At 41.8% G+C, this 113,701-nt stretch overlaps 1 protein-coding gene across 1 annotated transcript; it reads right to left on the reverse strand.

Annotated features, from left to right (window-relative positions):
* Positions 1–262: 262 nt before the first annotated feature.
* On the reverse strand, positions 263–112,737 carry garem (GRB2 associated, regulator of MAPK1). Its single transcript, XM_063063053.1, has 6 exons — positions 112,274–112,737; positions 94,317–94,457; positions 57,918–58,048; positions 17,143–18,303; positions 11,094–11,251; positions 263–3,412 (listed from the first exon to the last, which is right to left on the reverse strand). Exons 1-6 carry the CDS (start codon positions 112,380–112,382, stop codon positions 2,476–2,478), a joined length of 2,637 nt encoding a protein of 878 aa, XP_062919123.1. The 5' UTR covers positions 112,383–112,737; the 3' UTR covers positions 263–2,475.
* Between the last annotated feature and the right edge of the window lie 964 nt (positions 112,738–113,701).

Genomic DNA, 113,701 nt, shown 5'->3' on the forward strand with positions numbered 1-113,701 from the left:
GGACGATCTGCCAGAATGTGGCATGATTTTATGTTCTAGATTGATTAATCCTGTGGAGTATGCAGCAACTGGCCTTTTCTCCTTGGAATGGAATGACTGGCTGAAGAAGGAAGGCTTAGAGATTTAATATAATGCCACTGACTTTCCACAGAGAGTTATGCCAAATCTGCTGTTGGAAACACCTACAAATGGATAATTCTAAAGCAGACAATGTGGTCCAGTCTTCTGCTCAGCAGCGCATGATCGTGGTGTGTCTGTGCTGCCTCATGGAATTGGGTATGTACATTTTGGGATACTTGTCCTTTAGATTAAATGGTGTATGTACAAGCACCCCATTAAAATCAATGGGAAAAAAATAGCTGTTGACAAAGTCAAATAGAATTTATTGATTTTAATACATATAAGCAAACAATTCAGCACAGAGGTGCAGCTAACAGAGCTGCTGACTCACAGTGCCAGAGATCAGGTTTCATCTTGTCCGTGTCAAGTTTGCACATTTGCCCTGTGACTACATGGATTTCCTCCCACATCTTAAGCAAGTGGTAAAGAAAAAAGTAAATAAAAAAATCATCTACAATCCAGCTACAAGTTCATTTTGGCATATTGCTGATACAAATTATGTTCCTAATGTAAACTTCCTAACACATTATTAACATACATTAATTGCAATTATTTGAGATATGAAGTTTGTTTATCGATAGGATCAAGTAACATTAAAATTGTCAGTGATAAAATGGCAATTCCCAAAATAAAGGAAAATCACATGCCATCCTCTTGGAACTTGCTATTTATTAAGTTAATCTGCTTATAATTTATAATGAAGTGTTAACAACCATTTACATTTTTAATTACTTCTAGAATCAATATTTTCATCAATATTGCTAGGATTTAAGCTAATTATTGGTATGTGGTTGGCGAACTCACGTCATTGATTAATTTTCAAAGATTTATTGATTTTGCTCAGTATTTTTTTCTTGCCGGAGGGACAATTGCATCACTGATCAAGTATATTTACTGACCTCAATGTCTTTCAAAAGATGGTGGTGTTTGTCTGTCCCACCCCATATAGTGCTGTTCAGTGACCATCTATTCCAGTTGAGATTTATAAGTGAAAATTCAAATTCAATCCATTCCGGGTTAAATGTTTTGCAAAGTTATAAACCTTAGCCAGATTTTTTTTAAAATGTATTTTATCAGAATACCTAAACCCAGTGTCATTATATACAAACTGAAGCAACTGACAGAAAATGAGTGACAGATGAGAGATTTACTATTAGATATATCTCTCAAAACCTTTCACTCAGTTATAACCACTAACAACAGCTACCCATCAACCAACATCATAAAGACATTTCACTCCAGTTTCTAGAATCCTGCTTGTATAAATAATTGTTACATTTCCTCCATTACAATGTATTTCAATACTGGTTAACTGACTAAAGTGTTCTGCTATGCCCTGAGGTATTGAAAGGCACTTTTCTAAGTCAGTTATTATTATATTGTGTTATTTTAAAAATAGCCTAGAAGAGCAATCAAGTAGGATACTGGGGAAAGCAGCAGTCGGAATTTCTTCATTAAAATTAGCATGACTACCTACACTTTGTAAAGCAAAAATCCATCAGTTTTGTGCACTCCACAACCCACTTCAATGATACAGTTTAAAACTGCAAATCTAATCAGGAAATAATAAAATTGGATAAAAAATAAGTTAATATTCAAGATACACTTCAAGGTAGGCAATTGGTCAAAACGAACCTTTTGTCCAAGTTTTTTTTTAAGTCTGTTCATCTATACAAACTAGATATAAAACAGGAAAAAGCTGGAGCAGAGAATGGAGAAATTTGAATGGAAGCAACAAACCTCATAACTTTAATGATGATCAAAATGGGTTTAACATATTAACTGGTTCTATCTAATGTAATGTCAATTTGTTCAGTTTACTCATTCAATCATCAACACACAAAAACTGAGATATTTCAATTAATCTGAATGTGTACATCTCCCAAAGAAACCTCTGTGCAGTAGTAAAAACTAGTGTCACCATCATTTTATATATTAATCACCAAGAGAATATAATGTGAACAGAGTGGATAAGCAGCAGCACTGGCCCACAACAGCAGAGTTAAACTACAAATCTGTATGGCAACAGTCTGAGACAAACTGGGTGGACCTTTTGATCAATAATGCACAGAATTGTTTTGTTCTGCAAATCATTGCATCTTTGCTACAATTACAGCATTATGAAGAACAACCCATTTTTGTTCTAAAAAAACAAGCAGTTTGTATAGCTATGTATCGTACAAATAATATGTTCATCAAGATAATCTTTGTAGGGTGCCATTTCTATCAGGTTACAAATGTTAATAAGCATACCATTCACTCTGATTTCACACAGTACATAATCGTGGTTATTTAGTGCAAAATAATAGTTGCTGAGGTCAGATACTTTGAACCCATATTATTTGAGTCATTGCACTATATCTTCGGTCTCCAACCACTGATGAACTGCAAGAGTTTCTTAATTTGAAGTTTGCTTAACTTAAAATCTTCAGATAGGATCTCTTCAGTAAGCTGTACAAGTAAATTTCCATCTATTTTTTCCACCATAAATAGTGACACAATCTCCTCAGGTAGACCGATGAACTGGAGACACTTTGACACCTCTTCTATAGAAAGTCCATAAAGATCAGTTGGTGGCTGCCAAGGTGACCCATCACCACATGACCGTGTTACTAATTGCAAATGTGGTGGAGAAGAAAATAAAGGAGGAGTAGAAAATATGTCCTGGGTATTTTTGTTAGAAAAATTATCAGGTAGATCTGTTGAACAAACCCGAGGTTCATCCTCAGCCCCATCTATAGGTGACGGCAGAAACAAAGCTTCCAGATCAACAAATTCCTCATCACTAAATTTTAGTGCACAAGGTGATGAAGAGATGCATGGTTGCTTTTGCTCTTTGTAATCTGCTGAAGAATTTTCTCCATTGTCATCTGAGAAATAAATATTGGAGCTTGGACATTCAGTAGGAATAATGTGGAGTCCATCATCCTTCAATTGTTGCTGCTCAGAGAAGGCATTTAGTGAAAACCCTTCACCTCTCCCGGCACAGTCAATACTGCCATCCTGAAACTGTATGGGTTCTGTACTCTTGGGAGTACTTGACATTTTGTGACGAGGATAGCTGTAATAACTTCTGTGTTGACATCCAAAATTACCAGTATCTTGGTCATCAATATCTCCATAATATTGGTTTGGCCATGATGAACGATTTGAACGCGAATCCAATACAGGACTTCTAAGCGGGGATTTAGTTCCACTGTGTACAGAATTAGAGTTGATCCAGTTGCAAGGGTAACAGGAAGCTGAGGAATGCTTCTCATTGGATGGAGATGCATCTTTCTCCATGGCACCACTGTAAAACATGAAAAACAAATGATTTTAGACACTTTAAAATTCAGTATAATCCCATTATAGTTGAACCTGTTTCCCTTCAACTGCATCTGCTGAACAGCTGAGAATCGATTTCAAATCAATTCATACAATACATTCAGTGCAAAATTTAAATATTAGGATTCAGAAGAAAAATTAGGAAATCTTACCAGTTCAAATGACAGATAGATAATTCGGTTGATTTTGCTTCTTTGCAGTAATCCATTGCAACAGAGAATTCATGATTTTAAAATCAGAAATCTTGAGGACATTAGCACAAACACACGTGCCATGTTTTAAACAAGTCAGAAAAACAAATAACTAAAAATTCAGATGACATGGGACTGTTTTATTTAAAATCACAAGTTAAAATTCACTCGCCTATTCTGAATTGTTGACAAACATTAGGGATCCAGTAGACCACTGGAGGTGTGATTGGGGCAGAGCAAGACAGGGCAGGAAAAGAGGATGTGAAAAACATGGGAAGACATACAAGTATGGAAAGGAAGGACAGAAAGAGCAAGAAATATACAAACCCCATTTCCAGAAAAGTTGGGATATTTTCCAAAATGCAATAAAAACAAAAATCTGTGATATGTTAATTCACGTGAACCTTTATTTAACCGACAAAAGTACAAAGAAAAGATTTTCAATAGTTTTACTGACCAACTTAATTGTATTTTGTAAACATACACAAATTTAGAATTTGATGGCTGCAACACACTCAACAAAAGTTGGGACAGAGGCATGTTTACCATTGTGTTACATCACCTTTCCTTTTAATAACACTTTTTAATCATTTTGGAACTGAGGATACTAATTGTAGTAGATTTGCAATTGGAAATTTTGTCCATTCTTGCTTGATATAAGACTTCAGCTGCTCAACAGTCCGTGGTCTCCATTGTCTGATTCTCTTCTTCATGATGCGCCATACATTTTCAATAGGAGATAGATCTGGACTGGCAGCAGGCCAGTCAAGCACACGCACTCTGTGTCTCCAAAGCCACGCTGTTGTAGCCCGTGCAGAATGTGGTCCGGCATTGTCCTGCTGAAATAAGCATGGACGTCCTGGGAAGAGATGTCGCCTTGATGGCAACATATGTCTCTCTAAAATCCTCATATATACCTCAGAGTTAATGGTACCTTCACATACATGCAACTCACCCATGCCGTGGACACTGATGCACCCGATATCATCACAGATGCTGGCTTTTGCACCTTTCGCTGATAACAATCTGGATGGTCGTTTTCATCTTTGGCACAGAGAACTTAACGCACATTTTTTCCTACAACGAGCTGAAATGTGGACTCATCTGACCACAGCATACGGTTCCACAATCTTTCGGTCGATCTGAGATGAGCTTGGGCCCAGAGAACTCGCCGGCGTTTCTGCATAGAGTTGATATATGGCTTCCTCCTTGCGTAATACAGTTTCAAGTTGCATTTCTGGATGCAGCGACGGACTGTGTTGAGTGACAATGGTTTTCCGAAGTACTCCCAAGCCCAGATGGCTATAATTGTCACAGTAGCATGACGGTTTCTTAGGCAGTGCCGCCTGAAGGCTCAAAGATCACGTGCATTCAACAGTGGTTTCCGACCCTGCCCTTTACGCACTGATATGTCTCTGAATTCTCTGAATTTTTTTCACAATATTATGTACTGTAGATGTTGAAAGACCTAAATTCTCTGCAATCTTGCGTTGAGAAATGTTCCTTTTGAACTGACTAACAATTCTCTCACGAATTTTGGCACAAAGGGGTGAGCCACGACCCATCCTTGCTTGCAAAGACCGAGCCTTTGATGGATGCTACTTTTATACCCAGTCATGATACCTCACCTGCTACCAATTAGCCTGCTTAATGTGGCGTCTTCCAAACCAGTGTTACTTGTATATTCTGTGCACTTTTCAATCTTATTTTAACTCTGTCCCAACTTTTGCTGAGTGTGTTGCAGCCATCAAATTCTAAATTTGTGTATATTTACAAAATACAATTAAGTTGAACAGTAAATCTATTGAAAATCTTTTCTTTGTACTTTTGTCAGTTAAATAAGATTTTTGTTTTTATTACATTTTGGAAAATATCCCAACTTTTCTGGAAATGGGGTTTGTAGAAATATTTGAACAGCAGTTGAAAATATCAAGTAGTTCTGGTAATACAAAATTAAACACAGACAAAACTGAAAAAAATGGATGGATTAGCGCAAAGGAAAGGCAAAGAAAGCAAATTTATTTTGAGAAGTGTATAGTGCAGTAGTCGATGAGCAGTCAGTCAACTAAGCAAGAAGTAAGTGTATACTCATTGACCAAGTGCAGTGGAACAATGAAATTGGTATAATTCCTTTGAAGACATTGTCCAGTACGAAAAAAAATAGCATTTTTCATTTTGCAAATGATTACAAGTGAACAGGTAATGATTAAAAAACCACTAAATGACAATATTACCCACAGTCAGAAATCTGTCAGTGGTATGATTATAGAAAGGAAACTAAGGCCAAGGAGGCGAAAATATCCCAAGGAGATAATTGAGATACACATTTCAGTTATAATGCTCCTAGGACTATTGCAATGAGCTCAGAGAAAATTAGCAGAGAATGCACAAGTGTGACACCCAGCTTTTCAGTTTAACATTATTAGGCAAGGGAAAGATTAGAAAAATCAGAAAATTGGAATGTCCTAGATACTGAGTTATTGAGGCACAGACTACTGGATTAATTAAAGTAAAAGTACTGAGAAGTCATTGTATTTACTTGGCACCAGACACTAGAATACAACAGCATAGCACAAGCCCTTCGGCCCTTGATGTTGTGCCGACCCATATATTTCTTAAAAAAAAGTACTAAACCCGCACTACCCCGTAACCCTCTACTTTTCTTTCATTCATGTGCCTGTCCAAGAGGCTCTTAAATACCCCTAATGTTTTAGCCGCCACCACCATCCCTGGCAAGTCATCATCCTTTGCCTTGTTGATTTCTCTTTAAAAGTAATTATCAGCCTACAAGGTTTATAGTAAAATCTTAGCAAAGATGGGCCATGTAAATTCCATGAAGAGGGAGAATAAAAATGCATAAAATCTATTATATGTAGCATAACTGCAACTTCTCATTTAACCTTTAACTGTCAGATAGATTTCTTAAGCAGCAAAGTGACATAGCATATTTCTCCAAACACACATCAAAGTTGCTGGTGAACGCAGCAGGCCAGGCAGCATCTCTAGGAAGAGGTGCAGTCAACGTTTCAGGCTGAGACCCTTCGTCAGGACTAACTGAAGGAAGAGTGAGTAAGGGATTTGAAAGTTGGAGGGGGAAGGGGAGATCCAAAATGATAGGAGAAGACAGGAGGGGGAGGGATGGAGCCAAGAGCTGGACAGGTGATAGGCAAAAGGGATACGAGAGGATCATGGGACAGGAGGTCCGGGAAGAAAGACAAGGAGGTGGGGGGGGGGGGACCCAGAGGATGGGCAAGGGGTATATTCAGAGGGAGAAAAAGGAGAGTGAGAGAAAGAATGTGTGTATAAAAATAAGTAACAGATGGGGTACGAGGGGGAGGTGGGGCATTAGCGGAAGTTAGAGAAGTCGATGTTCACGCCATCAGGTTGGAGGCTACCCAGACGGAATATAAGGTGTTGTTCCTCCAACCTGAGTGTGGCTTCATCTTTACAGTACAGGAGGCCGTGGATAGACATGTCAGAATGGGAATGGGATGTGGAATTAAAATGTGTGGCCACTGGGAGATCCTGCTTTCTCTGGTGGACAGAGCGTAGGTGTTCAGCAAAGCGGTCTCCCAGTCTGCGTCGGGTCTCGCCAATATATAAAAGGCCACATAGGGAGCACCGGACGCAGTATATCACCCCAGCCGACTCACAGGTGAAGTGTTGCCTCACCTGGAAGGACTGCTTGGGGCCCTGAATGGTGGTAAGGGAGGAAATGTAAGGGCATGTGTAGCACTTGTTCCACTTACATGGATAAGTGCCAGGAGGGAGATCAGTGGGGAGGGATGGGGGGCACGAATGATCTCCCTCCTGGCCATTCGTCAGTTAGTTCTGACGAAGGGTCTCGGCCTGAAACGTCGACTGTACCTCTTCCTAGAGATGCTGCCTGGCCTGCTGCGTTCACCAGCAACTTTGATGTGTGTTGCTTGAATTTCCAGCATCTGCAGAATTCCTGTTGTTAGCATATTTCTCGAGATTTCTTTTCTTTGGGAGGTTAACAGAAGGAAATAAAGTGAACCTGAAAGCTGAAACAAAATGATTATGACTTTCTTTTGCCTGGGCACATATCTGCCGACATACCTAGGCAAGTGGTTGCACTCTCTGGGACCACATGAGGTGGTATTTGCATTCAGAAGAGGTTTGAGTTGGGGAAAACTCAGGTGGTTATCTAAATTGAGAAAAAATGGCAAAAACATAACAGCTGCATAATTACATGGTTTCCATTGAAACCTTTTATTTGCACTAGAATTGCAACTAAGCCCTTCTATTACTTGTATACCCACACATCCATTAACTGAAAAGCAAATATTAATTGCCATTTGCATTTTGTGTTCCTCACTGATGTATGCCAGCCCTGTAAAACGAACAGTATATACAGTGCCTGTAAAAAGTATTCACCCCCCACACCCTGGAAGTTTTCATGTCTTATTGTTTTACCGAATTAGTTTTTGACACTGATCAACAGAAAAAAAAACTCTTTTGTGTCAAAGTGAAAACAGATCTCTACAAACCGTTCTAAATTATTTATTAATATAAAACCCCGAATAATTGATTGCATAAGTATTCACCCACTTCAAGCTAATATTTAGTAGATGCACCTTTGGCAGCAATTATGGCCTTGAGTCTGTGTGTTTAAGTCTCTATCAGCTTTGTACATCTGGACACTGCAATTTTTCCCCATTCTTCTTTGCAAAACTGCTCAAGTCTGTCAGTTTGCATTTTAAGTCCAGCCACAAATTCTCAATTGGAGTGAGATCTGGACTCTGACTTGGCCACTCCAGGATAACAACTTTGTTTTTGTTAAGCCATTCCTGTGTAGCTTTGGCTTTACGCTTCGGGTCATTGTCTTGCTGGAACACAAATCTTCTTCCAAGTTTCAGTTCTCTTGTGACAGCACCAGGTCTTCCTCTAGGATTTCCCTGTATTTTGCTGCGTTCATTTTACCCTCTGCCTTCACAAGCCTTCAAGGGTTTGTTGCAGTGAAGCAACCCCACAGCATGATGCAGCCTCCACCGTGCTTCACAGCAGGGATGGTGTGTTTTTGATGATGTGCAGTGTTTGGCTTATGCCAAACATAACATTTAATTTGATGGCCAAAAAGCTCACTCTTGGTTTCGACCATAGAATCTTCTTCCAGCTAACTTCAGAGTTTCTAAAATGCCTTCTGGCAAATCTTAGCCGAGATTTCAAGTGAGTTTCTTTTCCCCTAACCGTGGTGTTCACTTTGCCACTCTCCCATAAAGCTGCGACTGGTGAAGCACCCAAGTAACGGTTGTTGTAAGCACAGACTCTCCCATCTCAGCCACTGAAGCTTGCAACTCCTCCGGCGTAGTCACAGGCCTCTTAGTAGCTCCCCTCACTAGACCCCCTTCTTGTTCAGTCACTTAGCTTTTGAAGACTGCCTGCTCCAGGTAGATTGACAGCCACGTCATATTCTTTCCATTGCTTAATGATTGACTTAACTATACTCTAAAGAATATTCAGTGACTTGGAAATTTTCTTGTATCCATCTCCTAACTTGTGCTTTTCAATAACCTTTTTGCAGAGTTGCTTGGAGTGCTCCTTCGTCTTCATGATGTAGTTTTTGCCAGGATACTGACTCACCAGCAGTTGGACCTTCCAGATACAGGTGTATTTTGACTACAATCAATTGAAACAGCTTGACTGCACACAGGTCTCCAAAAACAGATCTCCATTTAACTAATTACGTGACTTCTAAAACCAACTGGCTGCACCAGTGATGACTTGGTGTGTCACATTAAAGGGGGGGGTGAACCCTTATGCAATCAATTGTTTTGCGTTTTATATTTGTAATTTAGATCTTTGTAGAGATCTGATTTCACTTAGACATGAAAGCGTTTTTCTGTTGATCAGTGTCAAAAAAAAGTCTTAATTAAATCCACTGTGATTCAATATTGTAAAACAATAAAACATGAAAATTTCCACAGGGGGTGATTACTTTTTATAGTCGCTGTACTTGCAAATTATAAATGCTGCAAACATTTACTTTTCAACTACAATGTGCAACAGGTGTTCTTAAGGGATGGAAAACAGACAGAACCACCTATTTGTTCTTGGAAAACTTCCCCGATTCAAGATGATATTTAAACTGAAAAAAAAATCACTCACTCAGCAAAAGATAACACGTAGATATGCCCCAAATTTGAAAGAAAACAAATTAACACCTCCATTTGAAAAAGAGATACTGATTCTTATTCAGACAGGAAATTCTAAAATGATTTTTTTTATCCATTTGAAGTATGCAATCATTAATATTCCAAGCAGAATTTCAAAAAATCCATTTGTATTTTGAAAAGGCCATCGAGCATGGTACAGCAAATCAATAGATTTTCTTGTCATCTTAATAAATAAGTTTGAAAATTTTGCAGAAGTCTTATGGAGGAGATTGTTCTTATTAATTAAATAGCTGTTAGAAAATGCTAAGTGTTCACAAAGTGGCACCATGATATACAGTGGATGCCAGTTACTTGGGACCAATCGGGACCAGTACATTTTGGCCCAATTAAGCTGCTACCCCGATCAGCCGAAGTTTCACGTAAATAGGTCTAAAAAAGGCATTAAAAAAAAGAGGCATTGAGTAACATGTATTTAAATGAAATGCAGAACAAATTAGAATACTACCAATACTACTGCAGTATGATAAAACTGTATTAACACTTATCGATGGAGGAATCCATCCATATTGTGTTCTTTTGACTGGAATTGAGCAAAATCATGCAGATCTCTAGTATAGGTAATGGACTGCATTCATACAATGCTTTTGAGTGCATCCTCCAAATCTTCATTTTCAATGTAACATTCAAGATGACTGTCAATACTTTCAGATTCTTTGTAGCTCCTAACTTGCTGAAGCAGTGAAATCATTTAATTTTCACTCACAGCCACTTGTGACATCGCCAAGCATGAATGCTTGAAACTGCAGTGAGCAAAACAGTTCTGAATTGTGTTAATGCTTATTTCTCATCAACAATCAGTGACAAAAAAAAATGCTTTTTGAACACAAACACATGAAACTTACACTATTTAAAACTGTTCATTGGAAGCAGTGTTGTGTCTAATGGCCACACAAGTGCATATGACTGATGCCAGTTAAAAACTGGTCAGCAACAGTCTCCCGCCCCATTTAGTGGCATTGTGCCCCAAATAAACAAAGGGAATCCCAGCTATTTTCTCGATTAGTTTTGTTCTTTAAGAGCTGTCCTAAATAAGCAACTATCCCAATTAACGGAAGAACCAATTAACCGGTATCCACAGTATATCAACTTCTTTGTGCCTTGTAGAGATTAAAACCTTCAAACAACATAACCATCATGATCTACAATTACAATAATTCTAAACTACATTTTTTCTAATCCTTCTATGTGTTGTGGTCAAATCTGAAGTCAGAGTGTCAAAATGCCACCTTACATAATGCACTTGATAATAATGTCTTACATGTTATGCAATCCAGAAGAATAATAAGATAACGTAGGGCTAGGAGAGCGCGTCTGTTGGCGGATTTGTCGAGGAGGAATAGAGGGACTACATGTTGATGGCTTGATGTTCCGTGGAGGGATAGGTGGGGCATTTAAAAGTCTGCACTCTTCTTTTACCTGCCAATAAAATCAATGCTATAATTAATAGATGCTAATGAAGCTAGTAAAAATGATCACATTCAATAAAATTGAAAAATCAGAATGACTTTCATGGAATAAAGAAAATTATCACACAGATTTGTCCATTTGTCCGCAATATTCATGCTGGCCACTTCTATTTATTCCCACTGACTAGCACTTGCATGCCATAATTCACAATCCTATGTAAAATGTTTATGCTAGTCAATGTGTTATGCATTTCTGATTATGCCTCCAGTAGCCTCTCTCTCTCTTTCTGGATGAAGCAAATTTTCCTCAACTTTATACAAATTATCTTAAAATTTCTACCCTCTCATTTTACCACACTAAACTGCCAGACTACTTGTCTGGCTTTTAACATTGGATAAGCAGAGGTATCTTTTAAGTGTTGGGTGGTCATTCCTTTTAATTCAATGCACTCCTTTCTCTAGCCATTGACTCCATTTCACTGTCGAAATACCCTCAGAACATACTATTTACAGTCATAAAATAATACCCAAGCCCTTTTATGGGGCATCGCTGAGACTGCTTATTTCCATCTCTGTTACACAACCTAATTCAGCCCTCCTTTCTACTAGGCAAAATGACTAATGCATGCCCAGTTGACTCTCAATCCACTTTTCATAATCTAGAGATCAACCAAATTTTCTGTATACTGCATATACAGAATAAGGTAGATGATCTTGTAGCGCAGTTAGAGATTGACAGGTATGACATTGTGGGCATCACTGAGTCATGGCTGAAGAAAGATCATAGTTGGGAGCTTAACAGCCAAAAATACACATTGTATCAAAAGGACAGGCAGGTAGGCAGAAGAGATGGGGAGCCTCTGTTGGTGAAAAATGAAATCAAATCCTTAGAACGAGATGACATAGGATCAGAAAATACAGAGCCCTTGTAAGTAGAGTTAAGAGACTCCAACTGTAAAAGGACCCAGATGAGAGTTAGGTACAGGTTTTGAAACAGTACAAATTACAATGGGAGATAGAAAAGGCATGTATAAAGGGCAATGTTACGATAGTCATGGGGGATTTCAATATGGGAGGTAGATTGGGAAAATCAAGTTGGTGCTGGATCCCCAACAGAGGGAAACGGCTTTTTAAAGCAACTTGTGGTTGAGCCCACTGGATTGGATGTTGTGTAATGAACCAGATTTGATTAGGGAACATAACAAGGACCCCTCAGGAGGTCGTGATCATAATTTGATAGAATTTACCCTGCAATTTGAGAGGGAGAAGCTAAAGTCAGATGTATCAGTATTACAGTGCAGTAAAAGGAATTACAAAGGCATGAGAGGAGCTGGCCCAAGTTGATATAGCAGAATAGAAATGGCTGGAGTTTCTGAGAGCAATTTGAAAGATGGTGCAGGATAGATACATCCCAAAGTAGTATTCTGAAGAGAGGATGAAGTAACTGTGGCTGACAAGAGGAGTCAAGACAGCATAAAAGCAAAAGAGAGGGAATATAATATAGAAAAAATAGTGGGAACTTAGAAGATTGGGAGACTTTTAAAAAACAATAGAAGGCAACTAAAAAGTCACAAGGTAAGCTAACCAATAATATAAAAGAGGATACCAAAAAGTTCTTCAGATATATAAAGAGTAAAATAGAGTAGAAAGTGGATATCGAATCACTCGAAAATGACGCCAGAAAGTTAACAATAAGGAATAAAGTAATCTGTGCCAGTTCTTACTGTGGAAGACACCAGCAGTATGCCAGAAATTCAAGAACTTCAGGGGCACAAATGAGTGTAGCTGCTATTACTAAGGAAAAAGTGTTCCAGATGCTGAAAGGTCTAAAGGTAGATAAATTACCTGGACCAGACAGACAACACCTCAGGGTTTTAAAAGATGTAGCTGAAGAAATTGTGGAAGCAGTAGTGTTGATCTTTCATGAATCACAAGATTCTGGAACAGTTCCAGAGGACTGACAAAATTGCAGATGTCACTCCACTCTTCAAGGGAGGGAGGCAGAAGAAAGTTAATGATATGTCAGTTAGCCTGACTTCAGTGGTTGGGAAGATGTTGGAATCCATTATGAAGGATGAGGTCTCAGGCACATGATAAAATAGGCTGAAGTTAGCATTGTTTCTTTAAAGAGAAATCTTGTCTAACAAATCTGTTGGAATTCATAGTCATACTTTATTGATCCTGAGGGAAACTGGTTTTCATTACAGTTGCACCTTAAATAATTAAATAGTGATAAAACCATAAATAATTAAATAGTAATATGTAAATTATGCCAGGAAATAAGTCCAGGACCAGCCTATTGGCTCAGGGTGTCTGACCCTCCAGGGGAGGAGTTGTAAAGTTTGACGGCCACAGGCAGGAATGACTTCCTATGACGCTCTGTGTTGCATCTCGGTGGTATGAGTCTCTGGCTGAATGTACTCCTGTGCCCAACCAGTCCATTATGTGGTGGATGGGAGACATTGTCCAAGATGGCATGCAACTTAGACAGCATCCTTTTTTCAGACACCACCGTCAGAGAGTCCAGTTCCATCCCCACAACATCACTGGCCTTACGAATGAGTTAGTTGATTCTGTTGGTGTCTGCTACCCTCAGCCTGCTGCCCCAGCACAAAGCAGCAAACATGATAGCACTGGCCACCACAGACTCGTAGAACATCCTCAGTATCATCCGACAGATGTTAAAGGACCTCAGTCTCCTCAGGAAATAGAGACGGCTCTGACCCTTCTTGTAGACAGCCTCAGTGTTCTTTGACCAGTCCAGTTTATTGTCAACTCATATCCTCAGGTATTTGTAATCCTCCACCATGTCCACATTGACCCCCTGGATGGAAACAGGGGTCACGGGTGCCTTCGCCCTCCTCAGGTTTACCACCAGCTCCTGAGTCTTTTTCACATTAAGCTGCAGATAATTCTGCTCACACCATGTGACAAAGTTTCCTACCGTAGCCCTGTACTCAGCTTCATCTCCCTTGCTGATGTATCCAACTATGGCAGAGTCATCCGAAAACTTCTGAAGATGACAAGACTCTGTGCAGTAGTTGAAGTCCAAGGTGTAAATGTTGAAGAGAAAGGGAGACAAGACAGTCCCCTGTGGAGCACCAGTGCTGCTGATCACTCTGTCGGACACACAGTGTTGCAAGCACACGTACTGTGGTCTGCCAGTCAGGTAATCAAGAATCCATGACACCAAGAAAGCATCCACCTGCATCGCTGTCAGCTTCTCCTCCAGCAGAGCAGGGCGGATGGTGTTGAACGCACTGGAGAAGTCAAAAAACATGACCCTCACAGTGCTTGCTGGCTTATCCAGGTGGGCACGGACACGGTTCAGCAGGTAGACGATGGCATCCTCAACTCCTAGTCAGGGCTGGTAGGCGAACTGGAGGGGATCTAAGTGTGGCCTAACCATAGGCCGGAGCAGCTCCAAAACAAGTCTCTCCAGGGTCTTCATGATGCGGGAGGCCACCAGTCTATAGTCATTGAGGCCGCTGGGGCGCGGCGTCTTCGGCACAGGGACGAGGCAGGACGTCTTCCACAGCACAGGAACCCTCCGGAGCCTCAGGTTCAGGTTGAAGACATGGCGAAGTACTCCACATAGCTGAGGGGCACAGGGTTTGAGCACCCTGGTACTGACACCATCCAGTCCTGCAGCCTTGCTTGGGTTGAGACGTTTCAGCTGTCTTCTCACCTGTTCAGCTGTGAAGCCCACCGTTGTGGTTTCATGTGGGGAAAGGGTATAGTCATGAGAGCAGGGTGGGGGACTGTGAGGAGGGGTAGGAGGGGAGAGTGGAATATATGTTGGTTGCGGGCTGACAACAGAGGACTCATGTGGGGAATGGGCAGGGGCCACAATGTCAAATCTGTTAAAGAACAGGTTAAGTTCATTGGCCCTGTCCACACTGCCTTCAGCTCTTCTGTTGCTAGTTTGCCAGAACCCAGTGATGGTCCGCATCCCACTCCAGACCTCTCTCATGCTGTTCTGCTGGAGTTTCCACTCAAGCTTCCTCCTGTACATGTCTTTAGCCTCCCTGATCCTGGCTTTCAGGTCACTCTGTATTGCCCTCAGCTCCTCCCTATTTCCATCTCTAAACGCCCTCTTTTTAGCATTCAGGATGTCCTTAATGTCCTTTGTTACCCATGGCTTGTTATTTGAATAACAAAGGACAGTTCTTGTCGGAACATTGCAGTCCACACAGAAGTTGATGTAATCAGTGATGCACTCTGTGAGCCCATCAATATCCTCTCCATGTGGCTCACAGAGTGCCTGCCAGTCTGTCACCTCAAAGCAACCCTGGAGTGCCTCATAAACCTCCTCAGACCATTTTCTCACTGTCCTCGAGGTTGCAGGTTTACTCTTCACCAGAGGCACGTAGCAGGGTTTTAGATGCACCAGGTTGTGATCTGAACTTCCCAATGAGGGGAGGGGAGAGAAGCTGTATGCATCCGTAACGTTAGCATACAGCAAATCCAGAGTCCTCTCGCCTCTGGTTGTACAGCTCACATACTGCGTGAAGTCGGGCAGTGTTCTAGCCATGGTAACATGGCTGAAGTCACCCGAGATGGTAACGAGGGCACTCGGGTGCTGGCTTTGTAATCTGGCTATGACGGTGTAAATGATGTTACACGCCGACGTCGGGCTTTGAGGAATTAACAGGTAAGATAAACAAATTAAAGTCAGTGGATGTTGTTTACTTGGATTTTCAGAAGGCATTTGACAAGATGTCATACATGAGGCTACTAAACAAGAGCCCATGGTATTTCAGGAAAGATACTAACATAGAATATTGGCTGACTGGCAGGAAGCAAAGAGTGGGAATAAAGGGGGACTTTTCTGGTCGGTTGGTTGGCGGGTGTCTGCAGGGGTTAGTGTTGGCACTGCTTCTTTTCACATTAAATATCAATGACTTGGATGATCGAATTGATGGCTTTGTGGCCAGGTTTGCAGATGATCCAAAGATAGATGGAGGAACTGGTGGTGCTGAGGAAGCAAGGAGTCTGCAGAAGGACTTAAATTAGGAGAATGGCCAAAAGTGGCAAATGGAATATAATGTTGGGATGTGTATGGTCATGCACTTTGGCAGAAGGAATAAAGGTATAGATTATTTCCTAAACGGAGAAAATCCTGAAATCAGAGGTGCAGAGGAGTCCTCGTGCAGTACTCTCTAACGGTTAACTTGCAAATTGAGTTGGTGGTAAGAAAGGCAAATGCAATGTTAGTATTCATTATGAGAGGAATAGAACATAAAAGCCAGGATATAATGCTGAGGCATTATAAGGCATTGGGCAGATCACACTTGTGAGCATTGGGAGCAGTTCTGGGCTCCTTATCTAAATTACAAAGTGGTTTGCCAGTCCATCAAAATGATTCATTCCTCTTTCTATGAGTAAGAGTTAGAATATTAGATAATAGATAAGACAGACATTTCCCCGTAATTATTTAAAGATACATCAAAAACCTCCGAGTAATATTATTCAAAATCTAAAGATTTGGATACCTTTTAAACTAATGCCATCATTCCTCTATTCCTGAAGGCATGTAATCTAAATACAATGGTCAAAACATCATTTGTGATTCATAGTTGTTAAGTACAACTAATAAAAAAGCTTTTCAAAAAAAATCCATAAATAAAGTACACATGTGCAATGTTAAATATTTACAGAGGCTGGTTACTTTGCTTCCATTTATAAACAAAAAAATAGCACACAAGTTAAAAATTACAAAATTATATTCAAAAATTATTCATCAATTAATACAAGCAAAGCTGTATTTTTTCTTCGAAGAATGAGTCACAGCTCATTTCTTATTTGAATTCTTCGAAGCATACACTCCTTTACAACTTTTCAAAACTATTATTATGAATAAGCAGGATCTGTTAAGATTGCCATCAAACAAGGACTTACAGCTTCAGACTTTGGAGGCACTGGAGGTGGAAGTAGAGAAATATCAGGTGTAGACAAAGGACGTGGAGGAGGGCCTGAAGAAATTGAACAGTTGGAGCGGATGGAATGTCTCTGACTACTGGATTTCAGTCCTTCACCCAAAGAGGAAGGATCTTGCCCACACTGTTTCCCTGATCCTTGATCTAACCAGAGCTCTTCATAGGGAAGTTCTGATTGTGACTGGATTCCAGATTCTTCAGTCACTTCAGGCAGCAGATAGTCACTCCCACTATCTCCAGAATCTTGAGATAGTAGGGTTTCGTGAGAAAACAGAGTCCACTCATTGCTAGGATCTCTGCAACCATGCAAATTAACTTCACTATTTCCATGCAAATTGTTTCCATAAACACACACTGAAAGTCGATGGAACGACTGAGTCAGTTCTTCACGAGCATAACTAAGGGAATTAGGCATGTGACTATGGCCAGTACATCTTGTCTTCTTTGGGCTTTTACAATCTCCGTTCCAGTCAGTCTTCACATCCCGAACTGCTCGTGAATATTCTTCGATGTCAAACTGCTCCTGACAAATGCTGAATGAGTGCTGAACTATATTCTCGTACCATGTCTCTCCCTTAAGAAGACCTTCAGCCAAGGTAAACTTTGGCACATCTAAATGAAGTGGGAAGTGCACAGGAATCATTTTGTTGTTCCGAAGTACACAGCACACTACCACAGTCTTAGTTTGGATATTAACAAATTTATAGCGATGGCCTTCTCGAATGAGGTGCAGATCATAGGGGTTTCGTGGTGGAGCAGATGGAACTGTAACATTTACTGGCAGCCTAGTCTTTTCAACAATATTGCGAATAGTGTGCTCACCCTCCTGCATCTGTATCTCTAAGGGACTACGGGTACTGAATTTACCTTTACACTGGAAAGGAAGGCTAATGCTTTCATTGGTTCGGTGATTCATACAAATAAGGCAAGGCATCTTTCCACGTCCAAACTTGCTGATTGAGTTTAGTTTTCCAATTTTTTTAAAAATTGTGTTAAGCCGTGACTTCTCTTTTGATGTCTTGGCATAAAGGATTTCTGCCTGTCCCATTAGAGTAAGTTCATCCCCAGTGCTTAGAGTGATATTATATACTTCTGTATCTTCATTGCACTCCCCTGAAGCTACCTGAGGAGGAAAAACAAATAATTAAACCTTAATAGAACTTGAAAATGTGTATTAACTTTCCTTTTTGTTTAATGATTCAGGAATATACTTCACATTTTCTGATACACTAAATAAAAAAAAAAATCAGTACCCACTTCATAGTATCTGATTGGGTCTATTTTCATTCAATTTGAAATTCCACAACTAGTCTCTACATCCACCATACATTTCCACAGACCATGAAAAGTTTACTTTCAGTACAAAAGTACAGAGACAAATAATATTCTACAATAGAATGTTAAATGTCAGTGAAGTAACATAGAGCAGGCAAAGTCACAGGTGGGTGGATCTATCTCGCCAATAAAAAGCAGATTTGAGAGCCTTAGAACATGAATTTTGTAAGGGAAAATAAAAGGGAAAGAGCAACAAAAGCTAGAACTCACTGAAGACAACAAAAATGAACCAGAATAGAAATGAGAAAGGAAAAAGGAGTACCAATATTTGGTAAGTAGCATCACACAGAACCCACAAATCTTTAACAAATAATTGCAAAATGATAAAGAAACGGTCAGTTCAGGGCTAAAATAGTGATATAATGACATTAAGCACTAACACTTTCTATTAGTATTCTCCAAAGATTATTCTGCTGATATCTCAGTACGAGATGAAATAAAACACTTATAAACTTGAGAGCTAGAAAATCACATAACCTAGATGATACATCCCAAGTAAAGAAACTGCCATGGGAAGCAGAATGATCATTAGCACTGATAATAGACAATAGGTGCAGGAGTAGGCCATTCGGCCCTTCAAGCCAGCACCGCCATTCACTGTGATCATGCCTGATCATCGACAATCAGTATCCAGTTCCTGCCTTATCCCCATAACCTTTGATTCTGCTACCTTTAAAAGCTCTATCCATCTCTTTCTTGAAAGCATCCAGAGACTTGGCCTCCACAGCCTTCTGGGGCAGAGCATTCCATATATCCACCACTCTCTGGGTGAAAAAGTTTTTCCTCAACTCTGTTCTAAATGGCCTACCCCTTATTCTTAAACCGTGGCCTCTGGTTCTGGACTCACCCATCAGCAGGAACATGCTTCCTGCCTCCAGCGTGTCCAATCCCTTAATAATCTTATATGTTTCAATAAGATCCCCTCTCAGCCTTCTAAATTCCAGAGTATACAAGCCCAGTCACTCCAATCTTTCGACATATGACAGTCCCGCCATCCCGGAAATTAACCTTGTGAGCCTATGCTGCACTCCTTCAATAGCAAGAATGACCTTTCTCAAATTTGGAGACCAAAACTGCACACAATACTCCAGGTGTGGTCTCATCACGGCCCTGTACAGCTGCAGAAGGACCTCTTTGCTCTTATACTCAATTCCCCTTGTTATGAAGGCCAGCATGCCATTAGCTTTCTTCACTGCCTGCTGTACTTGCATGCTTGCTTTCAGTGACTGATGTACAAGAACACCTAGATCTCATTGTGCTTCCCCTTTTCCTAACTTGACTCCATTTAGATAATAATCTGCCTTCTTGTTCTTACCACCAAAGTGGATAACCTCACATTTATCCACATTAAACTGCATCTGCCAAGCATCTGCCCACTCACCCAGCCTGTCCAAGTCACCCTGCATTCTCATAACATCCTCCTCACATTTCACACTGCCTCCCAGCTTTGTGTCATCGGCAAATTTGCTAATGTTGCTTTTAATTCCCTTGTCTAAATCATTAATATATATTGTAAACAGCTGCGGTCCCAGCAAGAACCCTGCGGTACCCCACTGGTCACTGCCTGCCATTCCAAAAGGGACCCGTTAATCGCTACTCTTTGTTTTCTGTCAGCCAGCCAATTTTCAATCCATGTCAGTACTCTGCCCCCAATACCATGTGCCCTAATTTTGCCCACTAATCTCCTATGTGGGACTTTATCAAAGGCTTTTTTAAAGTCTAGGTATACTACATCCACTGGCTCTCCCTTGTCCATTTTCATAGTTACATCCTCAAAAAATTCCAGAAGATTAGTCAAGCACAATTTCCCCTTCATAAATCCATGCTGACTCGGACCAATCCTGTTACTGCCATCCAGATGTGTTGGAATTTCATCTTTTATAATTGACTCCAGCATCTTTCCCACCACCGACGTCCATCACCAATATTTAGTAAGTAGTAAGTCCACCACTGAATAGAGTGAGTGAACCTAGATTATCAAATCAATGGCAGGAGAAAGTGTTTGCTATCCCCAGATAATGAGATAACATAGTCAAGGTAGCAAAAACAGGAGCGGTTACAAGAAAGGCACAAGCAAACCCAGTGATTCCCATCTATCACCCCCCCACCCCCGCCACCAGCCTGCCTAATCTGTTTTGGCCACGTCAGATTCCAAATGCATACTTCAGACAGACATCTAATCTTTCCCTCTACCATTGCTGACAGGGCTCACAAAAACATCAGTTCCATTTTCCACACTTTATCTCTCACCTTTTACCTTCCCTTCCTCCAGTCACGACTACCTATGCAGTATACTTCAGCACCACCAATCTGTACATTCAACAAACCATCTACAGCCATTTTTTCCCACTATCAAATACATCATTCTTTCCATCCCTCTATTTCTCAAAAACAATTTCCTACAATGAAATAAATGAGGAATGATAGAAAATAGGGAAGTTGTGGCGACCCACTTTCTGGCACCCACGAACCGGCTCACGAAATAGCGCGCGCAGGCAGAGGGCCGGCAGCAAAAAGGGCGCCAGGCCATCTTCACCAGCAGGGGGAAAATCCCGCGCGCAGAAAGGGTCTGGGAATATGCATTCCCCACAGTAGTCCCACCCAGGGAGGGCGGGAACGGGAAGGCTTTAAAGCGGGCCGCGGAGTTTGAATAAATCTCTTTCATCGCAACTCTAACTCACCGACTCCGTGTGGTTATTCTAGCGCTGTGTGTAGCACATCGCTACAATTGGTGACCCCGACGGCTCAAACGATATTTGGACCAGAGATGACCGACGCTGCATCTGTTCACGCAGTTTCGTTAAAACTGCCAAGCTTCTGGACGCTGCGACCCCATTTATGGTTCGAACAAGCAGAAGCACAATTCCACATTCGGCAGATAACCTCGGAGTCCACTCTCTACTACTACGTGCTGAGCTCCCTCGACCAGGAGACTGCTGCACAAGTTGAGGAGTTTATACAGTCGCCCCCGGAGGACGGCAAATACACAGCATTCAAAGCCCTGCTCATAAGGACTTTCGGACTCTCACGGCGCGAACGAGCACGCCGCTTAATGCACCTGGATGGCTTGGGAGACAGGCCGCCGTCAGCATTAATGAACGAGATGCTGGCCCTGGCTGAAGGACACAAACCCTGCCTCATGTTTGAGCAGGCGTTCCTAGAGCAACTGCCCGAGGACATATGCCTGCTGCTGTCCGACGCAGATTTCAGCAACCCCCGGGAGGTGGCAGCCCGAGCAGATGTGCTGTGGAATGCCAGGAAAGAGAGAGGGGCATCCGTCGCACAGATCACCAAGCCGCGTGCCCAACGACAGACCAGACCAGGCCCGGCAGCAGACCCTACAAAACCCGGCGACGGGAGTGAGGAGCCCAACGAACAATGGTGTTTCTACCACCAGCGGTGGGGCACGGAGGCCCGCCGCTGCAGACCGCCCTGCAAATTCCCGGGAAACGCCAGGGCCAGCCACCGCTGATGGCTACGGCGGCTGGCCATCAGGACAGCCTCCTGTACGTCTGGGACAAGCAGTCGGGACGCCGCTTTTTGGTCGACACCGGAGCGGAGATCAGCGTCTTACCTCCAACGAGTTACGACACCCGCAACAGAGAACCGGGACCCACCCGAAGGGCCGCTAATGGCATCACAATACGAACCTACGGCACCCGCACGGTGCGGCTACAGTTCAGCTCCAGCCGGTTCACGTGGGACTTCACACTGGCCCCCGTGGCCCAACCACTGCTGGGGGCAGATTTTCTACGAGCCCACAGCCTGCTGGTCGACCTGCAAGGGAAGCGATTAGTCCACGCCAAGACTTTTCAAACGTTCTCCCTGGGTGAAGCACAGTTGCCAGCCCCACACCTGGACTCCATCACGGTGTCCGACGATGAATTCACCAGGGTCCTGGCGGATTTCCCATCAGTACTGACACCGCAGTTCACGGCAGCCATGCCCAGACACGGAGTACAGCACCACATCCCGACCCAGGGACCACCCCTCCACGCCCGTGCTCGAAGGCTTCCCCCGGACAAGCTCCGACTGGCGAAGGAGTTCAAGAAGATGGAGGAATTAGGGATCATACGACGGTCCGACAGCCCATGGGCCTCCCCGCTTCACATGGTGCCCAAGGCAACGGGGGGCTGGAGACCATGCGGTGACTACCGCAGACTGAACGAGGCTACAACGCCAGACCGCTACCCTGTGCCGCACATTCAAGACTTCGCAGCAAACCTACACGGCGCAAGGATCTTTTCCAAGGTAGACCTAGTCCGGGGATACCATCAAATCCCTGTACATCCGGACGACATCCCCAAAACAGTACTTATCACCCCGCTCGGACTTTTCGAATTCCTCCGAATGCCGTTTGGTCTAAAGAATGCCGCACAGACTTTCCAGCTGCTAATGGACGCGGTGGGACGCGACCTGGACTTTGCATTCATCTATTTGGACGACATCCTCATAGCCAGCAGTAGTCGGCAGGAGCATCTGTCCCACCTCCGCCAGCTCTACTCCTGCCTGAGTGAATTCGGCCTTACAATCAATCCAGCCAAATGCCAGTTAGGACTCAACACCATTGACTTCCTGGGCCACAGGATTACTAAAGACGGGGCAACCCCGCTGCCCGCCAAGGTAGACGCGGTCCGCCACTTCCCCCGACCCAACACAATCAAAGGCTTGCAGGAATTTGTGGGTATGGTGAATTTCTACCACCGTTTCCTCCCCTCAGCAGCCCGAACCATGCGCCCCTTGTTCACTCTAATGTCGGGTAAGGGCAAGGACATTACCTGGAACGAAGAGGCCGCAACCGCTTTCGTTAAAACCAAAGAAGCCTTGCCAAACGCCGCGATGCTAGTGCACCCCAGAACGGACGTTCCTACTGCCCTCACGGTGGACGCATCCAACACAGCAGTCAGTGGACTGCTGGAACAACTCATCGAGGGTCGCTGGCAACCCCTGGCGTTCTTCAGCAAACACCTACGACCACCCGAACTCAAATACAGTGCTTTCGACCGGGAGCTATTGGCACTATACCTGGCAATCCGGCATTTCAGGTACTTCTTAGAAGGTAGGCCCTTCACCACGTTCACAGACCACAAACCGCTTACCTTTGCGTTCACTAAGGTGTCCGACCCCTGGTCGTCCCGCCAGCAGCGACATCTGTCCTACATCTCTGAGTACACAACGGACATCCGGCATGTCTCTGGAAAGAACAATGTCGTGGCAGACGCACTTTCCAGACCCACCATACAGGACCTGTCCCAGGGGGTGGACTATACGGCACTGGTGGAGGCACAGCAGGCAGATGATGAGATCCCCAGTTACAGGACTGCAGTCTCCGGTTTGCAGCTCCAAGACCTCCCCGTAGGCCCAGGTGAGAGGACCCTACTGTGTGACGTAGCTACCGGCCAACCCCACCTTGTCGTCCCAGCAGACTGGCGCCAGCAGGTTTTCGAGTCCATTCACAACTTAGCGCACCCCTCCATCAGGACAACCGTCCAGCTGGTCTCCAACAGGTTCATGTGGCATGGACTTCGTAAACAGGTCAGTGAATGGGCCAAAACGTGTATGCAGTGCCAAACAGCCAAGGTGCAGCGGCACACCAAGGCTCCGCCACAGCGGTTCGAACCCACCCGCCGGAGCTTCGACCACATCCATGTGGATATCGTGAGGCCCCTGCCAGTGTCATGAGGAGCACGGTACCTCCTAACTATGATAGACCGGTTCACCAGATGGCCAGAGGCAGTCCCGCTCAGCGACACCACCTCCGAATCCTGCGCCCGAGCACTGATCGCAACCTGGGTAGCACGCTTTGGGGTACCGGCCCACATTACCTCCGACAGGGGCGCCCAGTTCACCTCCAGCCTGTGGTCGGCTATGGCCAGACTTTTAGGAACACAGCTACACCACACAACTGCCTACCACCCACAGTCGAACGGACTAGTAGAGCGCTTCCACCGTCACCTGAAATCGGCTCTCATGGCCCGCCTGGAGGGGCCTAACTGGGTGGACGAACTTCCCTGGGTCCTGCTCGGAATCCCCACGGCGCCCAAAGAGGATCTACACACCTCGTCGGCCGAGTTGGTGTACGGCGCGCCCCTGGTCGTCCCAGGAGAGTTCATACCAGCCCCAAGGGGGCAAGAGGAAGGACCCACAGCAGTCCTGGACAGACTACGGGAGAGGCTCGGTAACCTGGCCCCCATACCCACTTCACAGCATGGACAGAGCCCGACCTGCGTACCCAAAGACCTGCAGAACTGTAAGTTTCTTTTTGTACGATGGGGCGGACACCGGGCACCGCTACAGCGGCCCTACGAGGGGCCGTTTAAGGTGATCAGGAACAACGGGTCCACGTTCGTGCTGGACATTGGGGGGAGAGAGGAGGTTTTCACGGTGGACCGACTCAAACCGGCCCATGTGGACTTGGCGCAACCAGTCCAGGCTCAGGCACCGCGGCGCAGGGGCAGACCTCCCAAACAGAGGCCGATCCAGACTGTGGACATTGGGGGAGGTATCGCCGGTTCTGGGGGGGGGGTTATGTGGCGACCCACTTTCTGGCACCCACGAACCGGCTCACGAAATAGCGTGCGCAGGCAGAGGGCCGGCAGCAAAAAGGGCGCCAGGCCATCTTCACCAGCAGGGGGAAAATCCCGCGCGCAGAAAGGGTCTGGGAATAGGCATTCCCCACAGCAGTCCCGCCCAGGGAGGGCAGGAATGGGAAGGCTTTAAAGCGGGCCGCGGAGTTTGAATAAATCTCTTTCATCGCAACTCTAACTCACCGATTCCGTGTGGTTATTCTAGCGCTGTGTGTAGCACATCGCTACAAAGTGCTCTATACCTCAATAACAAAAGAGGTAAAAGATAACAAAATTGAAGAGGTCAACATAAAAATAGTAAAATCTGCCAAAAGCAATGAACAAACTACTTCCGAATTGGCAAAAATTAAGTTTCAAATATCAGGTACATTAATCATCCCCCCCCCACATCAAAGATATGACACCTTTTTAACTAAAGCTATACAAGGAAATGCTATAGCGCTGGCTAAGCTGCACAGGAAGATCACCAAAGGAGGATTTAGATCCTAAATGTCCAGAATGTGTTTCCTTCACATATGGTGTTTAACCCTGAGTTTCTGAAATTTTATGAACAGTTCCAGACACTACACCTCAGGATGGAAATACCATAGAATAGAACTTAAACAAAGTCAAAAATTTATCGTGCAATGGGACATGGAACTAGGCCATTGAACCCAACTTACCACGGCAACCAAGATGTCCATGCAAGCTAGTCGTATTTGCCCACATCTGGCTCATATCCCTCTAAACTAAGGGCTCTCTACCTTTTTTTATGCCATGCACCAATACCATTAGGCAAGGGGTCTGTGGACTGCAGGTTGGGAATCCCTGTTCAAAACCTTTCCCATTCATGTACTTGTCTAAATGTGTTTTAAATATTAATGCACCTGCTTCAACCACTTCATCTGATAGCTCTTTCCATATAATCATCAGCCTCTGTGTGAATGAGCCACCTGAAGTCCTGGCAACATTCTCTTCTGTCTTTGCACACATTTCAGCTGAAAAAGGTCTTTCCTATAACAGGGTAACAAAAACTTCACACAATACTCCTAAGTGCAGCCTCACCAATATCTTGAACAGTTGCAACATCCTTTACCACCATCTAGCTATCACGCTGCTTTCAGGGAACTATCTACTTGTACTCCCAGGTCCCCCTGTTCTATAATTCCCTAGCACCCTACCATTCACTTTGGAAAGTCCTACCCTGCTCTGATTACCCCCAGCACTAACATGAATTGAATGCCATTCTTTGGCCCACTTACCTAGCTTCCACTCTCTGCTTCCTATCATCAAGCTAATTATGTATCTACTTAGCTAGCCAGTGCACTTTAGAACCCATGTGCTCTAATCTGCCAGACTAGCCTTCTATGTGGAATCTTGTCAAAGGACTTGCTAAAGTCCATATAAACAACATCCACTGCCCAGACCATAATCATACTGGATATCTCCTCAAAAAAAAAAGATCTTGTGACCAAAATGGTGAGGAAAATTCATTAAAACAGCTCCTGAAGCTTACACATAAATGGCTATGCTGGTCTTTAAGGAGATCTAGTCTCTCTCTTAGCTACCCTTTTACTCCTAATATGTCCTCAGAATCTCTTAGGATTCCCCATAACCTTGCTTGCCAGATCCAATTATGCCCTCATGATTTCATTCTTAATTCTACATTTCATATTCATCAAAGGATTCGCCTGATCACTACTATGTATATACCTAATGCATGCCTCCTTTTCCCTGACCTGAGCCTAAAAATCTCATCATCCCAGAACTAAACTTGGCAGCCTTGTCCTTTACCCTACAAGAAACATGAAGCCCATGAACACTTGATATTGCACTTTTAAAAACCCATTCCAATTCCCTTATACCCATGTGTCCCCTTTAGTTGCAACAGTCTCACCCAATCAATCTCAGCAACTTCCTGGCACAATTTAAGACCCTAACTTCTGGTGCAGCCCTACCTTACTTTGTAATTATTTTAAAGCTAAAAGAATTGTGGTCATTGGTCAAAATGCTCCCCTACTGACATTTCAGCCACTTTCGCTACATCATTCCCCAAGAGGAGGTTCTAGTTGGACCCTCATAAATTAAGAAAGCTTTCTAGGACACATTTAACAAATTTTATCCCATCCAACCTCTCTGCACTTTGAAGATCAAGTGAATATTAGAGAAGTTAAAATATCCTGATACCACCTTATCATTCTAAAATCTATCTGGGATCTCTCTACACATTTGTTCTTCTAATTCCTGCTGACAACTGGGGAACCTATAATACAGTCTCAAAGTGATTGTTCCCATCTTTTTTTGTGCTTTATGCAATTAGCCTCACAGACATTCTTCTCTAAATACTGCTGTTATGTCCTCTCACACCAAAAAAACAACTCCCTACCATCCTCTCTTAGCTGTAGCTCTATCATGCAGCCTCTGCACCCTGGAATATTGAGTTAGTAGTTCTACCCTACTCTCAGCCACATTACTGTTATTGCCCCAGTCCCCTGAGCCAATTCATATCACAAGTTCATCCATCTTAACTGTTAACCTTTACTAAATGGGATTTAAACCAGTGGTCTTTACTTGCTGTGCTCCTTGCTGATTCTATATTTGCCCAACTTCTCAACTCTTCCATTTCGGCTCAGTGATGAATCCCACTGCAAATCTAGTTTAAATCTTCACAAGAAGCATAAGCAAATCTTCCTCCCAGGATACTGGTTCCACCCTCCAGTGAGGGCAATCCATCCCTTGTGTATAAATAATTTCTGCGCCAAAAGAGATCCCAATTACCCAAGAATCTGAAATCCCTGCCCACTGCACCAACCACATTCATTCTTCTACCTCTGCCCATGTGGCACTGGGAGTAATCCAGAGATCACCATCCTTGAGGTCTTGCCTTTTAACCCCTTTCCTAAGTTTAGAATGATCTTAGAGTAGGTTAAAAGGTCAGCACAACATCATGGACCAAAAGATCTGTAATGTTCTATGTTCTAACTCCCTATACTTACTCTGCAGAACTTCATCCGCTTTTCTACCCATGATACTGGTACCAATGTGCACAACGACATCTGGCTCACCAGCCCCCTTGAGAATATACTTCCACCAGTCAAGAAATCCCTTGCGACCACACATCTCCTGTCTGTTCACCTATCAAGTTTCCCATCAACACCCTGATTCCAATCTTCCCTGCTAAGCCTCAGAGCTAATCATGGTGTCACAGACCTGGCTGTTGCTGCTACTCTCTGAAAGGTCATGCATGCCTCAACAGTATCCAAAGAGTCAGAGTCATACCTGCTAACGAGGGGAATGGCTCTTAGTAACAGGTCACAGGTAATACATCTGTCAGGAACTCAATGAACAGAATCAGATTTAATATTACCAACATCTGTCATGAAATTCGTTAACTTTATGACATTTGTACAATGAAATACATGATAAATAAATTTAGAGAAAAAACGCTGAATTGCAGTAAGTTTGTCTATTAAATAGGTTAAAAATAGTGCAAGAAGAAGAAATAAATAGTGAGGTAGTGTTCATTGGTTCAATGTCCATTTAAAAATCGGATGGCAGGGGAAAAGGAGCTGTTCCTGAATCATTGAGTGTGTGTGCCTTCAGGCTTTTACATCTCCTTCTCAAGGTAATAACAAGAAAAGGGCTTTCCCTGGCTGGTGGGGGTAGTTAATAATAGATGCTGCCCTCCTAAGGCACCGCTCCTAGAAGATGTCTTTGATACTACAGAGGTTAGTGCCCATGATGGAGCTGACTAATTTTACAATTTTTTGCAGCTTCCTTCAATCTTGTACAGTAGCCCCCCCCCCACCCCCATATCAGACAGTGATGTAGCCAGTTAGAATGCTCTCCGTGGTACATTTGCAGGAATTTTTTGAGTGTCTTAGTTGATAAACCAAATCTCAAACTCCAAATGAAATATAGCTGGTCTTGTCTTCTTTACAGCTGCATCAATATGTTGCACCCAAGTTAGACCCTCAGAGATATTGACACCCAGGAACTTGAAATTGCTCACTCTCTTCACTTCTGATCCCTTTGAGGATAGGTTTGTGCTCTGTCATCTTTCCCTTTCAGAAGTCCACAGTCAGTTCTTTGGTCTTGCTGATGTTAAATGTGACACTCTTCAACTAAGTGGAATATCTTGCTCCAGAAACTCCAAGAGCTAAAACATATTCCACTGTTACTAAGTAGGTCATTGTCATAATGTAAAAACACGGCACCAACTTTGCACACAGCAAACTCTGACTGACATCAATGAGAGTGTTACAAAATAATTGTTTTAGTGATGTGGGTTAAGGGGCACTTGGCTAAGTAACAACCTTCTAGAAATAATGCCGTAGAATCCTTCGTGATCATCCAGAAGAGCAAGCAAAGCCTCAACTTAGAGTCAAAGGCTATCGGAGACTTCCGGTAGCGCTCATGGAGTGAAGTCGCGTTCTTGACTCGCTCCATTACCTCTGAGTTTTTCTTCTTATGATCAGCTATATTTTAATTAACCATTAAGGTATCAACTTTTACAATACTTTGAAATAAATTGGGCTCTCCGATAATTGGATGCGTTTAAGGTCTGCTATGTCTAAGAATGGAAAAAACGGGAAGGATGGCAAACCTCCGGTTAGACCGAAAGGTACTGATTTCCCTCTGACTGAACCACCGGTGACTTTGAAAGCTATATCGGAGGTAATTCAAAGGGAAATTTCAACCTCTGTTACGGAGCTGATTTGTGCGGAAATTTCAACTAGTTTCCAGAAAGTTGCCAATTCAATCGAGAAGATACAGATATCTATTACGGAACATCGGTCAGCTATATCTGATCTTCAAAAATCCACGCAACAAAGTGAGCTCAAGATGGAGAAAATCGAAGAAACAATTAATGTAATGAAGAAGAAACTTGACTTTCTGACCTTTAAAAACTCTGACTTAGAATCTAGAATGCGACGGCAGAATCTTCGAATGATTTGGGTGCGTGAAGCTGTTGAATCCGATAACCCTATGAAGTATTTTTCTCAACTTTTAAAAGATGCATTTCCTACTGTATTTCCTGACCAACCACCGTTATTGGATCGTGTTCACAGAGTTCCATCATATTCGCCTAGGTCAGATAAACCTAGACATGTCATTTTACGTTTTCATTACTTTCAAGACAAGGAGAAACTGTTTCGATTTGTTCGATCTAAAGGTTTCATTGATTTTTTGGATCTTAAGTTCCAATTCGTGGAGGATTTCAGTAAACCAATCCAGGATCAATGGGTTCGTTACAGATCTGTGATGTCGGAACTCTACAAGATGGATTTAAAACCAGCGCTGCTTTACCCTGCACGTTTAAGGATTCGTACGCTGGATGGAGCCCTCTGTTTTTTTGAATCTCCATCGGATGCCCAGAGTTATCTGGATCAATTTTCACCTTCAACATCTTAATCGTAATATTTTAACTATCTCCGTTGATCGGAGGCTGTGAATTTGTCGGTCTTAATTTTTTTTTTGCCCTATTTGGGCAGAAAAGTTTATTTTTGATTACTTAATATGGTTACTAAACTTTCTTTTTAACTGCGTCATTTCTTTCTTTTTCCCAGGGGATTCTGGGTGGTTACTTCCTCATCGTCATTTTACGTATTTCCTTTGTGGCCTTAAATGTTGTAGTTTTTTTTTTAAATCTATTTTGTTTTGTAGGTTTTTATAACTAGTTTATGTTAATAATCTCATTTTTTTTGTTGTTTTGTTTACTCATGGGTCTGGGGTTTATTGTGGGTTTTTTTATATTTTCTGGCTTTTATTCTGTTATGTGTTTATTTTAATTGAGTTATCTTTTTTTGTTCTTTTACTGTTTTATAATCAGCTGATCTTTTTTATATTTACACTTCTTTTTGGGGAGCGTATACCGGAAGTCATGGGGGTAGTTTTAGTGCTTGCTTCTTTCGGGCTGGTCTGCGTTAGATTTAGCCTTGGGGTCATGGGGTGGGAGGTGGTGGGAGGGGCTTCACGTTTTAGTTTCTTTCTTCTTGGGCTATATACATTATTGAAGTATTGGTTGCGTTCTTCTTCCCGGTATCTCTTGTATGTTCTGTTCCCTTTCTGGGTTCGTGGGTCGAGCCTATCGTCAATCCTCCTTGTTGCGGGTTGACTTTAGGGTTTATGGAGTCTATTATTAATTTTGTCTCCTGGAATACTAATGGTCTTAATCACCCTATTAAAAGGAAAAAAGTTTTTAAAGTGTTCCGGAGACTTAAAGCACAAATTTTATTTTTACAAGAGACCCATGTGCGGAGGGGGAACAGACTACGCTTTTTTAAATTCTGGAAGGAACAACAGTTTCATTCGAACTCCAATGCTAAGATTCGAGGCGTCTCTATTTTTATAGACTCCTCAGTTACTTTTATACAACATGATATTATTTCTGATCCGAATGGTAGATTTCTATTGGTTAGTGGTTTACTATTTAATAAAAAAGTAGTTTTGGTTAATGTTTATGCTCCTAATATGGACTGTCCAGAATTTTATAAATCATTATTTAATCAGTTTCCGAATTTGAATGAGTTTTCATTGATCTGGGGCGGAGATCTTAATACCTGTTTGTCTCCAGCTTTGGACCGTTCGGCTCCTCTACGGACCTTACCTAATAAATCTGCAACTTTGATTAATTCATTCCTTTCTGATTCTGGGTCGACGGACATTTGGCGTTTTTTGCATCCTCAGGAAAAAGATTTTTCTTTTTTTTCACATGTTCATCATTCCTATTCAAGAATTGATTATTTCTTTATTGATTCTCATCTTATTTCCTCAGTAATTAAATGTGATTATGACTCTATAACCATTTCGGATCATGCTCCACTTAAGCTTTCTATTAAAATTCTGGCCAATATACAAAATAATAGACAATGGCGTTTTAATTCACTGTTGCTTCAGGACTCGGACTTTGTTAACTTTATGAATGAACAGATTGATCTTTTTTTTACAATTAACTATACAGAGGATATTTCTGTCAACATTCTTTGGGACACTTTTAAAGCTTATATTCGTGGTCAGATTATCTCGTATTCTGCTGCTTTGAGGAAGAAGCTGAAGCAGGAGGAGTTGGTAATTGTGGACAAGATTAAGGAAATTGATAAGAAATATGTTATAGCTCCTTCTGAGGAGTTATATAAACAAAGAACTGAACTTCAAATGGAACACAGTTTATTACTCTCGTCCTCGATTGTAAACCAATTAAAGAAAACAAGAAGTGAATTTTATGTACACAGTGACAAAATTGGCAAACTGTTGGCTAATCAACTGAAGTCTAATTATGCTAAATCTCAAATTAATCAGATTTATAACCAAAATGATCGACGGATACTTGATCATGTGGGGATTAATCAAACCTTCTGTGATTTTTACTCTTCCTTATATCAATCAGAGTCTCCTCGAGATTCTAAATATATGAATGATTTTTTAGATAACCTAGACTTCCCTGAGATTTCACAGGATATGGCTTCTATGTTAGATACTCCCATTACCATGGATGAGATTAAGAATGTTATTTTCTCTATGAATTTGGGGAAAGCTCCTGGCCCTGATGGGTTTACCATAGAATTTTATAAATGTTTTGCTCCTTCATTAATCCCTTGGCTCTGTAGGGTTTTTGAGGCTTCATTAAAACTTGGTAAACTTCCTGAATCTTTCAATAGAGCGTCAATTTCTCTAATATTAAAGAAGGATAAAGATCCTGCTCAATGTGCATCTTATAGACCAATATCTTTATTAAATGTTGATTCTAAAGTTTTTTCTAAGTTATTAGCAAATAGATTAGAAAAAGTACTTCCTTCTATTATTTCGGAAGACCAAACGGGTTTTATTAAAGGTCGTTACTCTTTTTATAATATTCGCACACTGTTAAATATCGTTTATACTCCCTCACAAAATGTTCCTGAGTGTGTTATCTCTTTAGATGCTGAGAAAGCTTTTGATAGAGTAGAATGGCCTTATTTATTTAAGGTGCTTGAAATGTTTAATTTTAGCTCGAAATTTATATCCTGGATTAAACTGTTATATCATTCTCCTGTGGCCTCGGTCCGTACTAACTCTTTAAGTTCACCTTTTTTCCCTCTTTTTCGAGGTACTCGACAAGGTTGTCCTCTTAGTCCTTTATTATTTGATATTGCATTAGAACCTCTTGCAATTGCCATTCGAGAATCTCCAAATATTACTGGGATAACTCGGGGCTTAAAGTCCCATAAAATATCACTCTATGCTGATGATTTACTTTTATATATTTCTAATCCTCAAAAATCCATCCCGGCTGTTTTAGAGCTATTAGCACAATTTGGTCTTTTTTCAGGTTATAATTTAAATCTTAGTAAGAGTGAACTCTTTCCGATTAATAAACAACTTCCCTTATATTATAAATTTCCAATTAAATTGATTAATAATTATTTTTCATATCTTGGGATTAAAATTACTTGTAAATACAAAGATTTATTTAAGATTAACTTTTTACCATTAATAGACCATATTATTCAACTTTCATCTAAATGGTTTCCTTTATATTTAACTTTGATTGGTCGTATTAATGCAGTTAAGATGTTTTTTTTGCCAAAATTTTTATATATATTTCAGGCATTACCAATCTTTGTTCCAAAAACTTTTTTTGACAAAGTTGACTCTAAAATTTCTTCATTTATTTGGCAGAATAAAAACCCGTGACTGGGTAAAATACATTTACAGAAAGCTAAGAGAGATGGAGGCTTAGCATTACCTAACTTTAGATTTTATTATTGGGCAATTAATATTCGACATATGAAATTCTGGTTACTTGACCAGGATATACTATCCATTCCTAAATGGGTAGCATTGGAATTACAATCTGTTCAGGGTTTTACACTTGGCTCTATTTTAGGTTCCTCTCTTCCTTTTGATTTGAAACGCCTTAAACAGGTGTCTAACCCGATAGTTAAATATACCTTACGTATTTAGTTTCAATTCAGAAAATTTTTTGATCTTAATCAATTGGGGTTAGTGATTCCTATTTTAGGTAACATATTTTTTCCTCCCTCTTTTACGGATCGTGCTTTTCAAATTTGGAAGACTAAGGGTATTTCACGGTTTTTGGATTTATTTTTAGATGGTTCCCTTATGTCTTTTGAACAATTATCTAATAAATATAACTTATCAAGAATACATTTTTTTAGATATCTACAAGTTAGAAATTTCCTAAGTACTATACTTTCTTCCTTTCCAATGCTTCCTCCTACATACATTTTAGATACTATAATTAACCTTAATCCATGTCAGAAAGGTGCATCGGCTATGATTTATAATATTATTATGAAACTTAGGAAAGCTCCATTTGATAAGATTAGGGTAGATTGGGAACAGGAATTGGGGTTTACCATTTCTGTGGATGACTGGGGGCAGATTTTACAATTAGTCAATACTTCCTCGATCTGTGCTAAACATTCCCTAATTCAATTTAAAGTTGTTCATAGAGCACATATGTCCAAAGATAAGTTAGCGCGCTTTTATTCTCATATTAATCCTTTTTGTGATAGATGTCCGGGGCAGATAGCCTCTTTAACTCATATGTTTTGGTTTTGCCCTACTTTGGAAACTTTTTGGAGAGACATTTTTAATATTATCTCCAAGGTATTGAATATAGATATCTCTCCTCACCCTATTACTGCTATCTTTGGACTACCTAAAATTTCCAGTAATCTTTCCCCTTCAGCCCGTAGAATGATTGCATTTCTTACTTTAATGGCGAAAAGATGTATCTTACAACATTGGAAAGAGCTTAATGCTCCAACTACCTTTTTTTGGTTTTCTCAGACGATATTATGCTTGAATTTGGAGAAAATTAGAAGCGATCTTTATGACTCCTCATTTAAATTTGAACAGACTTGGAGATCTTTTATTCAATATTTTCATTTAATGTAATATATACCCTTCTTGTTTTTTTTTTACTGTTTTTTTTATATATAATTTTTATTAAATTTTCAAAAAGAATACATGAAAAGATAAAATCTACCCCCCCTCCCCTTAACCCTCCCCCCCCCCGATATATAGTCCTACCTAAAAGAAAAAAAAGAAAAAAAAAGAAGAGCCGCCTGGGTATTGGAAGGTTCCCACATGCTCCATGGGATTCAAAATAAATTTGGTATAATTATTCGTTACTTTCCCCAAGTAACCAAATTCTTTGTCGGAGCACTTAAATATGACATCCTATCTTTTGTAAATAAGGGCGCCAAATATTCAAGAATGTTACATAATTATCTCTTAAATTATAAGTAATTTTTTCAAGTGGAATAGAACTAGCCATTTCATTATTCCAACAATCCATACTTAAATACGAATCAGATTTCTAAGTAACTGCTATAGTCTTCTTAGCTACTGCCAATGCAATTTTTATAAATTCTTTCTGATATTTATTCAATTTAAGTTTCGGTTTTATCGCTTCAATATCACCTAATAGAAATAATACAGGGTTATGTGGAAGTTGAATTCCAGTAATTTGTTCCAATAAGATTCTTAAATTTATCCAAAAGGGTTGAATTTTAAAACAAGACCAAGTAGAATGTAGAAAAGTACCAATTTCTTGATTACACTGAAAACATTTATCAGATATATTTGAATTTAATCTATTTATTTTTTGTGGTGTAATATATAATTGGTGTAAAATATTATATTGTACTAATCTAAGTTGAACATTTATTGTATTTGATCACATATCTCCCCGCAGAATCAGTTATTACATTTTGTGTTCTAATTGGTAACGTTTTATTGATCAAAATTGCTACTCCCCTCGCTTTTGAATTAAATGAGGCCGCAACAACATTACCCACCTCTTTAGTTTCTGATGTTCTGTTTATTAGGTGTGTTTCCTGTAAAAAAGCTAAATCTATCTTCATTTTTTTAATATATGTTAAGATTCCTTTTCTTTTCACTAGTCCATTAAGCCCATTAACATTAAAACTCAAAAAAATTCAATAAATTAGTCATTATTCTTAACAAAGTTACTCCAATCTAAAACATTACTTTATCTTCTCAACTCTCATAGTTCCTTGGGGAATCTCTTTAAACTTCACCATGATGCTATGTGTTCCCCCCCCCCAACCTTCCAGGCAAAAAGAAAAAAAAAGATAGAAAAAAAAACAAAATACCCCCCCACTAATGTTGTGAATGAAAAGATACACAACACTACCCCCCTCCATTTTACGGGTCGCGGCAAAAGCCACGCTTGCACACATGATTAACGTAGCAATCGATCAGTGCTTCTTCCAGCTCCCCCGCAACAAAAAAAATTATATATATATATTTATATATAGACAAAATTAGTATTATTATTCCCAGCTAATTTCCTCCAGTATTAACCTTTCTTACCCCCTCATATAATTAATACTATATTTATACATTCATCCCGCTTCAAAAATCCAACAAATCCATTCTTAAGTCCAATCTTCATCTTCAATCTATCTCGCTCTCCTGAGTTTGTTCTTGTATCTGGTGAATATTCAGAGAATCTTGCACAAACTGCTCTGCTTTCTGGTAGTCATCAAAAAATCTTTTTTCTCCACCAGACAAAAAAAATCTTCAAAGTTGCAGGATAACGCAGTATAAATTGATAACCATGCTCCCATAGGGTTTTTTTCACTGGATTAAACTTCTTCCTTTTCTTCAAAAGTTCGTAACTTATATCAGGGTAGAAAAAAACTCTTTTCCCTTTAATTATCAATGGCCCTTTTCTATCTTTGGCAGCTCGAACAGCCGCCTGTAGAATCCTTTCCTTGTCTTGAGATCTTAAGAATTTTATTAAAATCGGTCGTGGATATTGGTCATTTTTTGGTTTTGGTCTTGAAGCTCTATGTGACCGCTCAATTTCAATTGGTCGAACCTTCTCTCCCATTTGCAAAACCTCCGGGATCCATCTTTGAAAAAATTCTATTGGCTTTTGTCCTTCCATACCTTCTGTAAGACCAACAATTTTAATATTATTACGTCTACTGAAATTTTCCAACATGTCCACTTTCTCCAAGAGTCGGTTTCTTTCCGAGATCCAGACAAGCAAATCATTTTCTGTTATTTCCACTCTGTCATTCATAAGCCCCATTTCTCTTTCCATCTTCTGAAGCTTCTTTTCCATTTTGTCCTGTCTTTCCATAACTTTATTATAGCATCTCTTCGTATCTCTAAGCTCCTCTCTTACTTTCCTTAATTCAGCTGTTGATTGCAATACAGCCTCTCTTATGTCTCTATCATCTCCTTTACTTCCAATCGCTTCCAATTCTTCCTCCTCTTCTTCATCTGTGTTCTCTGCGGAATCCAGTTCTGCCTCTGAGTCATTTTCAATTGCAGTGGATGTCGGTTCTTGTAGTTTGCGCTGTGTCGATTTGCGCATGCACAATTCCATTGTCTTCTTCGGAGCAACCTCTGCCACCGCCATTGCTCCCTGTTCTACCGAAGGAGATCCAACCTGAGTCCGAGGCTCCATCGTTGCAGTAGGCCCTTTTTTCTTCCCGTCTCGCGGCTGCTTCGCAACAGCAGACTTCTTTTGTTGCGGTTTAGGAGGCATATCGTAAAGTAATCTTACAAAGTTTATAAATAGTTTTCAAAAAATATTTACCAACTTTGTTTTATTTAAACGGTACTTTACTGATTTGTTGCGGGAGAGCTGAATTTACACGTCTCAATCCCACGTCATCACGTGACGCCCCCCCTTTTTTTACTGTTTTTAATGGAGGTCGGGATTGAGGACGTGATTTTAAGTTTAACTCTGTTTGGTTTCAAGTTAGCCCATTGCTTTGCTTTGCTTTTAGTTAGTTGCACGGTGGGTTTTTTTTTGGGGGGGGTTTCCTTTTCTCTTGATATATATATAAAAATTAGTATACTATTATGTTACCTTGGTATGTTATGTTTAAATTACATTGTTTGTAGTATTTTTTTTGTATTAATATCTCCTGTAATCTTATTATATTCTAACAGTGTATTAGTGTCTATATGGCTTACCTTTTTGTATACTTATTCAATAAAAAGATTTAAAAAGAAGAAAAAAAGAAAGAAAGGCTATCTCCAAATCATGGAAAATAAAATAAGACTGCAGTTGCTGGAATCTGAAACAAAAGCAGAAATGCTGGAAGAATTCAGCTGGTCATGGAGCATCTGTAGAAATAAATTAGTCAACAGTTTAGGTCAATAGCCCTTTCTCAGAACCTCCTACTGAAGCTCAGCTTAGATTTTAATGTTAAGATTTCTAAACAGTCTGCTGAGCCCACAACTTTGTTTATACGTGATACTGTATATGCAATTTAAAAATGAGGTGAATGCTGCCTGGACTACAGGGGATGCCTTGAGGATAGATTGAGTAACTGGAGGAAAGCAAAGGGCAATGTCAGAGTTAAGCTATTTTTTTAAAAAAAGTGATGGGGGCATGGAATGCCTTACTGGGGGCTGGTGGTAGAGGCAGATACTTTAAGGGCATTTAAGAAGCTTAGGTAAGCACATGGATGATAGGAAAATGCAAGGTTATGTAGGAGGGAAGGGTTAGATTGATTTTAGAGTGGGTTAAGAGGTCCACAAATGCTGCAAACCCTCTAAATTCCTCCATCAGTTTGACATTATATTTAATAAAAATCATGTGTGCCTGGGACACAATAAACCTGCAGGGAGTCCAATAATCAGCTCCACAGGTAATTAAATACTTCAGTAATTTCCAGTTTGGAAATCATTGCGTAGTACTGTGTATTCGTCTCAAATTCAAGATCAATGTAGAATTGTATAATTAACTTCACCTGATAGTGACAAGAGGATGGGTAGGGAGAGGTGTAACTCCTCCTACTCACTGTGGGTGTAAGTGCCAGGAGAATGGGGTCGTGTGAATGGAGAGGGATAAGCAGACAAGGAAGTCACAAAGAAAGTGGTCCCTATGAAAAGCAAGCAGTGGGGATGGGGGGAAAGAGAAAGACAGACAGGAACAGTGATAGGATCCTGCTGCATCTACCACAAATCACAAAGGAAACTCTATCCCTCTTCTGTCTGGGTATAGGGATGTCCAGGAGATGGGGGAAATACAAATGACGGAACAAGGACTCCAGCAACTACAGTAAAAGAGTAGAAAAGGGAAAGAAGCATCAGGAATGGTCCAAGTTAATTTGAGGGCGAAAAGCAACATCAATGAAGTCATTGATGCTGCAGAAGAAAGGTTAAGAGAGTTGCCAAGCTATCACGCAGTAACTGAAATGCTCCCATGCACATAGCCTTTGTTGCTGCGCAGATAGAATTTCCTTTCCAATAATACTAAAGTGCCGCAGTTTTCAGGCCTGCTCAGAGTAATGGTTAGTTCATGCCGCTGTGAAAAAATTGAGGGAACGTTGGCTGCCCAAGTAGGTGTGCAAAAAGGACTGTTGGAGGATAATGGGCTGTGAGACTACCCATGGCTATACATAAAGAATCAAAAGTCATTGAGGCCAAGAGCAAGTTTTGCCAGGCAGATGAGTGTTAGTGGAGGTGAACTAGATGAACCTTCATCCCAGAAAGAAGCAGAGGGTCCCAAGTACTTCTTGATGAGGGAAAGAGGTATACAAATGCTGAATGTCCATGGTGAGGATTAGATGATAGGGACAACGGAATGGGATATTGTCAAAATGGTAGACAGCATGAGACGCATCTTGAAGATAGGTCGTAAACGACCAGTCAAAGGGAAACAATAGATATAGAGTCAGGGTATGAAGAAATAAAAACCAGCTGCTGGAGGAACTCAGCAGGTCAAGCAATTTTGATTGAGACCTTTCAAATGGAAGGGGTAAGTGGAGCAAGAGCAGACAAAAACAATGTGTCTACGAGGATAGTCCTATTGCTCATCTTTGTGTAGAGTAGGGGCAGAATCAGAAGAGATCTCAACTTCCAGTTCAAGTTTAATTGCCATTCAACCATGTACAAATACAGCCAAATGAAACAGCATTATTCTGGAGCCAAGGTGCAAAACACAGTATCAACAGTCATTAAAAAGCCCAAGGCATATATAGCACATACAAGATAGCAGTAAAATACAGTCTCACAAGAAAAATACAGTACAACTACACAACGGGATGACCTGTTGGGGCACCCTTTAAGAGAAGGGTAGTGCAGTCTGATGTGACCAGAATGAACATTAAATTTTCCTGAATGCTATTGGTATCGCTTTGTTTTGGAAACTGAAGCAGACAACCTCAGTTTATTAAAGAAGAACGACACGTAGCAAAGCAAATATAGCTCCTCCTCGTTTAATGAAGGACACTTTTGATGGCATCATTTCTGGTTTATCTGCTATCCTTGTCCCTCTTGTTGTCATTCTGGAGATGTGCAGCCCTTTCATTCCCCTGTCTCTTCATCTCTTCTGCTGTTTGTTGTTTGTCTCTGATCCTGGAGACATGCATGCCTCTCCTCCTGTCTCTTCTTCTCTCATCTTTTTTGTCCTGACTCTTTGATCCTGGAGTTGTGCGGTCCTGGCCTCATCCGATTCTTGTTCTCTCCCTCTCCTTGCCACTTCCCGACGACGTTTGGCATCATCTCTTGACCATAATGACCCCCTTCCCTTTCCACGCGGCATAATTAGGCTGACCTTTTTTCTTTTACCCTAATGCTGGATAGAAGATACGAAGCAGTAACAGCAAAGGATGCTGATTATTCTTGATGATGTGGTTGGTGCTCTCCTAAATGGACGTGATATAGTCATCGCTGTCCTTTGACTGCAGCAAAGGGGTTTATGGGCGTCTTGAAGTACGTCGTTACAATAAAATTTAATTATCTCTTATTGATGGGTGGCAGTTAGATCTGTCCCAATCCTGCACATGCTGATGCTGATTAGCAGAATGTGACCCCTCAAAATAGAGCTGCCCTGCCCTTTTGCTCCGGTAGGTGTCGCTGCTGAGGCTGGCCGTGCACATCCCAATCTCCATGATGAAGGATCATCTCTTGGATCAAAGCGAGCCTGATAGTTTTGGCAAATGAGCAATTTTATACGAATATATAACCCTGAACCTTGCCTGCATACTGTAAGTTAGCGCATTTTAATTCGATTTAGCCAAAAAAGTGCCGCTGTAATGCACGGTTTGTGCTAATTGGAGGTCACAAACAGACAAACAGAGAGACAAAGCATGAGAGTTTTCGTAGTATATAGATTCACCTTGTCTTCTGCTGTGCGAACACCTGAGGCAGCACTGACTCCAACATGGACACTGTGCCACTCTGCCTCCAACACTCTGGCGGAGCATTTGACTTTGACGCCTACCCCTGGGTGGCTGCAAACAGGCGACAGCGCAGTTTGATGCCTAGTCCTCACTACGGCTGAGGCCATGCAGCCTCCCCACTGTCCATCCTTGCCATTTGCCAATAAGCCAATGAATAGGGACTTTCAGCATCCCAATCCACCAACGTTCTAAAAGGTCTTGCAATCACAAGAAAAGGAACCAAAAGCAACTAAGGCAATCACTTGCAGTTAGACCGCACATCTCCTTCACACACCGACACCCTCTGTTACAGGCAGCATCACAGTCCGCACCATGATTTGTGAAAGGAAAATCATGTCTGACGAATCTCATAGAATTTTTTTGAGGATGTAACTAGTAGAGTGGATAGGGGAGAACCAGTGGATGTGGTATATTTGGATTTTCAAAAGGCTTTTGACAAGGTCCCACACAGGAGATTAGTGTGCAAACTTAAAGCACACGGTATTGGGGGTAGGGTATTGGTGTGGGTGGAGAATTGGTTAGCAGACAAGAAGCAAAGAGTGGGAATAAACGGGACCTTTTCAGAATGGCAGGCGGTGACTAGTGGGGTACCGCAAGGCTCAGTGCTGGGACCCCAGTTGTTTACAATATATATTAATGACTTGGATGAGGGAATTCAATGCAGCATCTCCAAGTTTGCGGATGACACGAAGCTGGGTGGCAGTGTTAGCAGTGAGGAGGATGGTAAGAGGATGCAGGGTGACTTGGATAGGTTGGGTGAGTGGGCAAATTCATGGCAGATGCAATTTAATGTGGATAAATGTGAAGTTATCCACTTTGGTGGCAAAAATAGGAAAACAGATTATTATCTGAATGGTGGCCGATTAGGAAAAGGGGAGGTGCAACGAGACCTGGGTGTCATTATACACCAGTCATTGAAAGTGGGCATGCAGGTACAGCAGGTGGTGAAAAAGGCGAATGGTATGCTGGCATTTATAGCGAGAGGATTCGAGTACAGGAGCAGGGACGTACTACTGCAGTTGTACAAGGCCTTGGTGAGACCACACCTGGAGTATTGTGTGCAGTTTTGGTCCCCTAATCTGAGGAAAGACATCCTTGCCATAGAGGGAGTACAAAGAAGGTTCACCAGATTGATTCCTGGGATGGCGGGACTTTCATATGAAGAAAGACTGGATGAATTGGGCTTGTACTCATTGGAATTTAGAAGATTGAGGGGGGATCTGATTGAAACGTATAAGATCCTAAAGGGATTGGACAGGCTAGATGCAGGAAGATTGTTCCCGATGTTGGGGAAGTCCAGAACAAGGGGTCACAGTTTGAGGATAGAGGGGAAGCCTTTTAGGACCGAGATTAGGAAAAACTTCTTCACACAGAGAGTGGTGAATCTGTGGAATTCTCTGCCACAGGAAACTGTTGAGGCCAGTTCATTGGCTATATTTAAGAGGGAGTTAGATATGGCCCTTGTGGCTACGGGGGTCAGCGGGTATGGAGGGAAGGCTGGGGCGGGGTTCTGAGTTGGATGATCAGCCATGATCATAATAAATGGCGGTGCAGGCTCGAAGGGCCGAATGGCCTACTCCTGCACCTATTTTCTATGTTTCTATGTTTCTATGTCCAACTCCTTCAGTTTCTCCACCAACAAGCAACTCGCTGATGGGCTAGACTTGCAGTACATTAAGCTCTTAATGTCCAGCAAAGTATTAGGTCACATAAAATGTGTTTAATAAAGACAGTAACATCTCTGGTTGATCCTGTAGAAGCTGCTACGACCAAGCATGCCACCATTTTAACAGAGATCTCCTGGTGTGATGATATTTAACAATCCAGGAGACATTGATCAGGTAGTGTCCATCCAAGAATGCCAACTGACCTGTGAAAGGTAAAGGCAAGTCTGCCAAGACCATAACTCCACTATCCTTATCTATGGGTTTGATGACCCAGTTAGTAATGATACAGAACAAATGGAGTACTATGTGTTTAGAGAACAAGAGGGTGGAGTAGATGTGGGGAGTAGAGAAGCCAAGGTGGCTAATGTAGCCCTCTACACTCTGTCCTGATGCGTGGTCTTAACCTGAGACGTTGACCAGCCCTTTGCCTCCATAGATGCTGCTTGACCCACTGAGTTCCTCCAGATCCCAGTATCTACAGATTCTTGTCTCTCCCTTAAATTATAGTCACCAATTCCCACTATAAACTTTGACAGACTTAGTACACATGACTTTTTAGGCACAAGTTTTTTAATTCCACTACCTAGTGTGTTCACAGTAAGAGAAATTGTCTACAAATGAAGGAAATTCAGTACTGTTGCTAATCTCCGTAGGAGTGGACATCCTGCAAAGATCACACCAAGAGCACAATGTGCAATGCTGAAGGAGGTGAAAAAGAACTCAAGGGTAATAGTAAAAATCCTGCAGCAATCTCTAGAACACGCTAAAATCTCTGATCATGTGTCCATTATAAGAAAATCACTGAACAAGAATGGTATTCATGGAATGACACCACGGAGGAAACCATTGCTCTCCAAAAAAAAACTCAAAAAAAAAACATAACATTGCTGCATGTCTCAAATTTGAAAAAGACCTCCTGGGTATTCTACAATGCTTCTAGGACAATGTTTTGTGGACAAATGAGACAAAAGTTGAACTTTTTGGCAGAAATTCACATGGCTATGATTGGAGGAAAAAGGGCGCTGCACACCAACACTAAAATCTCATCCCAACTGTGAAGCATGGTGGAAGGAGCATCATGGTTTGGGGCCACTCTTCTGCCTCAAGTCTTGGACAGCTTGTAATTGTTGACGGAACAATGAATTTTAAATTGTATCAAGACATTTCACAGAAGAATGTCAGGGTAGCAGTCCATCCCTGAAGCTTAATAGAAATTGGATAATTCAACAAGGCAATGTCTCAGAGACAAGAATAAATCAACAACAGAATGATTTAAAAAGAAGAAATTTGTGTTTTGGAATGGCTGAGTCAAAGTCCTAACCATAATCCTATAGAAATGCTGTGGAAAGACCTGATCCAAGCAGTTCATGCAAGGAAGCCCACCATCATCGCAGAGTTGAAGCAGTTTTGTAAGGAGGAATGGCCTAAAATGCCTCCAAGCTGATGTGCAGGACTGATCAACAATTGCTGGAAGCATTTGGTTGAAGTGAATTTATTGCTGTACAAGGGGTCACACCAGTTACTGAAAGCACAGGTTCACATACCTTTTCTGACAAATACATGTAATATTGGATCATTTTTCTCAATAAATATGTATATCAGTAAGTATTATTGTTGTGTTATTCATTTAAATGGGTTCTCTTTATCCAGTTTTAGGAATTAAATGAAGATCTGATCACATTTTAGGTCCTCTTCTGGGGCATGTGGGACCAGTACAAAAGGGATGTGTTCCACTTGAATCCGAGGGGGACCAATATTCTTGTGGGCAGATTTACTAGAGCTGTTGGGAGTGGTTCAAACTAATATGGCAGAGTGATGGGAAACAGTATGATAGAGCTGAAGGTGAGCCAGCAGGTTTACAAGTAGATGATGGATGTAACATGAATGTAAGGAAGGACAAGTCAAAGATTGGATGCAAAAGCATAGAGTTAAATTGTACCAGGGCAAAATTCAAAAGGGCAAAGAATGTATTTAAGTGCGCATAGCATTCAGATTAAGATGGACGAGCTCGTGGTGCTTGACAATTGGAGATTGGTCAGTATGATATTGTGGGCATCATTGAGTCATGGCTGAGGGAAGGCCATAGTTGGGAGCTTAGCATCAGAAAGATATACTTTGTATTGAAAGGACAGGCAGGAAGGCATAGGCAGTGGTATGGCTCTGTTGGTAAGAGTCGGAATTACATCTTTAGGAAGAGGTGACATAGGAGCAGAGAATATTTGAATCTTTTCGGGTGGAGTTAAGAAATTGCAAGGGTAAAAAAATTACAGGGATCATATATAGACCTCCAAATAACAACCAAGATGTGGGGTTGAGATTGCAAAGGGAGCTGGAAAAGGAATGTTTAAAGGTAATGACACAATTGTAACGGAGGGCTTCATAATGCAAATAGATTGGGAAAAATCACGTTGAAGTCAGATCGCAAGAGAGGGATTTGTTGAATGCCCATGAGATGGTGTTTTAGAGCAGCTGGTACTTGAGCCAACTTGGGGAAAGTCCATTTTAGATTGGCTGTTGTGTAATAACCCAGATCTTATTAGGGAGCTTAACGTAAAGGGACCATCAGGAGGCAGAGATCATAATATGATTGAATTAACAATTGAATTAATAGGCATCCGTTAGTGTCATGAGACCATGGATTTGCACCTTGCAAGGTTTCCAGGATGCAGTCCTGGGCAAGGTTGTATGGAAGACCAGCAATTACTCATGTTGCAAGTCTCCCCTCTCCACGCCACCGATGTTGTCCAAGGGAAGGACATTAGGAACCATACAGCTTGGCACTGGTGTCATCGCAGAGCAATGTGTGGTTAAGTGCCCTGCTCAAGGACACACACGTTGCCCCAGCCAAGGCTTGAACTAGCGACCTTTAAATCACTAGACAAACGCCTTAACCACTTGGCTACATGCCAACATGATTGAATTAATACTGCAATTTGAGAGGGAGAATCACAAATCCCATGTATCAGTATTGCAATAGAATAAAGGGAATTACAGAAGCACGAGAGAGGAGCTTGCCCAGGTGGATTGGAGGAGGATACTGGCAGGAATGACGGCAGAGCACAGACGACTGAAGTTTCTGGGAATAGTTCACAAGGCATGGGACAGGATATGTCCCACAGAGGAAGAAGTTCTCAAATGGCAGGGGTACGCAACCACGGCTGCCAAAGGAAGTTAAAGATTGTATAAAAACCAAGGAAAGAGCATATAAGGTAGCAAAAGTGAGTAGGAAGTTGGATGACTGGGAAGCTTTTAAAATACAACAAAAGGCAACTAAAAAAGGCTAAAGGAAAAAGATGAAATATGAAGGGTGATTGATAAGTTCGTGGCCCAAGGTAGACGGCGCCTACCACATTTATTTTTCAACATAGTCCCCTCCTACATTTACACACTTAGTCCAGCAGTCGTGGAGCATACGGATCTTGGACCTCCAGAAAGTGTCCACAGATGTGTGATTGATAAGTTTGTGCCTAAGGTGGAAGGAGATGAGTTATACAGCTCTTGTTACATGCACATGCAGGTCAACTCTTTGAGTGATTATGCAGAAAGTTTGAAGTTAATAACTCATCTCCTTCTATCATAGGCCATGAACTTATCAATCACCGCTGATGCACTGTTAACTGATGAGTTATTAATTTCAAACTTTCTGCATAATCACTGAAAGAGTTGAACTGCATGTGCATGTAAAGAGAGCTGTATAACTCATCTCCTTCTACCTAAGGCCACGGACTTATCAATCACCCCTGCTGTGGACACTTTCTGGAGGTCCAAGATCCGTATGCTCCACGACTGCTGCACTAAGTGTGTAAATGTTGGAGGGGGATATGTTGAAAAATACAAACGTTTTTAAATGTGCTAGGTTTTTTAAAATTGTCTCCTTTTACCTTAGGCCATGAACTTATCAATCACCCCTCGTATAAAGGCAGACTAGCCAATAATATAAAGCAGGATATCAAAAGATTTTTCAGTTATACTTCATTGTCGCCAAACAATTCATACTAGAATGTACAATCATCACAGCGATATTTGATTCTGCGCTTCCCGCTCCCTGGATTACAAATATTAAATATTAAAAATATGAAAAATAGTTAAAAAATAGTAAATATTAAAAATTCACATTATAAATCATAAATAGAAAATAGAAAAATGGAAAGTAAGGTAGTGCAAAAAAAACCGAGAGGCAGGTCCGGATATTTGGAGGGTACAGCCCAGATCTGGGTCAGGATCCGTTCAGCAGTCTTATCACAGTTGGAACGAAGCTGTTCCCAAATCTGGCCATACGAGTCTTCAAGCTCCTGAGCGTTCTCCCGGAGGGAAGAGGGACGAAAAGTGTGTTGGCTGGGTGGGCTGTGTCCTTGATTATCCTGGCAGCACTGCTCCGACACCGTGCGGTGTAAAGTGAGTCCAAGGACGGAAGACTGGTTTGTGTGATGTGCTGTGCCGTGTTCACGATCTTCTGCAGGTTCTTTCGGTCTTAGACAGGATAACTTCCATACCAGGTTGTGATGCACCCTAGAAGAATGCTTTCTACGGTGCATCTATAAAAATTAGTGAGGGTTTTAGGGGACAGGCCAAATTTCTTTAGTTTTCTCAGGAAGTAAAGGAGCTGGTGGGCCTTCTTGGCAGTGAACTCTGCTTGGTTGGACCAAGTCAGGACATTTGTGATACTGACCCCGAGGAACTTAAAGCTTTTGACCAGTTCCACTTGCGCACCACCAATGTAAATTGGGTCGTGCGGTCTGCTACTCCTTCTGAAGTCAACAACCAATTCCTTCCTCTTGCTGACGTTGAGGGATAGGTTATTGTCTTTGCACCATGCCACCAGGTTCTTAATTTCCTCTCTGTACTCAAACTCATCATTACCCGAGATATGGCCTACAATTGTTGTGTCATCAGCAAACTTAAATATTGAGTTTGATGGAAACTTGGCGACACAATCATGGGTGTACAGTGAGTACAGCAGGGGGCTGAGTACACAGCCTTGTGGGGCACTGGTGCTCAGAGTGATTGTAGAGGAGAGCTTGTCCCCTATTTTTACAGCCTGGGTCCTGTCTGTGAGGAAGTTGAAGATCCAGCCGCAGATCTGAGTGCTAAGGCACAGGTTCCGGAGCTTAGGAATCAGTTTATTTGGAATTATGGTATTAAAGGCAGAGCTGTAGTCAATGAAAAGGAGCCTTACGTATGCGTCTTTATTCTCCAGGTGTTCTAAGGAGGAATGTAGGGCTAGAGAGATGGCATCTGCCGTTGACCTGTTGCTCCGGTAGGCGAATTGCAAAGCGTTGAGGTTGACCGGTAGGCTGTGGTTGGTGTGTGCCATAACCAATCGCTCGAAGCACTTCATAGCAATTGATGTCACAGCCACAGGTCGATAGTCATTCAGGCATGCCACCTTGCTCTTCTTCGGCACTGGGATTATCATTGCCTTCGTAAAACCTGTTGGGATCTTAGACTGAAGCAAGGAGCAGTTAAAGATGTCAGCAAACACTCCAGCTAGCTCACTTGCACAGACCCGGAGAATCCGTCCCTGGACGCCATCTGGGCCCGTCGCCTTCCTTGGATTTATCTTCAGGAAGGCCCTTCTAACGTCCTCCTCCGTGAGGTTGAATCTCGATACCACCAGATCCGGTTCATCTAGAGGGAGTGGGACACTCCTCTTCTGTTCAAATCTTGCGTAGAATACGTTAAGTTCATCAGAAAGAGAAGCCCCACAGTTATTGATATTCCCAGCCTTTCCTTCGCGTCAAGTGATCTCATTTAGACCCTGCCATAGTCTACTGGCATCTCTCTGGTTAGCCTGGGCTTCCAACTTGACTCGATATTGCTTCTTTTGCGCCCTTAATGGCTTTCCGGAGTTCACGCCTGGATTCCGTGTAGCGACTGGTATCCCCGGACCTAAAAGACGCAGCTCTAGCCTTTAAAAGGGACTTGATAGCTGAGGCATACTCATCAGGGTTAGCTGCCGAGTCCTTGAATACTAACCAGTCCACTGATTCAAAGCAGTCACGGAGGACCTCATCCGTTTCCTCCGTCCAACGCGACACTACTTTTGACACCGTGACCTCCCACTTGAGTTTCTGTTTGTAAACCGGGAGGAGGAGTATGGCCTGATGGTCCAATTTTCCGAAGTGAGGTCATGGGACAGAACTGTAGGCATCCATGACCGCTGTGTAGCAGTGGTCAAGTATATTCAGGCCTCTCGTGAGGCAGGAGACATGTTGGTATAACTCTGGCAGCGCCCTTCTGAGGTTGGACTGGTTAAAGTCCCCGGCTGTAATGAGCAAAGCCTCCGGATACGTGGTCTCAAGTTCACTGATGTTGGCATACAGTATGTTCAGAGCACACTCCACGTCCACCTGGGGGCGAAATGTAGACCGCTGTCAGTATGACTGAGGTGAATTCCCATGGCAGATAGTAGGGACGACACTTCACCGACAGGTGTTCCAGGTCTGGGCTGCAGGAACTTGTCAGTGCCACTGTGTCCCAGCACCACGCAGTGTTGATCAGTAGGCAGACACCACCTCCCCTTGTCTTGCCCGAAGACATTGCGCGGTCCATCGGATGGATCGAAAATCCCTCCGGTCGGATGGCATAGTCAGGGGTGGCAGGGGAGAGCCAGGTATCGGTGAAACAGAATACACAACAGTTCTGCATCTCCCTGCAGTAGGTGGGTCTCCCTTTAAGATCATCCACCTTGTTCTCTATGGCTTGCATATTCGCTAGTAGGATGGTGGGCATAGGGACCCTGAAGCCCCTCAGCTTCAATCTGACTAGCAGACCAGCTCTTTCCCCACATTTCCTCGGTAAATAGTGCATCTTTCCAGGTTTCCATCGATGCAGTGTGTTGTTGTCAGCTCTTTGAGGTTGGTGGACGCATCCCATGGGGATCGATCAGCCGGTCGCGTTGTTGGGCGCTCTGGGTCAGGCCGAGTGACGGGGGAGGCTCCGCTGCCACTTCCAGCTGCCAGGGGCCCGGGCTGTTGATTGGGTCGGGCCCCGAAGCCAACACTTAATCCTGGATGGCCGGGCTCCTGGCTGAAACAAGTCTGTAAACTGAGTCACGGTTGCGGAGGCCTCCGCTCCAGCCGAGCCTTGGGCTCGATTTCCAAGGTCGGTGGCAGAGGCCTGACTTCCGGCAGCTGTAGATGGCCACCCACAGGGCTTTATGGTGGTCGCTCAGGGGAAGAGTCTGGAGCACCTTGAGGTCTCCGCCATCACTTCTGTGTGGTTGTCTGCTCCGGAGAGGTGCTGGTCAGAATGGGCCGTGTCTGCAAGCGCTCCAGCACAGTAGCAGACCGCAGGTCTCCGGGAACGTGGTGGGTCTCGCTGGTCGGGTCCAGGTGCGGTCTGGAGTTTAAGAAGCAATTCTGGTGCGGTGGTCTCCAGCTGAGTCAGTAGCTTCGCCAGGGTGTTGTTGATCTTGCTAGATGTAGCAGATTTAAGGTTTAGAAGGGTTTCTCGGGTCTAGGATAGTGGAGAGGGCAGTTTGCTTGGGAGAGCACGCGCAGAGTCGCCAGTTACTGGCGCCATCTTTCTTTCTTAGTTATATAGAGTAAAAAAGGGAGGTGAGATTTGATATTGAACCACTGGAGAATGATGTTTCTCTCACTCTCCTTTTTCTCCCTCTGTCCCTCTGAATATACCCCTTGCCCATCCTCTGGGTCCCCCCTCCCCCTTGTCTTTCTTCCCGGACCTCCTGTCCCATGATCCTCTCATATCCCTTTTTGCCTATCACCTGTCCAGCTCATGGCTCTATCCCTCCCCCTCCTGTCTTCTCCTATCATTTTGGATCTCCCCCTCCCCCTCCAACTTTCAAATCCCTTACTCACTCCTCCTTCAGTTAGTCCTGACGAAGGGTCTCGGCCTGAAACGTCGACTGCACCTCTTCCTAGAGATGCTGCCTGGCCTGCTGCGTTCACCAGCAACTTTGATGTGTGTTGCTTGAATTTCCAGCATCTGCAGAATTCCTGTTGTTTGCGTTTAAATTCACTACTGCGAAGCCTCTTCCGGTGATGCCTACACCGAAGAAGTTTAGATCCTCTCTTTGACGGGAGTTCAGTGAAACCATCTCTCACTGCTCCCCATCTGTAATTTCTTCGGCTCTTCAACTTTTCGACCACACTTTGACTCAGACTCGCTATCACAGCCATATATCCTTTCTTGGAACGTGCCTCCGTTGCCAACTTACTCCAGTTAGCTTTAGGATTCGTTTCCAAGCCTCTCAATTTGGACCTTCTGAGGATCCCAGGTACTCACATTTTATTGACTCTGCCTCTCGCCGCTTCTCCCGTCAAGCTCTGAAGGCGACTCTCTCTGCCGTGAGGAGGTACTTGGTGTCCCTATCCCAGACCCTTCCACACCTTCGGGACACTTTCTTCGCCGTCTGTAATGGTCCTACCCGTTATTTCATCCTCCGTTGGATTCACGCCTGCAATCGCCGTTTTTTTGACTTTGTAATGTTAGGCAAAGATCGCAAGATCCTACATCTACAGACTCCAGAGCATGCCGGCCCCGACGCTAGCAGGCATGAACTTCAGATTGCGGCCCCCGCCATTGATCTCGCCGGCTCCAACACCTCAGGGCATATTCAAAACCTGGACTCCAGCTACGACCATGGAGACATTCAAAGCAATTGCGCAACCACCAACTGCGATGCCAGCCTTGAACTCCAGGCCAGGTCTTCAAGTGCTGCTGTTGTGACTCCCGTCTCCCCTTCCCCCACCACCACTCCGCAGCCCCGTCTTCCTCAGATCCCACCGTCAACTCCTGGGCCCTCAGAGGCTCCATCTTCCTCTCACCCCAACCCTCCCCTCTCCATTGACACCCCCAGCCTCCCTCTGATCCCAGCTCTCATCCGTGCCGGGTCTTTACCATCCCCTCCGATCTTCAACTGTCGGAGGCAGAACGCTATGTTCTCAGTAAGGGCCTCACTTTTGTCCCCCTTCGCCCACACCTCAGCGAGTTCCGTGTTCGCCACGATGCGGAACTTTTCTTCCGCCGTCTCCGTCTCCGAGCCTACTTCTTCGGCAAGGACTCTTCCACCCCCACCGATGACCCCTTCTCCCGTCTTCAACCCTCCTCTTCTTCATGGACACCCGCTCTGGTCTTCTGCCTGCTCTGGATCTCTTTACTGCTAACTGCCGACGGGACATCAACCGTCTCGACTTCACTGCACCTTGTCCCCATTCCAACCTCACTCCTTCGGAACGCTCTGCTCTCCACTCCCTCCGCACTAATCCTAACCTTATTATTAAACCCGCCGATAAGGGGGGTGCTGTTGTAGTCTGGCGTACTGACCTCTACCTTGCCGAGGCACAGCAACAACTCGCGGATACCTCCCCTTATTTACCCCTCGATCGTGACCCCACTAAGGAGCACCAGGCCATTGTCTCCCACACCATCACCGACTTTATCCGCTCAGGGGATCTCCCATCCACTGCTACCAACCTTATAGTTCCCACACCCCGCACTTCCCGTTTCTACCTCCTACCCAAGATCCACAAACCTGCTTGTCCTGGCCGACCTATTGTCTCAGCTTGCTCCTGCCTCACCGAACTCATTTCTGCATACCACGACACTGTTTTATCACCCCTTGTTCAATCCCTTCCGACCTATGTTCGTGACACTTCTCAGGCTCTTAAACTTTTCGATGATTTTAAATTCCCTGGCCCCCACCCCTTTATTTTCACCATGGATGTCCAGTCCTTATATACTTCCATCCCCCATCAGGAAGGTCTCAAAGCTCTACGCTTCTTTTTGGATTCCAGACCTAATCAGTTCCCCTCTACCACCACTCTGCTCCGTCTAGCGGAATTAGTCCTTACTCTTAATAATTTTTCCTTTGGCTCCTCCCACTTCCTCCAAACTAAAGGTGTAGCTATGGGCACCCTATGGGTCCTAGCTATGCCTGCCTTTTTGTTGGGTTTGTGGAACTATCTATGTTCCGTGCCTATTCTGGTATCTGTCCCCCACTATTCCTTCGCTACATCGATGACTGCATTGGCGCTGCTTCCTGCACGCATGCAGAACTCGTTGACTTTATAACTTTGCTTCCAACTTTCACCCTGCCCTCAAGTTTACCTGGTCCATTTCCGACACCTCCCTCCCCTTTCTAGATCTTTCTGTCTCTGTCTCTGGAGACAGCTTATCCACTGATGTCTACTATAAGCCTACTGACTCTCACAGCTATCTGGACTATTCCTCTTCTCACCCTGTCTCTTGCAAAAACGCCATCCCCTTCTCCCAATTCCTCCGTCTCCGCCGCATCTGCTCTCAGGATGAGGCTTTTCATTCTAGGACGAGGGAGATGTCTTCCTTTTTTAAAGAAAGGGGCTTCCCTTCCTCCACTATCAACTCTGCTCTTAAACGCATCTCCCCCATTTCACGTACATCTGCTCTCACTCCATCCTCCCGCCACCCCACTAGGAATAGGGTTCCCCTGGTCCTCACCTATCACCCCACCAGCCTCCGGGTCCAACGTATTATTCTCCGTAACTTCCGCCACCTCCAACGGGATCCCACCACTAAGCACATCCTTCCCTCCCCCGCTCTCTCTGCATTCCGCAGGGATCGCTCCCTACACAACTCCCTTGTCCATTCGTCCCCCCCATCCTTCCCTACTGATCTCCCTCCTGGCACTTATCCGTGTAAGCGGAACAAGTGCTACACATGCCCTTACACTTCCTCCCTTACCACCATTCAGAGCCCCAAACAGTCCTTCCAGGTGAGGCAACACTTCACCTGTGAGTCGACTGGGGTCATATACTGCGTCCGGTGCTCCCGATGTGGCCTTTTATATATTGGCAAGACCCGACGCAGACTGGGAGACCACTTTGCTGAACATCTACGCTCTGTCCGCCAGAGAAAGCAGGATCTCCCAGTGGCCACACATTTTAATTCCACATCCCATTCCCATTTGACATGTCTATCCACGGCCTCCTCTACTGTAAAGATGAAGCCACACTCAGGTTGGAGGAACAACACCTTATATTCCGTCTGGGTAGCCTCCAACCTGATGGCATGAACATCGACTTCTCTAACTTCCGCTAAGGCCCCACCTCCCCCTCGTATCCCTTCTGTTACTCATTTTTATGCACACATTCTTTCTCTCACTCTCCTTTTTCTTCCTCTGTCCCTCTGAATATACCCCTTGCCCATCCTCTGGGTCCCCCCCCCCACTTGTCTTTCTTCCCGGACCTCCTGTCCCATGATCCTCTCGTATCCCCTTTTGCCTATCACCTGTCCAGCTCTTGGCTCTATCCCTTCCCCTCCTGTCTTCTCCTATCATTTTGGATCTCCCCCTCCCCCTCCAACTTTCAAATCCCTTACTCACTCTTCCTTCAGTTAGTCCTGACGAAGGGTCTCGGCCTGAAACGTCGACTGCACCTCTTCCTAGAGATGCTGCCTGGCCTGCTGCGTTCACCAGCAACTTTGATGTGTGTTGCTCAGAGAATGATGTTAGTGAGGTAGTAACAGGGGACAAAGAAATAGCAGAACTTAATGGGTACTTTGTATCTGTCTTCACTATGGAAGACACTAGCAGTGTGCCAGAGGTCCCTAGGTGTCAGGGAGCCATTGCTACTACAAAGGAAAGGTGCTAGGCAAACTGAAAGGTCTTGAGGTGGATAAATCACCTGGACCAGATGGACTACAGCCCAGGTCCTGAGAGAGGTTGCTGAAGAGATAATGGAAGCATTGGTTACAACTGTTCAAGAATCACTTGATTTTGGCATGGTCCCAGAAGATTGCAAATGTCACTCCACTCTTTAAGAAGGGAGGAAGGCAAAAGAAAGATAGTTTTAGGCCAGTTAGCTTAACCTCAGTGGTTGGGAAAGTGTTGGAGTCTATTTTTAAGGATGAGGTTTCGAGGTACTTGGAGACTAATGTTAAAACGAGTCACAGTCAGCATGGTTGCTGTAAAATCTTGCCTGACAAATCTGTTAAGAGCTCTTTGAGGAAGTAACAAGCAGGGTGAACAACGGAAAGGCAGTGGATTTCATTCACGTGGATTTTCAGAAGGTGTTTGATAAGGTGCCGCACATGAGACTGATTAACAAGATAAACTCCTACGGTGTTACAGGCAAGAGACTGGCATGGATTGCAGAATGGCTGAAAGGTAGGAGGCGAGTGGGAATAAAAGGGGCCTTATCTGGTTGGCTGCCGGTGACTAGTGGTGTTCCTAAGGAGTCAGTATTGGAACTGCTACTTTTCACATTGTTTTTCAATGATTCAGATAACGGAATTGATGGCTTTGTGATAAAGTTTGCAGATGATACGAAGATAGGTGGAAGGGTAGATAGGGTTGAGGAAGCAGGCCTTAGACAAACTGGAAGAATGGGAATAAAAAACGGCAGACAGAATACAGTGTTGGGAAATGTATGATAATGCAATTTGGAAAAGGGAACAATAGTGAGAACTAGTATCTAAATGGGGATAAGGTTCAAACATTAGAGGTGCACAGGGACTTAAGGTTGATTTATACTTGTGTGTTAAATGTACGCCGTAGCCACAAACCCTACGCAGTACCTACGCTGAACCCTACACCATAGCCTAACACGCACCTCTCCCAAAATGTAACTACGCGTCGCGGCGTCGCAGACCGCAACAACTCTGATTGGTCCGCTTGGTAGCATCGCATTTCCTCCTACGCTGTAATAGCTTGCCATTGGGCGACTGAAGGGCAGGGAAGGAACTCTAGCTGCAATGCTTTTCATAAAGCTTTACAGACCTCCGAAATTATGGAGGACACTGTGCGTGACGCCAATTTGTAGCTAGCTGCTACAGCCTGTTTCGACTTCCACCTGAAGCTAAAACTCGAATGGTGATTGCCAGTCTCTGAGTATACTGTGCGTACACTGATGCGAAATAAATGGTTGGAGACGATGAAGCAAATCATCAAATCTACCTGCCGACATCCAGAAATATTTGAAATGCATTTCCTCATCCATGTCTCTCAGTGGCCGGAGAAGCACAGAAAATTCACCCTCCTTCAGTTTCAGTCACCATTGTTTGACGTTTGGGTTTCTTCATGTTGAGCTTCAACATGAAGAAACTCAATACAGTGGCATAGAAACCCCACTGCCAACTAGTGTTTTGGAGGTGAATTGCACAGCAACGCAGCCACACTAACGCACAAGTATAAATGCTCACAACGGCATAGCCCACTTGCATAGGCTGCGGCGTAAGCTAGTACGCGCAAGTATAAATCAGCCTTTAGGCGTCCTCATGCAAGACTCCCAGAAGATTAATTTACAGGTTGAGTCAGTGGTAAAGAAGTCAAATGCAATGTTGGCACTTCTTTCAAGGGGGATGAAACATAAAAGCAAGGAGATAATGCTGGGCCTTTATAAGGCACTAGTCGGGACACACTTGGAGTATTGCCAATAGTTTTGAGCCACATATCTCAGAAAGGATGTATTGTCATTGGAGAGTTCAGAGGAGGTTCACAAGGATGATTCTGGGAATGAAGGAGTTAACGTATGAAGAGTGTTTGGCAGCTTTTGGCCTGTACTCACTGTAATTTAGAAGAATGCAGGGGGGATCTCATTGAAACCTACCAAATGTTGAAAGGAATAGATAGGGTGGATAGGAAGAGGATATTTCCTATGGTGGGGGTATCCAGAACTAGAGGACACAGCCTCAACATTGAGGGGTGACCCTTTAGAACAGTGGTAAGGAGGAATTCCTTTTGGCCAGTGAATAGAAAATCTGTGGAATGCTCTGCCACAGACTGTGGTGAAGGCCAAGTTCATGCGTATATTTAAGGCAGAAGTTGATCATTTCCTTATCGGTCAGGGCATCAAAGGATATGGCAAGAAGGCAGGTTTATGGGGTTGAGTGGGATCCGAGATCAGTCATGATGGAATGGTGGAGCAGACTCGATGGCCTAAATGGCCTAATTCTGCTGCTGTGTATTATGGTCTTGGGTCATATTTTTGCAGAAATAGAGCAAATTCTACCGGGTTCACAAACTTTCTAGCACCACTGTACCAGTACATTGTTCTCAGTTTTTGATGTCCCTGTGGTTCAAATATTATTTAGATATTATATTCCAAGAGTAATGTAATTATTTGGATATTATATTCCAAGAATAATTCCAAGAGTTCTATGCAACAAGAGTCCAATTCCTCACCATTGAATTGAAAAACTATCAAGGCCAATATTTCATAGTCAATTTGATTATTTTTCAATCTGTAAATGGTCTCTTAGTTTTGCATAAAAACAGAAGTATCTGTTTGTTCCTCTAATTCATATTTCCAAAAAACAAAAATGCCTTGTGCTTTTCTTAAGATTGCCACAAATTGAATTGTAAACTTGCCTTGTTTTTGTCCACTCGGTTTGCTTCATTTAAAAAATATAATGCTCAAATCCATTTAAAGTTGGGTCTCCTCAAACCAACTCTGTTACCTCATTAATAATTAGTGAACATCTGAGCTTAACAAAAATTTTGGCAAAACATTCCTTGCTGCAGTCCACCAGAACATTCCTTTTTGCCCCATTTTTTTCTCACTCCTAGTTCCAAGGTCTAATTAACTCAAATACTGTATGCTCTCACATTTGATAACAGATAAAGGGCAGATTATTTTCTGATTAAAATATCCAGGCACACTCTCCTATCCAGTGATCATTCTATAGAAAAAAAGTAATCCTTCACAAATCGATTTTATGTAAATGTTACTAAAGATCAGAACCTCCATTATGAATTTCTACTGCTATTGCTTTATTACACTAAATACCGAAATTACTATATTTAAAACCAAAATTTTATTTAATCCTCATGTTCTGTTCACAAGCTTCAGTGTATCAAAGTGTTAACCAGTATTTTACTAGTCATGATAAAGGATTAAGATTCTTCTCGCATTTTATAAAATAGCATGAGAATATTACTCCTTTAGATCCTTAGCCATTGGCTATCCCAATAATTTCTGTAGAAGTTTACTTTCCTTAAACACACAAACATTCATTAACATTTATTCAAGCTCTGACCTTAACATTAAACGTTATTTCCTCCATGACATACACTCGTTCTGGGAAGGCTTTTGCCACCTCCTCCACACTGTTGAAGTATTGCACGGGTTCCTTGATATCTCTGTCCTGTTCCAGTAACTTAAATTGTCCTGCAAAAGACAATAAACATTTCAAAAAATGGCACATCAACCAGGTCCTACCAATCTTTCTGGCTTCCACATGTTTTAAGTAGCTTGGTTGAGCATAAAAATGCAAATGCTGTCCTAGTAAGAGATAATAACTGTATGCAAGAATAGGAAAGCTGAGAGTCAATGATAGCAAATACAATATACAAATCCTTTAATCTCAGCTCAATGAATCCACAGTTCCCTAAAGTTGTTATAGCCAGGAGTGGTAGTGGGGATAAGCTCCTTTTAAATGCTCCCAATGGCCTCTGTCTTAAGCAGCCTCTAACTACAAAGCCTAGCTCCTGGCCTTCACATGTGGCTTAGCTACGAAACCTGGCGAAACCATTTTTACTGGAAGGAGAAGGGACAAAGGCAGGTTCCCGGTGCATCAACTTGCCCAGCCAAACCTCAAGAACCTATCTTTTCTTTGGTCTGCTTATGCTAAGTACTGCCCTGTGTTCAGATTAACCAAAACAAATGATTAAAAATATTTTAGTCAGTCTTAAGCCACCTACTGTTCAGCAAAAATAGCTTCAGCATTTTTCCAAAATCGGCTTTGCTTTTCTCACATTTTGCTGCTTTACATCCTTGGGTACCTTAAAAATCCAATCTGTTCTGAAGTGTTTGTTTCAGTCTATATTAAGTATTTCACAACTATTCTGTTTTACAGAATGCACTCTGAACTATTATAGCGCTTAATTTAAAAAAGAAAATTAACTTTTTAAATCTAGTAAAATTATATTTTAGATCGAGTATTTTTGTTACTAAGCCCCATATAAGCACACAGTGACCTGAACTCTGCTTAGATTAACTAATACATTATTAGATCAAAAAAGGATGTACACTATCTAGTGATATATGTTTTCAAGCATTTAAATTATGATCCAAGTACAAGACAGAAAACGCAGAACTCCCTCTTCACCAAACTTAATTAACAAATGATATCGTATACTAGCACGTGTCAGGGATGTCCTACATTTCACCAGTGTTAATTTATTAGCTCCACCTGTAGGAAAGATAGGGATATTATAAGGTGCAACCAGCCTCACACCTTCTTATTCTGACATCTTCCCCCTTCCTTTCCAGACCTGATGAAAGATCTCAGCCTGAAACATTGACTGTTTATTCATTTGCATAGATGCTAACTGACCTGCTGAGTTTTGCAAGCACTGTGTGTGTGTTGCTCTGCAAAATGATCACAGTCTGTGGTTGGTCAAGGAGGCCACATCAGGAGCACCTAATGCAGTAATAAGCAAGGTTAAGTGATGTGCATGTGGAGTTTGCATGCCCTCCTCATGTCTGCCTGAAGTTACCTGCAGGTATATTGGTATCCTCCCATATGAAGATGTGCAAGTTGCAAATTACCCTCGTGTAAATGGTTTGCAGAATGGATGGGAATGTGGCAATTGGAGTGCTCTGAGAGCTGGAAAAGATATAATGGGCTGAATGACCGCCTACACTGCAAAGAGATGTAGAAATAATTGCCATTAGCATTAAGTACAGGAAAGAGAGAAAATGGAAATTCCCTTAATTATAAAGAAATCAAAATTGTTGCATTTGAAACTGATTTGAAAGCAAGAATGTCAAAAAGAGTAAATTGAAAAGTTTGAAGAAAGAATGTAAATCAAATTAAAAGTCCAGCAGAACACTTATGATTTCATGAAAATGCTTACCAGGTGAGCACTGTTTCTGACAAGTGATTCTGTAAAAATACATATTAGTAATACTGAGTTTCTTAATGGATGCTTTACAATAGTACAGGATTGAAGGCAACAGCCTCAGAAATCAAGGAGTGTTCCCTTTACTGAGATGAGGAGGGCTGTCCCAGCCAGTGGTTGGTGAATTTGTAGAATTCTTTGCCACAGTGCTGTAGAAACTCAGATAGGTCTATTTAGAACAGAGATTGATAGGATCTTCATTGATAAAAGGGTTAAAAGTTACAGGGAGTGGGTAGGAGAATGGGGTTAAAAAAATAAATCTACCATAATTAAACGGCACAGCAGACTCAATGGGCCAAATGGCATAATTATGCTCCTATAATCAATGGCCTATAACGTTGCCTACAGCATATCAAACATTAAATATTTTCAGAAACTGCACCCACATAATTCACTCTAACTTCATGTCATGTGTGAAAGGCAGGGCTGGCAACCAGAGTGCATCACAGCAGTAAACTGTGTTCGCTGGATATTTCTGTGTGTGCAGTTGCAGCAGATTGTGTATGGCCAATGGAAAGTAATTTTTCTTCTTTATGTCACTTAAACAGAGACTAATTGTATCAAGGCTGGTAATACGGGTGAGATCAGCGAACACAGCAGAACCTTCCAGATCTACTCTCATACAAAGCAGCATAGTTAGCACAGATTAAAGGACTCTGGCAGGAAATGACCCCATGACTAGAGGGGGAAAAAAATCTATTAGACGTTGCTGAGAACCCTTTCATTGCGCAGTTTCATAGATGTACTTTGTGATGTGGTACCAGGAACAACTTACATTCTGTTCTTGTATTCATAATTTAATAAAACACGATTATAGTAAAGTACAATGGACTTGTCACTGTATGAACACTGGACATGAGCATTACTCCATATCACTAGAACTAAAAAAAACAAATAATATCGAAGACAATTGAATCAGTTTTATCTAGCAAATTTAACACAATAAAAACTTCACAGAGCCTTAATTTGAAATGCAACTTAAGTAACCGAAAAAATGACCACTCAAATCAATTCAGGATTGCACTAAATATTAAACTTTCCTTCCACACAAGCTAACCAGTTACAACATTATTAATAAAGCCATTTGTACAAATGATCATAGCAATTAAAATTCTTCTTCTAACAGCCTCACAGAGCATTAATTTTGGTTGCAGTAGAGTGGTATTTTAGTGTGTGCATCAAAATAAAAATAAAAGCCTCCAAGACGAGCATAACTTGCTGTAGTTTGGAGGCTTGAGCGTCTCAAGGACCCAGAGCGCTATGTTGGCTGGAGTCAAAGCTTTATATGGGGTCACACATGCCAAACAAGTTAAAAAGTAGAAGCCAAACTAAGAGTGGCCCACCAGTCCTCCAGGTTCAGCGGTTCAGCTCAGGGCTTGACTGGTAAGATAAAACTGTTATGAAAAGAGCAATGAAGATTTCTTCTGCACCTGAGTGTAACAGTATTGCCGAGTCTCCACCCAGGACTTGCATGGCTGACAGTAGTGAAAACAGAGGAAGTGCCTGGCATGATAAAGGAAGCCCAGAACATGAACAGAGGTGGACGACCTTCATTGCTGCCCTAAACACCAGCAACGTAACAGGCAGTAAGAATCAAAAAATAAGACGCTTATCCAACTTTAAGATTTTCTTACGGGAGCAGACAATGACAAAACTACACTCATGATCCACATATCCTGTTCCAAGATGAACACTTATTGACTACATAGACCATAAGACAAAGGAGCAGAAGTCAGCCATTCGGCCTTTCGAGTCTGCTCCGCCATTTTATCATGAGCTGATCCATTCTCCCATTTAGTCCCACTCCCCCGCCTTCTCACCATAACCTTTGATGCCCTGGCTACTCAAATACCTATCAATCTACATAGAAACACAGGTGAACAGAACAATCCCTTAGATCCACTTGAGGGTCTTCCCAGGGCAGAAATGGCTAATGCAAAGGGACATAATTTTAAGGTGATTGGAGGAAAAGATAGGAGGAACATCAGATGTAGTTGTTTTTTTTAAAAACACAGAGAAGGTAGTAGGTGCATGAACCATGCTGCCGGGGTAGCGGTAGAGGCAGATACACTAAGACACTTAACGGATTCTTAGATAGGCACATGGATAAAAGAAAGATGGAGGGCTATGTGGGAAGGAAGGGTTAGATTGATCTTAGAAAGAGGTGAATGCAACGTGTGCGCTGTGGAATGAATGGGCCTGTACTCTGCTGTACGGACCTCTGCTCTACGTTTTTCTAGCTGGTGCTTTAAGGGATCTAGAGGATGTAATCCAGTTCCATTCTACTCTTATTTCCATGCTGTGAATAGAGCTGCTGAAGCTCCAATCTGCTGATCAAATTTGCAGATGACACAACACTGGTTGGCTTTATTTCTTGTGGTGACTGAGGAAGCCTATAGAGGAGAGGTCAACACCCTGACACAGTGGTGCCAAGATAACAATCTCTCCCCCAAAGTCCAAAAAAACAAGAGCTCATCATGGATTACAGGAGGAACAGAGACAGGCTTGCCCTGATCAACATCAATGGGTCTGCAGTTGAGAGAGTGAGTAGTTTCAAGTTCCTCGGTATACATATCACCAAAGATCTCACCTGGACTGTACACACCAGCTGTGTGGCAAAAAAAAAGTTCAACACCGTCTCTTCCGCTTCAGGCAACTGAAGTTGTTCAGCATAAGCTCCCAAATCCTCAAGACCTTCTACAAGGCATCACAGAGCACCCTGACTGGCTGTATCATCACCTGGTACGGAAACTGCACCAACCTTGATCACTGGACACTGCAGAGAGTGGTACGGACAACCCAGCACATCTGTGGATGTGAAATTCCCTCCACTGAGGATATTTACAGCAGCAGGCAAGTAACGAAGGCCTGGAAGATCATCAGGGACACCAGTCACCCCAACTGTTTAAGCTGCTTCCATCTGGCAAACAGTAACGTAGCATTAAAGCCAAGGCTAACAGGCTCTTTCTACAAGCAATGGACTCATAACGCAAAAATTTCTATTCCCTCGTGTTGTGAGACAGATGCAAGATTTAAATAAATTCAAATTCAGGTTTTCCACTTGTACTGAAATGCAATTGGTTAAGAAATTTGGCAATAAGGCTTATGAGAGATGAGGGTCAAAATTTTGATGACTGACATTAATTTACATAACTACCATGTGTTCTGGTTTAAGGGCACTCCTGAAGATGGGTGACAGCTTACTGGTGGTTTTCAAACAAGAAATACAACTAAATACTCTATTAATAACATTTTTCCTGTGGAAAATTGTGGTAAATGATCATAGCAAACAATGAAGAGGTGAGCAAATGTGAGGCTGATCCGAGGGTCAAGGCATGCGGGTGCAAGACACAGTTGCAGCAAGGTCAAGGCATGTTCGAGTGGCCGGAGCAAGATAGAGGTACAGGTGCCCCCCGCTTTTCGAACGTTCGTTTTACGAAACCTCGCTGTTACGGAAGACCTACATTAGTTACCTGTTTTCACTAACAGAAGGTGTTACGAAAAAAGGCAGCGCGCGAAAAAAAAGCAGTGCGCGCCCTGAGCAGCCACTCCTCCCCCGGATTTGGAACTGCATTCTCGCCGGCATTGCTTAAACACATGCCTGTGAGCAGCCGTTAGCAAGATGAGTTCTAAGGTATTGGAAAAGCCTAAAAGAGCTCGTAAGGGTGTTACACTTAGCATAAAACTAGACATAATTAAGCGTTTCGATCGTGGTGAATGAAGTAAGAACAAAGTGAGTTTGGCTTGTGGAAGTTGACGAAGATGATGTTGAAGAGGTTTTGGCATCCCATGACCAAGAACTGATAGATGAAGAGCTGATGCAATTGGAAGAGGAAAGGATAACAATCGAAACCGAATGCAGTAGCGAACGGACCGAAAGTGAAGTCATCCAGGAACTGAACGTGAAGCAACTGTGTGAGATTTTCACTGCAATGATTGCAGAAAAGTATGCCTTTAATTTTGAAAGGGTACGTCAGTTTAGGGCATATTTGCAAGATGGTTTGAGTGCTTACAAAGAACTGTATGATAGAAAAACGCACAAGGCTAAGCAGTCAAGCATACTGTCGCTTTTCAAGCCTTCCACATTAGCCACAGCAGACGACGAACCTCGACCTTCGACATCGAGGCAGGCAGACGTGGAAGAAGATGACCTGCCTGCCCTGATTGATGAGATGACACCCCAGTGTCCCACCACTGCAACCTCTGGGCTGCGGACTGATACATTGCTGCAGAGAATGCAGCGGTAGCCGGGACGCACCCAGCACATCTTTGGCGCTGTCTTCCAGATTCCAGTAAGTGATACGACACTGTACATACATTATTTCTACTTTATATAGGCTATATATTTTTATGCGTTATTTGGTATGATTTGGCAGCTTCATAGCTTAAAGGTTACTGGAGAGAGTGTTTCTGCCGACAGCGCTTGCGTGAGATTTTCGCTACGGAGAACAGTGCAGCAATGATTGTAGAGAAGTATTTCTACTTTATATAGGCTGTGTATTTATCATATCATTCCTGCTTTTACTAAATGTTACTGTTATTTTAGGTTTTATGTGTTATTTGGCATGATTTAGTAGGTTATTTTTGGGTCTGCGAACACTCACAGATTTTTCCCGTACACATAAATGGTAATTGCTTCTTCACTTTACCACATTCCAGCTTATGAACCGTTTCATAGGAACGCTCTACCTTCGGATGGCGGGGGAAACCTGTATGTTCAAGACGAAGTCAGAGTTGGAGGCGAGTGAAGCGAAGAAGTGTCAAGAGTGAAGGAGGAGAAGATTCAGAGACCATCCACCAAAATCAAGAGCAAGGTTGCAGGAGCAACAGACCGATTTGGAAAAGTTAATTATGGGCCGGAACCAGCCTAGAGTGTATCGCTACGGTGAGGCTCAGGTCCGAGTGCAAGGGGATGACCCGGTATTTGGACAATTTAAACACTGGACCAGACGGACTGAAAAAGCAGGGTGTTGGGACCGGAGGCGAAGGCCCAGGGCCGATTCTGCTTTGTGATGTTTTTTACTCCAGTCCCCTCGGCACTGAAGCTGCTGCAGGCTTCGTGACGTTTTCCCCCGCTTTGTGATGAACTGAGGCTGAGGCAATGGGAAAGCCCCAGGCTTCAAGTCTACGGACTCAATTTCATTCTGAATGCTGTTGCTTGCTTTTAGTATTTGTGTAATATGTTTTTTTCTTCCCCCTCTCTATGTGCATTGTGTGCTGGTCTTTTTTTGTTTAAAAAATACTTGAGTTTTTTTAGGTTTGTTTTGTGACTACCTGTAAGCAGACAAATCTCAACATTGTACAATTTAAACATACTTTGATAATAAATATACTTTGAACCATTATGCCAACCCCAGCCAAGAATTTGTTCAGATTCTTGTGAAGGCTACTGAAAAATTCCTTTTTCATGAGAATTGATCTTCATTAGGTTACCTTGACAAGGTAGCTAAATGTAGAGTGGGTCAACGTTGACTGTAATCTTTTCCATAGATGCTGCCTGGCCTACAGAGTTCCTCCAGCATTTTGTGTGAGTAGACGAAGAATGTTTTTCTATGTAGTTCTTACAATGTCATCAAGATCTGTGACATTGGCTTCTGAAGGATGACCAATCTACCTTATTCTTAAGCACATCACCATGTGCTGAAAGATTTTTCGTTAAACACTCCTTGAATTCATTATGATATCGAAAAAGCTTAGAGAGCTAAAGGTAAAATCCACCATATCATTTACAACTTTTAGTGTTATTGACAAATTCACAGACCTGGTACAATATTTCAATATTGTTAAAGACCAATGATATGTAAAAGTAAGATCTGAATGGTTTAAAGTATTCAGGTTTTGGTGATTTGACATAGCTGGGCTCTTTTCAATACTGCTAGATAGGTACTAATGCTATTGTTCTCAGAGCAACCACCACAGGTGGAAGTGGACATAAAGGGAGAAAAAGCTAGGCATTGTGTAACATGCATAACTGGAATACTGCACAGCACCACAACTTCCTTGAAAGTGTGAACAGAAAATGTTGCCTTTTTTATTTTTAAATTCACTCTTGCTTGTGTAGTTTCAAAAATATCTCATTTTAAAACCATCTTTGGCACAAGCTCTTCAGAAGAAGCATCTACATTTTTTTTCCGGTGTCTAATTCTATATTCATTCTGCTACATTTTCTCCTTTTCAGGTAATCAAAATTAATTTCATTAAACACAGCTTTCTAACCATACATCATATTCTTCGCTTCTTCTCTCATCTCATTCTATACCTGTGTCACGTACACGTGTTTTCACACATTTACTTTGAAAGATATACATAATGTCAGTTGCCTTTGCGGTCTTGGGTGCAACAAAAGTATAGAGAATGGAGGAAAACACTGGGACTCCCTTTGTCAACCTACAAATGAAATTCACCATTTCAGTGTAGAAATTCTCCACATGATTCTTAGCAAAACTGTAATTTCTCATTACCTCATCGAACAGCCACCTAATGCTACTATTTCCACTGAAAAAAATGCAGGCAATAGTACATGAAAGTGATCTATTTAAAGATCCAATCATTAGTGAAATGAGGTTGCAGGCTCACTCTGGAGTTCCTCGCCATATTCTTCATTTTCCATGCTCTCATCTACATATACACACACACAAAGGGATATACAGTTGCAAAAAGTTTGTGAACCCTTCGCAATTACCCGGTTTTCTGCATTAAATACTCTCAAAATGAAGTCAGATCTTCATCTAAGTCACAATAATATACAAACACAATCTGCCTAAATTAATAACACAAATAATTGTACTTTCCATGTCTTCATTGAACACATTGTTTAATCATTCACATTCCATGTTGGAAAAAGTAAGTAAACCCTTGTATTTAATAACTGGTAGAATGTCCTTTAGCAGCAATAACCCCCACCACATATTTCCTGCAGGTGATGGTCAGATTCGCACAACGTCGAGGAGGAATTTTAGACCATTCCTCCATACAACTGTTCCAGCTTATCAATATTTATGAGATACCTTGCATGAACAACCTTCTTCAGGTCATGTCACAGCATCTGAATTGTGCTACGGTCTGGACTCTGACTTGGCCATTCCAAAACAACAATTTTCTTTTTTTTTTAAAAAACCATTCTGTTGTTGATTTACTCGTGTTTCAGATCGTTATCTTGCTGCATTATCCAACTTCTAATAAGCTTCAGGTGACTGACCATTACTCTAACATTCTCCTGTAAAATGTCTTGATACAATTTTGAATTCACTGTTCCCTCAACAATTGCAAGTGTCCAGGCCCTGAGGCAGCAAAGCAGACCTAAACCATGATGCTTCTTCCGCCATGCTTCACAGTTGGGATGAGGCTTTGGTGTTGTTGTGCAGAGCCCTTTTTCCTCCAAATATAGCAATGTGCATTTCTATTAAAAAGTTCATCTTCTGTCTCATCTGTCCACAGAACATTTTCCCAGAAGTGTTGTGGAACATTCAAGTGGTCTTTTCCGAACTTGAGACATGCAGCAATGTTGTTTTTTTTTGGAGAGCAGCAGTTCTGTGGTGTCATTCCATGAACACCATTCTTGTTCAGTGTTTTTCTTATAATGGACACATGAACAGAGATTTCAGCATGTTCTAGAGATTTCTGCAGGATTTTTGCTGTTACCCTTGAGTTCTTTTTCACCTCCTTCAGCAATGCACGTTGTGCCTTTGGTGTGATCATTGCAGGATGCCCACTCCTAGGGAGAGTAGCAACAGTACTGAATTTCCTTCATTTGTGGTCAATTTCTCTTACTGTGGACTGATGAACATTAGGGTCTTCAGAAATAGATTCACAGCCTTTTCTAGCTTCATGCATCTCCATAATTCTTCTTCCTCAAGGTTCTCTTAAAGTTGTTTTGATTGATGCATGGTGCACATAAACAGATCTTCTTGAGAAGAGCAGGCTCTGTCAGTAACCTGATTTTGTGTGTCTTCTTTATAGGGCAAGACAACCTTAAAACCCACACCTGCAATCTCATCTCATTGACTGGAACTCCCGACTCCAAATAGCTTTTGTAGAACGCATTACCTTAAAGGTTCACATAATTTTTTTGAACCTAGACTGTGAATGTTTAAATGGTGTTCTCAGTATTAATGAGAAGTAGTACAATTGTTCATGTGTTATTAGTTTAGGCAGACTGTGTTTGTCTACTATTGTGACTTGAATGAAGATCAGACCACATTTTTATGAGTAATTAATGCAAAAATCAGGTAATTGCAAAGGGTTCACAAACTTTTTTCTTGCAAATGTGTTTTCATTCATGATCATATGGGAGGTTATACAAATTAGCTTGTTAGAATGACAAATAAAAAAATCTAATTGATCTCGTTGGGGAACTGTATTTTCCCTTTGGCACTTATATTGCACAGGTGATCCTCAAGATCCTCATCAATACAAATATAGAGCAAATAAAGGCTTCAACTTAAATTTATGTGAAGTGTATATTCTCCAACTAAGGTGAAAGTGACCAGAAGCTGAAATATAAATATTTATATTTATACACACACACATCAAAACATTTACTTATAAATATTTACTTACAATAGATGTCTACAATATATTTCCATATTAGATAGCCCAATACATTTATTTACATCTGCAGAAAGTTGACTGTTGCAAAGCTAATATGGACCAAAGGTTCTCCATATTGACAAAATTGAATAGTTGTAAATTGATTAAAATCTTTTTAGCATTCATCAGAAGTATGACAGCATCCCTACAAAACAAAGGAATCATACATACAATTAAGGACATGAATGGGAAGAACGAAAGAAAGAAAGAAAATTTCCCTGGATCAGTTAACCTTTTTGAAACAAAAGCCTATCTACAACACTATATGCAGTACAGTGAATAACTTTATTCATTTGAATTGATCCTTTGAACCAGAAGGAATTAACTGAAGTTAATGCTGTGGAGAGAACACTAATCTTTAGCTACCAATCAAGACATTGACAACAGAAGAAATCCAGAATTACATAAAACAGTATGCAGTGTATGGATGTATAAAGCCATTCACTGTTCAAATCAACAGAAGACACAAGAAACAGAGCTGAAGCAGCCTCTGCATTTGTAGAAAAGGATTAGCAAAAAGCAAACCATTGAAATTATGCATCTGCCTTTTAAAGGAAAGGGCCACGTTTTCTATTTATTGGCTCTGAAGAGCAATGTGCAAAGAAAACAATGAACCCTTATCAACAAGCAATATTCCATACCAAACTCTGCTTTATACAATGTATGATATTCTCAGATCATGCCACAATTCAGAAGACATACTACACTTGTATAACGTTTATTAAGAACACACATTAAGGATGTCAAAAAATTGATAACACAAATTCTGTGTAAAGCAGGCTAAATGGACTATCTGATTTGTAACAGTATGCACATTCACAAAAATCAGCTAATTCAATCCCACTTTACTGTTTTAAGAAATATCTAACCTTTGAAACTAATTTATGTACTTTACTTCATTATCAAATTCACACTTTATTCATCGTTAACCTTTAAAACTGGGGTGCATGGGGTGTCAAAGGAGGGGTAGTACCTCTGGTAAAGAGGCTTGTCATGAGCATTCTGGGGCAGCTCACTTCCTTCCTGTGGCCATCAAACTTTACAACTCCTCCCTTGGAGGATCAGACACCCTGAGCCAATTGGCTGGTCCTGGACTTATTTCCTGGCATAATTTACATATTACTATTTAATTATTTATGGTGCAACTGTAACGAAAACCAATTTTCCTTGGGATCAATAAAGTATGACTATGACTATGTTCAGTCAGCTCTCAACTGCGGCTCTAAAGTAGCTGTTTACATATGACAGGGGCCACACCCCAATACTAGGCCTCATCCTGGTGAGATAGGGATATGCCTGATCTAGCATGTTAAGTTAGCTCTGGTTGACGAGATCAATAGTGAGATCTAATGGCTCTGCAATGCATCGTTGAGACAAGGCACGGAAGAAATCCTGGTCATCTACTGCAACCAAGGAAAACCCCAGTTTCCGACTACTTGGACCACAGGACCCTGTTGGTATTCAGAGGTCACAGGAGTAGAAATGCCCCAGTGCAACAACTTTTCCACTTTAGAAACTCTCCTGCACAGGTTTTGTGTTATTGTTGGCAATGACAACCAACCAAAATTTAAAAATGTACAAATTTCTGATTTTTTTCTTGTAGGGAAAATTTTCAAACTTTCATTTCTAGTTGAAATCAATCAGAAGGATCATTCTGGAAAGGACAAAAAGAAATACAAATCCTTTCCCCTCCAATATCAACTACCTTTTTAACCATTTTCCTCTCCTCCCACCCCCACTACTTGACTGGCTCTCTGTCATACAAATGCAAGCAAATCACAGATTTCATAATTTAAAAAATCCTTTTCATTGGGTAAATACACCTCTTTTCTCCACCCCAACTCTGAAACAATTCCAGTTTCTCTACCACTTCATTCATAACAATCACATCCTAAATGCTGGGGAGCTCAGCAGGCTGGGCAGCATCTATGGAAACACCGTTGATGTTTATTCATTTCCATGGACGCTGCCCGACCTGCTGAGTTCCTCCAGCATTTTGTGTGTGTTGCCTCGGACTTCCAGCATCTGCAAACCTTCTTGCGTTTATGACAATCACATCCTGTTTTCTCACTTAATTCCTGACCATCTGATTCCCTTGTCACTGAAATTAACTTGCATGTTTATTCCGCCCATTGCCTCCAAGCCCCCCACCAAAATCAGGTATTTCTGTTTTTAAAAACTGTTACCTTTCTCTTCCTCAAAAAAAACTAATCTCATGTTTCATTCTTTCCTTTGTTTCATGTCAATTCATTCACTAAACCATCTTCTTACTCTATTCCCCAGCATAATCACCCTCTACTTTTAAAAATGCATTTGAACAGGCTTTGAGAACCATTCCTAAATCCTAGTAAAAAATTTTATTTCTAAAAAGTGCAAGCATATTGAGATTCTCTTCTATATGACAGCTTTGTATTTATTAATAATTTTGAAAGTTCCACATAACCTTTACTAATAATCCATGGAACTCTGGATTTGAACTACGGATTTTTCCTTTTATTCAGAGATTTATTTGCGGCTATTAATAGGACAATACAGATGATGATAGGAAGTTCAACAAAGATGATGACAAGTGCTTTCAATAAACTTGCACCCAATGCCCTGCCTTACGCAGCTGTTGTCAATAGGTAATTGATTACAACAATACAACAGAGTAAAACATGTGAATGCTAGAGATCAGAAAAATGTAAATAATCAGCTATTGCAGTTTCTGTGTAGAGAGAGAAACACTTCTTAGCATAATCTTTTTTCCTTAGAAAGCCACTTCTTAGAAAGGCAAACAATAATAATGAAATTCAGACAATGATGATAAAATGCAAGCAGCTCTTGTGGCCATTTCAGGTGAAATGTATTCAAAGATGAAGACCTCAAATATAGCACAAGGCTCATTTGCCCATCTGGAAGCAATTCCCCACTCTCCTGAGTATATTTACTGATTACCCACAGTATATATTCCAGTGAACAAGACCAATAGTTTTAACTTACCCAAACAAGTTAGCATCACCTTTCACCTTCTAGTTTGTCCTCCTTCCCCTCCCGTTCTGCCCCCACCTTATTCTGGCTAAGTGTCGACTGTTGATTCACTTCCATTGATGCTGCCCGTGCTACTGCATTCCATCAGCATTTTGTGGGTTTCTTTAGATTTCCAGCATCTGCAAAATCTTGTGTTAAGTAATTGTATTGCTGCTTAATAACAATTACTAAACCATTACAAATATAATAATGTAAAACAGATGTAACTGATGTGAGGATGCCCTCACTTAAACTGGTCAAACAGTAAATAGCAAATTACCCTGGCATAATTTTTTCTTACACTGCTCAAGGCAATCAGTCAAGACCAATCATGACTACATCTACCTCAAGGAGTTCTCAGTTGGCTGATGCACGTAACTTTTAGTGCATTAACTTACTTCAAGAAATTGGTCAAAAGATCTCTGTCCATCATTATCCCAATGAATTAAATACAAAAGACAGTCCAAACAACACATCCTTGATCAGGCAAAGCTGATGTGATCTTTCCTCTTCTGTGGCTTTACTCAAGTGGACCTGGTACATTTTGTTTAGACAATAACCTCTATTAGGCCTACAGTGATGGCACTGACTTAATTGGTTCAAAATAACAGAAATTGCTGGCAATGATGCTCAAAAGGGACAAGCAACACTAATGCAAAAAGAAACAACATCAGCATTTCAGGACAATGCCTTTCATCCACAAACATAACCCTGAGCTTCCAGACGTCTATCACTAACTCCCATCTAGTGGAGAGGAGTGAGCAGAAATCTATGGGACAGAAGAAATGAGGTAAGTTTAAATGAAAAATAAACGGTACTTCTATGCAAAAAGCGGATGGCAATAAAATGAGTACTGGTCTGGAGGAGGTGTAAATGAGAACAGATGAAATAAATCAAAATTCTGAAATTATCAAAAAAACTGCAGAGGCTGAAAATTGTAAGTAAAAGCACAAAATGATGGAACTGTTCATTAAGTGAAAACCATAAACTCAACGTTGAATCCACAAGCCTGTGATGCATCTACCTGGAAAAGGTTACATTAAGCAGAATTGGAATGGGTTAGAAACTGACAGCAATGGGAACTGGGAACTGGAAGCTCAGGGGCATGATTGTGGATGGAAGTGTTTGTTCTTCCAACATAAAGGCGACCGCATGAAAATTGTGTAGTCAACTAGCAAACATGGAAGAACTAAATAGGATCTTCACAAACAGCAGGAAATGTGAAGCATTTGTAAGGTGCAATATTGTAAAGGAACACTCTCTACACGGTGGAAAGACTGGGTTTCAATGATGAAACTATAACAAGAAACAAGACATTGCAACCTCTGTGGAGAGAGTTGAGAAACAGCAAGTGATACAATAATAATGGTTACATCAAATAAATCATATTTATAAGTTATTTAACGAACAGATTCCACGAAAGCATGCTTCAGTTACAGTTGCTAGCAATCAGAATTCCAGGAGCATTGATCCTAATAAGTCTGAATTCACTAGAGTAGCTAACATAATTAATTCAAATAAATATACCTGGAATTTTAAGAATGCAAGAAAAGTGGTCACCCTCACCTAGTCTGGCCTATAGACTGAACAATATAAACAGGAAATGTTGGAAGTACTCAAGAGGCCAGCATGAAAGGTATTTGACTTGACATGTTAACACTGCTTCTCTTCATACAGATGGGACCTAATCAGCTGAGTTTTTCCAGCATTTTTATTTTAGATTTTCAGCATTCTCAAGTTTATTTTAATTTCCAGACTCCACCATAGAATCATAAAGCATTACAGTATGTGATTGATTCTTAACTGCTTCCTCAGGGATAATTAGAAAGGGACAGGAAATGGAAGAATTTCTACTTATGTCCACATCTCGTGAATGAATAAAGCAAAGTAGATCTACGCTTAATTTGCATTTTATTTTATACTTGTACACTATAAGATGCAGGACAACTTAAGCAATAAATACACTGACAAAAGAAATATTTTGCTCATTAGTACTGTTAAGGTGTCCAGAACTACATCTAATCAGAGAGAAAGTATTAATATCTACTAATTATGCTGACATGATGCAAAAATAAAAGCAGGGTGTCAAATTTTAACAATATATAACCCATAAGAAAATACAAAATATAGGAATGAGTTGCAATTCACAAGCACACAGAGTAAATTTCACTTTGTAACATGAGGGAGAGTAAATATCATGCCATTGAAAACCTAACAGCTTATTATTAATTGTGAGAAATTAACTACTGAGAACAAGGAAAAGCCACTCAAAGTTAGCATAGGCTTAAATGGATTCAGAGGTTCATAGTATCTATGTATTCCACCACATATACCAACTTGGATAAAAGGGACTGTACATCCTCACTTGTAAATGACACAGAATATGGAAACAGGCTATATAGATGGGAATATTATGTAAGAAATCTACAGACGGAATAAATAGGTGGGCAGAGCTCCTGACGAAGGGCCTTGGTCCGAAACGTCAACTGTACCTCTTCCTATAGATGCCGCCTGGCCTGCTGTGTTCACCAGCAATTTATGTGTGTGTGACTTATGGAGTGTCAGGTTGGGAAGTATAAAGCTATTCATTGTCATTAAAAATGACAAAATGAAACATTCTCTTAAACTAGATAGGGAAGAAGCAAAGACTGATAAATCAATGTATACAAGTTATTAAAAGCTTGTGCAAAGATACAAAGAATCATGGAATGTTGACCTTTCAAAGGCTTGAACTCACAAATTGTGGTTCAATTGTACAGAATTTTAGCTAAATCCACATGTAGAATAATGTCTTTAGTATTGATCTCTAAATATTTGCAAAGAAGTACTACTTTTGGAAAAGCTACAAAGATTCTCCAGAGGGCTAAAAGCACTAACCGATTAGTACTGATTACATGAACGTGGCTTGTATTCTCTCATTACGAAATGATTAAGAGATCTTAAAGGGTAGACAAGCTATTATCCTCATGGATCTTAAATCTGAAGTTGGAGTTTGGCCATACAAGAAATGTCTTTTCCCACTGACCTGAAGGCTTTGGAAAGCGGGTCAATTAAAAATTAAGTCAACATCAACTGACATATATTGAGTATGGATATTAATAGAAATCAAAAGGACCAGGTACAGGCAAATATGTTATGCCAAATTTGCACTAATATTAAGAACATAAAATAGACAACTGATGAAAGATATACAGATGGCCCCCGTTTTCCGAACGTTCGCTTTACGACACCTCGCTGTTACGAAAGACCTACATTAGTTACCTGTTTTCGCTAACAGAAGGTGTTTTCACTGTTACGAAAGAAGGCAGTGTGCGCCCGAACAGCCAAGCTCCTCCCCTGGAACTGCATTCTAGTCTGCATTGCTTAAACACGTGCTTTATCTCGATATATTTTCTGCATCCGTTAGGAAGATGAGTTCTAAGGTATCAGAAAAGCCTAAAAGAGCTGGTAAGGGTGTTACACTTAGCGTAAAACTAGACATAATTAAGTGTTTCAATCATGGTGAACTAAGTAAGGACACTGTCCGCGCGTTGAACTTGCCTGCGTCCACCATTCACACTATTTATACGCAGACAGAAAGAATTTTGAAAGCTGCCGATATTACTGTTGGTTCTGCTCGTAGCAAAGTGGTGTCTCTTAGTCGGCATCCAATAATGGATAAAATGGAAAGTCTATTGCTTGAGTGGATTGATGGGTGTACAAAGCGTGATGTTCCATTAAGTTTTCTTATATCAGTCAGTCTTTTTAATCTGAAACAGAAAGCACTGGACGATAGTGATGAAAGTGTTGCGAAAGTGGAATTTAAAGGTAGTCATGGGTGGTTTGATCGGTTTCTAAGGCGAGGGCAGCTTCATAGTTTAACGTTTACCAGAGAGATAGTGCTTCGGCTGATACTGAGCTGCCGAAAAATTCCCAGCAGAACTGAAGAAAATAATTACAGAAGGTGGTTATTCGTATGTATTTAACTGTGACGAAACTGCAATTTATTGGAAAAAATTGCCGAGGAAGACATTTATTTCGATAGAAGGAAAGCAGGCTAAGGGACACAAGGCATTGAAGGACAGGTTTACCCTAATGCCTATTATTAACACCACTGATGATGCTGTCCTTAAGCCTCTACTAGTGTACCATTTAGAAAATCTGAGGGCACTTAAAGGTGTTGATAAGAAAACACTTCCCGTTGTGTTCTGTTCACATCCAAGTGGTTGGAATACCCAAGTGCTTTTCTCTTGAGTACAGGAGTGGATATGTTAGTCCTTTTGTTGAAAAATACTGTAGAGAAAATAACCTCGATAATAGGTGTCTTGTGATTATCGATAATTGTGCTGCTCATCCACCTGGCATTACCGAGTATGGCAGTAACATTCGCGTTGCGTCCTTACCGCCAAATACAACATCGTTGCTGCAGCCGTGCGACCAAGGCCTAATAGCCACAATTAAGGCTTACTATACGCAAAATGTGATGCGTTTTATTGTAAGTACCATTGACAGAGAGGGCAACTCCAAAGCGTCTTTGAGAGAGATCTGGAAAGAATACAATATAAAATTGGCAATCGCCAACATTGGAGATGCTCTCGATAGGCTAACAGTCTCAATGAGAAATGGCATTTAGAGGAAACTGTGTCCCGAAGCAGTGAACGACTTTAAAGGCTTCGAACCATCAACAATAAATACGGCAATAGTGAGTTTGGCTACTGTACGTACATTATTTCTACTTTATATAGGCTGCGTATTTTTATGTGTTATTTGATATGATTTGGCAGCTTCATTGCTTAAAGGTTACTGGAGAGAGTGTTTCTGCCGACAGCGCTTCCAAGGTGCTGCCGTGAGATTTTCGCCACGCTAGACAGTGCAGAAAAGTATATAGGCTGTGTATTATCATGTCATATCATTCCTGCTTTTACTATATGTTACTGTTATTTTAGGTTTTGTGTGTTATTTGGCATGATTTTGTAGGTTATTTTTTGGGTCTGGGAATGCTCAAAAATTTTTCCCGTATTAATAAATGGTAATTGCTTATTCACTTTACGACATTCCAGCTTACGAACCGTTTCATAGGAACGCTCTACCTTCAGACAGCAGGGGAAACCTGTATTGAGCTTTATTCAAACATTTAATTGCAATGACAAAATGCAAATAATTCTCAACCTGCCCAGTGCTCTACAAATCAAGAAATGAGGTGATTCATCTCCGACATGTGTACTCTGGATTCTTAAATCTGTTTTCAAATAGTTCAAGTTTTTGTGCTGATATAGAATTCAGTAGGAAATGCTATTTCCAGGACTCTCATATCTTCCTTCCCCTTTAGATTTTGTCCAATTAAATGGTACCACCTTGTTAGTCCAGAATAAGTCTCTCTCATCTCAGCCATTTCTTCTCCATTCCAGCTGGATTAAAGGTTGCCATACCATCCTCTTCCATTTATCACTCCCTCAACATGCGTCATTTTAGTTAGGTGCATTCAGCAATCAGGCACAGAGTATTATGGAACGGAATGCCCGTGACAGTTCATACAAAGACCTTGCTTCCAAAACAATTTCATTACTTGGATATGTCAGGGTCTTACAAACACAAGAGATACTGTTGATGCTGGAATCTTGAGCAATAAACACAAAATGCTCGAGAAACTCAGCAAGTCTGTCAGCATCTATGGAGAGGAATAAGGAGTCAATGTTTCTCATGAGTCCTGATGAAGGGTATTGGCTGAAAATTGTGTATTCTTAATATTAGTGCAATTTTGGCATAACACATTTGTTTACTCCCCTCAATAGATGCTGCCCGACTTGCCAAGTTCTCCTGCATTTTACAGGTATATTAACCTGGGTCTTTAGTTATATTTATTACCACAGCAATGGACAGCTCTTCTACCTGACAATGAAGTGCTAGACGGTGTTGGAGGTGTCTGAGAAGGGATCGATCATTTCTTAATGCACTACTATAAGCAGTTAGTCTAGTTACTTCCAATTTACTAGGTCTGAAATCTATAGTCTTAATTTACTTAAGTTGCTGCTTAGTGAAGCCAAGATTTCACTGAGCAGTTTTGTCTCTTCTCCCATTCCAATCTGAAGGCATATATGATAGTTAATTGCTATATATGGCTTTTAAAAACACTCTCAAATCTAAAATCCTAAGCAGTAGTAAAAGCCAATTTTTTCCAGCTTCGTACTATTGCCAAAATCAAGTTGGTTCTCTCTTTCAAAGATCTCAAGAAAGTCATCCTCCCCCTTATATCCTCCCACTTGGACTACTCCAACTCCCTGTATACTGGGATTAGTCAGTCATCCCTGTCCCACCTGCAACTGGTCCAGAACACCGCAGCCAGGCTCCTGACAGATGCCTGTAAGAGGGACCATATTACTTCTATCCTGGCCTCTCTCCACTGGCTACTAGTACGGTTTAGAATTGATTTTAAGGTTCTCCTGTTTGTTTATAAAGACCTAAATGGGCTGGCCCCCTCCTATATCGCAGACCTCCTAACCCCTTATTCTACTTCCGGGTCCCTCAGTTTGGCTGACTTGGGGCTCCTGGGTGTCCCGCGATCTAAATTTAAGTTCAGGGGTGACCACGCCTTTGCTGTTGTAGCCCCTCGACTGTGGAACAGCATTCCCCTCCTTATCAGACCTTGTCCCCTCCATTGACTCTTTGAAGTCCCGGCTCAAATCTTAACTTTATTCACTAACGTTTGAATCTTCCTGATGTGGCTGATTTTTGGCTTGTGCCTAGGCTCATGTGTTGTTTATTTTGTGCCTATAAGCTGTGTACCTTGTTGTTTATATCCGTATTTCTTGTATTTGTGATTTTAGCTACATGTTATGGTTCATACAGCACTTTGGTCAACATGGGTTGTTTTTAAATATGCTTTATAAATAAATTTGACTTGACTTGACTTGACTTGATTGATCAGTCAATCCTGAAGAGCCACTCCAAGTTACACTTCCTTAACATTCGTAGATAACTCCGCAGATCATCAACCACCAATGTGTAGTCCTCCAGATGTCTGTTAAAGCTCCACACATTGTCCGTTCTTCTCTCTGTTATGGTTGCTTTAACACTAACTACCATGAATATAATAGGCTTGTGGAACTAATCTTATGTTTAGTTGTTATATCATTCATGACACTGAAATATACTCTTGAAACCCAAGAGCTCTCTTTCTCACAGTAAATTGCTCATTGATGGCATGGTGCTAGCATAAAATGATCAAGATGGGGTGGAAGAATTAAAATCTCTTTCTGAAAATTAGCACAGAGTTCAGAGACACCTTGAACAACTCATATTAAATATCCATGATAAATTTGACCTAATTATATTCACTAAAGACTTTTGTTCAAATTCCCTGCTTAGTGCTCTTTGTTAACTTGCTGGGATACAGTCTGGAGGAGAAAAAAAGTACAGATTTGGTCTCCCAAACTAGGGTAATACAAAACTGTTGAACATAATCTATAATAAATAAAACTGTAACACCATATATGTATCCTCAAAGTTCTCATTTATCCTATGAAAATTAATGCTGTTGGTAATGCATCTCCACATGCAAGAAATCTCCAAGATGCAGATGATAGTTCCTTCAGTCCAAGTAAGCAGAACCATGTACAAGTCGCATAACTTGCATTGCAACACCAGTATTTACATAAAGTTGCAAGAAAAAGTTTGTGAACCCTTTGCAATTACCTGGATTTCTGCACTAATTAATCATAAAACGTAGTCTGACCTTCATCCAAGTCACAATAATAGACAAACCCAATCTGCTTAAATTTTACATAAAAACAATTGTACTTTTCATGTCTTTATTAAACACATTGTTCAATTATTCACAGTCCAAACTGGTAAAAGTGTATGAACCATTGTATTTAATAATTGGTAGAACCTCCTTTAGCAGCAATAACCTCCACCAAAAGTGTCTTGCAGCTGCTCATCACACACGCACAACAGTGAGGAATTGTAGACCATTCCTCCATACAAATTTGTTGCAGCTCATCAATATTTCTGGGATACCTTGTATGAACAGCCCTCTTCAGGTAATGTCACAACATCTCAATTGGGTTAAGGTCTAGACTCTGACTTGGCCATTCCAAAACAACTATTTTCTTCTTTTTTAAACCAGTTTGTTGTTCATTTACTCGTGTTTTAGATCATTGTCTTGTTGCATCATCCAACTTCTAAGCTTTAGGTGATGGATCGCTACCCTGACATTCTCCTGTAAAATGTCTTGATACAATTTTAAATTCATTGTTCCCTCAACAATTGCAAGCTGCCCAGGCCGAGGTAGCAAAGCAGCCCCAAACCATGATGTTCCTTCCACCATACTACATGTTGGGATGAAGTGTTGGTGTGCAGTACCTTTTTTCCTCCAAACCTAGCAGTGTGAATTCCTGCCAAAAAATGCAACTGTCTCATCTGTCCACAGAACTTTGCTCAAGAAGCATTGTGGAATATCCAGGTGGTCTTTTGCAAACTGGAAACACGCAGCAATATTTCTTTTGAAGAGTTGTGGTTTCCTTTGTGGCATCCCTCCCACTCTTATTCAGTATTTTTCTTATAGTGGACACATGAACAGAGACTTTAGCAAGTTCTAGAGATTTCGGCAGTATTTTTGCTGTTACCCTCGAGTTCTTTTTCATCTCCTTCTGCATTGCACACGTGCTCTTGGTGTGATCTTTGCAGGACACCTACTCCTAGGGAGAGTAGCAGCAGTACTGAATTTCCTTCATTTGTAGAGAACTTCCCTTACTGTGGACTTGATGAACACAGTCTTTAGAAATGTTGTTGTGGCGTTTTCCAGCTTCATGCATCTATACAATTCTTCTAATGTCCTCCGAAAGTTGTTTAGATCGCAGCATGGTGCACTTAAACAAGTCTTTCTTGAGAAGAGCAGGCTCTGTCAGTAACCTGATTTGTCTTTTTTTTTAAAAAATAAGGTAGGGCACCTCTACAAATCCACATCTCCAATCGCATCCCATTGATTGGAACTCCTGACTCCAAACAGCTTTTGCAGAAGGCATTACCCCAGAGTTTCACACACTTGTTTGAACTTAGACTCTGATTTTTAAAATGCTGTGCTCAGGATTGATGAGAAGTACAACTGTTTGTGTGTTATTAGCTTAGGCAGATGTGTTTGTCCATCATTGTGACTTAGATAAATATCAGACCACATTTTATGAGTAATTAAAACAGAAATTTCAAAGGGTTCAAAACATTTTCTTACAACTGTAACTGCTTCAGTTAAGTTTTTGAACAATGGAGGTTACCCAGGTGACTGAGCAATGACAGAATGCCACTGAACAGCGAGAGTTAGTGGCTACAGATGAGATTGAAGTATGAATGTTTCTGGCCACTTAACAACCCAAAACTATTTTTTCTTGTGAACATGACATATTCCGCTTTCAAAATTATTAGATGGATTTCATCCTTGCACCCAAACTGTGCAATTTGGATAGAGGCAAATTTTCTGATATTATCTAATACCAAGTGAATTCAATTAGCTGAAAACTGGTTTGTGCATAGTGGGTATCTCACAGAAAAGAGGTAACAGCAGGGATGGATCCAACATCTTTGACTGAATAGAGCTACAAAATCTTTAGGCCTTGTCTTTTGCACACATGCTGGTAAACCCATTACTGAAAATGGGGTGGCGCCTATTCCTTCTGCGGCCTGTTTTATTGGCCTCTACCATTCATGAAAGGATGCAGCAGGGCCCTGGAATTTTGATCTGATTTATTAGTTGTGGCATTGCATGGTTGACAGGCATATTTTGCCTATACATTTTATCAAACTCAATCTTGCGTTTCAACTTCATATGGTTAACATCTCATTTTTAGGTACACTTGATCCTGCTCTCCTCTACCAGTATCCTCTCATCAACTAATTGAGCCAGATTTGAGACCTTGGTTAAAATGTAACTCTAGAGTGTTGGACATATCATGCACAGGAATTATTTCACATTTTTTCTGGGTTGAACTCCATTTGTTACTTTTCACCGCAGCCCTGAATCCTATCAATGTTCCTTTGTAACCTACAACAACCATCCACCCTATCCACAACTCTTTCATGTCATCTACAAACTTACGAACCCACCCTTGCACTTTCTCATCTATGTCATTTATAAAAAGCATAAAGAGCAGGGGTCCCAGAACAGATCCCTATGGAACACCACTGGTCATTAAACTCCGGGCAGAAAACTCTCCATATACAGCTACACTCTGCCTTCTATGGGCAAGCCCATTCTGTATCCACATAGCCAAATTCTCTGGATCCAAGCCTCCTGACTTTCTGAACGAACCATGGGGAACTTCATCAAACACCTTACTGAAGTTTATATACACATTCACTGCTCTACCTTCATCAGCGTGCTTTGTCACATCCCCACAGAAATCATTCAAATTCATGAGGTATGATCTGCCCCTCACAAAGACGTACTAATGCTAATCAGACTATCCAAATACTCGTAAATCTTATCACTAAGAATCCTCTCCAATAATTTGCTCACTACTGAAGTAAGACTCACTGGTCTATAATTCCCAGCGTTATCCCATAAGACAAAGGAGCAGAATTAGGCCATTCAGCCCATCGAGTCTACTCCACTATTCCATCATGGGTGATTTATTATCCCTCCCAAACCCAATCTCCTGCCTTCTCCCCGTAAACTTTGACACCCTGATCAAGAACTTATCAACTTCTGCTTTAAATGTGTCCAATGACTGCTTCCACTGCTGTCTGTTGTCACAATTCCAAAGATTCACCACCCAGTGGCTAAAGAGATTCCTTCTCATCTCTGCTCTAAACAGGCATTCCGCTATTCTAAGGCTGTACCCTCTGGTCCTAGATTCACCCACTATAGGAAACTTCCTCTCCACATCCACTATCCACGCATTTCAATATTTAATAGGTTTCAATAAGAATCCCCTCTTCCATCTAAACTTCAGCAAGTACAGGCACAGAGCCAGCAAATGCTCCTCATACATCAACCCTTTCATTTTCTGAATCATTCTTGTGAACTTCCTCTAAACACTCTCCAAGACCAACATATCTTTTCTTAGACAAGAGGCACAAAACTATCACAATACTCTAAGTGCTGTCTGATTAATGCCTTACAAAGCATCAGCATTAAACCGTTACTCTTATATTGTAGTCCTCTCAAAATGAATATTAACATTCCATTTGCCTTCATTACCTCTGACTCCACCTGCAAGTTAATCTTCAGGAAATCCTGCACAAGGATTCCAATTCCCTCAGTACTCAAGATGTCTGAATTTTCTTCCTATTTAGAAAATAGTCTATGCCTTTATTCCCTTTATCAAAGTGCATAACCATGCACTTCCCTACACTATATTCCATCAATTCTATCTGCCACTTCTTTGCCCATTCCCCCAATCTCTCAAAGTCCTTTTACAGGCTCTCCAATTCCTCTACACTAGCTGCCCCTCCACCTATCTTCGTGTCTTCCACAAAGTCATCAATTCCATCATCAAGATCGTTGACATGTAATGTGGAAAGCAGTCCCAAAACTGAACCCTAAGAAACACCACTAGCCACCAGCAGCCAACCAGATTAGGCCCTCTTTATTCCCATTCTTTGCCCTCTACCAGTCAGCAAATTTTCTATCCATTCTAGTATCTTTTCTGTAATACCATGTTCTCTCATCTTGTTAAGCAGCCTCACGTGCAGCATGCTGTCAAAAGCCTTCTGAAAATCCACCGATTCTCTTTTGTCTATCCTGCTCGTTATTTCCACAAAGAAATCCAACAGATTTGTACGACAAGATTTACCCCTTAGAAAGCCATGCTGACTTTGGCCTTTCTTATCATGTTAGAGCGATTTTTGGGGTTAGCACTTGTAGCAAGTAACTAGCTTTCAGATTTGAATACAAATTGCAGATTAAATTTAAAATGGAGTTCAGCTCAAATTTTGGTATCCTCTTTAACTATCATTGGCTAAATTACCTTTATACCATCTTTCCTCTCCTTATGGCATTTTTAGTGTACCTTCTATTGGTTTTTAAAACTTTCCAATCCTCTGCTATATTACATGTCCTCACTTTTGCTTTTATGCCTTTTGTCTTTGACTCCTCTTGCCACCCACGACTGCCAGATCCTCCCTTTAGAATACTTCTTCACTTTTGCAATATATCTATCCTGAACCTTCTAGATTACCCCCAGAAACTCCAGCTATTTGTTTTGCTGTCATCCCCATTAGTGTCCCCTTCCAATCAACCTCGGCCAGCTCCAGTCTCATAAAACCATTAGACATAGCAGCCGAATTAGGCCATTTGGCCCATCGAGACTGTGCAGCCATTTCATCATTGCTGATCCACTCCACTCTCAGCCCAGTCTCCAGCCATCTCCCATATCCCTTCATGCCTTGACTAATCAAGAACCTATCAACCTCGGCCTTAAAATATATCCAATAAATGGGCCTCCCCAACCACCTGTAGCAACAAATTCAACAGATTCACCACTCTTTGGCTAAAGAAATTCCTCATCTCCGCTCTAAGTTGATAGCCCTCTATTCTGAGGCTGTGTCTTCTGGTGTTAGACTCCCCCACCATAGGAAACATCCTCTCCACATCCACTCTATCAAAGCCTTTCAACAGGTTTCCAGTACATCACCCATTATTACAGGCACAAAGCCACCAAACACTTCTCCTACGATAAGGCTTTCATTCCCGGAATTATTCTTGGGAAACTCAAGAAGCCTCAATATTACATCCTTTTATATTCTAGTCCTCACAAAATGAATGCTAACATGGTATTTGCTTTCCTCAACACCTATTCAACCTGAAAATTAACCGACAGGGAATCCAACATGAGTCTTCCATGACCCTTTGCACCCCAGGTTTTTGAATTTTCTCACCATTTAGAAAATAGTTTATGCTTTCATTTCTTCTACCAAAGTGCATATACTTCTCGATACTGTATTCCATCTGCCACTTCTTTACCCACTCTCCTAATCTGTCTGAGTCCTTCTGTATCCCCTCTGCTTCCTCAACACTACCTGCCCCTCCACCTAAGTTTGCATTGTCTGCAAACTTGGCCACAAAACCATCAATTCCATCATCCAAATCACTGGCATACAACGTAAAAAGAATCAGTCCCTACACAGACCCCTGAGGAACACCATTAGTCACCAATAGCCAGCCAGAAAAGGCCCCTCTATATTCCCTCCCTCTGCCTCCTGCCGATCAGCTACTGCTTTATCCATGCTAGAATCTTTCCTGTACTACCTTGGGCTTGAAGCTTGTTAAGCAGCCTCATGTGTGACACCTTGTTAAGGGCTTTCTGAAAATCCAAAAACACACCATCCACCAATTCTCCATTCTCTATCCCACTTGTTAATTCTTCAAATGTGGAGTTGGCTCAGGTGCAAAAAGTTGTGTGCCAGAGAACAATGGGTCTAATAAGGATACAGATTTGGGGGCAACTAATTGAAGATGTCTATAGAAATAACCCTCCCCACCAACCTATTGCTATAGAACTGTTGAAGGTAAATCAGTTTTTAAATGAACTTATGCTTCATAGAAACATAAAAAACCTACAGCACAATACAGGCCCTTCGGCCCACAAAGTTGTGCCGAACATGTCCCTACCTTAGCCTTACCTATAGCCCTCTATTTTTCTAAGCTCCTTGTACCTATCCAAAAGTCTCTTAAGACCCTATCGTATCCACCTCCATCACCGTTGCCAGCAGCCCATTCCACGCACTCACTACTCTCTGAGTAAAAAACTTACCCTGACATCTCCTCTGTACCTACTCCCCCGCACCTTAAACAAGTGTCCTCTTGTGGCAACCATTTCAGCCCTGGGAAAAAGCCTCTGACTATCCACATGATCAATGCCTCTCATCATCTTATACACCTCTGTCAGGTCACCTCTCATCCTCCGTCACTCCAAGGAGAAAAGGCCAAGTTCCCTCAACCTATTCTCATAAAGCATGCTCCCCAATACACGCAACATCCTTGTAAGTCTCCTCTGCACCCTTTCTATGGCTTCCACATCCTTCCTATAGTGAGGCAACCAGAACTGATCACAGCCACTTCTCAGCGCAGTTTTGTATCCAATCAATGTCCCACTGTAACCTCTGAGAGCCCTCCACACTATCCACAATACCTTCAACCTTTGTGTCATCAGCAAACTTACTAAACCATCCCTCCACTTCCTCATCCAGGTCATTTATAAAAAACCACGACGAATAAGGGTCCCAGAACAGATCCCTGAGGCACAACACTGGTCACCGACCTCCATGCAGAATATGACCTGTCTACAACCACTCTTTGCCTTCTGTGGGCAAGCCAGTTCTAGATACACAAAGCAATGTCCCCTTGGATCCTATGCCTCCTTAATTTCTCAATAAGCCTTGCATGAGGTACCTTATCAAATGCCTTGCTGAAATCCATATACACTACATCTACTGCTCTTCCTTCATCAATATGTTTAGTCACATCCTCAAAAAATTCAATCAGGCTCGTAAGGCACGACCTGCCCTTGACAAAGCCATGCTGACTATTACTAATCATATTATACCTCTCCAAATGTTCGTAAATCCTGCCTCACAGGATCTTCTCCATCAACTTAACAACCACTGGCCTATAATTTCCTGGGCTATTTCTACTCCCTTTCTTGAATAAAGGAACAACATCCGCAATCCTCCAATCCTCCGGAACCTCTCCCGTTCCTATTGATGACGCAAAGATCATCGCCAGAGGCTCAGCGATTTCCTCCGTCGCCTCCCACAGTATCCTTGGGTACATCTCATCCGGTCCCGGCGACTTATCCAACTTGATGCTTTCCAAAAGCTCCAGCACATTCTCTTTCTTAATATCCACATGCTCAAGCTTTTCAGTCTGCTGCAAGTCATCACTACAATCACCAAGATCCTTTTCCACAGTGAAAACTGAAGTAAAGTATTCATTAAGTACCTCTGGTATTTCCTCCCGTTCCACACATACTTTCCCACTGTCACACTTGATAGGTCCTATTCTTTCACGTCTTATCCTCTTGCTCTTCACATACTTGTAGAATGCCTTGGGGTTTTCCTTAATTCTGCCCGCCAAGGCCTTCTCATGGCCCCTTCTGGCTCTCCTAATTTCCTTCTCAAGCTCCTTCCTATTAGCCTTCCTATACACCACGGTTCCTGTACCCTACCATAACTTCCCTGTCTCATTGGAAAGTACCTATGCAGAACTCCACACAAATATCCCCTGAACATTTGCCACATTTCTTCAGTACTTTTCCCTGAGAACATCTGTTCCCAATTTAAGCTTCCAATTTCCTATCTGATAGCCTCATAATTCCCCTTACTCCAACTGAACGCTTTTCTAACTTGTCTGTTCCTATCTCTCCAATGCTATTGTAAAGGAGATAGTGATCATAATTCTATCTCCAAAATGCTCTCCCACTGAGAGTTCTGACACCTGACCACGTTCATTTCCCAATACCAAATCAAGTACAGCCTCTCCTCTTGTAGGCTTATCTACATATTGTGTCAAGAAACCTTCCTGAACACACCTAACAAACTCCACCCCATTTAAACCCCTTGCTCTAGGGAGATGCCAATCGATATTTGGGAAATTAAAATCTCCCATCACAACAACTCTGTTATTATTACACCTTTCCAGGATCTGTTTCCCTACCTGCTCCTCGATATCCCTGTTACTATTGGGCGGCCTATAAAAAATACCCAGTAAAGTTATTGACCCCTTCCTGTTCCTAACCTCCACCCACAGAGACTCCATAGACAATTCTCCATGGCGTCCACCTTTTCTGCAGCCGTGACACTACCTATGATCAACAGTGCCACACCCCCACCTCTTTTGCCTCCCTCTCTGTCCTTTCTGAAACATCTAAAACGCGGCATTTGAAGTAACCAATCCTGTCCCTGAGCCATCCAAGTCTCTGTAATGGCCACCACATCGTATCTCCAAGTACTGATCCACGCTCTAAGCTCATCTGCTTTGTTCACAACACTCCTTGCATTAAAATAGACGAATCTCAATCCTTCGGTCTGAGCGAGTCCCTTCTCTATCACTTGCCTATCCTCCCTCACGCACTGTCTACAAGCTTTCTCTATTTGTGAGCCAGCCTCCTCTTCCCCAGTCTCTTCAGTTCAGTTCCCACCCCCCAACAATTCTAGTTTAAACTCTCCCCAGTAGCCTTAGGAAACCTTCCCGCCAGGATATTGATCCCCCTGGGATTCAAGTGCAACCCGTCCTTTTTTTTTACAGGTCACACTTGCCCCAAAAGAAGTCCCAATGATCCAGAAATCTGAATCCCTGCCCCCTGCTCCAATCCCTCAGCCACGCATTTATCCTCCACCTCATTCTATTCCTATTCTCACTGTCACGTGGCACGGGCAGTAATCCCGAGATTACTACCTTTGTGTCCTGTTTCTCAACTTCCTCCCTAACTCCTTGTACTCTTTTTTCAGGGCCTCTTCCCTTTTTCTACCTATGTCATTGGTACCAATACATGTCCTCTGGCTGTTCTCTCTCCCACTTCAGGATATTTTGGATGCGATCTGAAACATCCCAGACCCTGGCATCTGGGAGGCAAACTACCATTCGAGTTTCTTTCCTGCGTCCACAGAATCACCTGTCTGACCCCCTAACTATAAAGTCCCCTATCACTACTGCCTTCCTCTTCCTTTCCCTACCCTTTTCAGCCACAAGGTCAGACTCTGTGCCAGAGGTATGGCCACTGTCGCTTCCCCCAGGAAGGCTGTTCCCCCCACCCAACAGTACTCAAACAGGAGTCCTTATTGTCAAGGGATACAGCCACAGGGGTACTCTCTAGTACCTGACTCTTCCCCTTCCCCTTCCCCCTCCTGACTGTGACCTACTTGTCTGTCTCCCGTGGCCCCGGTGTGACCACCTGCCTATAACTCCTTTTTATCACCTCGTCGCTGTCCCTGACCAGGTGAAGGTCATCGAGCTGCATCTCCAGTTCCCTAACTCGGTCCCTTAGGAGCTGCAGCTCGACACACTTAGTGCAGATATGGCCATCCAGGAGGCTGGGAGACTCCAGGGCCTCCCACATCTGACACTGAGCACAGAAAACTGGCCTAACACATGCTTCCTCCTTTCCACAACTAACACCGGTAAACCTACCTCGCCTCGTCCCGTTACCGCCTAAGCCCGTTGAGCCAAAGCCCTATCACTCTGCTGCCACTCCAAAAGCTGCCCGCTGTATATGGCGGTCTTTTTATTAAACCTTTCGCGCTCTACTGGCTGACGTCACGCGCCTGCTCCGAAAATCAGCCGTTCACTCGCAGCCTTCTTGCTCCGAATCAAAAAGCATTGAAGATTCCTTGCCTTTTAAAACTGTTCGCACTCTACTGGCTGACATCACACGCCTGCGCAGTCTTGCCTCTCTTTTACCCCGAGTGGTAAAACTGCCTTGGCTCCGAAAATCAGCCATTCACTCGCAGCCTTCTTCATATGCTTTTCAGTAAGTACAACGTCATCTGTGGAGCTGGTTGTATTCTGATCTGATCACTGATTAGGTAACAGCACAATTTCTCCTTGGTTTTGGTTTGTTCTTATAGCCGTCACTGGGAGAGTATGGCACACAAAAAGAAAGTCCTTAGGACTTGGGGACTCATGCCAAACTTATGCAATCGTCTGAGGTGAAAGAGTTGCTCTTGTGCTTTTCTCACCATACAGCCAGTACGTACAGACCATGTGAGATCCTCGCTGATGTGTATGCCAAGGAACTTAAAACTGTTCACCCTCTCAATGATGTCAATAGGGGTTAGCCTATCCCCATTCTTCCTGTGGTCCACAACCAGCTCCTTTGTTCTTGTGACTGAGGGAGAGGTAATTCTCTTGACACCACTGTGTCAAGGCAATGACTTCCTCTCTATAGGCTGCCCCATTATTATTTGAGATTAGGCCAATCAAAGTAGTATCAGCAGCAAATTTAATTAGCAGAATGGAGCTGTGTGTGGCCACATAGTCATGGGTATACAGAGAGTAAAGGAAGTGGCTTAGGACACAGCCTTGAAGGGTTCCTGTGTTGAGGGTCAAAGGGGCAGAGGTGAGGGAGCCCACTCTTACCACCTGCCAGCAATCTGACAGGAAGTCCAGAACCCAGCAGCATAAGGCAGGGTGAAGGCTGAAGTCTCTGAGCTTCTTGTCAAGCCTGGAGGGAATTCTGAACTGTTGAATGCTTAACTGTAGTCCAAGAACAACATTCTCACATCAATCAGAAATCTGTAAGGCTTTTTATGAAGTCCCACATACTTCAAAATGACCAATTGTCCGTGAAACCCAGGGCAATTGTTCATGGGGGGGGGTTGCTGAGGTCAGTGATTACTTTTGCAATTGGAAGCCTGTAATCAGCAGCATAATGCAGAAATCAGTAGTGGAACTCCTTTTTCAGTATAAACATTAACAATCTGTTGCAAATATGGGGGTGGGGATGATTAGTGAATTCACAGATGGTGCAAAGAATGACAGTGCTGTGGATAATGAACAGTATTCTTTTCGGCTATCAAGAATATTGATCGGTTAGAAAAGTGGGCAAAGAAATTACAGTGCAGAGGACGCCTACTAAGACTTTGCCTGGGATGGAGTATTTCAACAAGGGGAGACAGACTAGGCTGGAATTGCTTACGCTGAAGCAGAGCAGATGTGATCCGAGCATGGTATACAAAATTACACGGAGCATACATAGGGTAGATAACGGAAGTCCTTTCTTCCTAAAGGAGGTGTCTATAACCAGAAGGGCAGGTTTGTCTGAGGTAAGATATATTGAGGGAATTTGAGGAAGAATTTTTTTTCATCCAGTGGTTAGGCACTTTGGTCAGCATGGACAAATTTGGTATGTGTCAGTGCTGTATAACTGAGTCTACTTTCACAGTATTTCAGTATTTAGATGAGCGCCTGAAATACCATGGCATAAAGGGCTATGGGCCAAGTGCGTGTTATTGTATAAATAGCTACTTGATGGCCTGTGTGAACAGGCTTGGCTAAAGAGCCTATTTCCATGTTGTATGACTCATTAAATTGGGCAGGAGGTGCCTGTCTAGGCAGGCAGGTTGCCATTTACACAGGGTTTCTTCTGTACGCTTCTGAGGTGTAGCCTCCAGGTAGTTCTCCATTTTTGAACTGTCAAGGGCCACAGAGATTCACAAGAGTCCACTGCTATACTGCAGTCTTTTTTTGTAAAGGCATCAAACAACTTCCTAACATTTACCTCTGACTGCTGAGCAATCTCTTCCTGTGACAAACCTCAAAAGTGAACACTGCAGAATGGAATGTAAATGAAAATCACTGAATCAAATCTTTGCTAAGATGGGGCTGGCTGGACATGGCAATGCTTTGCAGGCATTGAACTAATCTACTTGCTATTCTACTAACTGTTCTATTAAATATACATTTTCTGAACTACAATCACAGCAATATGCAGCCTGTAATTTCTCTTTGGAGTTATGCCTTTGAACATTCTGAATGATCTGACGTTTTTGCACTATCCCGAAGGATTCGGTGGACTGGACTTTCAAGAATGTAGCTTCTGGCTTGGACCCGACAGCGAAAAACAAACTGCTAGTGATTTTAATTTAGCCCCGTTAACGATAGATAAATACGACTCTGAACATGGTGAAGCCTTGACCTCTAATTCTGCTGAGAACCAGGAACTATAGAAATCGCGACAATACAATGTCACATACCTAGAGTATGGTTTAATTCCATTCCTGTCAGATCAGCGACACTCCATGTGTCTTATTTGTAATACTGTACTGTCATGAAGCCGTCAAGACTGCAGGAAAAGATACTCTGAAAAGGCTACTTACTTCCATAGAAGACACCCTAAAAAGGTTACTTATGGTGTTCCTCAGCTCCAGATGAAAAGAAGCATATGAAAAGCGTTGCACACGAGTCATTCACCAAGAAAGCTAAAAATTCCATCTTTAGTATCTTTTTTCCCCTTTCAGGTTTTTTTTTTGAAGACTCTGACCTGGAGTTACACGCTGATTACTGTTCTTTGCGGGAATGGGACCCGCTCTTGGGGTTTCAGGACTGCCTGCTGTTTGGCATGTCAAGGGCTCAGCCTAAGTATTCAGCTTGGCTTTGGAAGTCTAGGATCTCAGGCCTCTGGATTCAGGTGGATCAAAGGTCAGTGTCACGTCAAGAGACCCATGTGTCATTGGGGCGGGGGGGGGGGGTCGGACTATCTGCGGCTGTGTGCCCGGAGACTCGTGATCTTTGGGCACAAAGCTCGATAAAAAGCGACGTGGCGGACTTTTAACATCGTAATCCAGTGAGTTCTTTGTTATGTCTCCCTGCTGTCTGTGAAAACAGAGAAACCTCTCTCTCCGTTATTAGGGAGAAAGAGAGAGAGAGAACCTGTGATATGTCGAATGCTTGGTGAACAATGTAACCTTTGGGGTAACTGCAAGTCTGTATCTTTACTGTTGCTTTGCTCACATGAGTGCTTCGTGGCGGGTGCCGTTGCATTTTTGGCCGGGGAGGGGGCATTGCTGCTTGCTGCCACTTATGCGCGGGATGGGGGAGCTGGGGGGGGGGGCGGTGTGCTTTGGGGTCCTAACTGTCATTAGAATGACTGTCATTCAGTCTTCGGGGCACTCCTCTGTCTTCGTGGATGGTTACAAAGAAAAAGCATTTCAGGATGTATACTGTATTCTCTGACATTAAATGTACTTTTGAGACCTTTGAAATTACCTGGATAGTGGTCTCATTGCTTCTTATAACATTTCCAAGATGATAATAAAGTGTGTAAAATCTCATACAATTGGTGAAAGATTAACAATGCCTGCTGTATCAGACATGCTCAAAATTATACAGGTATTTTAAAATTGATTCCACTGAATAATAACACTGTAGCTCACCGTATTGACAAAATGAGTGAAGACATTGAGTTTCAACTATGGACAGAGCTACAAAAAGCAGAATTTTAGATAAAACCGGATGAGTCAACTGTGCGAGACAATGAGGCATTGCTAATGGCACATGTACAGTTTATGAAAAATGGAAAAGTTTATCAGGAGATTCTATTTGGTAAAAAGAGAAAAACCTATCAACTGAGAATCAATCTACGAGAAGCTCAAAATGTATACTGACGAAAGTATTCTGATTAGGAACATGATTTCTTGGGCAACATATATGACAGACCGCCATGCTGGTTTAGCGGCATTTATGAAAAGAAGAAATTCCAAATCTGTTTGCAATCCATTGTGTAATTCATCGTCAACATCTCGCAGCCTAAAACCTCAGCCAACGACTTTTTTCAAGCATGACCCTTGAAATATCTGATATCAACAAAATTAAAGCTCATCCATGTAATAGAATATTTCGCCAGTTATGCCAAGATAACATTGAAGGGTTTAAACACTTACTTCTTCACACTGAAGTGCAAAGGCTGCTGTTTAAAACGTTTCTTTGATCTTTTTTGACACTGGTTGAATTTTTCATCAAAGTCAACAAGAGCTTGGGAAACAAGATTGAACTTCTATGTGGCATGCCTAGTTAATCTGCATGACAAAATAAACACTCCAAATATGAAACTGCAGGGTGAGGATTTGAACTTAATCCAGGTAAAAAGTGCAGTGTCCACTTTTATGAGGAGATTGGAAATATATAAGCAAAACATTGGGAGAAGAATGTTCTCATTGTTTCACTGCATGGAAAGTATGGCACTCTCTTTCACAGGCAATGATTTGCAAGAGTACTGCTTGCACTTGCAGTCACTGAAGGATTTTCAGAATCGATTCAAGGATTTGAACGATCTGGAAATTCTGGACTGGGTAATCAACCCATTTCCTAGCAAGGAGAAAGAACAGGAAGAGAACTTGCAAGAAGAAATTATCAAAATTCAGAAAGATGAAGCAGAAAAATGCTTTTCAAAAAATGTCGGCTTTTGTGGTATGTGGCTACACTGTCATTAGTTTCCTTGTCTTTGGAGAAGAGCCAAACTGCTCTTCATTGTATTTCCATCCTCCTACCTTGTTGAAAGAGGCTTCAGTGCAGTGAACCACATACTCAAAAACAGAAACTGATTGGACATTGTTACGCATGGGGACGTAAGGCTTTTACTGTCACAACTTGAACCAGATTTTCCAACTCTTGCTAAAAGCCATCATGCTCAAGGATCACATTTATATGAAAGCAGCTGCACAGCGCACAGCTACTGTGCAAGCTAGGTTTAGAGACAAATAAAAATTTAAAGCAGAATCATTTTTCTCATGTTAGCATATGGCAGACATGCTTTCACACTCTGGAGTGTAAGAAAGTATATTGTGCCTAATAGGGGCGTTGGCAAATATGAAGATGCTTTAAGTATTAAAGAAGTTGGCAAGTATTAAGAGTTCTTTAGGGATGAGTTGGGCTTAAAAAGGTTGGGAAACACTGGATTAAGGCGTCAAGGATGGTTGAATCGGTGTTCAGCTCACTACTCTGAGTCTTTACATGCCTCAGCACTGAATGACTCCATGGCTGCAGCCTGTAGCAATCAGGCTCCTGGACTGGCTACAGCACAAAACTGGCCCCATACTGTGTACTCACTTTCATGGGCTCTGTTGTTCATATTGTGTATATTATTGATAACTTTTTTTTAATGTTAGCACAATGTTATTTTTATGGACACTAGATGTTTGACAGTTGTTGTGGTGTGGGTTTTTTTTCCATGGATTCTATTGGGTTTCTTTGTTTTGTGGGTGCTTACAAGATGAATCTCAAGGTTGCACATGGTACGCATACGTTGATAATAAATGTACTTTGAACTTAATTCTATTCCTTTACAAAAAACATTAGATACCATCTGAGTTGCCCCCTGACAGCCCACACAATAAAGTAATAATCTCTATTCCAGATCTCTTTGTAAAAGAAATATTCCTGATGTGTTTATGGGGATAACAACAGTTAACAATTGCCTCTAACCTGTTAGACTGAACTAGTGGAAGAACGCTGTTTATTCAAGTCTTACCTCCATAGTGAACAGGAATCTCTATTTTTGGCCCAATCACATAATGACCTTCTTCCAAGCTATGGGCAGTAATTGTAGTCCATTGTCGACAGGAGTGAAGCAAAACTAAATCATTTTCACGAATCCCTTCCACTGTTTCCCCTACAAAAGAAATCTTCTGATTAGTAAAGGCATCAAATAGAGTCATTGGTTAAATTTAGCAAGGCATTTTAAATGATAGATGTTGTTTGTTGCTCCAGATTCCAACCTGCTACAGGAACTCAGTGGGGCAAGCAGCATCTGTGTGGGGTGGGAAGAATTGTTGATATTTTGGGCCAAAACCCTGCAACAGTATAGGACTGGTTTCCTCCAGCAGGTTGTTTGCTACTCCAGTTTAAAAGATTATCATGCATGGGTAGTCTATTCATGTTTAAGTAAAATGAACTATCTGGTAATACAAATAAAACAACACTAAGAATATAGCACAAAATTAGTCACTTAGTTGAACTAGTTTATGAATGAGTTTGTACATAACTAAACCTTCCTCCCATTTATTACTTTTCCTCATTACATCTTCTATTCCTTTCTCCAAGTTCTGCTTCACAAGCTTCTCTCGAAATGTATTCCTCTGTCTTCTAAATAGCTCTCATGGTAATTAGCTACACATTCCTATCATTCTCAAGAGAAACACTGTACAACCTTACAAATATACAATTCAGTTTACAAACTCGAAACTTTTTGAATTGTGCCTTTTTTAAAAATCTATCCACCCCCCCATTAACATTCTTAAAGGATACCAATACTTGTTACTATAGTCCCTCAATTCTATATTTTAAAAAATAGCCTTAATTAGCTCAATAATTAACATGTTGACATATTCAATAAATTCTGGAGCTGGAATTTCCAACCTGCAGGATTCAAGGGCAACTATTTGATAGCTTACCAGTTTAAGCACCTATAAATATCTATTTAAAAGATACAAGCAACATTTAAAAAAATATATATACTACATGGAAATGTGCACAATTGCTAGTGCCTTTCCTTGAGTTTAGAAGATTGAGTGACCCAATTAACAGAACAGATTGAAAATGTTTTGGCATACACAGATGGAACTCTATCATTCAGTACTGAAGTCCGGAAGGAGTTGCTCACTACAAGTTGGAAGAAATCTACAGCACATTTTCAAATTGTTGTGGATACAGGCTCAACTGAGATTTCTAGTTCTATGATTTGCAGATTTTTCAGGGCACATGGATCAAAGCTAGTAGTAAAAGCAGCTGAGGTACATACTGGTAATAATGAATGCTCAGATAGCTAGTGGTTTACTCTCATTTGTTATACGTTTCAATAAAATCAGTTTATATCTACATAAATTATACCTGCATTTCAACTGACTCTATAGGAAAATGTCTTTCATTAACGAAAATCTTATTTGAGTTTCAAGTATGAAGTGCCCATAAACAATTTCACCCAGCAGTTTCGATTTTCAGAAGCACTTTCCGGGAATGCGTGCTTGTAAATTGAGTGGCTACTTCATAAAATTGTTAATTATTTCCACTATTGATAATATAGAAATACTCAGGCTCATGGAGGACTACTGAATTCTCCACCATTTCAAACGTGAGAACGAGCATAATGTTGCAAGATAATCACAAGCTCACATAACCAATGGTTTATATTAGTGATCCATGTCTTCATAAAGAAGGGAAAGTTAACAGGTTTAATTCATTATAACATTGCCTCACAAATCTTATTTTGACTGAAATATTTAAATAAAGATAAGGTGATTATAAATGAAACTGTATTTTGAAACTTTACTGACACTATCAAAGATAGGTTCAGTTGCATAATAGTTACAGCACTACAATCTAATGCCTTATACAGTCACACTGACCAGGTTATATACATTGTAGTTCAGTGGTCATTAACCTTTTTTGAAGCATCTTCTTAAAAATTCTTCTTCATACAAATCCTTTAACAAAACTACGAGTTTTCCGAAGTAACAAAATACATCATATAAGCTCAATTCTAATCAAAATAATTCAACTTCAAAATAAGTGATGTATCAACTTATAGAAAAACATTAGCTTATGCTTAAGCACAAAATTTCCCTTTTAAGCAGTATCAAACCAGAAGTCACAGGAATATATTATAGTAAAATCTCTGGAAATTTAAGTTTCCTTGTGACAAGTTCTAGCAGGCAAGCATGACTAGATCAGCTGGCACGCACTCAAGACACTTTACAAGTTAACACTAGTGAATAAGTGAGGAGTTGAGTGTTGAACTACAGGAAAAGGAGGGAAACAGGTGAGCCAGAGTACATGTGTGGAAAAGAGACAGCTGGGGGGAGTGGGGGCCAGTAAGGACAGTAGACTAGTAGGAAATATGCAATTGGTGTATAGGAGAAAATTGAAAAGATGACATTTATTGTCCTCAATGTTAGAGGAATTATCCTGACATCACATAATGGAGATCAGACAGCGTGACAATTCAGTAACTATGAAGAGAGATGTTTGTGTAGTCAGGTAGGAATGGTATATGTCTGCATAAATATGGAAACAGGTATCATTTTGAACATTCCCACAATTGCTTTGCTAATTCATATTTTGCATCCTAGCACCTTTTCCTCCTCCTCTTCCCCACCCCACCCCCAAACTTCAGTTTCTTTCAATCGCTGAATTATCATTTGTATCAGCCAGTCCCTCTCTTGCTTTTCACCCTTTCACCGATACACCCACTGTTCTTTCCAACCCTTCCCCTTCTCTGCAACTTTAACTCTGATTTCCAAATTTTGGTCAGTTCAGATGAAAAGAAACGGAAACACTAACCATTCCTTTCTCCACTGATGCTGCCTGACTTGCTGAGTATTTTCTTCATTTTGCTTTGGGTTTTCCCCCAAAAAGATAACGCATGCAGTAAATTTACTTTAAAAAAAACACTGGACTCATTAATGCAGATTAATTGGCAGCTAGGAAAAAAACTCTAACAGTAACCATATTAATCCTATATACAGTATGTTTGTGTTACAATAAGTCTTCACCAGATCTACCTCAAGCTAGGAAAACCAAAAATGAAATAATAATTTCCATAGTGGAGATTTGATTCAGCTACCTCAAATTAGCCACATTGATCTTTTAATTACAGAATAAACTTTAACTGTTCAATTTGTCCACCAGTCCTCATCAAGGGGTTAGCAGTGGAAAGAGAAGCAGTTTCAAGTTCCTGATGTCAACATCTCTGAAGATCTATCCTGAACTCAACATATTGAAGGAATTATGCTTGGTGAGATTTGTCATGTACCCAAAGATTCTAGCAAATTTCTATAGAAGTACCGTAGAAAACTTTCTAACTGGTTGAATTACCATCAGGCATGGAGAAGTCACTGCATAGGATCGGAAAGAGCTGCAGAAAGCATTGAGGACACTGTCAAAACGTGATGCCTCAAAAAAAGGTGAGATCCATGATTAAGGACCTTAATACTCAGTGCATGCCTTCTTTTTATTACTGGCAATAGGGAGGATATACAGGAGCTTGAAGGCACACACTCAATGTTTAAGAACAGTTTGTTTCCCTCCATCAGATTTCTGAACAGTCCATAAACCCATGAACACTAAATCACTATTTTGCCCTTTTTCACTATTTATTTTTATATTTCCTCATGTAACAGTATTTTTAATTATGTATTATACTGTACCGCTGTTGCAGAACGAAATTCATGGCACATGTCAGTAATAATAAACCTGATTGAGTCATATTCAGCCATTTACTAGAAAGCAGATTCTGGAGAGAAATAGCTATTTCTGATTTTCTGTAACAAGCAGCATTACCATGAGATGACAAATAAAAGCTAAATTGAGAACTACACATTAAATCTACTCTAGGAGTAGGCGAACCAAGCAGTTAAAGGCTTAAAAATTAAAAAGCAAGTTTGAAAACCTCAAATGAAGATCTTTGTATTAACTAGTTTTTAAATAGAAGAATAAGATCTGCAAAACTAAATACTTTCAGCTATAGACTCAAAACTGATCGATGAGATTGTTGCACATTTTTATGCCTCAGGCAGAATCTTAGAGCAACCATTGCACAGAAATTACAAAGCATCTCCATATACTAAAAACAGATTTTATAGCAAATACGCTCCACAAGCAACCTGGTTAGAATTCAAAATGCTTAGAGGATTATTACAGGATTACTCGCCTTCCTGATCACATCAACTGTAAGGCAACATTACAAATTTGTCCCTTTGAACATAGAATAAAATTGAAATAAATGCTGGTATCTAAATTTAAGGAGACTCAAAAAAGAACACTTGTCCAAATTTGCAGTATTACAAGCAGCTTAAACAAAAATTAACTTCTAATAGCATTGAACAACATTGTAGAATAACACACAGATTTCAATTAATTTTGAAATTGATAAATACAGTTGCCATCTAAGCTCTTGCCACATTATTATTATTTCTGCATCATAGTGACCAATACTCCAAGTATTATCCATGTTGTTAGTTACCAGCCAATCGAACTACCCATGACAAAACCTCTACATCTCCTACTGGTCCAAAAATTCCATTTGGCATCAAAAGCAACCAATGCTATATTTATCTTGAAAGTTGTTGAGTTCTGACTGTAATATGTATATAGAGAGACAACAGTACGAGTGGGAGAAATGATAAATCAGGCAAGAAAACTGTATGGACCGCCATACATGGCTGAGCATGCAATTTAAAAAAATAAATACAATTATAGAACTATTCAAACTATTCCAACTTTGTGCTAAATTGGCAATGAATCCTTGATCATTTATCTTACGAAATATTACTCCAGGTTTAAAGAAAATGTGTGCTATGCAGGAATTCCATAGCCCTCAGTATGTTCATGCCAAATGCACGCCATTCTAATCCTAGTTTCATATGGATTTCCTACAAGCCTTTATATTATTCCATTTTAACACACAAAATGCTGGAGGAACTCAACAGGCCAGGCAGCATCAACGGAAAAGAGTATAGTTGATGCTGGACCAGATGGGATACAACCAGACGTCCTGAAGAACTGCGACCTGGACGACATCTTGCTGGACATATGCAATACGGCATTGATGAAAGGCGACAAACCAGAACAGTGGTCACTCTCAAACATTATCCCAGTCCCCAAGTCTGGATCCCTCACAAAGACAGTTAACTACCACGGAATCAGCTTGACCTGCATCTTAGCGAAGTTATACAATCAGATGATCTTGAACAGGATTCGCACTGCTATTGACCCTAAGCTAAGAATCAATCAGAATGGTTTTCGGCAGAAGCGCACAACAGTAATGCAAATACTTGCTCTCCGTAGGATCATCGAGGAAGTCAAGAAGAACAACCTACCAGCCGTGCTTACTTACATCTATTTTCGCAAAGCTTTTGACTCCATTCACTGAGTTAAAATGCTGAAGATCCTGAAAGCTTACGGAGTGCCAGACCATCTACTGAGAAGAATAGAGTCCAGCTATACCTAAACCATGGCGAAAGTTGTATCGCCAGACGGAGAAACAGCAGTGTTCGAGCTCCGAGCTGGTGTGCTGCAAGGAGACACTCTGGCACCCTACATCTTTATAATCGTCCTTGAGTACGTTCTGTGTCAAGCTACCAAAGATCATGACAAGCTTGGTTTTACCATAAAACCATGGCGAACCAAAAGGGTCAGACCAGTTACACTCACAGATCTCAGTTTTGCAGATGACACAGTCCTGCTCTCTGACCAGATGGAGGAAGCACAGCAGCTACTGACAAAAGTGGAAATAGAATGCAATAAAGTTAGACTTCACCTAAGCGCTAAAAACGCAGAGTACATGGCGTTTAACTGTGACCAAGGTACTCTCAAGACCATAGAGAATGATACCATTAAGAAAGTCTTTGACTACAAGTACCTCGGGTCAAGAATGATGAGTTTGGAGAAGGACTAAAGATACGGAAGGCGCTGGTGTGGAGTGCTATGAACGACATGAAGGAAATCTGGAAATCGAACCTGACCAGAGGGCTTAAAAAGAGGATTTTCATAGCAGTCATAGAGTCCATTCTCACGTACGGATGCGAGACGTGGACACTCACCAAGACAATACGAAAGTCTCTAGATGGTTGCTATACATGAATGCTCCGGATGGCTCTTGATGTGAGTTGGCAACAGCACATGACGAACGTTGAGCTCTATAACAACCTACCGATGCTCTCCACTAAAATCGAGGTGAGAAGACTGCAACTAGCGGGGCACTGTCTACGCCACCCCGAGCTACCTGCCAGCCTAGTCACCATATGGGAGCCCAAGCATGGGAGGATGAACCCTGGGCGCCCTCCCAAGGCTATGGTCAACATGCTCCTGGAAAACAGCGGTGTGGCTAATGTAGATGAATTGAACACACTGATGAGGGAAAGGGAGAAGTGGAGAGTCCATCATCGTGCCCGACGCCGGCCCCCTAGGCCTGAGTCGACGTAGTAGTAGTAGTGACGTTTCAGGCCGCCACCCATCATCAGGACCTGAAGAAAGGTTGGCCCAAAACACTGATTATACTCTTTTCCATAGATGCTGCCTGGCCTGCTGAGTTCCTCCAGCACTTTGTGTGTGTTGCTTGGACTTCCAGCATCTGAAGATTTTCTTGCTTATCATTCCGTTACAAATGATTTTATAAGAGTTATGGTCTTACACAGACACCCAAGATCCTATCCTAGGTTATGATGTTGGAAAAAGGTACTCTAAAGGAACCACTTTTCTACTGTAAACCTGTAATACTATAAATTACTCTGGATTTGCTCAAGTTGAGAAAGAATAGAACTTTGCTTCACATTATAGAACTGAAATCAGGATTCATACTGGAAGCATGTGATTCAAATCGTAATGCTATAAAATTAATCTATTACCCTAATCAGCCTACATCAGCTAACTGCCTATGACCGATTTCTTCCAGCATGGTAGCAGGCTCAACCTTCTGACAGAAGGCCAGCATCCAGCTAATGTACAAAAACCTGTGTTTCCAATTTAAATGATAGGCTCCACCGCTCAACAGATTTGACAATAAGCAATACTCTGCTCTGCCAGTTCACTGTATTGTCAAATGCAAATGAACAAGTAAACAATTGTTGACTTTACAAGAACAATAGTGCATCTTTCAACTTCTAATGCATTTAAGTTTGGAAATATAAGCTTTACGATTGTGGGAAATGCTGCACAGTATCATATACTAATCTCTGCAGTACATTTAATACATTGATTGCATCGTAAAACCATGGACAGTCAATCCCCTTGTAAAGCACAACACAAAGATTCTGGTAAGTTAAAGGGGGAAAGAATATAGTAAATGATAGGACCCTCAGAAGCACTGATGAACTGAAGGAGCCTGGGGTGCAAATCCACAGTTGCTTGAAAGTGGCAACACAGGCTGACAGGGTGTTAAAGAACACACATTACACTTGCCTTCATTGGTCAGGGCATCGAGTATAAAAGTTCAGAGGTCATGATGCATCAGCATAAAGCTTTGATACGCTCACATATGGAGTACTGTGTGCAGTTGTGGACACTATACTATGTTTTGGAAAGGGTGCAGAAGTCGTCCATCAGAATGTTGCCTAGAGTGGAGAGTATTAACAATAAGGAAAGAAATGGCCAAAGTTGAAATGTCAGAGGGTGAGGGGCAGCCTCATGGAAATATGTAAAACTATGAAAGGCAGAGTCAGGGCAGACGGCCAGAGTCTATTTCCCAAGATAAAAATGTCAAATAGACTCCACAGCTTTAAGATGAGAGTGGGAAAGCTTAAAGGAGATTTATGAGGCAAGTGATATTTACAGAGAATACAAGTATATGGATCTTGTGCATGCAGATGTGATGAGTTTAGTTTGCCACCACAGTAGATACAAACATCGTGGGCTAAGCAACTAAAAAGAGAGTTTTTAAGGAGGCTAGGATGGAATACGAAAGTAAGCTAGTCAATAATATTAAAGATGATACCAAAGTTTCCTCAGATACATAATGCGTAAAAGAGAGGATATCAGACCACTGGAAAACAATGCTGGAGAGGCAGTAATGGGGGACTACGAAATAGCTGACAAACTAAATAAATATTTTGCATCAGTTGTCAATATGGAAGACATTAGCAAGATGGTGGACGTTCCAGGTGTCAGGGAGCATGAAGTGTGAAATTCCCATAATTAGGGAGAAGGTTCTTGAGAAACTAAAAGGTCTGAAGGTAGATAAGTCACCTGGACCAGATGGTCTACACCCCAGAGTTCTGAAGGAGGTGGCTGAAGAGATTGTGGAGGCATTAGTAATGACCTTTCAAAAATCACTAGATTCTGCAACAGTTCCAGAAGACTGGAAAATCGCTAATGCCACTCCATTCTTAAAGAAGGGACAGAGGCAGTAGAAAGGAAATTATAGGCCAGTTAGTCTGACTTCAGTGGTTGGGAAGATGTTGGAGTCGATTATCAAGGACGAAGTCACAGGGTATTGGAGGCACATAAGATAGGACGTAGTCAGCATGGTTTCTTCAAGGGAAAATCTGACAAATCTGTTGGAATTCTTTGAAGTAGTAACAAGCAGGACAAAGGAGAAATCAGTTAATATTGTGTACTTAGATTTTCAGAAAGGCTTTGACAAGGTGTCACACGAGACTGCTTAACAAGCTACAAGACCATGGTATTACAGGAAAGTTTCTGGCATGGATAAAGCAGTGGCTGATTGGCAGGAGGCAAAGAGTGGGAATAAAGGCAACCTTGACTGGCTGCCATTGACTAATGGTGTTCCACACAGGTCTGTGTTGGGACCAATTCTTTTTTACGTTATATGTCAATGATTTGAATGATGGAATTGATGGCTTTATTGCACAGTTTTCAGATGATATAAAGATATGTGGACGGGCCAGTAGTTTTGAAGAAGTACAGAGGCTACCGAAGGACTTAGATTAGGAGAATGGACAAAGAAATAGCAGATGGAATACAGTGTTGGGAACTGTATGGTCATGCACTTCAGTAGAAGAAATGAAAGGGTTGACTATTTTCTAAATAGAGAGAAAATACAAAAACTGAGGCATAAAGGGACTTGGGAGTCCTTGTGCAGGATTACCCAAAGGTTAATTTGCAGCGAATCTGTGGTGAGGAAGGCAAATTTGATATTAACATTCATTTCAAGGGGACTAGAATATAAAAACAAGGATGTAGTGTTGAAACTTTATAAAGCCTCATTTGGAATACTGTGAGCACTTTTGGGCCCCTTATCTTAGAGAGGAGGTACTGAAACTGAAGATGATTCAAAGGTGATTCACGAAATGATGAAATGACAGAGCAGACTCAATGAGCCAAATGGCCTAATTCTGCTCCTACATCTTACGGTCTAAGGAGCTGTATAGAGCATAGAACAGTAAAGGGCTATTCATTTATACCTTCTGATGAAGCTGCAATTATCTCACAGAAGTGAGAGTGTACATTCTGGCCACCAGGAATGCCTAGGCAAACATATTGCTACATCAAATGAAATATCATTTGAAGTATTAGATACATTAGTTCAATTTTAGTGTCATTCAGCCATACACGTGTATACAGCTAAACAAGACATCGTTTCTCTGGAGCCACAGTGCAAAACATGTTACATAGTCACACCATTATGACAAATCACAATACAGTCACAAAATAATATTGCACATATTTCTGAGTGGCATGGCCTGAAGATTGATGTCCTGGAGCCATATTTCTGTAAGAATTGTATGCAGCAGTTTCTCATCTCATGCGGGTCAGATGCAACCAAAAATAATCCAGTTTGTTTTCCAGGGAGTGGAACTGGAGGGCAGCACTGACAGGTGAGCTGGCCTGCAGGAGTTAGTCTTTTAACCTATCACAAATTCTAGTACACTTTCTGAACCCACTTGCAGAGCCTCCTCTCCTAAGTGCTGTAACATGTATAAGAGTCTGCAGATCCTGGTCTGAGCAACAGCCCAAGGTATCGCCCAAGTGTCAAGTTTCAAGGGTTAGAATCATTGCCAAACAGTACAGAACTGTATTGCAAGATGGCTCCAATGACCAACGGCATTTTGCAGATAGCTCACAAAACTACTAGGTACCCCAGTAGTTATACTTCTTCTGAACTGTGATTGATGCAGTCTGCATTTTCCCTTTTAAATAGGTTCTTTTGAACCCACTAAATGATCTGGCGGTTTTGCGACGGCCTGGGGGATTCAGTAAACTAGATGCTTAAGAATGCAGGTATGGATGGGCAGTCATCGCTTGGGGTGAATGCTGCATCAGGATGTGGCCGGCTCCACGTTACTCCACAAGGACTAAAGCATCAAGCAAGATTAAAGCTGTTGAGGACAAGAGCAGAAAACAAACAGGTGTTCAGCACAGTCTGCCTGTGTTTGACCAGTCTCCCTCTCTTCTTGCTACAACCATTGGGCGGAAGGTGCAGGAGTCCTGGGCCCACACCAGCAGGTTCAGGAGCAGTTGTTGCTCTGCAGCCATCGGTCTCCTGGACGGGCTTCACTTGCCTCAGTGTTGAAAGTGTTCCGCAACTGTGGACTCTGTTTCAGGGACTCTAGTTCATGTTCCATTGTTTTTGTTTACTTATTAGCTTGTCTTGTCCTGTTTTACTGGTTTACTTATTTGCATGATTTTATCATGGCTTCAAGGCCAAGGGTGAAGGATGAACTGGCGTTCAAGCTCACTACTCCACAAGGTTTACTCATTTCAGTACTGACCTGGCTCTGCACCTGTGGCCTGCAACCCTAGTGCTGAACTGATTTCATGGCTGCACTCTGATTTCACTCTGCAGTTAATGTTCTGTATGGTTGTTCACTTTTTTAAAATTGTTCGCACTATTTATCTTTTTTTTTAAAAAAATACACATTGGGGGTCTGACAAACTTTATTGTGTGGCATTTTCAAAAATGAGTTCTGTAATGTCTTTGTTTTGTGTCTGTCTGCAAGAAGACCAAAATCAAGGATGTATAAAGTGTGCACATTTTGATCATAAATGTACTTTGAACTGATGGAACTTCACCAACTGTCTGGTTTCTCTTTCAACAGATGTGGCTTGACCAGCTGAGTTCTTCCATCTGTTTTGTTTTATTCACTGTAATATATTAGAGAATAGCACTTCTAAGCAACTTCTGCAAACTAAAGGTTTCAACAAATCTACCCCGTTGTACAACACTGCACCTTAGGAACAATCTCTTGATGGAGGCTCATGGTCACCAGCCTTCTTAAGCCCAAGATCCCCTATCTCAGCCTCAGTGAAAGGCAAGATCTACCTACTAAATCGTTTAGAGGGAAAACAGCTCAGATTGTACTTCCAAATTGAGGCCTTTTATTTGGGCTAATTGTATTTGATTAACACAAAATACTTTTGTCAAACTTTCAATTTAATTCAAACAAGAAAACACTGTAACTATCAAATCAAACAGGCCATAGCTGTCTTTAAGAATATTACAATACTTCACACCTTTACCTCTAAGTTTCATTATTTAATTTTATTTCAACACGAAAAATAAATGAATAAAAATTAACTGTTGCACTCAGTGGGATGATTGGGGCTGAATACTTTCTGCTAGTTCCTGAAATCTGGCTCATAACTACAGACAGCCAGTCTGAGGCAGTCTGTGAGGTATAGGGTTGCCAACTGTCCCATATTTGCCAGGACATCCCGTATATTGGGATAAATTGGTTTGTCCCATACAGGACCGTCCTTGTCCCGTACTTCCCCTGCTAAGGTAGAGCGTTCCTATGAAACCTTTCGTGCCGAAATGGCGTGAAGCGAAGAAGCAATTACTATTAATTTATATGGGAAAAATTTTTGAGCATTCCCAGACCCAAAAAAAACCTACTAAATCATACCGTGTCTTGCGAGACCATGGATCTGCGCCTGGAAAGTCTTCACTCTCCAGGGCGTAGGCCTGGGCAAGGCTGACCAGCACTTGCCCATGCTGAAAGGCTCCCCTCTCCACAACACCAATGTTGTCCAAGGGCAGGGCCTTAGGACCCATACAGCTTGGCACCAGTATCGTCGCAGAGCAATGTGTGATTAAGTACCTTGCTCAAGGACACAACACGTTCCCTCGGCTGGGGCTTGAACTCACGACCTTCAGATCGCTAGACCAATGCCTTAACCACTTGGCTACATACCCACACTAAATCATACCAAATAACACATAAAACCTAAAATAACACTAACATATAGTATAAGCAGGAATGATACGATAAATACATAGCCTATATAAAGTAGAAATAATGAAGATTAAGCCAATTCGTGGGGGGGGGGTGGGGAAGAGAGTCAGCACGTACGCGCATGCACAAACAGGTGCCCTCGCAAGGCTTCAAGGTCACGGTAGTCTTTTGTGGGGTAAACACAAGTGTCCCGGGATTTGACTGCTACTTTTGTCCCTTATTTGGGAGTGAGGAAGTTGGCAACCCTAGTGAGGTGTCCGTCAGTTAGTCAGCTCCTGTACTTAAATATAATAATTATCATCTGTGAAAATGCAATTTCACATAGATAAGTTGACCCAAAGTAGGCACTGACTTTTAGTGCTATAAAACCAACGCGCACACAGCGCATTGCTGGGGCCCCATCAGTAGTAATTGCCACCAGTTTATGAATGGGGATGTCATTTTCACTGACATTTTTTAAACTCATTGTAAATATCCTCACCTCTCATTCTCTCCTTTAATTGCAAAACAGTGAGGAAGTCCTCCTTTGTCGTAAAATCCTGGAAAGCCATTCTGACAAATACAAGCTGAGCTGTTTACATTACATCCAGGGATTCATCGAACTGTAGTGAAAAATATTCACGTCCTCTGACAGTGACTCTACCTTCCTTGTTACTGTTGCAGGGCCAAGTGGTATATTATGTATTGCGGTTGTGATGTCATTTTTGTTTTCGAAGTCATTAAAAACAGTCTCTGCAGTAATGGCCATTGCTTCCTTGAATAAATCGCTATCTGTAAAGACTTCTTGTGTATAGCCAAAAGGTGACTTTAACACAAAATAATGCTTCAATAGCAGCCTTATTTTGAGCAGCATATTTTGTGAAAAACGAATGCAGGGCCTTCAACCTTGATTTCAGCTCCTCAACTTTCCAGGCATGAATTGCGCACTTTGGGGGGGGGGTAGGTGTCTTTAAATTTCTGGTGTTTGATGTTGTGGTGCCGCTCCAGATTCCTTCTTTTAGTCAGTGCTTGTGTTTAATGGCACAACATACATACACACTTGTCTTTCACCAAGGTAAATAGAAATTCCTCTTCCCATTCTGGATGGAATTTGTATGTTTTCGCCTTCTTTCGTGGAGCCTCTGCTATGCTATCAGGATATCACGAGTGATTGCCGATTGTGTCGCCTCTGATCTGTGCCAACATTTATGTGCCGGGTGGCACCTAATTAATTAGCTGGTTTATTTCAGTTTCTTTTTTCTTTAAGATTTGCTGGGTACGTTCTGACTACCGCTGCACCACTGCATGCTTCGCGGCCCGGAGGTTAGGGACCACTGCCGTGTATTCATGTTTGCGACAGTCTGCACTCTTATCTAATCTAACTGGTCACTTTGATGCAGCACAAGCTACGCTGAAAACACGGTGCATGGCGGGGGAACTATACACATGCGCACTGGGCAGAAAGAACAGAACTAAACCCCCGCAACCTGGAAACAATTGCTCTTTATAAACAGTGTTCAGCAGCAAAAGTATTGCTATATTACCATTAGTCTAATTATTATTGCTTACTTTTATAATGCTCACATTACAACAACATTTGAGTATTTATTTTTGATTTTTTTTCAGGATCTACTGGGAAAGTCTCAAAGATCGACCAGTCGATCGCGATCGATGGGTTGGCAACCCCTAATAGACAATGACAAAATTCACCACTGCTTTCCAAGCACAGGTAAACAGAAAAATTGTCTGATTGAAGACTTAGTCCTCAATTCTGATGAAATTTATATTCACTGGGCAACAATGAAACACCTCGTGTATGGCTCCAAAATAGCTACCACCTGCAACAGGCACCTCAAAACACCAGTACCTCTTAAAAACCTTCCAAATCCACTGGTAGGTTTAAGTGAACCAATATCACTGTTCTCTCTCAATATCCCAGTATTAAAGGTACTAATTACACTCAGTCAGTTTTGATGGGCATATTGCAGAATTAAGCCTTGTAGAGAATGGACAGGAGGTAAATTACTTGCCACAGGTTTTCTAGACTTCGACATTACCTTGTAGCTATATTCTGTACACGACTACTCTGATTCACTTTCTGCTCAACAGTAACCGCCAGAATATTGATAGTGGGAAACTCAGTAATGGTAATGCCACTGAATGTCAGCGGATGTTAATTGGATTTTCTCCTGTTGGTTATCATCATTGCTTGGCAGATAGGCAGCAAGTAATATTTGTACCACGTATCAACCCAGGCCTTAATACTGCCCAGGTCTTGTTTCATTTGGTTCTGGACTGCCTCATTTTCTGAGGAGTCATTAATGATACTGAATATTGTGCAATCATCAGCAAACATCCTAGCTGAAGGAAGGTCGCTGATTGAAGCAGCTGAAGATGACTGAGCACAGGGCATTACCCCGAGGAACTCCTGCAAAAAAAAAGCCTACATCCATCTTCCTTCATGCTAAGTATTAATGATTTCAACCAACAAAGGTTTTGCCCCCCAGTTTCCATCGGGTGCAGTTTAGCTTGGACTATTTGACGTTATGTTCAATCAAATGATGCCTCAATGCCATGAGCAGTTATCCATTTCCAGAGTTCAGCTTTTTCGTTCATTTTCAGACCAAGGCTATAATGAGGTCAGGGATCAAGTGACTTTGGTGAACACAAACTGAGTTTCTGTAAGCAGGTCGTTATTAAGCAAGTGCAGCTTGATAGTACTGTCGAACAGCACTTTCGTCACTTTTCTAATAATCAAGAGAAGACTAATGGGGAGGTAACTGGCTGGGTTGGTTTTGTCCTTTTATGGTAGACAGCACCTACCCGGCAATTTTGCACACTATCAGATGGTAGTTGAACTGGAACTGCCCGGCTAAGGGTGTGGCAAATTCTCAAGCACAATTTGTCGATACTACTGCCTAAATGTTACCTGGGCTCAGACTTTGCTGTGCCCAATGCCTTTATCTGTTCCTAACAGCACACGGAGTGTCGCGAATTGGCTGAAGGTTGGCATCAGTCTTAAGGGAAGGAGGCCAAAATGTATCCACTCAGCATTCTAGCTGAATTTTAATAATTGCAAACAAAAAATATGATGCGCTAAGCTTACTTTTCATCAAGAATGGGTGTATTTGTAGGGCCTTCACCTCCAAGGAGCTGTTTATCCTTCAAGATTCACAACTGGATGTGGCAGGACTGCAGATCTGATCTGTTAGTTTGTGAGACTGCTTTATGCTGTTTGAGGTATGGCATGCAAGTAGTCTTGTCCAGTAGCTTATCCAGGTTGATTCCTTATTCTGAGGCATGTCTGATGTGGTTCCTGGCATGCCCTTCTCCGTTCTGCATAGAAGGTGGATCGATTCCCTAGTTTGATAGCAACAGGAAGCCGGGGGGGGGGGTTATGCTGCCCCATGAGGTGTAAGATTGTGGTTGAGTACAATTCTGCTGTCATATTTGGTGGCTTGCAGTGCTTCATGGATGTTGCTAGATCTGCTTGCAGTCTGCCTATTTAGCACAGTAGTGGTACCCAACAGCATTATTGCCACAAAATATGAAGTTATTCTCACTGTTAAGACACAATTTTATCCCAGAAGGACTGCATGGTGGTTACTCCCAATGACACTGTCATAGACAGATGCATCTATGACACATAGGATGAGATCAAAAAGGTTTTCACTCTTGTTGGTTCCCTCATCGCTACACAAACCCAATCTAACAGCAATATCCTTTAACCATAGTGAAGTTTCCAAGCCACTCTCAGTAACTGAAGTTGAAGTCCCCCACCCAGAGTACATTCTGCACCTTTGCCATTCTCAGTATTTTCCCGACACGGTAGTCTACCTGGAGTGGTATAGACTCGTTAGAGCATTCAGTAAGTGATAATTAACAGAAGGACTCCTTGCCCAAATTTAACTTGATTTGATGAGATTTCATGGGATCAACATTAGTTTGCCAGGGCAGTTCACACTCTGCTTTATACCACTGTGGTATTTCTGCTGGGTCTGTCCTGCTGATGGGAAGGACAGACTCAAGGATGGAAAGACTACAACACATCATTCTCCACAACTTCCGCCATTTCCCAAAGTGTCCTACTACTAAACAGATCTTTATCTCTTCCCCCTTTCCACTTTCTGCAGGGATTGCTCCATCCTTGGTTCCCTTGTCTATTTGTCTCTGCCCACTAATCTCCCTCCGGCATTTATCCCTGCAAGTGGCAAAGTGCTACAGCTGCCCATTCACCTCCTCCGTCACCTCCATTCAGTCCTTCCAGATGAGGCAACATTTCACCTACGAATCTGCTGGAGTTGTCAATTGTGCCTGGTACTCCCAATGCAGCCTCCTATGCATTGGTGAGAGCTGCCGTAAGTTGGGGGTCCACACTTCATCGAGCAGCTTCGTACCATTTGCCAAAAGGGGAACTTCCCAGTGGCCAACTATTTTGATTCTCATTCTCGTTCTGGCATGTCAGTCCATGGCCTCCTCTTGTGCATGATAAAGCCCACCCTCAAGGTGGAGGAGCCAACACCTTATATTCCGTCTGGATAACCTCCAACTCCAACCTGATGGCATGAATATCGATCTGTTCTTCTGGTAAAGGCCATTTTCCCCTCCCCTTCCCTCTTTATTCCCCACTCTGGCCCCTTGCATTTTTTCACCTGCCTATCACCTATTCTTGGGCCCCCTCTTTCTTCCCTTTCTCCTATGGTCCATTCTCCTCTCCTATCAGATTTCTTCTCCAGCTCTTTAACTTTCCTACCCACTGGGCTTCACCTATCACCTATTAACTATCCTTCTTCCCCTCCCCCTACCTATTTATTCTGGTGTCTTCACCTTTCTTTTCCAGTCCCGAAGAAAGCCCTTAAACTTTGACTGTTAATTCATTTCCATAGATACTGTCTGACCTACTGAATTCCTCCAGCATTTTGACTGTTGTTCCTGAGAGTTTGATTGTAAGGTATTAACTCCTGTATATGACAATGACAGGTTGTTGCCTGTCAGCCTGTACACCCCAAATTGGCTTCAGCCATTTCAGAACCCAGAGAACAAGTCATAATTATATTAAGTACTATACAATAAAGCAATATCTATACAAAATAATTTATATTTGTACTGGCATTACTAAATTTAAAAAGGCAATATTAAGATAGACCTGAGTACTTTCAAGAGGCATCGGCTGGAGAAACGGCTGTCAGTTTGGCTGCACAGCAGAAACACAGAGAGAAGTTATTCGAATTCCAGAGAGAAATGAGACTTATTACATACTATACTATAACACAGGCCAATTGAAAACCGCACATTTCCTGCACCGAACAGACTATACCTTCTGACTGCAAAACAGTGATTCATTAGTTAACCGGTGGTTGATTCGGTTACCAGACAGCATAAGGCTTAGAGCTTACTCAAGACGATCCAGTTTAATATAGTACAGATTGAATGTATTTCTACAGGTTAACAATACACACAGCAAAACTTTCTCATATTTGAGCAATAAACACGACTAAACTCTGAAATCCCACAGGTAAACAAAATCAGTCTCAGTTCATGATAATTTTATTACATAGATCATAAATTATACATACACGCCTAAAATGCACCAGAAAGAACCTCCCTCCCGCACGTAGGCTGGAGAACCAGCACTAAGCCGTAGTCGATGTCGGTTCAAAGTTCGCTCCGGCAGCCCAACACCTTACGACGTGCGCCGCAGCCCCCGATCGTGAAGTTTCCCAGTGCGGGCTCTGTTGCCGGGAGGCTAAGGCCCTAAGGCTGAGACCCCTCCCCGTCCCTACCGCTGCGACCCGCGTCCCTCGGACGGCGCCCTCCTTACCGTCCTCCAGCTTGACCAGCTGTGGTAAACGGTACGAGCTGACCAACAGGTCAAGGGGTCGCGCCTCGCTGCTCCACCTCATCTCCTTCGTGCCGCTTAATGCCTCCATGCCGCCCGGTAACCAAACAGAGGCGGGAAGCGTTTAGCCGCAGGTTTCCATCCGGCCGTAAGGCCTCCTCAGGGCGGGCGTCTGGCTTAGCTGCGGCCGCTGCTTCGAGAGCTGTGGTGATGGACTCCGGGCCGCGCTCCCGAAACGCCATGCCAGGAATCACAGACTCTGGAGCGATCCAGCCGCGGTGCCTCTCGGACGGAGGAGGAGCTGCACCGCCCGTCCTCCCGGCGTAGCCTACCTTCAACAGTCCCTCACTGCGTAGACGTGGGTAACGCTACCTCCACTCCCGTCAGCATTCCCTCCTTCGAAACAAGGTTAACTTTCTCCAGGTTCGCAGCCTGATTTGCAGAGTACTTGACAGACCCTCATAAATTTCTTACATTTGTCTCAAGATAAAATTTATAAATAATTTCTTTATGCTTGTTAAATGTTTATTGTTTATATCTGCTTAATCTTTTTCTGCGTTTTATTTCTTGTGTAGGTTTTCTAGACTTCACTTAATTCTCTTCAGTGTTTTCGTCCTAGAAATACTAGCGAAACATAAAGAATCTTCCTGTTTACAACCCGCACGTGGAATTGTCTATGATTTACCTAAGGTCTCTCTTCGCATTTCTCAAATAACAAAATTAATCAAAAATATGAGGATATCTTCCACATATATGCTCTTAATACACAGTTCTACCTTTCCTAACTCCTCAACTTCCCTGACGCCAGGTGACTTAGTTCAAACCGGATAAGCAACATCATCTATCTAGTTAAATGTTGAAAAGATTAAAATCACAATTGTTGTTCTACACCACTAATTTTATACTTCCTGTTGATTCTGCACTTCCACGCCCCATTTCAAGTCAAGTCAAAATTTCAGGAAATTTTTGCAAACTTTGATAACCAGTTTGACTCTTCCCACCCCTCCCCACCCAGTCCATATCCAGATATAAAAGACAACATTGTTATGGTTCTGTAGAATGCTTGCTTCCACTCTGCTTTCAATCACCTGCTGCTGACGTCCCTTTGTGTCACCCATAAAGCTGTACTTGGCTCAAGTGTTCAAGTACTTTTTCATCTTCTCATTGCTGTGAGTTTCTCACTTGCTTCAAAAGGGCATCAATCATACGGGTGCCGAAGAAGAGCAACAACTATTGACAGGAGAAACTCAGATCCACCATAATGAAGTGCTTTGTGGGGTTGGTTATGGCTAGAATTAATGCCTGCCTGAGCAAGGACCTGGACCTGGACCTGGTGCAATACACCTACTGCCACAAAAGGTCTATAGCAGATACTATCTCTCTGGGTTTTTATTCTGCTCTGGAACAGCT

The sequence above is a fragment of the Mobula hypostoma genome, chromosome 1 (genome assembly GCF_963921235.1).
Source record: "Mobula hypostoma chromosome 1, sMobHyp1.1, whole genome shotgun sequence".
NCBI classification, from domain to species: Eukaryota; Metazoa; Chordata; class Chondrichthyes; order Myliobatiformes; family Myliobatidae; genus Mobula; species Mobula hypostoma.

Excerpts from the sequence above, each read along its gene's own strand:
- garem (XM_063063053.1), bottom strand. The coding sequence starts at position 112,382 with ATGGAGGCATTAAGCGGCACGAAGGAGATGAGGTGGAGCAGCGAGGCG. Across the intron at positions 94,458-112,273 it reads GCTGGTCAAGCTGGAGGACG|GGGAAACAGTGGAAGGGATT; the intron begins GTAAGGAGGGCG and ends TTTCTTTTGTAG. Across the intron at positions 3,413-11,093 it reads TCTTCTGGATTGCATAACAT|TGGTGCCATGGAGAAAGATG; the intron begins GTAAGACATTAT and ends CATGTTTTACAG.